The 144,179-nt window shown below is 42.6% G+C and overlaps 7 protein-coding genes across 7 annotated transcripts in view; 2 read left to right on the forward strand and 5 right to left on the reverse strand.

The window, feature by feature from the left end:
- The window catches only part of LOC310860518 (arf-GAP with coiled-coil, ANK repeat and PH domain-containing protein 2-like), a 103,907-nt gene extending 84,710 nt beyond the window's left edge, over positions 1-19,197 (reverse strand). Inside the window, exon 1 of the mRNA XM_083767470.1 lies at positions 18,809-19,197. Coding sequence (XP_083623596.1) covers positions 18,809-18,861 — 53 coding nt within the window. The 5' untranslated portion in view covers positions 18,862-19,197. The remainder of the gene's footprint in view (positions 1-18,808) is intronic.
- Positions 19,198-22,155: 2,958 nt separating this feature from the next.
- On the reverse strand, positions 22,156-57,624 carry ppp1r2 (protein phosphatase 1, regulatory (inhibitor) subunit 2). Its single transcript, XM_083767463.1, has 6 exons — positions 57,205-57,624; positions 41,623-41,730; positions 39,082-39,162; positions 33,133-33,239; positions 29,082-29,288; positions 22,156-27,693 (listed from the first exon to the last, which is right to left on the reverse strand). The coding sequence occupies exons 1-6, from the start codon at positions 57,357-57,359 to the stop codon at positions 27,674-27,676; spliced, it is 678 nt and encodes a 225-aa protein (XP_083623589.1). The 5' UTR covers positions 57,360-57,624; the 3' UTR covers positions 22,156-27,673.
- Positions 57,625-59,673: 2,049 nt separating this feature from the next.
- Positions 59,674-102,650, reverse strand: LOC310860876 (protein ANKUB1-like; the record flags this gene model as incomplete). The annotated part of the gene is made up of 7 exons (XM_083768065.1): positions 59,674-59,764; positions 59,932-60,007; positions 60,317-60,855; positions 61,558-61,672; positions 74,895-75,111; positions 101,566-101,709; positions 102,561-102,650. The coding sequence occupies 7 exons, from the start codon at positions 102,648-102,650 to the stop codon at positions 59,674-59,676; spliced, it is 1,272 nt and encodes a 423-aa protein (XP_083624191.1).
- Positions 63,528-65,987, reverse strand: LOC310860783 (dynamin-2-like; the record flags this gene model as incomplete). Its single annotated transcript, XM_083767941.1, has 1 exon — positions 63,528-65,987. One exon carries the CDS (start codon positions 65,985-65,987, stop codon positions 63,528-63,530), a length of 2,460 nt encoding a protein of 819 aa, XP_083624067.1.
- On the reverse strand, positions 66,983-69,505 carry LOC310860784 (dynamin-2-like; the record flags this gene model as incomplete). Its single annotated transcript, XM_083767942.1, has 1 exon — positions 66,983-69,505. One exon carries the CDS (start codon positions 69,503-69,505, stop codon positions 66,983-66,985), a length of 2,523 nt encoding a protein of 840 aa, XP_083624068.1.
- Positions 102,651-107,539: 4,889 nt separating the features above from the next.
- Positions 107,540-112,067, forward strand: lsm4 (LSM4 homolog, U6 small nuclear RNA and mRNA degradation associated). Its single transcript, XM_083766613.1, has 5 exons — positions 107,540-107,630; positions 108,225-108,266; positions 109,075-109,173; positions 109,963-110,155; positions 110,982-112,067. The coding sequence occupies exons 1-5, from the start codon at positions 107,628-107,630 to the stop codon at positions 111,140-111,142; spliced, it is 498 nt and encodes a 165-aa protein (XP_083622739.1). The 5' UTR covers positions 107,540-107,627; the 3' UTR covers positions 111,143-112,067.
- A 1,125-nt stretch (positions 112,068-113,192) lies between these two features.
- Positions 113,193-124,208, forward strand: LOC310859827 (pyroglutamyl-peptidase 1-like). Its single transcript, XM_083766587.1, has 5 exons — positions 113,193-113,357; positions 115,432-115,484; positions 119,990-120,106; positions 120,349-120,584; positions 120,691-124,208. The coding sequence occupies exons 1-5, from the start codon at positions 113,324-113,326 to the stop codon at positions 120,872-120,874; spliced, it is 624 nt and encodes a 207-aa protein (XP_083622713.1). The 5' UTR covers positions 113,193-113,323; the 3' UTR covers positions 120,875-124,208.
- Positions 124,209-144,179: the final 19,971 nt, after the last annotated feature.

Consider the following 144,179-nt stretch of genomic DNA (forward strand, 5'->3'; position numbering starts at 1 on the left):
AAAACAGCACCCTCTTTTTATTGACGGAGTCAACAGTCTGGAGAGACTGCTGTCTGGGTGCCTGCCTGCGTGGCAACAGCACAGGGCAGTGCATGGAGTACCTCCCTCCAATGAAAGAGACCAAAGTTGGTCTCTTCAGTTGTCTTCAGTTGTCGTGATTGGACAGCTTATAAAAAGCGGTCAGCGGTCAAACTAATTTCTTACTTTGGACAAAGTGCTCCGTTTTGGTCACGAAAGCCACTTTGATCAATGCTAGAAGCAGTGCCTGTATTTGTGTTATGTTTTGTGCTACTTTCTGTCAAGAACTTCCTTGCAGGTGATTATTTTGACAAAATGCAGGAGGCAGCAGGACGTTGCTTTACTGAAAACGAGTACTTCCAAACTCTTCACCTGCAAGGAATTTCTTGACAGAAAGTACAAAGTAGCTTATAACATGTCTACAGTGGATTTTTAGGAAACAAACATTTTAGAAAGATGATAATTCAAGCTTTCCGTACAGATGCAATGTCAGTGAGTTTGACGTTGTTAATACAATGATTCAGATAGGACTTTTCTGTTTGGATGTATGGGCATTGGGCTGTCAGTGTCAATTGCAAATTGTGGCTAGTTGCCACCCTGCGATTAACTTAATGACAAGATGGCTGCCATGTGCATATGGTGGTCTATATAAGACTTCACACCTCTCACACCCACTCACATTATGTCTCAGTCAGAAAAGAAAGTGGAAAAGAGTGGAAAACAAATTGACAAATTGAAGAATGAGAGCAGGACAGAAAGCAACTGTGGTTTGGCAAGAGAAATAATGAATCGGAATGTGTCTGACATGCCTGATGATATCTCTAAAATATTGATATATATATATATATTGCACAGGCCATGTAACACTCTAACCAATAACCATTGAGAAGACGGAGAAGCTACTGTAATGGTGATCTTTGTGAACAAATTAGCAGTCTGTCCAAAAAATTGTCACTGCAAAAACAGTGCTATTCTTGGACGCAGCTTAGGCTGCTTCAGCTGCTTCTCAAGTGACAATGACCTGAATGGCTTGGCCTTTGAAAGGACAAGGATAGCTAGGGGTGTTCAAGAGCACATGCTAAACTAAACCAGTGTTCCTCACCAGTCTAAGCCTTAGCACTGTCTGTTGGTCCTAAATAGGAACTGGTTTGGTTAACTGAACACTGCCTGGTTGAGTGTAATTAGTCAAACAAACTCCATTCACTACCTGGCGGAATAGAAAGCTAGCAAAGTAGCAATAGACTGCGTGACAGGAGCTGGGAACCACTGAACTAAATAGTGGAAGGACTAACACAACAACAAACCGTGCAGGTACAGAGAATCCTCACAGTTGACAGCAGGATTAGTAGTAGATGAACACAGAGTGAATGACACAAACAAGTGACAGTCTGACAGGCAGCCTAGCAGGAGAACATGAGGAACATACAGCCAGACATCACTTCCTTTTTTTTCCAGTTAGAAAAGGAAGCTGCTGGAGAATCCAAATAACAAAAAGGAAATGCAGATATTAAACTATACAACTGGCCTCTGTGAAAAGACAAAAGTCTAGTTTCCCCCCATGGCTGATGGCTGTGAGATAGATAGATGAACCGTGCCCATCAGGGGATGGCTGAGCTCAGAGGAGCGCAGATGGAGCCGTCAGAAAACATGTTTACCAAACAGAACAGAACACTGACAACCCCATCGATCACTCTAGGGTGCCTTGCAAACGTTAATCTAACTATTCGGTTTAATAGATTTAAGATTTTAGATCAATAAACTATTTCATTATCATTTTTTAATTATAATTGCATCCTAATTTAGACAAGTCAGACAAACATTTTCGAATTCAAAAGCTAATCTACAAGCTCGCAACGCACTGTGAGCTTGAGAGTGAAATAAAATAGAACACTGGTAGACAGAACGAGTAAAAAACTGGGCCAATGGTTCCCTACCCTGTTCTCTTTTGGACCTGCAGTGCTGCAGTGCACTGCACACAAAGTCAATTTAATTTATGAAATCACCCAGATGGACAGGATGCACACGATAATCTACAAATTGTCTAGAGGACTTACTTACATCATTTAATTTAATATTTCTATATTATTAGATGTCACCTTTGATTCAGGGTCAGTTATCAATGAGATGACAATCTAAGTTCAAAAGTAGTACCAAGCTTCAATTGCTGGATCACAAATATTGCAAGTAAACCAACAGTAAGCAAGCCAAGCAATGTCAAAGGCTTAATAACAGGCCAGTCTGTCAGAGCAGCGGTAGGTCTTGGATCAGCCTTCCTGAACAGACGTAGCGTAGGCCAAAGCTAACAGACGCACACATAGAGATGCAAGGAGGATTATAATGGAGACAGCAAGAGCTAAGTATACAAACAAATAAGGCAAGCTGGTTAACAATTAAACTAGAGCTATCAAATAAATAATCAAGCTTCCTTCAAAAAGAAATCATCCACTTTGGGGTGGAATGAATTGATTTTAATCAGTAAAGCTAATAGAACTAGATGTTTTGATTTGTATTGATTAGATTTTAAAATACATAATCAATTTAGAAGTCATGGCTACTGGCTTTCCCGGTTTCAACCCATTTTAAAAATCGTGAAAATATGAATTAGGATTTAGAATAATAAAAACAAAAAAATTACGTCAGGCCTAAATGCCAATGGGGTTAAATTAAGGGTATGGGTGCCACAAGTCTGAAACACTTCGGCATGACGGTGACATCACTGACGTACTGTAACATTTGTATCTTTATTTTAGCCTTTTGCCAAACAGCCTGGAGGAGCTAGTATTGATGTTGTACTACCTGTCCGCTAGGCTGCCTGCATGAGTCAATATTTATTCATTCAAGTTTATATTACAGTAGAACTATCAGAATGTGTAACTGAGGTGAAATAATGGGTCCACTCCGTTCTTGACAATCAGTGGCAAGTGCCCTGCTTTTGTGGATAGAATGGTACTGACCAGTTCTCACATTCTGTGTGCCAATTTCTATGCAAAATATTATAACGATAGAAGTTGAAAAACGTTGTATGAAAGTCAGTCAAATGTAATTTCTGAGGTCAGTCTGTTGACAGAGCCCTAAATAAGATTATATTGTAAACGGACTGTAACTGAATAGGGATAGTTCTACACATCCACTGTGGGAACTAGGATTCACTGCTATAGGTTAACTAAAGGCAACCTCCACATAGCAATTAGCCCTGGCGATGCCAGCTTAACACTTAACCCAATTCTCAAAGGATCAGTCCGTTACTCCATTCTGAGGTCTTTCTGTCCATCTAACCATGAGACCATGACTGGTCTCAGCTAATCTAACTGCGGCCTGCTGGCTGCTGGGTTTTTTTTTTTGGACTTGTGAAAGTGCTGACAAGACGATAAGAGAAGAAGTTAGAAGAGGGAGAGGGATGTGGTAGTGTGGAAATCTGGGCCGTTTGCCGTGTAGAGAGATGACCTTGGAGTGTGTCCAGTGAGTCTGAATAATGAGCAGGAAGAGGGAGAGAGGCTGTACTGTACATAATGAAAGAGAGAGAGAAGTGGGGGGAAAAGTGATGTTTACACTTTACAGTTCCCATCTGAAAACAACACCCCTATAATAAATCATGACAACAAACAAGATAGCAAGTTAGCACACACACACACACACACACACACACACACACACACACACACACACACACACACACACACACACACACACACACACACACACACACACACACACACACACACACACACACACACACACACACACACACACACACACACACACACACACACACACACACACACAGAGAGTTAAAGTATCAAACTAATGAGCAAAACAGCTTCAGGGAACCAGTGGCAGTCCTCATCAAAGGAACTCTCTGATACTACGCTGGTTACCCATTTAGGCCTGACATCGAAATAAAAAAAAAGTCTTCTGAAAGAATATATATTCAAAGATTTGTGCCGCATTTTCACGATTTAGAAAAATAGCAGACCTACAAGCTCGTAGCTATGAGCTTGTAGATCTGCAATTTTTCAATAGCTAAAGTATAACATAATGCTTAGTTAAAACAGCAAAAGGGGTTCCCACCCAGAATGAGTTAAAGCTCTCCGACTAGTTTTACTGGAGAAACAGGAAGCCTTGCTCAATGGCATGGCACTATCAATTACACACCCCATGAAGCCTTGAATTCATGGGGATGTTTTTGTTTTTGTCATATTCCTGAGCCAATAAGTTGATGACAGGTCATCATCATAGAAGACTTAGTTGGAGACTAAATATGTTACTCTGAGTCGACTCCGCTGTTCATAATTGATAGAAAATAAGTCATGTTTTGGGTGAACTACTGTATGTAGTTTCCCAATCGAGATATGGATTCCTATTCAGCCAGTGTGAATGCTGCCTTTGCTATCTTAATAACTTTCCACGAGATATCTCAAGGATAGCACAATATGAAAAATTTGCAGCCTATGGCCAGAAGAATAATGAAGTCTGTGTGTTTGAGGGTTTGACTTGATTGCTGAAGTGAATTCCTACAATGCCCATAATGCTTTGGTACACTGCCCCTCCTTGTGGAGAGGGAGGAGGCTGTGTGGAGGTGTGACTTGTAGTCCAGGAAGGAAGTGAGATCACATTTTAGACCACTAAAATATCTAATAACACATATTCTGCACATAAAAACACCGGGAAAGTGTTTCTTGTGGCCTAAACATCATTAAAACTAGAACTGCACTCTGTCGAGTGCATACTTGCTTGTTGCACACTAGTAGGTCATAAATGGCCAACTAGTGCGCAAGCAGAGCGCGCAAGTATTTTCGACCGCTGTAAACTGTGGAATCTCAGTATCTCTGTGAAGGAACGTTTGAAATGTCTAATTATTAGGTGTAACAATTTGCTACCCATCTACTTTATGCATGTAAACACCTAGTATTATTAAGTATCGTTCAAGTTTCTATCTATATAAGAAATACACTTTTATCAATTTAGAAATATTCTAGATCCCTTTTTAGTTTTTCAAAGAAAAATAAATCATTGATATGTGATGAAAAAAAGGTATATAAACTGAATTAAAATATGTTATACAGTATAATTATTTTATTATTTATTGTAAATTGTCAATTGTTTTAAATGTATTTCATCTTGGACTATAGTGATATTAATACTAAATCATGATCAGAGTAATATGTGTCTCTAACTTCAATTTCTGTAATAATACTTGTAAGTTGATTAGTGGTATACTGTGGTTACTTTGCGCCAAAAACCGTGCCAGCCAACCCGCCACTTGATGCGTATGCAAATAAAACAGCGGATTTGTGCCTGGTTTGCTGGGACCAGATTACATAAATGACCATATTTCTTACGTCATCATTGAGAGCTAGTCATACATATACACACCATGTACTCTGGTCCCAGCAAATCAGGCACAATTTGCTATTTTATTTTACTGATTATGTATATAGTATACGTATGACTAGCTCTAAATGATGACGTAAGACATACGTATACATATACATATACTATATAGAGTATGTAGTTGTAAGTTGATTAGCGGTATACTGTGGTTACTTTGCGCCAAAAACCGTGACAGCCAACCCGCCATTTGATGCCTATGCAAATAAAACAGCAGATTTGTGCCTGGTTTGCTGGGACCAGATTACATAAATGACCATATTTCTTACGTCATCATTGAGAGCTAGTCATACATATACACACCACGTACTCTGGTCCCAGCGGATCAGGCACAATTTGCTATTTTATTTTACTGATTATGTATATAGTATACGTATGACTAGCTCTAAATGATGACGTAAGACATACGTATACATAGACATATACTATATAGAGTATGTAGTTGTACGTTGATTAGCGGTATACTGTGGTTACTTTGCGCCAAATAACGTGACAGCCAACCCGCCATTTCATGCGTATGCAAATAAAACAGCAGATTTGTGCCTGGTTTGCTGGGACCAGATTACATAAATGACCATATTTCTTACGTCATCATTGAGAGCTAGTCATACATATACACACCACGTACTTTGGTCCCAGCAGATCAGGCACAATTTTCTATTTTATTTTACTGATTACGTATATAGTTAGTATACGTATGACTAGCTCTAAATGATGACGTAAGACATATGGTCATTTATGTGATCTGGTCCCAGCAAACCAGGCACAGATTTGCTGTTTTTTTTGCATACACATCAAATGGCGGGTTGGCTGTCACGGTGAACGAAGACCGGGCGAAATTATTACTTGCGCTCTCTGCTTGCGCAAGTAATAACATCTGGTTGCAAAAAGGGTGAAGTGGGTTAAGAAGAAACTTTTTAATAATAAATACAGCAGTTGCAATTCTACGCATTAGATCTTCTCAACTTAACAGGTTTCTGTTGCTCAATAAGAAAGCACAATATTTAACACTTTATTTAACACATTGATTGTTGCTGAAAAATATTTTCTCAAAAATCGTGAGTCCACCACCTCCAACAATAACTCAAAAACATTGCATGGATGCATCTGGGACGTATCCTCAGCGATGTATCCTGAGATCAACGGGGTTTCGGGTCTCTCAACATCAATTCATGCCCCTCACTTAGGCGACCCAGCCGGGAGTGATCAAGTCACGACTTACGTCCCAGTAGCTACCCTGGGCCTCAATCAGTCCCACTAGGTAAAAACCAGGGCCACACAATCCGTTGGAACTACTCCAGAACTCTGCCAGGGCTGGGAGGTACACTTCTGGCACATGGAGGGACTAGGATCTGTGGGTTGTCTCCTAATCACCTAAAAGTCAGGCAAAGGCTGCCTTCATTCAAGCACTGGAGTTATCCACACACCTTGGTATGTAACCAACTCATGCAGTATGAAAGCCGATATTCAAGGCAGCTTCGTTTCATCTTTGATTCTCTCTGTCGTTGAGACCCAAACATAAGATACGGCAGTGGTTCCCACAAAGCTGCACAATTAGAGAGGCATGCCATGGAGGAAGTGTGCTTTCATCTTTCTGTGTTACTATTCAAAACAAATATTCAAAGCATAGCTCACTTTTTGTCTGACCTGGATCTAGGGGCAACGGTTTGGAGATTGCTGTGGAAGCTGTTGGACAAGATGGAGAGGGGGGGGGGGGGGGGGGGGGAGAGACCTTTTGGAAAGGGAAGAGAGGGAGAAAGCCGCACTGAACGAAGGTGCTGCAAACTGCAAATCATGTCATGCTCCTTTGCCAGTCAGTCAGTACAGCTTTTCCTAAATACCTCTCAGGACTTTCTTTTAAGTTTTGAGAGGCCAGAAAAATTCATGCACAGAAAATGCCACAGAAAACGACATTCCTTCAGCTTTTGTTGCACACCTCCAAATGCCAAATCTAGAAGATCATAAGAATAGTAAACCACACACATGATAAAGTGTCTACATTCCCAGCATATTTTCTCCAAAAACAAAAGTTACAGTTCTTTAGAGTTAAAAATCACACACCCATGTGAACTGAGTGGTGCACCTCCATGTGGTGGTCTCCCCAGAACTTCCAGGCCCACGGGAACACGGCCCAGGGTGCCGGCTCGGTTCCGGCGAGCCACCCCACGTCCGAAACGGTTGAGACATGACAGAGTTACCGTGTGGGGGTCCCCAGGGGGTCCCTCTACTGTACTGTACTGTCACATGTACTGTCTGTCACACCCAAAATCATCATATATATCCCAGTGTGGTACATGAACATGAATAAAGGAAGATCACCTCTTCAAATACCATAAGGGTGAGACGTGAGTAGTAGAAGACAATTGTGAGTGACATTAAAAAAAGGTGCTGCAAGTGATCTTTTTTTCAACAGAACAGTTTTTTGGCAGGGATAAGAAGTTACAGCTCTAACAGTCTCTGCAGAGCCGGAGAGACGGGGACACCCCTGGGCTGGTACTGAATAATCACTTAGTAGGAATGAATACTATGGGAATAGAGTTATTCCCATAGTATTATATAATTTAACACTTATCTTAAAGATGGAGTGCCACAATTTTTGTATTTTTCCAGTTTTTCATGTGTCTATGGGGTGACAGTACTTCATTAGACACCCTGGAGTCGTTTTTATGTCCAATGGTGTAATAACTTTGTATTTAGGGTTTCTTCCTGGAGGCTGAACCCTTGACGGTCAAACGGGCCAATGAAGTAAACAGGGATAGTGTGACGTAAAAAAATTGCACGCACACACGAACCTCCCCCTCTATACATATTTTTTACATACGACAACCTCTGTGGGCGGAGCGGCCTGCCACATACACACGTGTGAACTGAACGCTCTGTGCCTAACTGTGTGGCAGATTTTCAAACAGTCATTTCACACATTACCATTTCACAGCAGAGCAGACTGTTTTTCGTTAGATTGGAAGCAAGTATGTTCACGTCGGGTCCTCAGGATAATCAAGGAAACCACAACAAACCATAGCCTGCTCTGCTGTATAGTTGCTCTTGTTGTTCTCAAGGAGTAGGTTGTTTCTTTTATAATCACAGTGGTCGGGCTTTGATACAGAGTGTAGTGTCACAGTGCATTCTTGTTGGCTGTTGTAGTCAATATGTAATACTTATACGAGGCTGTAAAGTCAAGAATTAGAATCTGTTGTTGTGTCGCGCTGGAAGTCATATTGCCATGTCTGGCTATTACAAGCGACTTGGGCTTGTTTTCATATAAGTAACTTTCAGGGGAGATGTGGTTGACTTGACCAATGGTTCATGTGAAGGACCCTCAGATTAATATGTTGTTAAAAGGATTGGTGTTGTTGAAACGTTTTCATAAATATTCAAGGCAATTTCTGTGACTTATTTTTGTGGACTTGGCCGCTTGTTTCTTTAAATCTGGCGACTTTTGCTGAAACTCAATGCAGTCAGAAGGAACATTCATGTAATGTTGTAAATTGAGTTTGATCAGAGCAAAAGTGGAGAGTCTTCTGTCCAGAGCATCATGTGCCTAGGCAGTGCAAGTGTTTTGTGTCATTAAAGGACAGTTTTAATGCCAGGGTGCTTCAATAGCCTACAATATATTGGCAAATTAATAAAATTATTCATGCTAAATGATCTATCAAACTAATTGTTTCTGCTGTTAAACTATGATTTAATTGGATGATGAGCTGAGCTGATTGTGACAATATAATTGGAGGAAATAAATAAATGATTATAAAAAATCAATCAGAAAAAACAGATCTGATATGGTATGGATGCGTGGATTATATGCCTATACATGGATGGTGGCAGTATAAGTGCATAATTGTGCTTATACGATATCTCAGAAATATGGTTAGTGTTCACTTCTAACATTCACAAAAACATGAGTTCTTGTTACATTACAGACACCAATTTGTCATTTTGTAAACAAAAGGGCAGAGCCATGGGCTGTCCTTTTATAAGGAGGGGAGGGACTAGGACAAGTGGGTGGTCTTAAAGGAGGAGGCGGAGGGACTGGATTAGGTGGGTGGTGCTACGGTTAAACTCACGCATACCTAATGAACTGGTGGGTGTGTCCACATAAAACCATCATTTTAACAAATACTGTACATTTTTGAAAAGATTATACCTCATATACACCTAAATACACCTGATGATCATGTTTAAGTGTAAAAAAAATCACGGCACTCCATCTTTAACAAAAAGATAACTTAAACCACATTTAACGTCTTCCTGGCAGACACCCAAACACTTCTCACCACTGTGATGCAGTTACAGTGTTATCTCCACGTTTCATTGCAGAGTCATAGACGATTGAGCCCATATGTTGTGATAAACGTGGTGATGTCTGATAAGTAGGTGCCTGCCTGGGGGCGAGGACGAGGAGAGATTAGGTATTCTGTTGTCTCCATGAAGGGATCCTGACCAAACACCCTATCTTTTCTCCTCCATCTGAAAAGAAGGAGCGCTTGTCGCCAGAGTGCCAGACGGGCCAGGGGGAGGTATGTGGAGAGGAGGCCATCATCCGCTGAGCTCCAGCCGTCACAAAACTCATTCCAACAGTCAGCAGGAAGATACATGAAAATACCATGCTGGTATGATAGTGTCAAACACACAGCAAATAGAACACTGTAACCAAACTACCAAAGCACTGTTAGTGCTATGCTCTCTCTCTTGGTCGTCCTTAGACGAGACTAGTGCTGCCAAATTCCATATTCGAATGAATATTCAAATGTAAAAAAAAAAAAAAAAAAAAAAAAAAAATTAAGATTTGAATTAAAAACATAACAATAACAACGTTCTGAACACAATCTTTTCCAACATAACTTGTGACTGACTATTTCTTGAACTCGAATAACCCAACTCATAAGTGTATTATTTTATTTTTTTGTTATTTATATTGTTTTTGTTATCTGTGCTTAAATTATTATTTTTGTATCCTGTTTATATCATATGTCTGTATGTATGTTTGTTTTTGTATGTCTGTACTAAATTATTAATGTTATTTTTTATATTGTTTTGATGATGACGATAACTGGGGGGAGGGATGTTCAAACTGTACTAAATTGTTGAAACCTATTACCAATAAACATGTGTGAGTTCTGGCGAGACTGTGCCACGTAAACTAAAACATTATACAGAAATTAGGCTATTCAGAGATAATTATTAATCATTCATTTGATCTTGCAAGACTCAAGAGAGTGCATTTCTCAGCACCAACCGCGGCCCATACAGGACCGGACCATATAGATAAAGAAAGAGAACGTTTTACAGGATATTATTCTGCAATATTCATATTAAAATCATATACATTCGAAATCATTCGAAAGTTGTTCGAATACATGTATGTATGTATGTGCAGTACTTTCATCCGACGGAGCATTGGTCCGAACGACAACCTACCTCCTCCCTCACCCTAACCCTAACCTCCCCCGGGGCAGACACCTAAACCTAACCGCAACCCTCTCCCGACCCACAGCTCACCTCGGAGCATTGCTCCGCTGTCGGATGATAGTATGCCTCCCGTTTGTGTTACGCGTTTTAAAAGGAATATTCAAATACAATTTTTGGCCAACTCTGAATCCTGATCATCCAGGCAGCACCTGAGTCCTGACTAGATTGTTGTAGAAGTACTTTTCACCCCTTCATCTTTCTGGGAGCTCCTGATGTCCCGGTGGCGATATAGTACCAATCTTTCCAAACCGGCTACACAGGGAAAGCCCATAACCATAACCGTGGCAGTGTTAGTGTTAGTGTTATGCTCTACTGCTATGCCATACCGATATAAACCTACAGTGGTAATATAAGCTATAACCCAAGCAGTGTCAGTAAATGGTAAATGGTGCATTTATATAGCGCCTTTATCCAAGGCACTTTACATAGATTGTGCTTTACATGCATTACATTCACCCATTCACACACACATTCATACACCGATTGCAGCGGAAGCCATGCAAGGTACCAACCAGCACATCGGGAGCAATTTGGGGTTCAGTGTCTTGCCCAAGGACACTTCGACATGTAGACAGGAGGAGCCGGGATTCTAACCGCCGACCCATGGATCATTGGACGACCTGCTCTACCTCTTGAGCCACAGTCGCCCCTGAGCTACTCCCTGAGCTGAACCGGACCTACACACTGACCTCCGCATTACAGGCCAGCCAAGGTCCTGCTGCTGTAATCTATGCATCAAAGCTTTCCTTCTTGAAACAAAGCCTGTGTAGGAGGGCTGAGGAGAAAAGCAGAGAGGAAACGGCTCAGCGAGATTACTAGCTTTGTCCTCAGAATATTTTTTTTCTTCTATTTTTTACGCAAATTGAGGAGCCCAAACATCCCGGGTTCAGATCCGTTTTGGGTGTGAGTGAGAGCGAATGTAGGGGCTATATAAAGATGCATGTGTGGTATGGAATGGAGACTAGAATTGCCCATGGAGAAGAGGAAAAAAAACACTCAGCGAGTGACTGGTGAACCACATCAGTGGGAGCGAGAGGCCAAGTCAGCAGCACCAAGGGAATGTTTGGGTCCTGGTTCTCTTTCCATTGACCAGGATCACGCACAGGCAAGGCTCATTCTAAAGGTTAATGTGCATTCTGTTGCACGGCCCTTTCAAAGTGCAACACATTTCAACTGAAATGAATAGACTGTTGCTTGTGAATAAACTGTTTTTCCACTGCTGCACTATTGAAATGACACTACACTACTAAATTACTAATCGTACGATAAAATGCTATAAAGATAAGGGCAATAGAGGGTATGCGCATGCATAAAGTGAATGGCAAATCGAGTGGCAAAGTGAGTGGCAAAGTGAGTGGCAAAGTGAGTTTAACGTTGTTTAACGTTGTTTAATGCAATCATATTGGACTTTTCTGTTTGGATGTATGGGCTGTCAAGGCTAGAAAGTAGTTTTTTGGAACTCAGTAAGCGTTCCCGCATAACTTCCTGGTTTGATGATGATGTCACACGCATACCCTCTATATCATAAACAAATGATGTGAATGACGTATCCTTATGCCTTGCTTGCAGACCCGACCCGTATGTACAGTATGTACAGCTTACGCAAGCTGTTAAATGAAGCACTAGACTCAGAACCGACACATCAATGCTACTACACGTGGGGAAGACAATTCATTCTTTTGCAGTGATTCACACAGCAACAGCATATCTAAAGACTGTTAGGCAACTACTAATGAGGCACCTGTACAGGTTAGTCATCTTCCACACATTCAACAGAATGGAATCCTCTGTGGTGTCACTTAGTATCAGTACTGTAAAGATTCAAAAGGCCTACACCACCACAGCATGTGATCTGAAAGGTGGACATTTCAGGTCGTCTCTTACAAATGGTATATAATTAGGTTTAGATTTCTTCCATCACAAGACGCAGCTCACGGTATATTTGAAACCATTTTCAAATATACCATCAAAGCAATGCCATTAAAGAAAAGCTGGTCTACTCTATATGCATGATATGGCTGTGCATAGACAATATTGATGAAGATCTCAATCTCTAGACCGAGACGTACGTCAGGGTCTGTGTCTTCCTCCTGCATCTGTTCTACACCAACTGCATTCCCTCTCCATATATCATACACATCACATTAGGTGTTGCTCTTCATGGCATCATTTCAGGATGTTTACAAATATCTGGTGTCTGATGCTTCATCCAGAAAAAGATGCTGAGGGGGGAATATTTAGCAGGTGTGCTGAAGCAGAAGCAGTTTGATCAATTTTGTCGTTTTGTTTATTAGACAGACGCGCACACACGGGCGTGCGCGCGATCGTCCCCATGTCACCACACTAGGGCTCAGAACACAGTGGCAGCCATGGAGCAATGCCTGTCGCACAACCCTTGCTCAAGGGTACTGTACTGTACTGTACATGGATATAGATAGGACAGACACACATCATCTATCAAACAGGTCACACTTCTATTGTTAAAGAGCATAAATGCCTTACTTTGACAACATAGGCTAATATCTTGATTCCTTTTTCAGCAATGATTTCTACAGTAAGTCCAAAAAGCAACATGCTTTTAGATGCAAACGGAAAGGATTACCGTACGTGCTTTTTAATGTATGACTGACACACACACACACACACACACACACACACACACACACACACACACACACACACACACACACACACACACACACACACACACACACACACACACACACACACACACACACACACACACACACACACACACACACACACACACACACACACACACACACACACACACACACACACACCTCTGAGCAGAGCTGACGGTGGTGGATGGACTAAACTGTTGTGTGTACTTTTTTTACTGCATGGAAAATGGAGAGCAGGGCAAGTCTCCAACTAAGCTCTGACGTCTATCCTGTAATTGTTAGAGGAGTGGGGGCAGTGTTGATATGGGGGGGAGGGGGGTTCCTGCAGTGGTAAAAACCCACCATTAGAGATGAACACACTTCTTAGGAACAACATCAGCGAGATGAGATCATCATTTATTTTAGAGATCAACACTTGACGGTAACAAAGGAGCTTGGTAAACCTTGCCTCGGTGTGTCTGTGTAGTTGTGGATGTACAGTTACAGTATGTGTTCGTGTTGGGGGAGCTGTGGTCGTCATTCAGATACGGTAACTAGGAAGAATCATGTTTGGTAATACAAACAAAGTGCTTCTACAATGGACCATGTCCTATATGGCCACACCCAATAACTCTGATCCTCTCCATTGCCACAAAGACAGTAGAGACACGCCCCCTCCATCAGGGCAGGAAACTATATTTCTCTTCTCTCCAACAGCAGCTGGTTAATCTAAAAATTCCCTAGAAAACTCTTCCAAATGTACTGCTGGATTTTTGGTCAGGAAACAGACTTTTTCCACACCTTGCCAGTTGCCACAGTGGTTTGTTTACCCCACATTCCCAAACTGTTTCCACCGTACCAAAGAGGCAGCGAGATTTAAAAATAATAAAATCACACCCGTGTGAAGTGAGGGGCGCTCTTATCATCGTACATCATCTCATTCCGGCCAATCACAATTTGGCATTTAATGTTTGTGCTAGGACAAAAATTGGGTTACACACACCAAACGCTGGAAATAGGAGGGGCTCCTATCGCCCCTCAAACATTATAACAAGTCCTCTGAGTAAAGGAGTAAAGCTTACCACCCACAGCCTTAATTTACAAGCATCTGGCTGAGTCCTGGTGGTATGGTAATGTCCCACCCTGCCCTCAAACCTAAATAACCTAAAAATCAACCTCCAGACACAACTACGCAACAATTTGATGAAATACAACTAGGACAGTGCTGGGCCTGGCAGCAGTAGAGTCAAAGAACCCATTTGGGCCTGAGGCCGATTCTAAAAACGCCTCTAAATCCTGACCTAAGTTTTCTGAAAAACTTCAAATATTGATATAGCAGCATCAATTTCTTTACATTTTTGGATACTGTACATACTGTACAGAACCCCAAAATGGGTTCCCTGCCTGAGGGGGTAAAACACCAAAAGGGGTTCCTGCCCAGAATGGGTCCTCACACACTGGGAGCATTTATTACCTGTGTACTGAAGCACTTAACAAACTGGCTGGGAAAATTGATATCCAAGCATGTTTTTGCTTACATTGGGCCAATGGAGGGCTAAAGTAGACCCCTACATGTACGTGCACATGCACGCACAATGTTACAAAAGTATTGTACACTGATGTAAAATATCCCAACAAAACTCTAAGTGTTGCAAATTGCAATATCCCTTAACCATTTGAATACACGCTGCCAATTAATGCCATTATTAATAACCAAATATAGACCGTTTGCAATTAATTAACCTTTAGCTAGCCAGGCAAGCCTCCCATGGGAAAGTTACGAGTAATCCATGATGACCTACGTATGTCTTTCTGAGTGCCTCTGTGCTCTCTGTTACAGCAGCTCCAGGGGATGTCAGTGACTCAGGGTAACTAGCCGCTTGACGCTGATACCATTTTGTCCCATGACTTCATATCGTGGAACTCTGCCAAGATCAGACACAGCAAAACCAATTAGCACTAACGATGATGTTAACGTTGTTAAAGAGAACACTGAAGACATGGGGGACATCTTACAGACAGAGTACAGTGTGTCTCTTTTTTATCACAATGTAATGAATATATTGTGTTTTAGGCTTGTTATTAAGCCATTTATTGAAGACGTTTTGCCCTCCAACAATTCAAAGCTATGGTCCAAATGAGGAGAAAAGGAGACTAAACCAATTCCACACATCTATCCTTTGCTAGTATAGTAAGTAACCACTAACTCCATATGAGAAAATAACTATACAGGCTAGCAGAAACTTGCCATTCTCTGAGTGATCGCCCATTTTACCTTCTTGGAAAGTTCCGTTATAAGCTTATTCCATCAAGAAAACAAACGCCAGATATTAAGCTATACAGTTCTGGGAAGAGAAGACATTAATCCAAATCATCTGAAGGTAGAGCCATATGAAATCCGTTTATTTTTTTTCCCAATTCCGTTTTATTTTTTCCCAAATTCCGTTTCAATATTTCTGAATTCGGTATTTTGCTTTTTATGCAAAAAGAATTAAAAACCGATATGGTTTTTGGCCGATATTTCCGATTACCGATTAGTGGAGAATCAAACAGCCAGATATGACCGATATTAATTTAAGTAAAACTTTTTTTTTTTTTACAGTAACATAAATTCTAACACAATCGGCCCCGGCGCCACGGGGGTGCAAAGCACCCTGAGTTGAATTTTTTGACGAATGAATTAATTAATTTGATTAATTAATGAATAAGATTAATAAATTAAGATTAATTTGTATTATTGCTCTTGTATTGCTATTGGAGACACTGGGGGGACACTGGGCAGGCACTGGGGAGGCACTGGGGAGGCACTGGGCAGACACTGCAGGGCAGACACTGGGGTAGCACTTGGGGAGGCACTGGGGAGGTACTGGACATTTCATATCACACACACACCATGCCCTTAATTAAGCCCCCTAAATGTTTTTGCCAATTCCGTTTTTATTGGTCATTTCCGTGATTCCGTCCGCGATTCCGTTAACACGGATTTCATATGGCTCTACTGAAGGGAATTTCAAAGTCAAGTGCATACTTGAAGAGGGGCCAGTAAAACTCCATTATACTGTACAAATCCAGCATCTCTGAGATTAAAAACCAGATCACTTTTTGCACAAGCATCTTGCTGCATACAGGATCTATAGTCACATATGACTTCCCATCTAAAACAGGGATGAGAGGGGTTAAGAAATGTTGGGTGTACCAAATTACCACTTGAAATAAACCCTCTCCACATTTGGGGGCTCCATAGTCTCTGGCACACAGTTGAAAGTAAAAACACCAAAATGGAAACAGATGTATTGCGAGCGTTATATGGATGTGGAGTTGGTCCACTCCACACTCATATAGTCCTATTCGTATCTATTTTCTCTTTCTCTGTCGTTCTCTCTCGTCATGTCGGACCATTATGTGAATCCTATACTATTTCCATAAACTGTACTTTGTCAGCGGTCCTGACTCCTGACATAATGGTTCGATGCTGGGTCGCCGACTCGCCGTCACTGCAGTCCATATGAACATCAATAAATAAAGTGTTTCTAAGTGGGATTCTTTCTTCTCTCGTCTCTCTCTCCTTCCTCTGCCAAAGCATATATCCTGACCTGTACACAGAGAGGATACAGGCGATGGTGGTCAAAGTGGAAAACGCTTGTGTTTTCCTAAGAATCTTTGTGGTCAGTCCGACTCCTGACCCGCTGTGAACTTTGAGCGGACACTGAGGTTGGACCACTTTGACTGATGACTTTTGCAAAAAGGTCAACCGTCGCTAGAAACCTGGAAAATAAAATAGCCTGACGCCATATGACGCCTGACTGTGTCACCTCGGTTGCTGAGCCATCTGGGAACCAACTTCCTGACCAACAGACGCACACTCCATCTCAACAAGATGGAGAGCAGACTCAATGTTATAACTGGCAAGAGAGTAGACGGACGACTTTACAAGCGGGAGGGCAGACAATTCCCTGTTTATATGCTATTGCATACAACGCCAACATTTTGGAGACTGAAATCTGAGCTCTCTAAAAGCATGAAAAATGTTGTACATCCGGGGTATATTACTAATACAGTGAATCATCTGAACTCTCCCATACCAAAAATCTACGGTATTTGACTTGTTCGGTCTGACGTGGCCGCTTGAGGATTGCAACCCCATATCCCACCTGACCTGGCCCTTCCTGTTACCTCACTAAAAAGGAAGAGTGCATGCCTTCTTGGGGATGCAAGGGGGTGGAGTGACATCACTCCTGGCTGGAAGCGTCAAAGAAGGATGTTTCCGCCAACGAACGTTTCAGCTGATTGGGGGACGCACGCTGCGCCTTTGTTCATCGCCACCATTCGAAGCCGACTCTGGCGGAAATGGCCTCATCGAGGGAAAGAAAATTTCCATTTTCCTGCAAACAACTTTCTAACATCTGCTCCTCGTTTTGTATGAGGGAGGGTGAGGCTGTAGGCGAGAGGAAGGGGAATGGGCGCACTCTCGCAAAGCTTGGAAAACCATCTCATGCCTTCTACAACAGAGGGGTCAGGGGTGTACAACATCATATACTTATGCACCTTTAAGCCTCATATGTGACACATGAACCGAGGGGTCAGGGGTGTAACATACTCGGGTTCCTCCCCCGGGGCAGCACACCTAAACCTAACCCCAACCCGACCCAGACCACCAAGCACCTCGGACCAATGCTCCTTCGAACCAATGCTCCGTCGGACCATAGTATGCCTCCCAATATACTTATGCACCTTTAAGCCTCATTATGTGACATATGAACCGTGAACGTAAACTGTTTATTACAATGTGTTTGGGTAAACAATTTGGTGCAATGTCATTCTAACCTTTTTTATATCCCAAATACAAAAAAGGTATTACATTAAATACCATACATATAGGGTTCCGAAAGTGTCTAAAGCTTGACAGTGAAATGACAGTTCCTGAAAAAAGTTGACAGCTCCAAACAACAATATTCAGAGAATGGATGAATGCAGGGGAACAGTCTGCTCGCCTGCATTAATTTCCAATCTGTACATCATGTATAGTCTACCAACAGGCACTGCACGAGCTGAATATTACTGTATGTGGTCACTGGTCAAACCAAAGTGTCAACTTCGCAACTTAACCCATTAATATATAGCCTCGACAGTCCCATAGCTCTTCTTTAGACACAAATAGAAAACTGGCAAGTAGGCAACCAGCCGATTAGCTCGCTGAGCAGCTATAGCTGGGACACTGTGGGACACCTTTGCCCCCCAACTAAAATATTAATAAATAAATAAGCAAACAGGAGAGAACAAAGCCCCGTTCTGACATGTCACTCACTCACCTGAATCTCGGAGAATCCTTCAGACATTCCTCGAACTCCACAGTTATCTTCATGTTGTCTTGTTGTCAAACCACAGACTGGAGCACTTTGATGAAGGACTGTGTAATAATCCAGGCTGAGTAGCCGAGTAGTTAGCCTGCCCTGCTAACACACATACACACACGTACACGTTACACACACAGTCGCTCACACATACACTGGGGGCTCCTGGATCCAACCCGCGTCCAGCGCCTGACTGACTGACTTGTCACACACAGCTAGCCAGCTAGCCTGTGGGGCTAGCCTGCTAAAATAACAGACACGACAACACAACCACCACATACACAACTGAAGGGTAAACGCGTGGTGGCTAAAACCCCCTAAATGTGTTCTTGTGAAGCAGCGGGCGCAGTTAGCTATGTCATAGCAGCTACACAGTGGGAGGAGAGAGGAGAGGCTCTGAGCTTTTCTTTTACACAAATGAAACCACTACGCCTCTACGGTCCCATAGCCCGACGGGACGGGACAGTCCGCCGCACTGTGATTGGTTACTTTGGGTTTGGGACGAGAGTTGAACTCTTTCGTGTGTGAAGGTGAAGGACCGGTCCGGGACCCCCACTGCAGGGGCCCTTTATAATTATGCGCGCGTGCGGCGTGCGCGTGTGTGCGTGTGTGTGTGTGTGTGTGTGTGTGTGTGTGTGTGTGTGTGTGTGTGTGTGTGTGTGTGTGTGTGTGTGTGTGTGTGTGTGTGTGTGTTGTATTTTATAATTTATTTTCCAAGTGTTTTTCGAAGACAGAGGCAGATAAGTTATCTGCCTCTGTCTTCGAAAAACACCAGGGGTTATTTGATCTAATCTCAGATTTGATTAAAATAAAATAACCCCTGGTCCAGGATGATTAAAAAAAGAAATAAAAAACATTTCACGTGCACGCACGCTATGGGGGACCCCAAAAACGTAGCGACCCAGGGACCCTCGTGGGGACAAATCCCCCTGAGATAGATACTCCAGAATGCTGGTCTAACTACACTTAAAGCAGGCCTATATATATATACATGTATACACGTTACAAAGTGCATTGTTTTTTATATCAATGCATTGCTATATTTTTTGACAATTTCCATTAGTGAAAATGCCAGATCTACAAGCCCACAATGTGTCGCATAAAGATTTGTATATAATTTGAAAACGTATAATGCAACATTCTGTAGGCCTAAGGGTGCATACACACCTTTCCAGCACATGCTGTACAGCGCTGGATGGAATCTGTAAGTGTCATGGCCGCCCCAATGCAATCCTAATGGAAGTCATATGGTTTGTAGTCCACATTTTGGACTACAAGCAGCTGTATGGCATTTTCCTGTGTTTCGACTGCCCCCCTCCCCCGCACACAACACAATGTTGTGTCAAACCATGTGACTCCCATCAGGAATGCATTGGAGCGGCCATGACACTTACAGATGCTGTACAGCGCTGGATGGAATCTGTTGGAAAGGTGTGTACGCACCCTTAGGCCTATAACAAGTACTTTTACTTTTGGTAATTAAGGTACATTGATGCCAATACTTTTGTACTTTTTACTCAAGTACATTTTCAATTCTTGAAAATGCAACACTTTTACTTGTAACAAAGTATTTCTATATTGCAGTATTGAATGATACCTTTACCATCCTGGAGGCCAATCTTTCCGGTGATAAGATGGCCACCAACGTAATCAAAAAAGTCAATCAAAGAACAAGATTCCTTTACAGGATCTCCTCACTGGTCAGCAAAAACACCTTGAAGACCTTAACAGGAGCCCTCGTACAAGGTTTCTTTGACTATGCATCCACCTCTTGGTACCACAGCACCTCAAAGGCCCTTAAAACAAGGCTCCAGACCTCCCAAAACAAACTGGTCAGGCTCCTACTTGGCCTCACCCCCCGAACCCACCTCACCCCTGCCCACTTTGACAGGCTGGGATGGCTTAGGGTCGTCGACAGAGTACAGCATCTTGCAATGGGTCTGGTCCACAAGATTCGATACACCACCAAGATACCCATGTACCTGTCTAAATACTTCCTTAATGTAAACGAAGTCCACACCCACAACACCAGAGGGAGTGCAACAAACCATGTACAACCCAGATTCGGCACAAACAAGGGACTAAATTCTTTTCGCTCCTATGCCACCAAAATGTGGAACGCCCTACCAACAGTCATTAAGACATGTGAATCCCTTGACTCCTTCAAAACCGCTCTCAAAGGGCACCTACGGATGGCTGCAATTCGAAACTGGCCTCTGTAAAATCTGAATCCCCCCCACCCCCCCCCACCCCATTTTCCCTCACTGTATATTGTATCTTTTCCCTTTTTTGCTTCCCATATGATGAATTTAGCTACATAGAAATGTCTATTTGTATGTCTCTAAATGTTTGTATGTCTTTAAATGTTTTGATGAATTGAACAATGTGGACCCTGTTGTAAACAAGTGTAATGCTTAATTGGGTCGTCCACTCACAGTTGACAGTCTTTGTATTGAGTTTGTGCTTAAAATGTACTGTAAATTCTACAAACTGTTAATAAATATTTCAATCAATCAATCAAAGTAAAACACTTGAGTAGGACTACTTTTTGTACCACTGGAGCACCGTTCATGATCCAGTTGGAAATGCCAGGCCAGGCAGTAGACTGAAAATGTATCATGGATTTTTACTCTCACCTACTCGTGTCACTACACATTAGTCAAACGTTTCTAATTTGTGAGAACACATTATGAAAGGTCCGAGAAAAGGTCATGCAATTAATTTAATAAGTATAATTAACTAATTCCAGGGATGAATGTGAATCCCATGATTCCCATCAGTAGTGAGACTACTGACAAAGTCAGTGTGAGACGAGTAATGTGTTCAATCAGAGCTGATACGAAACGGACAGTCACAGTGGCAGCAGTGTACAATTAGCACTAATTAATTACAGCGACGCTATGGTCAACGTAGACTGCAAAACCAGGTGCAGAACGGGATTGCAGATTTGTTGTAAACTGCTGCCGCCTGGTGGCCAAAAGGAGCCATTGTCTTCTCAAAATGGTCTGCTCACACTTTGTATTCCTCCCATGAGGGGAATTTGGAGAAAATGAGAAGTAATTTGATTACACCATTATCCATGGTGTCACAGACATGTCTTAGTTTAGTTAATTACACAGTAGAAACAGCACACGGGTGTACAACTGTACATCAACAGGCAATGTCTTGGCTCATTCAATGTGCCTGTGGAGTCCAGACAGTATAAATTGGTTAAATCACCAAGACTTTAAGGTCAAACCTAAAATCTTGTAATCAATGTCACAAGACAGTAAAACCCAGAAAACCATCTGTCCACAGACGAAAATAAGTAGTTCATTGTTTTAATGGGAGACAGAAATGTTACACACATCCTTATGAAAGAACATGCAAATTTAAAATACAAAAAGAAAAAAAAAAACACACATCCCATTATTTGGAGACCAAAATAAGTGACAGGGTTGCGGGTCAAATGATCATTACTTCCATCAACCTTGAAAGAATCAATGATGCCTACTGTAGGAATATCACCAAACAAATGCAAGGCGGTGAAACCGTGAGGCTGCACATGGACGAGAGAAGGAAGATATAGCCTACACAACAACACCCTTTAACTCTTGACAGTTTTTACACTTTTAGAGAGACTTAGGACTTTGCCATGTATTCATTTTTTACGTACATGTACAGTACAGCAATACAGAGGCGGCACATTGTCCAGGTCATAAGTCATCACTCTGGAGTCGTTGTCAGTCCATTTGCAATGTCTTTTTTCTTTTTGTCATTAAAAAAAGACAGAAGACAAAGCAACTATAGGACTCAGTGTTTTGCAGTAGTTGTCCCTTACTGTTGTTCACCCACTAGAAAATACACGGCTGGAACTGAAGGGAGAGCAAGAAGTACAGAATTTTAAATTACTGTAAATGCACATCCTGGGGTGGGGGAGATTAAATCCAATCGTAGGTTGTGATTGGGTAGCCAGTTCTGGCCAGTGTGCTGACCAGGGCACATTAAACACATCTGCATTCTGTCTCAGCAAACTTCCCAGAAATCATAAGAGTGTATTTCACAACTTGGATGCATTTAAACCATGTTGGGCGGGAACCCCTTTTGGTGTTTTAAACATTATGTTATAATTTTGCTATTGAAAAATATCAGTTCTACAAGCACATAGCGCGCCACTGAGCTTGTAGGTCTGCTATTTTTGAAAAATCGTGAAAATATTTATTTCAGAAAACTGGAGGATTTAGAAGATTATTTTTTACATTTTGAGGTCAGGCCTAAAAGTAAATGGGTTAAACCATGTAGCCATGTAAACAACAAATGGACATAATTTCAATTCATTGATGGATGTGTGCAAAGAAATCTCCAAAATTATATTATGTGTGACTAGAAATGGAAAATGGTAACCTACACACACACACACCGGACCGGACTCGCTGGTACACGACCAATATCTGAAATGGACATTTCAATCCAAAATGGATGTATGTCATCATGGCAACAGCGGTGGACAGTTCTCAAGCACAGTAGGTCTACTTCAGTCCAAGTACAGTATATACTCCTGGTCAAATATTACTCAACTGCAAGTGAAAGTTGTGCAGTCAAATTTGTACTAGAGTTAAAGCACTGGAGCACTTTAAATATGGAGTGCTGTGATTTCTGTACTTTTTGTTATGCGTCTGTGGAGTTAATTAACATTACTGAATGTTCACAAATAAAAATCGTTAAAACCTCACCCTTTTAATTAAAAAACAAAAACAACCACCACAATAAAACAGAACAAAAGTGCAGATTTCCTGTGATACAGGACTCAAACCCCAGCAGCAAATCACAAGAAGAGACAGTAAATAAATGAAAATATTTCCAGGGTTCCTACTAAGGGTGTGACAATACGCAATATATATCGTGTTTTCCATTTACATGTACTGTATAATTGTTTTTGCTGGTTAACGTGTGGATATGAATTTAAAGCCTACCATAAACACAGCAATCATTGTTTAGTTATCATTGGCTGTCTTCCATTCAAGGGCTTGCGATGAGAAACTAGATGGACTAGTCACAGCTGACGAACGTGCCTGCAAAAGGCAATAATACTTAATAGGTTTACAACAATGTGTAATTTGAGATTGTATCAAAGGATTTACAAGCTCTCTGGTATCATGGATTTTGCGAGTTGTGTTGGAAATAATGAGTATCGGACGATTTTAGTTGTTTTTAGATTAATCGGCATCGGTTTGATTAATCAATCGGTCCGATTAATTGGTCTGTCTTTACAGATAAACAAGCCCAAAGTAACAGCTTGAACAGATCTACAAGCTCACAATATTAAATATAAAAGGTATTTAAGTTAAATCTGACTTGCCTAAGCATGCAGTGCAGACACCCTGTTACATGTATTTTTCAGAATGGACAAAATTATTATAATTTTTCAATCCAGAATGAGATCATATCGACTTCGGTACTATCGGTTATGTTGTATTTACTCTCCGACTTGAAGAGTATCACATTGGAGACTTATTTTTAAATAATATATGTTTTAGGTACTTTATGGGCTATCATTATGTATTATTATTATTGATGTATTATTGGCTGTTCTGTAATTTACATGTATGATGGAGCATTGAAGTCGTCATTTTATTTCTGCCTCTTGGCCAGTTCCCACTTGAAAAAGAGACCGTCTCTGACTCTGACTCTTTCTGTTCTTACTGGTTAAATAATGGTTAAATAAATAAACAATGTGTCGTGATGTAACGCATTATTAAGCTTGTTTTACTTTTGGTAGTTGAAGTATATGCTGATGCCAATACTTGTGTACTTTTACTCAAGTACATTTTGATACCAGACTTTTAATTGGAGTGTTTCTACATTGCACTATTGATCCTTTTACTTCATTAAAAAAGTTTGAGCGATCATTTCTTATTCCAGTGTCTATAATATAGACAGACTAGATTCCTAGTGACCATGGATCAGAACCAATGTGTTCCTCTGGTCGGGCCCTCATTACATTTTATAGCGGTCGTCTTATTTATTTTTGTGTGTTTAGTACTTTGTAACTTTTTTTTTTTTTAAAGTGCGTTACCAATGAAGTTTATTAAATGTATCATTAACTCAGATATCGTCCAATATCGTGTATCTTAACAGTATAGTCACACCCCTAGTTCCTACACAACTCCACACCTTTCCCAGGCCTCCATTTCTTGAAGGATAAGAATTCAGTCCATCAATTTGACATATGGTGCTGGTATACTGGTAGGCTGGAAAATATTTAATTCCAACTAGGGTTATTACTGATATTAGATTATTATTCAAAGCAATATATGTGATCCATAAACAGTGCGTTTGCGTATATGTATGTGTCATGTGTGTATTGAGGACTTAACCCATAGACTGATGATTTTTAATTTCACACGTCCCTTGCAGACAGACTTCCATACTGTAGGAACCCTGTACATAATTAAAATTAATGCTTGCAACAACATTATTGGCCATAGTGGTAAATTCCATCCGTCAACAATATCCCACATTTCATGCAGCCCTGTCAATTATAATCTCCACATAAGCCCACGGCGGTGGAGACTGGATTCAGTAGCATTGACAATCATGGCTCATTCTGACAACAATGGGCTCGCCATTTTGGAAAGAACTCGGGCACCTTCCCTATACTTCCTTCACAGGTGTTACCGATAATACTAACGAAGACTCTGTTCCATTCTGGTCGAACCAAGGGGCCAGTGAGGCGCTCCAACGTTGAAGCACTGGGCCCTAGTGGTAAGAGGAAGGACTGCAGGCGGACCCGTGGATTCATGACGAGGAAACCCTGTGCAGCTGGGCTTTAACATTGAGCGCTCGGTTGCACTTCTGCATTGGACCACCAAAATGTGGTGGTCCAATGCGGAAGTAGACGTTTTGAGGCGGTCCTTCCGGGTGCTTCAAAACGCCACTGAGCAACTTCCACTGACATGAATAGCGGAGGGGGCGGAGCTTCGCGCCAGATCAGTCTCTATCCTTCTTTATACAGAGTCGGGGTGCCGATATTGTGCATGTTGGCTCACTGGAAACACTCTCTGCTACACCAGTGGGGTTCCAAATGGCCCCGTAATTAAAACGTTTGAGAACCACTGTACACTAAATGGAACAGAGCCTTCATCCACTTTGGGCGGGAACCCCTTTTTTGTTATAATTTAGCTATTGAAAAATAGCAGATCTACAAGCTCATAGTGGCGCTACGAGCTTGTAGGTCTGTTATTTTTGACAAATCGTGAAAATATTTATTTCAGAAAACTGGAGGATTTAGAAGAATTTCTTTAAATGTTGAGGTCAGGCCTAAATGTGTTAAGTCTCCTGCACGTGCACACTCTTCACAAACAAAGCTGTGCAACAGAAAACATTGTCATTAAAAAAAACTGCTCTTTTATCTGACCAATAAGTTCACGGTCTATGCAAAGTGCACAGTGAGGATGGGAGCCATCTAGGGACAAGGTCCTAAGTTATCAAGTAGCACACGCGATCGCTTCGGTCGGATACTTTACAGTACTGTTCTGTTGATGTCGGTGAGCATAATGTGGTCGTCAGTGCCAGTAATAGAATCACAGGGTTATAGTAATACGAGTTATTTTAGCCAAGCAAACAACAAGCGCTCCATTGTGCCATCATGTCTCAGTGTGTGCTAGTCTGGATGCACAGAGATCCACTCAGACAGAGCCATTATAATATTACACTTCTGTACTGCTGATTCTCTGGATCAGAGCCAAAAAAGCAACGCTGTTAACAGTTACTTAAAAAGTATTACGGTGCAGTATAACGGCAAATATTAAATATATCAGTAAATATTGTATTGGTTGTCAAGTGCACATCAAATGCATATATTTTTGTAATTATTTTTAAATCAAATTCAAGATTGCTGAGGATAGCATGGGAAGAAATATTATATTGAAAGGGAAAATACATTACTGCAGGTCAAACAATGCATTGTATTCTTGTGGCATATCATTACCAAGTAATCTGTGTGGACACAGTACAGTAATCAGAACAAGAAAAAATAAAAGTCTCTCATCAAGATTTGCAATTTCTGTACTTATGACGCAAAAACGATATGAGAGAGACTGTGTGTGTGAAAGAGAGGACAGGCAGGTCTCAAAACAGAACAAAAACCTCAGAACGTCACCCACTACAAACCACCCATCATCACCACCATTTTCATGGACGTCTATCTTCCACCACAGAGGTTCTGTGTCCTCCAGACAGACGGAGGATCAGGGAGCGAGGTGACGACTAGAGAAGACAACAACGGCGAAGAAGAAGAAAGAAGAGGGGGAAGGCCTGGCTAATCGGTCTGTTATCCAACAGTCTTGTAAAAAGTTCTCGGCCACCCCTTTAAGGGACAGAGGCAGACATTCCTTGAAGTGACGACGTCCAAATAAGGAAGAGGAGCAGCGGGGAAGAGGGGGGGGGGGGGGGGCGTTTCTTGGCAACAGAGGAGGCAAACCAGCAGGGTTTATGTAAATCCTTGCTTGACTTTTTGTGATGTACCGTTTCCGGTGTAAAAATGTGGCTAAAAAGCATAGTTCTTTGTTATTGTGTTCGTTTTTGCTGACGAGCAGACACAGAGAGACAGGTGATGAGGCAAGGGTATTAGCGAGTGTGTGTGTGTGTGTGTGTGTGTGTGTGTGTGTGTGTGTGTGTGTGTGTGTGTGTGTGTGTGTGTGTGTGTGTGTGTGTGTGTGTGTGGTACAGAGATGGAGAAGCTGTGACCGCTGAAAGACTCAACACTGGAGCAGAGAGCACAGCAGCAACACAACAGGAGAGTTGTCCGTTAGGATGGTGCATCACCAACAAGATTACACCCATCTAGGAGTCCAGAGAGTCAGCTAGAAGGACGGAGAGAGACAGACAGACAGACAATTACACTTTATATGATGTTAAAACTCATTTACTGCTAACATTGATTCAGTCTGTAGTCCCTTTACTGCCTCAGAGTCCAGATGCAGCGGGGACTTTTATTTTGAAGACCCCAAAATTCACCCAAAAATGGACCGGAAGCAAAATCACCTAAAGCTAATGTGGCTACCGTCTTTTTATAAGTCATCAGAAGCGTTAATATTGTAACCGCGAGGTAGCGACGATTTAGTAATTCAACCGACCGCGCGTCATATATGGATTAAACATATGCCTACGCTTATAAACGTAGTAAGGTCCCGGGGGGATTTCATGACGGGCCACAGGTGAGCCGAGCGTTACCTAACAACAGTGGGCGCTGCTAGACGGTGGATCAGCGAGACTATTCTGAATCAATAAAAGCCAAAAAAATTGGGCCGGGACTAATTGCGATTAATTTCGATTAATTAACTACAGAAAAACTTATGCATTAAAAAAATTAACGCATTTTAATTGCACTATTTTTTTCACAGTGGAACGTTGTCACTGGACAGTTTTCAGACGGACCTGCGCACCAAGTGTCCATGTCCTCTTCAGACAATAACACCACCAGAAACCGCAGACAGTTCACCAGACTGGGGGAAGCCGCTTAATCTAGATTAATTAATCGCAAAGCCTGATTAATTAGATTAATTTTTTTAATCGAGTCCCAGCTCTACTAAAAATTGGTTAAAGGTCATCGGCAGGGAGCGCCATTGGGAAAAAAAGACGTCATCTGCAGTAAATTAGTTAATACTTTTAATAAATTATGAATCTTAAAAAACATTGAAATGTTTATGGCATTTCTACTTTTTGAGTGGTGCAACCACTCCCTTACGGAGCTATGTGTGTGGGTGGGTGGCTGGCTGGGTGACTGTCTGGGTATGAGCACGAAAACAGCATGGTTGTTTTTCACTACCTGTGCGCAACCTAACGCACACACAAACACACACGCACGTATTAACTGTATATATGATGCTTTCGGGTGTGCCAGTACAGTGACAGTACAGTACAGTAGAGGGTACAGTAGAGGGACTGCCACACGGCAACTCGCCGGGAACCGGGCCGGCACCCTGGGTGCGTTCCTGTGGAGTTGCACCACTCACTTCACACGGGTGTGATGTTTTTTGCCGTATTGAAAACAAACCGAACTGTGAATTTTGTGACCCATTACACCCCAAAAGCTTGATTAAAAACATGCATCATGTTGTCTCGAACTGAAAATAGTCGATCTAGAAGCTGCGACACGTTGCGAGCTTATAGACGCGCCATTGTCTGGGGGGAGACATCGGCATGCAACTACTACAGTATGAATCAGGCGTACAGTAGGAACCCTCCTTACCGTCCTGTGGGGGGTCCACGCTGATGTCCTCCGTCTCCTCTCCCTCCTCCCGCGTCTCCTCCCTGGTGTCCTCGGTGTCGTCCCTCATCTCCTCGTCCTCATCTTCGTCCTCCTCCAGCTCGCTGGCGATGAGCTGCCGCGCCAGCTTGATGTTCATGCCCTCGTTGTAGTGCATCTTCCTCATCGCATGGAACTGCGACCTCTTGGCTGGACATGAAAATGTCACGTGTGAGTTATCCCATTCTGACAGTTTTCCATTCTGACCTGAGATCAGATTCTAAAAATGTCTTCTATGTCAGTCGCTCTTCGATTTTTCAAAAATAGCAGACCTACAAGCTCGTATGAGCTTGCAGATCTGCTATTTTTCAATAGCTAAAGCAACATAGTGCTAACACCAAAATGGGTTCCCGCCCAGAATGGGCTGCGCCGTGAAGGTTTAGAATAAACGTTCAAAACTATAATTGAAAAAAAACACATTTTTGTTAACTGAACTAAATAAAAACTAGAATACAAATAAATAATGATAACTAACTGAAACTGTATTGTGTTTACAAAACCAACTAAAAACTAAATTAAATTAAAGACGAAATGCCCTTAGTTTTAGTTTATTTACTGTATAGCAGTTGTTGGATGCGGTTGGTGGTTGGTGTGTGTGTGTGTGTGTGTGCACAAAACAAAACAGACTGCATGTGTGCATTGTGCAGGCGCCTTCAGAATCAAATTAAAACTGATGAATTTGCTGTAGTACAATAGAAACACACGTCGCATATATATACAAATACAAATCTCAGATTTGATATGACTAACAGTGCCCGTGTGACCACACCCAGACTGAGCAATAAATAAACGGAGGCAGTGGGATGTGGTGATAAAAAGCTAAAGGGCAGAAATCAAGTTGAGGAGGGATTCTCAACGGCTCCGTCATTAAACACTGCTCCTCAATTGGTTAGATCTAATCTCCACCAGGAGATTCATGCCATCGCCCCTGACCCTGTTATGTGTGTGTGTGTGTGTGTGTGTGCGCACACGTGTCTGCCCGTCCGTCCGTCCGTCCAGCCATAGCTGATCTTGCATCTTTATCTCACATGCTGACCGCAGGGCCGAGGATCTCCATTCCAGAATATTGTTTCAAATCATCATCAAAGGTTGGATTGGGGGTAAGTCCCTGCGACATGCTAGCGTGTCATGTCCAGGGGGTGTACTTGCTTGTACATCACGCTGCCTCACGCTACAGAAACAGGAGATATTAGGCCATGGTCAGACCACATGGCTCTGCAAGGCTTACTGACATTTAACTCAGTCCAATCTGTACTGAGTTAAGTCTTTAGCCGCTGCTGTGACACAGGTCAGACTAGAGTGCTGACGTTGGCCGGCGCATGCATGCACCAAAATTAATACCGCTTTTTTTTTTTTTTTTTTTTTGCGGCTTACGCCTTTATTGATTTTTTAAGGGATAGAAAGTAGGCTGACAGGAAACGGGAGAGAGATGGGGGGATGACATGCGGTAAAGGCCGTGTCGGGTCCGGGAGTCGAACCCGCGGCACACCGCGACTGGATCACCAGTCCGGTGCCCAGACCGTTACGCTACGGCCTGGGCCAAATTAATACCGCTTAATGACAAGTCAGCACTGACTTGTCATAGAAGGAGGGTGGAAGACGGCCGGGCGGGCAGGGAGGGACACCGTGCGTGCAACTGGCTGAGCACAGCACACACGCTGCACCGCCGTTGCATGGCCCTATAGGGAGTCATTGCACGGCATCGCTGCATCACTGTTATTATTAGGGCATGCCTCTAGGCAGACATTTGCACTCCCTTTCTACTTTAAACATTGTATTTATCCAGGGAAGGTTTGCTGAGCTATACCCAATAAACACGACCACTATCTTCCGTTCGTAAAAAGAAACCAAGGTGATGCAACAGTGATGCAAGGCAGAGGAGCATCTGCTATATGCTATAGTATACACCAGGGGTCTGCAACCTTTTGGAAACAAAGTGCCGTGTTTTTTTTTTCTAGATGTGCCATGTAAATTGTCAACGGTAATTTTAATGACAATCATTTTGATTGTCCACGAATGTAACTGTGGGGTTTGATTTGGGCTCTGCTGTAGCCGGTGGAGATGGGGGGGGGGGAGTGGCTCATGGGAGCAGTCAGTGTCAGGGTTTTTTTGAATGGCAGGCAATGTTCCCAGCACGGCTTCGCTGACTTTATTTGTCACCAAGTATTTATGTTATGTTTAACCAAGTGTCTGTATGGGGCCAATAAATGAGTGAACCTGCATCAAGTTGTCATTCCATGTGACTGAGAGGAACCCACATTAGCAACAGACAGCGCTACAATAACCTTTTACATGTTTTACATTGTTATAATGATCATTAGACTCAAAACAATAATCTCGATTCTCTCCCAGACTCCCTCCAAAGTCAGAGTTCAGAGTTTTAATGAATGTAGAATTATGTACACGATGTAATTTGCATACAAATGTGAGGGACTTTATTTATTTGACTTTTTCAATAGTTCATCAAAAAATGCTCTCTCACACACACATGCCAGTGTGCCAGTGATAACCATCCTTGGTGCCAATGTTGACACCGGTGCCTAAGGTTGCCTACCCCTGGTATACACATCAGAGGTTCGCAAACACCGGTACATGGACCGGTGGTGGTCCCACCGGTACACGAGAAGGGAATCCCACGTTTTCCAGACCGTCACCAGGATTATCCAAACAGCAGTGAAAGGTTGACGCAGCCCAATGTGAATGAAAATACCAAGGACTCGGAGTCGTCAGCAACCACCGACTGTGGTTCATAAACCGCTTTGAGTCTATGTTACCTGTTGTCCATGTTGCGTTCACAAGTGTTCAGAGCAGCGTAACAAGCTGTAGCCTATTTAGTCACGCTCACGCCAATTAAACTAAACACTACACGGTGCGGGATTATTATTTCATTTCAAAACACTCAAGTATCAGAAGATGATGTAACCCAGATAAAGTAATGTGGCACTCTGCATGTTTAACTAAAGTGTTCCACATGTCCAAAGTCATTTCTGAAAAAGAGATAGGTCCAACCTTGTTTTTTTATCATCATACTATCCTTGTTGATACAACGCTTTTTAGGTCAATGATATAACATTATATTGTGTAATGTGATGTAATAATATAGCAGTGGGTAGGCTACTTAGGCCAGTCAACTGTCTTCTGTGGGTTAGGTTTTGGTTTGGGGAGATGGTGCGCGAGCGCCACGCCCACTCAAATTACCCTACTGAACAGTCCGTGTATGCTACAGTATGTACTATGTATGTGTATGTTTTCTGAAAATGGGAATAAAATGACATGTCATTAAAGTATATATAATCGATGTGTTTCTTAACTTCAATTAAAGACCTGTGTAAGATTTCAACCTGGGAAAACTCTTCTTATTCTAAGTGACGCACGTATCCGCAAACACAGTTCACCTAAGTCTCCCACGCAGCTTATCTGATAAAAAACCCTGATATCTTGTAATGCAAATTATGCTTCAACAAAAGACAAATCTGTACCAAACGTATTTTAACAGACTGCCCAATCTATGAAGTTTGAAACCGGTCCATTATCGACCTTGACAGATCTATTGTTGTTGGGGCTGTTCAATTATCAGCCAGTTGAAAAAGTACAGGTCACAGTAGAGTATGTATTCCAGACTGACGTACTCAGAATTGGATCCGTCTGCACGCGCGTGCCATTCAGGGAAAGGGTGAGCAATGACAGATTTTGCTATGGTTGCCAATGCCATTTGTAATAGAGGGTATGCGCGTGACATCATCAAACCAGGAAGTTATGCAGGAACGCCTACTGAGTGGCAAAAAACTACTTTCTGGCCTCGACAGCCCATACATCCACACAGAAAAGTCATATCTGATTGCATTAAACAACGTTAAACAATGTTAAACTCACTTTGCAAGTTGCTTTGCCACTCGATGTGCCATTCACATTAAGCATGCGCATGCCCTCTATTGTGGAGGTTTAAGCATTTATCTCTCTGTGTGTGTGTGTGTGTGTGTGTGTGTGTGTGTACCTTGCTCTTCAGGGGACAGCTCATCCTCTTCTTCACTGCTCAGCTCCTCCTCCTCCTCCTCCTTGTCCCCCATGAAGCGATGCTCCGCCCCCTCGGCTGCTGCCAGCCTATAGGAAGAGAGGGAGAGAATCAAACACAGGAAACACACCTGCACTGCGTTTTTCTTTTTTTCTTTGATTTTTTTGTTGTTGCTTTTCTGCCTTTATTGATAGTATGTAGACAGACAGGAAATGGGGAGAGAGAGAGATGGGGAAGACACTGCCCAAACAGTTACACCAGCCGTCGGGGGCCTGTACTGATGATTATAAATGAATACATATTTTTTAAAGTGACTAAGGGTAAGTAATTGCCGTAGTGGTCCAGAAAGGAATAAAGGATGAGAGAGGCAACATAATAATTGAGTGAATTGTGGACGCCGAAAAAAAGAGATTAAATTAAAAGTGAAATGAGGACAGTAGCTGAGTGGGTAGAAAGGCCGTATGGGACTTGCCAGTTAAGCCCTGTTCACGTGTCCAAGTGCCCGAGCAAGAGTCGCAAGACACTTACAAAGACATTCAATGGGGAAAAGAGAGTGAGTTTAGGAAAAAGTGAGAGCATTGATTGATTTTATTTAAATAAACAAGCTTTTTATGCAGGTTTCTCAAATTAATATTTGGGTTCTTCTGGGTGTGGGTGGGTGGGTTGAGAGACCCCGACTCTACATCACACACACACACACACACACACACACACACACACACAACTTCCACTTCATCTTATAAACACAGTAATCCACTGCCAGTGTTCTTCTCCAGCAGACAACTTTCTTGTTAATAGGTATGAGAAAGACACTACTGTAGGTTCAAAGGCATTAGGAGAGCTGGCTTTAAGACACTTTCTTGGTTGTTATAACAGCCTCTTTGGTAAGTAAATATGTATTGAAAGATTCGTTTGGCCTGGCTCTGCAGGAGTCTAGCTTTCTGTTTTGCAGTGGCCCACAGCCAGCAGTGTTCTCTGGATTTCTGTTCTAGGCTTACCTGAAGGCCACCACACTGAAGGATTAAGAACTGTATGTCCAAAAAAATCCTTTTGGCCAAGATTGTTTGACGTTTCACACTGTGCCCGAAGGCCGTCTAGAACAGGATTACATCATTTATAGCTGTCTGACTCTCAAAATTACACAGTTCTCTATATTGGATAGATATATAAAGATCAATATTTAGATTTGGACAAATGAGATATAGCATATTAGGATATAAGTATTAAGGTTTGTATCGTGCAGCTTTGTGACTCAACACTGCATTCTGATTAATGCAAATTTGTTCACAAATTGCCCGGGTAAGCTTATATTGTTTATTATAAATGGTGCATTTATATAGCACTTTTATCCAAGGCGCTTTACATAGATTGTGCATTACATTCACCCATTCACACACGCCTTCATACACCGATTGTGGCGGAAGCCATGCAAGGTACCAACCAGCATATCGGGAGCAATTTGAGGTTCAGTGTCTTGCCCAAGGACACTTCGGCATGTAGACAGGAGGAGCCGGGATTCGAACCGCCATTGGACGACCTGCTCTACCTCTTGAGCCACAGTCGCCCTATTATAAGCTTTGCAGTTGTTGCAGGCAGTTGTTTTTCTAAGATAAAGTATTCAATTCTGCATTGTTCTCTAGAACAGAACACCGGGTCCCTCCCTGGGACACAAAATAGCAGTTTCTGCTTGTTAAGGGGGGAGTTTTTCGTTATCACGGTCGCAAAACTGCTTGCTCAGGGTCTCTGCACTATTTGGGATTTGACACTTTAATAAGTGAACAAAATTGAATTCCCTATACATTTCTGAGATTAAGTTCACGTTATGTAATATGTACCGGTAACTTCATATTGTGAAATTGAAACATTAGACTGAAATACAATAGCATGGCAGGCAGCCTAGTAGTGGCAAATCAAACAAGAAATTGCTGTAAATCAATTTAAGAATGTGTGTATAACAATGAGCTGTCTGGCATTCCATCCAGATTCTCTCTATTGGACCAGCGCACGCCTGGGCCCGGCTGGTATCCCGGAAATAACTCTCAGTGGCACCGTCAACATCGTCCAGCGAGACCGTGATGCCCAGAATTATTACTTTTTGATGTATATCTATCTGCACAATAACTCATAAGGATTTGCATCATGGGCGGCTGTGTCTCAGGAGGTAGAGCAGGTCGTCCAATGAGCCCTGGGTCGGCGGTTCGAATCCCGGCTCCTCCTCCTGTCCACATGTCGAAGTGTCCTTGGGCAAGACACTGAACCCTACATTGCCTCCAATGAGTCGGTCGGTGTGAGCTCGCCACCATTGGTGTGTGAATGTGGGAAGTGAGGACGCTGGCGTCGACTGTTCGCCGCTTCACCTCCCAATGTATGAATGAATGAACCATTGTAAAGCGCTTTGAGCACTTGGAAAGGCGCTATAAAAATGCAATTAATTATCAGTGGGGGGAAAGGTGTATTGAACCAAAATATAAATTACATTTTCACATAAATAATGTGTAATAAATAATTAAAGTGTGAATCTGATCTTTAACAGAATATTATACCAATCTAAAACAAACAAAGTCCCTGTGAAATTGTATTGAATTTCGGAGCATACATACACACCATACATACAGTACGGCCGGCCCCAGAGCGCTTTGGCAGACAGTAACGTATTGTGGTCCCTGCGGAAGTGCATGGCTGATGGGTTGCATCACACAGCTCTGTTTATCGATCTGTCAGCTGGGCAGGCCGGAGTGTAATTTGTGCCAATATATTCTGTACGCTCTGCTGCATAACCTTTACAAGGAGATTAGGGCAAGAATGTCGGTGAGGATGAATCGCGTTGTGTGCGTGCATGCGAGATAAATCTCGTTAGTTGATTCCGTCTGTATTTGTGCATGCATGCACAGCCTATGCAATGTATAGAGTGGTGTGCACTACACAGCGCGGGACAATTACATTGGAACAGACCATTAGCAGGCCTAGCAGTGGGGGTGTAACGCCACTTACATCTTTACTCTATTCAGTGAGTGAAAACTGAAGAAGACAAACTTCAGCCTAAAGATGCTTTTTGGGACACCTCGCTTGGAGCACCTCTTCAAACAACAGCACAGCAGATTGTGTTGCTGCTGTAACACCCGGGATTCGAACTCGGGCCTCCCGCGTGAAAGTCCAACATCTTAACCACTAGACCAAAGGGATATCCCTATGGACCGGGGGAGATATTAGACTATTGAGGCCATCAGGCAGAGGCTCTGAGCCACTCTGCTACACTGCTCCGTCCATGGGCCTTACAGTGCAACGTACAGTATACCGTCTCCAGGCTGCTCTGGAAGATGGAAGCGGAGTTGAGCTGCTTCATGCTACAGTACGCCACCATTTACCGTCTGACGCTATTCCAGTTGCTGGTTGAATACTAGCTAGCTACTAGTAGCTGTGGATAAGTGAAAATATCCAAATGGGAACTTGAGTTCCATCTTAAAACAAGTATATGTTACGGATGCCGGGTGGTACAGTACAGGAGTATGGTTCCTGCCCGGTGCCCATCACCATGGAGACTGGGGTTCGAAAATCTAACTCTCCGCGGTGCATACCCTTCAAGAAAGATACTGTATATCTATATATATACTGTGAGCAAAAACAGTACAGACTAGCTGCTGTAAAGGACAATCAGACTGCTGTAGAACCAAACAACTACATTATTTTATGGTTTTACTAGGGCCGTGACAATAATTATGTGAACTTTTGACATGACTATTTGACTCATGCTCCAGTGGACACTATTATACTATTATTTACTTTACTTTACGCCTATTCAAGACGGTGTATGCGAGTCATGTATTGTTCTTCGAGTTACGTACTGCCACCTTCACATTATTAAGTATAATGTGTGGAGCAATCAATAATCTAGATTATTATTAAAAGTTACGTTTGTCTACCACACATCGATGTCCATGATGTTAAAAATCACACAATGTCTGTCTGGTGTGAACTTGATCCATGTTTGATGAGCAACAGAACATAGACGAATCAGGTTTCACAGAGTTAGTTAGTGTTACGTAAGACAATGACAGTGCTTGCAAGCACTGTACAATATGTATAACAACATGTAGAGTCAATACTTCCAATATGACGATGACCCATTTATGAACACATCGCCCCCGTGACAGGAAAGGTCTTTTGTACGAGTGAGCAGACACATGCGATAAGGATTATATGATATGGGCATGTTTCCTAACATTGATGACTCAATCAGGCAACGTGGTACAGTACACTACTTCTTGAGATTTTAACTCCCTTTTCCGTTTAATTTTCTTGACATCCGACCTCCCAGTAACTGACACATTGACGCGTCATCATGGGTTACCAGGTCATTTCGTTCAGGGGTTCTCAACCTTTTTGGCTGGGAAGGGAACCCCCAGAAATGCTTTGGCCATGTCTCGTGACCCCCGCCCCGCCCCCCTCCCCACCACCAATACAAAAATAACCTTAATATTAGAGAAAATATATCATAAATGAATACTGAAATCAGATATAATCATTAAGGAAATGTATGCATTTACTGTGTACTATATCAACTCTTCATTTCCATATTCCAGCCATTCAGTTACAAAATAAAAACATAATTTGGCGACCCGCTGTGGGGTCGCGAGTCGCGACCCACGGGTTGAGAACCCCTGATTCAGTGCACTGTTCCGTGTAAGAAAATGAAAACTAAATAAACAATCTTCATTTTCCCACGTTACAAAACGCATGGTCAGGGAACACATAAAGGAAAAGGATACTATGTAAACACATTTGTGTTTGGGGTGTGGCTCATGTGAACACTGAACACCGAGGTAAATTCAGTAGGCCGCTGGTCATCAAATCATTGGCTAGGAATGCAACAAAAACTAAAACATTTCCATGACTTCAAGGCCTCATGGGGTGTGTAATTGATAGAAAATAAGTACTTTTTTTTGGATACCTTGGCTTTAAGTGGCTAAAATCAGATTCAACTCAGTATTAGTTTCCTGTTTTTGCGAGGTTCATGTTCCATGATCTCTGGACATGAATATCATCAATATGCCACATCGCATACACAGCCGGTGGCACAAGGGAGAATTTATCAGTTTCAGACAAAAGGTTTAAAAAAAACTTACTTACTGTCTTTAGCTCTGCCTAGGAACTTAAGTGATTTGTCTGTCTGTTACAGTAGCAGCTATAACAGCCCAAGGTTTGGAGTGGACCTTTGCCAAAACAGAATGATTGGCCAGAAGAATGCATAAAAGTGGGCATGGTCTGTCATGATGAAAGGTTGCAGCAGAAGTACCTACAGTATGAGCATATTTTCTAGTTATCTTTCCAGCACTTCCTGTAGACTAATATTAGATAAGATGCTTCTGTAGTTCTGTTGTTTGACCGCATCACTTCTGACAGGTGCCAAGATTAGATTTCTACTGTAGTTGTAATTCTTTTTTAGATTTGTTTGGCTTTTGTGCCTTTATTGATAGTTACAGTGAAGACGTACAGGAAAGAGGGAGAGAGAGAGAGAAGGGGAGAGACATGCAGCAAAGGTCGTCATGAACGGGACTCGAACACGTGACACGCTGTCAGGCCAGAGCCTATATATGTAGCATGCGCCTGGACCGCTAGGCCAGCGGGCACCCCTAGTTGTAATTCTAATGACTTCATAGTGGCTACTTGTTTTAGCACTCCGATTACTCAAACGCTAGTTGTTGGCTGACTAAGGTTCCTTCCTGGTGCTAAGCTTAGTCTGAATTTGCGCTTTGCAAGAGGCAGAAGGACCTTCCTTCCTTCCTTGAGCAGCAGCAGAAGGCGATCAATATGATCAATATGATGAGTTGTAGCCTGGCCAGGTACGAAATCAAACTGGAGGCAAATCTAAACCACGTTAATTTTCTCAAGTTCCTTCTCTCTCTCTCTCTCTCTCTCTCTCTCAGTTCTTACTTTAATGCCAGGTCATCTGCAGGGAGAGTAATGCGGCCATCTGACTCACTGAGTTCATCCTCGTCTTCATCGCCCACCATCCTGAGAGAGAGAGAGAGAGAGAGAGAGAGAGAGAGAGAGAGAGAGAGAGAGAGAGAGAGAGAGAGAGAAGAGGAGATAAGATGAGGGGGGGACAGAGGAAGGGAGGAGAAGAAGGATGCAGACAAGTTACAATTACAATGTTAGGCATTTAGCAGACGCTCTTAATCCAGAGCGACTTACATTAAGCAATAACAAAAACATGGCATACATCACATACATAAAAAGTAGTTATCATGAATCATGTATAAACTAAGAAGGTATCTATGTAAATTATACATACTATACTATATTATATATTATGTACATGTATTATGTACATGTGTACTATAAAGTGCTATGACTACATAAAATGCAATTCTAATGCTGTCTACGTAACAAGCTATAAGTCGTTTAAAATACTATCTAAGTCTATATAAAGTGCTATCTAAGAGGCTAGGGCAAGTGCTACGGGCCATGGTGGAGTCTGAAGAGGTGGGTTTTCAGACTACGACGGAAGATTGGGAGTGAGGCTGCAGTTCTGACTGTGATGGGAAGTGCATTATATAGTTTTGGAACCAGAAGGGAGAAGAGTTTGGGACGCGTGGAGCGTTGTCCCTGCGTTTTTAGTGAAGGTACCTCCAGCTTCCCTGCGTTGGCTGATCCGAGTGCGCAGGAGGGTTTGTAGGGTACAATCATACTTGTGAGATATGGGGGAGCCATGCCTTTGGTTGCTTTGAATGCCAGCATCAGAGTTTTGTATTCTGTGCGGGCAGCGACCGGGAGCCAATGGAGGGAGCGGAGAAGGGGGAGACGTGTGACAATTTTGGCTGGTTGAAGATCAAGCGAGCTGCGGCATTTTGGATCAAGTGAGAGATAGATATAGAGAGAAGGACAAGGAAGTGTACAAGGGAATAAGAAAGAAAGACACAAGGCAGAGGAGAGGAGAGAGACAGACAGACCAGGAGGTAGTTTCTGTTAACAGGGTGACCTTCTCTGCAGCAGCACCCTGCCACCCTGGTAGATTGGATTACATGCCAGCTAAATGCCCCCCCCCCCCCTCTCTCTCTCTCTCACTCACATGATCATTTGCTGACATCCTCAAAACTACACCTCCATTTTTAAAGGAACTGTATTATGTGTGTTCAATTAAAACAGTCAAAGTAATTTTAAAACAGTACCTATAAACTAGAAAATAATTAAATGTATGGAGGTTAAGAATTCCAAATGTGGTCAAGACTAACACCGGGGCTCCACCGGGAGCGTCAGCGTCGCGTCTCCGTCAGGGAATGTTCCCTTTTTAACCATTATTTATTTATTTAGCAAATGCAAAGTCCTTAAGCCAAGCGGTTGCCTCCTGGTCTGCTGTATGGAGGGTGATTAATCCTCCTTCCAGTCTTTGGAGAGGACAAACTTCTATGATGTGCTCCATAGTTTGCTCCTCACCACACGCACACAGTGGGCTTGGGCTTCTGCCCCATTTGTGAAGGCTGGCCAAGCAGGGGCCATGTCCAGTCCTGAATCTATTGAGCGTTTTAATCAATGAAGGGTGGCTCCACTGCCCGCGTTGCATTGCGTGACTGCATTAAAATTGCCCCGGTTCGTTTTTTGACGCACGCGACGGAGACGCAACGCGCCCGGTGGGGCCCCGCCGTGACCCTTGTACAAGGTTTTGTGAGTTTGATTGTGTTGATGTGTCTTGTGGCTTGGAGGTTCTGCTTGCGTTTGTGGTCCGAGAATGCTGGAGTGAAACGGACGGTGAATAAAAATCACTTACAATTAAGTCATTTTCTGATCCGTTTTAATAAGTGTACTGGACTCATTCTCACCTGTTGTAAGGTGTACTGGGCTCATTCTCACCTGTTGTAAGGTGTACTGGACTCATTCTCACCTGTTGTAAGGTGTACTGGACTCATTCTCACCTGTTGTAAGGTGTACTGGGCTCCATTCTCACCTGTTGTAAGGTGTACTGGACTCATTCTCACCTGTTGTAAGGTGTACTGGACTCCATTCTCACCTGTTGTAAGGTGTACTGGGCTCATTCTCACCTGTTTTAGGTGTACTGGGCTCATTCTCACCTGTTGTAAGGTGTACTGGGCTCATTCTCACCTGTTGTAAGGTGTACTGGGCTCCATTCTCACCTGTTGTAAGGTGTACTGGGCTCCATTCTCACCTGTTGTAAGGTGTACTGGGCTCATTCTCACCTGTTGTAAGGTGTACTGGACTCATTCTCACTTGTTGTAAGGTGTACTGGGCTCCATTCTCACCTGTTGTAAGGTGTACTGGGCTCATTCTCACCTGTTGTAAGGTGTACTGGGCTCATTCTCACCTGTTGTAAGGTGTACTGGGCTCATTCTCACCTGTTGTAAGGTGTACTGGGCTCATTCTCACCTGTTGTAAGGTGTACTGGGCTCATTCTCACCTGTTGTAAGGTGTACTGGGCTCATTCTCACCTGTTGTAAGGTGTACTGGGCTCATTCTCACCTGTTGTAAGGTGTACTGGGCTCATCGATCTTCATCAGACCATAGTCTTTGTCTGCCGGATGGTACGTGGCCAGAATGTTCATCTCGTCCCATTTCTGTGACTTCTTCCTGAGTAAATGATGAGGAGGAAAACAGAATAAGAAGGGAGAGATTAGTACTGTGGATCTGGAGCAGTGGTTTTAAATCGTTTGTGCCCAAGGCACACCAAAATATCAAAGCAGGCACCCCTGTTTTCATGGCTAAAATAGTCTACAAACTCACAGTCCCAACGTGGGTAGATCTGCCAGGGGGAGGGATTTTTTTTTTTAGGGTATAGAATTTGCCTCTGCATTAACACATTGATTGCTAGAGTTTTCTATTTGCTCAGGCTTGGTGGTGCTGAGCGATTAACATTGGGACTTCTGAACTTTTTCGGGGCCCACAGCGAGGGGCCTCTTATAGCGAGAATCACACCGCATAAATCAAAAGGAAGCCAAACTAGTCCACTTCAATTTAAAAAAAAAAATATGATTCTACCATCTTCCATTCTGGAGATATTGACCTTTTTCTAACACCTGCTTTTCGCAGCACGCTGCTCTTTTGAAAAAACAGCAGAGATATGGAAGGTTGAAGTTGACAGACATTGACAGACAGATATAAAAATGAACACAAATAATATCATATACATACTACACACTGAATGAAAGCCCTGAATGTCTACTTTTAGGAGGAAAACAAATACACATGGTCCCATGTATAGTTTGTCAGTAATTGGCTATTGAATGCAGCTTGCGCCCACCAGAGAGGATTTCAGAAAATGCATGGACCAGAAGAACTATTATTCACAAAATAAGGCCTATAGCGACATGTACATACTATATACCGTATGAAACAGAAGACTCTCTGCTTTCATAAGAAAAATACTTCTACTGTAATAATAATGAAAATCACACCCCTGTGAAGTGAGCAGTGCAATGTTGCGCAACATTGCACTGCTCACTTCACAGGGGTGTGATTTTCATTATTATTACAGTAGAAGTATTTTTCTTATGAAAGCAGAGAGTCTTCTGTTTCATACGGTATATAGTATGTACATGTCGCTATAGGCCTTATTTTGTGAATAATAGTTCTTCTGGTCCATGCATTTTCTGAAATCCTCTCTGGTGGGCGCAAGCTGCATTCAATAGCCAATTACTGACAAACTATATTTGAATATATTTGTATATTTGTTTTCCTCCTAAAAGTAGACATTCAGGGCTTTCATTCAGTGTGTAGTATGTATATGATAATAATTTATTTATGTTTATATCTGCCTGTCAATCTCTGTGACTTTAAACCTTTATAACTCGCTATGATAACTTCATGAGGAAATGCTCACTTCACAGGGGTGTGATTTTTATTATTATTACAGTATTAGTTTTTTTCTTATGAAAGCAGAGGGTCTTCTGTTTCATACAGTATATAATATGTACATGTCGCTATAGGCCTTATTTTGTGAATAATAGTTGGACCTGAACAACTGCATTCAATAGCCTACTGACAAACTGTACATGGGATCAATATTATGTATTTGTTTTCCTCCTAAAAGTAGACAATTAGGGCTTTCATTCAGTGTGTAGTATGTATATGACAATAATTTATTTATGTTTATTTTTATATCTGCCTTCAGAACGATAGTATAACGGTGAGATGCGTTACTGGATCGGTGAGTTTAGTGGTTGAGGTTGACATGTCTGGACATGTTTGAGGAAAGAAGCACAGGAGAGAGAGATGATCAAATAACTGGCCGCGTTGTTGGACAACGCCATCGCGTCTTCACTTTGTTTGTTTGTGCAAAGAAGCACGATCAGCGATGGAAAAGAGCTTTATATCCACGGCAGATAAGTAATGACGTATTATCGAGGGACCGCCATGATCAACTAACTGCCTGGGACCGAGGCTACGTTGTCACCAGCCAATGCAGCCATCGCTATCCGTTGTGTGATTGTAGCCTTTTTATTCATTATAATTGCAGTGATAAGACCTATATCACAGCCGGGCGTCTCTCTCGATACCGTGGATATAGCCTACATCCACAATCACACAACGGATAGCGATGATGGCTGCATTGGCTGACGAAGACGTAGGCAGTAAGTTGATCATGGCGGTCCTTCGATAATACGTCATTACTTATCTGCCGTGGATATAAAGCTCTTTTCCATCGCTGATCGTGCTTCTTTGCACAAACAAACAAAGTGAAGACGCGACGGCGATGCACACAACGGATAGCGATGGCTGGTGAAGACTGAAGACGTAGCCAGGCAGTTAGTTGATCATGGCGTGTGCCGTGTGCGTGTTGAAAACGTTATGAAATGGCGATCGTTGAAGATTATTCTTGGTTTATATACTGGCAGAGGGCAAATCGACACGACTGCGTTATATCTTTTTCCGAGAATGAGAGAGCGGTGCAAGGCGATTGCAAGGCGCAGTGTGGCCTGGGGCCAGTGGGGGGGGGGAACTCAAACTGCAAATTTGCAATGCGATCCGGGCAGAAGAGACTCCCCCCACAAAGATTCCTCGGGAGAAACCATGTAGAAACAGGAGGGGAGGGGGAATCGAGTGTATTCACAGACACTAGACTACTACTAGAGTATGGGTAACTCCATTTTAGATGCCCTGACATCTGCGTTGGTCTATGCCGTTGCCGTGCAGACCCATACGTGTAATGGAGGCATTGGAGGAGGGAGCGTCTTCGCCACAGACAGACCTCTTTTCAGGAGGGAGGGGCTTTTTACTCCCGGATCACATATTGGAGCTTCCTGGAAAGGATCGCTGTTATTTTCTTCGGTGTCCTGGAGCATAGGACGTTGATGTACAGTAAGCAATAAAAAAACGTATAAAACGTATAGTTACGCTTCGCGCGTACGGCGTTCGATATTAATAAAGCGTATGGATACGTTTCCAGCATTTTTTGTGTTAATTGGTGAGTTGAGTGTCCACAAACTGATATACTGTAGCAGTAGCAGTGGTTTTCAACCCTTTTCATATCAAGGCCCATTATGTATTCAGCACTTGAGCCACGGACCACCATTTGATGAGATTTAGCCTCTCTCAGACCCCAAACTAAAACTAATATTTTGTTATCGTTGGATAAAATGCTGTATTGATGTTGGTTGACGTTGATCAAAATAACAATTATGTTACATTCTCTAATTTTGTAGACTTCTTGTAAATTAAGTATTGCAGATGTTTAATAATAATTTAACTATTGAGCTCGTAAAATGAAACCATTTGGTTTCATCGCTCTCAAGAGTTAAAGATCTAGAAGGGTCCATTTGGTTCCCAAATTTCCATCATTTAGCTGGGGACCACCTAGAATCCCCTCAAGGACCACTGGTGGTCCCCGCACCACTGGTTGGAAGAAACCACTGCTGTAGTATTGAACTCTAGCCAGCCAGCCTGTACTTTTAGAATACATTAGGTCCTGCAAATAATGTCCGGGTTGGTCGTTTTACGAATTTACCAGCGTCTGGCTGGTGTTGATTTCACTCCTCTAACGGTCTACTCAGGTGAAGTTCACATCCTCCATTAAATAGCCTAGAGCTGTGGACACAGAGTAGAATCAACTGTGGTGGTCATACCAACATTGCAGGCCATAACCGACAAGGAGATAGGTGCACAAAAACTCCAGATTTACATTTACTCTTTTCTACCTGCCTTTAGTTTTAAGTTTGTCATTTCGTTTTTAAACTTTTCTAGTATCTAGTACTTTTCGAGTATCTCTACTAGTAGCAGGATGTGTTTTATCAGGGCTGTCTGGCATGCAGGCAGGACCAGGGGAGAGCTTTCCAAGCACAGCCGTGAAATAGCCTCAGTCTCTCCCTCCTGCTCGACATTAAATTCTCTGAGTCTCTCTCCTCCTCGTCATAAAGCAGTCCCGGGACGTGTTTATGGAGCAGGAGGCTGGGTACCAAGGGAGAGAATCAGACAACTAGGAACCATAAATATGTGCCCCGAGTGCTGCAGTGAGCATCATGTACTGTACGTACACGCACCGTGCACGCGTGTGCATACGGAAAGCCCATCATGTGCACACACTACTCTAGGGCTCAGAAGTAATCAAGGGTTGTGATTTTATTGTGTTTAGCAGTATATATTTAAATATGTAGCATGTGAGCGGAGCGGAGCGGGGAGCGGAGCGAGGAGCGGAGGGAGGGGATTTTGACGTGAGCGTGGAGCGGGTTTTTAAATGGGTCAGATTGACTTCCGGAGCGAGAACTCAGAACTGTCCTCCGCTCCGAGCCGCTCCGAGCCGCTCAGTGCACACGGCACGGCAATGTGCAAGCTTGGCTAGCAGTTTACATCAATCATTGCCTCTCAAGCAGGCCCGGCACCACGGGGGGGTAAAGGGGATGTTTGCACCCTTAAATCAACCTCTTTGCCTTTGTGCACCCTCAAAAATCTCAATTGCCCTCTCAGTCATTTCATCCTGGCGCCGGGCCCGCTCTCAGACTGAAGCCCAGCCCCATTACGCGTAATCTGCTTCACGGACTGTCCATGAGAATACGTAGACATACAAATCACCAATGCACCGCTCATGGCGTGTCGACAGTTTACATATCTGTTCTTTTGGATTTAGAGTAGACACATGACGATGGGCTACAACAGAGCATGTGAGTGCGAGCGCGAGCGCGAGCGGAGCGTGTGGATTTTTAAGTGAGCGCGGAGCGAGCGTAGAGCGGCGTGGGGGGAGATGAACGTGAGCGCGGAGCGAGCGTAACAAAAGCCGTCGAGAGCGAAGAGTGGAATTATCGGCCGCTCCGCTCACATGCTTACTTCAAACATATTTTATGGTATAAGATGTTGTACCTTGCTTTCCTTTCATCATCATTAAACAAGGGCTGATAAACAGAACAATATAAAATTCATATTTCCACTCTCCACCCAGAATCCCAGAGGCACAATAAAATCAGAAGCCAAATACATACTGTAATAAGATATGGCACCGTCCCAACAAACAGTGAGCCAAAAAGCATTAAGGAAATGATTTAACAAAAACACATACTGGATTTGTATTTCTCACCACCACAGGTCTGAGAAAAGGGGGACCTGCACACGACACTTGCCGGTTTTAGAACTTTTATTTATTTTATTTCTCGACACAAAATATAATTTTAGCCATACTGTAGTCTCACCACAAAATATAATTTTGGCCATACTGTAGTCTCACCACAAAATATAATTTTAGCCATACTGTAGTAGTGTAGTCTCACCACAAAATATAATTTTAGCCATACTGTAGTCTCACCACAAAATATAATTTTAGCCATAATCAATCATGCAACCCTACCACACACTACATAATAAAAACTATAGTGGTCATCCACTAATGAGTCTAGTCAGCCAGCCTGTACTTTAAGAATACATTAGGTCCTGCTAATAATGGTCGGGTTGCCTGGCAAAGTGGTTAGGAGACCAATTTACCAGCGTCTGGCTGGTGTCCATTTCACTCACACGGTCTACTCAGGTGAAGTTCACATCCTCCATTAAATAGCCTAGAGCTGTGGATGGAGTAGAATCAACTGGTCAACATTGCAGGCCTTTCACTGCCAAGCCAAGCAGACAAAACTCCAGTTACGCCGTTACTGCCCTATGTTGTAAATAACTTCCTTATCACTTGGTTACGTTTATATGTACTAACTGTGCCATGTCGCTGTGAATATGGAATGTGAATATGGATAATGTGTCATCTTCTGATAGTGGAATACCAAGACAAACTGCTGTTGCTGTATATACTACAGTAATGTACTGTAGTGATTGTGATTTCCCTTAAGAAAATGTCACTTGGATGGAAGCCTCATCTCATTTGCTAATCTATTTGCTTCAATGGAAAACATGGGATGTCCAGAGTCCTCCTTCCAGACCAGAGTGGAGTGGCTGGCTTTCTGCCATGAACCTGAAGTCATCATAAATGACATCAGGGGTTGACACAAAGGTCTCAGAGGCACTTACAAGTACAGGTCATGTTCTACTTGCCCAAAAGGTCATGCGCACTTGCATGAAAAGTTAATTGTACATTATAAAATGATACGTAAATTTATCATTCAATTTAACACTTTTTGATTATGGGTTCACTTATATTTTTTAAGTGTTGCAACAGTGAAAACAGCAGATTATAGGCAAACAATGCTCTAATTTTACTGGCCACGTTCATGTGTTTAGACAGACGATATCGGGTGTTGTGATTATAGACGGTTGCTTCCCCTCTAAAAATGAGCACTGCCTGGGGCAGGTAAATATTAACCCTTACTACTGTAAGTGTCAATGCCTGAATTAAACATATTGATTAGGAAACTCATTAGAAAGCTCATAGCGCGCCACCGAGTGGCACGCTACGAGCTTGTAGGAGAAACATAGCTTTTTCAGAAAACTGTCAGGATGTAGAAGACATTTTTTTAATCTGATCTCAGGTCAGAATGGGTTAAGTCGCATGACGGTGCATGTCACACATCAAACACAGCCGACCTGGAAGCTCACAACACATTGCATCCGAGTTGCGTTGTGAGCTTGTAGGTCTGCTATTTTATGTGCACGGCACACAATACATGCAACGGAGCATGAACCAGGCTAGAGACATGCTGTACACATGCAGTACAGCAGATCTAGTAGAATGTGACAGCAAGGAAATTTGTAGGCATGAATTTGAATATTTCGTTAAGCTAGGAAGCTGAAATTAAAACGTACATATCACTGGATCTGTTAAGAATTATGCACTGCAGCACTAGTACTGTAGCCAATTTGAATACATCGAGGGAATTAAAATGGACATTTCTATGGAAACCAGGAAAAGTGCCTAAGATGAGCCCAACACATTCAGATGTTGGTGAGGCTGTGGTCAGTGGTGCACATATTGGAAATCAAATGACACTCACATAGTATGGACATGGCCTAAGTTGAGAACTTTTTAGGGCCCGAAAGAGCGACCGGTCCATCCGCCCGCACACATACACATACTGTGCGGACATACAACAGTTTGTTGTATGAACAAAGCTGCTGTACTTATTTACCTCATACTAAGCATTTAAAGTATGAGGTATACCGTATACCGTATACCGTATAAATAAAGTACAGCAGCCTTGTGTTCATACAACAGAAAGATTGCGTATTGGGCAAGACTGACGTTATGCATCTTTCATGAGTCAGGACCTTTCACTGCTTTGACATTCCGTTTTTTCTCCAAAAGTTGAATGTTGCCACTACTGTTGGAGCAGCCATAAACTACACAGGTTCATCCCGATGTTATGGGCATCTTTGTAAAGTTAGTGTTAGTAAAAAGCAGGTAAAAGAGTAACGTTTGAGCAGACTAACATCAGTCACTCTACCATTCAATGTAGTAGAAGACCGGCAAGTTCACACCGCAGATATGTCGTCTCCGCCTACAGGAAATACGTTTGCTGCGACCAGCAATTAGTCTATACATACAGCACTCATCCCGTTTACCCATTACACACACTCATAATTATTTACCTCTATTGTACAGTTACACAATGTGCCAGAGGACACAGTCAGCCCATTCTTCTGCCAATTCACTCAAGTCTACCCACTCGGTCAGTCAGAGAGTCAAATAGACACAAAACAATGAATTGATGACATAACATCCCACACACACAAAATATGGCACTCACAGCAGAGAGCTGCAGACTACTATGAGACGCTAAATATAGACTTATCTTTTGCACTTGATAACACAATAACAACCTTTTTCTCCTGAGGGTCCAACAGCTGGAAACATTGCACTTTTAGGGCAAACTCATTAAATAGAGTGAGTCGTTATCATGAGAGGTTACTATACTATACTAAGCTATCGGGTTGTAGCAGAGATAACGAGCAGCATGGACAGGTTCGGGTGCTTTCTACAATCTACAGACAAGTTTCCATTTGAAAGGTTTGTCAATTCTAAGTGCATTCCAAAGAAGTTGAATGCATGGTTTGTTTTGTTTGGTCACACCAAACCAAAACACCAAATTTGATTTGGTCAAAAATGGTAGTACCAGCATTCAAATCCGAGGGGGGGTAAAAATAAATGTGGTCGTGGAACAACCTACAGTCCAGACTAAAATTGGCATTGAAAGTTCCTTTGAGAGGTTTCAAAAGGATCATCTTTGAGGTACAGTCCAACACCTGCACGTTTGGATATGTAGTGTACTAGCCTATGTTCATGCCTATATATTTATTATCTCCGTTTATATTTTGTACATTGTGTATTTGCCCTGCCACTAAAAGATTAGCACTTTGGTGATTTGTTGCATTTATTTCATAGGTATTTTGAGGTGTATCAGGGATGTTTTATTTGCCGTTTAATAATGTAACGTACTGTAGCATTGAAGTGTAATTTTATTTCTGCCGACTTGGCCAGTTCTCACTTGTAAAAGAGACAGTCTCAATGTGTTTTTAACTGGTTAAATAAAGGTTAAATAAAATAAATAAAAATAGCAGATGGGAAACATGATGATCATTTACCTATAATCTGCTGGCATATAGGGGAGAAAAGGTCCTATTTTCTTTCTCTGCCGTTTTAAAAGTCTCCAAGCAAGGTTCACTGAGTTTGGACTGCTGTGCTGTTTTGGGAGACAGTGAAGGGGAGATAGGGTTTCATGGGAACATGTATTGCAGCCCTGCTTCAGGTCATTGGCTGTGATGAATAATGTACCATAGGGCAGGAGACTTTAACAATAAAGTTGACCGATAATGGAGTGTGAGTGAAGGGATGACTACAGTAGATGAAGAAAAGCCTCAGAATAGGAGGGAGCTCAGATGGCTACAGCTATACAGTAGGTACACGTTGATGTGGCAACAGTGGCAGGAGGAGGCAATAGGGACAATAGAGTAAATCTTGGATATTGTGCACTCAAGATGACATTTAACAAAGAATCACCAGCATTACAGAAAGGCATTCTCTAATTAAGATATCCTCTTGATGATAAAAAAAAACAATTTAAAATAAGAATAAACTTTGAAATAACCTTGCAATGCATTCGCTAAACAGTATCAAGACTGACTGGCTGTGTTAACAGAGAGAGTGTTCGCTTTAGCTGACCTGTGAGTTCATGGCGAGTTCTATTGACAGTCAGCAGCTGTACAATGTGGAACACACTCAATGGCACAGAATCATATTCTCTCTAGACCTCTACAGAAGGAAGCTGGATTGTTTCGTGTCAGTGCAGGTGTCACGGACGCCGGTGAATGAATGTTGGATGCTGGATGTCTGTACAGGGCTGGCTGACCGTGAGGATATCCTGAACTGTTGGGAAGGAGGCATGGTGGGGTAACGGTGCTCTCTCACCGTCGATTCAGATAGGAACAAAATGGGTATTTGGAGTTTGTACTTGTCTTGGTACACAATGCTAGTGTTGTTACTTTAAACAATGGTCCAGAAAGTAATTATGGGAACCTGTAGCATATTACCTACCTATCGGGAACATTGGACACATTCCAAAGTATTCCCAATGACTAATCAAAGTCACATATAAGGGACTTATTGTTTCTGCTACAAATCTTTGGCCGACTTGACAGCTGCTGTCCTCAAGATGATATAAGTTAGTTAGGTGAGTCGAAACTAAACTCTGATGAGGGACTAATGATAAGACCAAAGTAAAAACCACATAGTCAGGAGACTCAGCCCTACAAATTAAAAAATGGATTTCCTGGCAAATCTGTCAAGGTCAACCACGGACACTCAAGAACTACAACAGAACAGGCTAGTGTTAGTGCTCCACTCCACAACAAAAAGCTGCCTGGACTGATGATGCTGCCTGCATGCCAAACATTTACATTCCACTAATCAACCAAATATATAATATTGGACATGAGGCATGAGCAAACCCATTAAAAGGTTGTGTACAAAACACAAAAGTAAAACAGTCAGTAATTAGTGCTTACGTTCAGTTTGTCATGCATCACATTCTGTGGAACAAACTCCCCAAGTATTATAGCAGGTCTGTTATAACTCTGTTCTTTTAAATTGAAGGAAGATAAATAAATATCTATATATAAACTGCTGCCTTTTGAGGGTTTTGAATCATTTCTTGAGTGTGCAAGAATGACTGCAGACTCACCACCCATTTTCCACTCACCTCTTCAGAGTTCAGACTATCTCTCACCCCCTAGCACTCCTCGTCCTCATTCCTTAGTTGCTAATTACATTATAAAGACGTAACATGTTGGTTAGTTGTTCACTGATATATAAATAGACATACACCGTTTTCAAATCCACAGATGCTAAGAAAGTAATTTGCAGTACAAGTACATATACTGTAGCAGTTATGTGTTGAGACAAATATTAGGTTTGATGTTTACTGCCTGGTATCCTAGATAAACCTTATCCAAGATGAACCTGGGTTGAAGAAAAAAACAAAGTTGTCCTTAACGTACCTTTTTATTTTACTTGACCATTTACCCTGTTTGTTGACTGTGGTTCATGTAATTTGGTCTGATCCACATTGCATGTGGTTCTGGATAAGAGCGTCTGTGCTAAATTGTAAATTGCATGCTGTCAAGTGTGTGTGTTTGCTTGAAGCATGGCCTCTTCCCTATTGATCTGTTGTTTGGATGCCCACTGTGAGTCCTTCTGAAAAGCACCTCGATTCCCTTCTTCTACTGCAGGGATGCTCAGCCTTTTTTTTTTAACGTTTTGTTTTATCTGATACCCAAAGCTACACTGTAATGGTTCATAAACTATGAATCATTTACCCGGGGGCCCCCTGGAACCTCCTAGCGGACCCCTGGAACCTCCTAGCGGACCCCTGGAACCTCCTAGAGCCTGAGGACCCCTGGAACCTCCTAGAGGACCCCTGGAACCTCCTAGAGGACCCCTGGAACCTCCTAGAGGACAAGACCCCACATTGAGAAATGGTGCTCTACACCCAAAGACCCAAGGATCCCCAAATTGACACAAATTAGCATGCGGACTCCCATTTGAAAAGATATGTCAGGGACCCCCCATAAGAGACGTTTTTACAGCTCTAGCAGTGATTCTCAACCCGTTTAATATCAAGGACCTCCAGTTTGACATTCATTAGGCTACGGACCCCCATTTAATGGCATTTTCTATCTCTGGGACCCCAATTTATATAGTCAAATGGAACCGTTATACAGGGAAGCTTGGCTCACTGCTAGCTAGGATTGGAATTTGCTAATAACTGACATCCTCCAGTGGCCCATTTTCTCATTGGGCAGTTCAGCTATGATGATCCGTCATAGCGAAGCCCTAAAGCTTTTTAAGCAGGGACAAAATATCTTGCTAATAGATCACGGTGCAGTGAGCTGACCTCGCTATTTTTATAATTTATGCAGCATTGCAGCTTTCAAGAAAGACGTTTTCACCTCTGAAGTGCAATATCTAAAAAATAATTTATCACAATGGTGTTTTGTCTCATATATCAGTCAGTGATCACACCACCTACAGTAGCTGCATAATTTGGATTCCTTTTAACACACAACCAGAGTGGTTTTTGAGTCACTCTGGGTTAATTCAGTTGCTCCAGGGCAAGGCTACAAGGAGAAAGTGGAGCAATAGCTCTGGTCCAGCACCAAAGTGACTGTCAATGAGATAAATGTCTCAAAGCAGAGGTGCCTAAAGGCGCAAGATACACACAGCAAGCTAAGTCCTGACAAGTCTAACATGCCTAGTATGGACAGATAGTGCTTCTATGAAGTCTGTCTGTCTGTGTGTGTGTGTGTGTGTGTGTGTGTGTGTGTGTGTGTGTGTGTGTGTGTGTGTGTGTGTGTGTGTGTGTGTGTGTGAGAGAGAGAGAGAGAGATGAGTTCTATTGGAAACCAATGTTGTGTCAGTATTATTTTTTAAATTGTGATGTAAGTTTGCATCAGTCAAGACATCTTTGCTCTAGCCTACCTACTGCGTTGTTTTTGCAAACAAGAGATGTATCCCTGCATCCATCAGCCACAGGATCATAATTCCACCAATCAAGCATGCCAGTGATAATAAAAGCCCACTTGACAGTTGTCAAAACAGCCACCAAAGTTCACCAAAGCAGCACAGTAGCAGCTAACTGCTAACTGCCATTAGCCTGACAGGGAGGGAGCATAGTAGGCCGTGTTGGGACCCATGAAAAAGTGCTTAGAAAATGAGTTTCGTTCCCATGTCAAGCGAACTACGCATTCAATGCATTTTTTCATAGATAATACCCTTCTAGACTTTGGGTAAAAAGTTCTACTCATAAAAACCTGCTGTTTTTTTTTTATAGCCATAAATGTATAAACAGTTTATAACCAAAAAACGAAAATAGTGTGCTGCTGTTTTTGCTTGTAAAATGTGTTTTTGGCAACACATTTTTTTTCTCAAATGTCAAATGCATATACATAACATCTGACATAAGTATTGGTGCCTTTAGTTTACTCATATGTGAATTTATATCATGAAATGTAGCATATTTGTTAAAGAATATGCTTCAACTGAAGTGTTTGCCACACAGTACAATGAAACCTACACAGTAAATTGTGCCAAGAGCTTATGTTTCATACATAGAAAATGTCTCAACCTAATGTGTAATGAAAGGTAGAAAAGAAAATCAGGGCACCTTGGACCAACATGGCAGAAAATCTATCAAAATGTTACCACGCCCCCTAAATTGGAATAATGCAAAGAAATGGACAAGACTAAAAATTAAAGTACTAGAGGTCAGAATTATTACAACATATGGTATGAAACATTTATTTATTTACAAGTTCCGCAAAGTGTCACAGCATCTGTCATTTGTACATCCAACCCCCCCCCCCCCCCCCCCCCCCCCAGGAAATATATGAAAATACAAAATAGCATACAAATGTCATCATCCCATGTACCTCTTTCTTCTGTTTCCTTTGACACATTTTCACAGTCCTGGCAGTGACATAAATCAGTGCAAGACAGTTTTGCAGACATACATGAACATCTTTCAGTCTCACATTTGCTTTTTTACAATTACAGTGGACTACCTGCAACACACTATCAGGGGCAGGATTTCTAGTCAGCCATGTTACTTTTAACTCCCCATCCTGGGGGAATGGACAGTTCTGGCAAAGCTGATGATGCCGTACAGAATGATTTGTACCTTGCATCCTGAAACAAGTTCTGTGGCCCTTGTCTTTTAGACTGTGGATTGTGTTGAATGTAGGAGGTGCTTTCAATGTGTAAACTGACTTCGGCAGTGGCTGTCTGTCTGGTCTAGACATTGTTTCAACAACAGAACTTTGTAGCATAATGCCATTTGTATGGTGAGTAGTTCCACAACCTGACAGTGTCTCCTCCCCAAAATCAATGTTATCCCACACCAGTATGGTAGGTGCCTTCTTTGAGAACCCCTTAGGAATTTTGTCTCTGCCCTCTAGAAGTTGTAGTTGAGCTAGGCTAGTGTCTAGACTGACAACTGTGTTCCATGAAGCACAGTGTCCTAATCTATTCAGTAGTGACAGAACATTGGATGAACCTGTTAAAAACAGTTAGACCAAGACACAGTGACTTAGGCGTCTGCTTCCGACCTTTAGATGCACAATGTATTGACAAACAGATAAAACTTTTAGGTTTACATCTTCAGGAATATCAACATAACAGTCTAGTGTTGGTTCCTCTGTTGCACCTATAATCCAGGAAATTACATTGAATAGTTCAACTGGCACAACAGATTTTGCTTCAGAAACATTCAAATCCTCTGCTGTGGGAGGCCAAGGGCATTTCATACCGGGAGTTTCATTTACAAGTTCAATATCAGTCCTGCACTATACAGTGTCCTTGTGTGCTCTGTAGTTTGTCCAGATGTGTGTTCATTGTCACTTTCAGCTTGGCTTACCTCGTTGACTCAGTTGTGGTCGTGTCTGATGGATAGCCTGTCTAACAGTGTATCTGCTGATAATGTTTCAACAAAAACTAGTTCAGAGATGTTGCGTGTTGCAGCTGGGGGAAATCACGGGCCAACCGCCTTTTCAGTTTATCCTGCCTGCAAAATGAAAATATAGAAAAAGACGGGCACAAATGTATAAATAAAGGGATTTTTTCACAATGAGAAACAAATTAATTTAAACATAGTGTCATAGCCTTTCTTGTGAGCGAATAAATCAATAAAATTGAAACTTTTCAGTATGAAAGAGGTTCTTTTTTGTTTACTGAACTGTCAAGGACACAGTTACCTGTAGTCTGAAGCATCAATATCCTCATTCTTCTTAACAATGTCTATGAACTTCTTCCTTAGTTGGTTCATTTTCAGGATGACTCGTTCGCAGAATATGTTGTAGCTGGCAGCAAAGGGTTGTTAATTTCTGAAAACACACACACACACACACACACACACACACAGACAAAAAAATACTTAACATGTGCAAAGGTGTCTGCTGTCAACATTGTATCTAAAGACAGCCAAAATACAGAGTATATATATAGTATCACACATTTACAATTCAAAATGTAGGTGAAATTTGTTTTTGTATCTTCTATCCATTATATGGTTATGTAATATAAAAATAACAGTGACCTGCCCCCTTGACCTCCATGCATTCCTAATAATGTAGTAATTCAATCAGCAGTGTTTCAGTCTCTGTTCTGTAGATAAACACTTTTATCAATGATAAGTATAATATAATATAATAATATATAAATGCACTACATCACAAGACCACCGCCTTTCTATCTGCAAACTTCCTTACCCAAAAAGACATGATATTCAACATATTCAACAGAGTGATCCCACAAAGCCTTGGCCTCAAACACAGCACAGTTATCGTCATAATCAATATTTCACAGTCCAAAACTGGCAATGCATTTTCCAGTCCAATGTTAACGTGTGTGTGTGTGTGTGTGTGTGTGTGTGTGTGTGTGTGTGAGAGAGAGAGAGAGAGAGAGAGAGAGAGAGGGAGGGTGGTCGCTTACCTGACAGACACTGTTTCTGCTTGTGAAAGCTTCTTCCGTTTTCCAAAACAGTAATATATTTGTCCACAAATGATGCAGATGGCTGGAAGGACATGGCCAGCAGAAGGGACGGGCAAACCTGTCCGAGAACGACGTTTCTTTCGGGGGGTTTCAGACGTGACTGTCCGAGGCAGCGTTCTCTCTTCCCCCTGCACCGTCTGTGTGCAGCGTTTCTCGGCCAAACACAATCGTCTTTTACAAATAAAGCGACAGTAACACGTGGCGTGAAACACAGCGTCCTCGTTAGAGTCCTTTGATTCCCTTTTACGCACTTTTCCCCGCTGTTTTGGTTTATTTTTCCCCTCTTGGCTGGTTGAACTGGTGGCCGCCATTGCTCTAATATTATTATGGGAAGGGAATAAAGCTGCTACGCGATTGGTCCACGTGACCAAAACAACACCACTCCCCTTGCACATATTATTACGCCTTGTAAGAAATAGTCCCGTTTTAATTCGCGGATTATAAAATAACTGCAGGGCGGGACGAGTAGAACTTTTTTTTTAGTACTTTCTACCTATAAATCTCTTTTATGGAGAAAAAACTGTGTAGTCCCCCTTCCGTGGGAACGGACCTGAACGAAAAGGGACCTCACCACACGGCCTATAGGGAGGGAGTGGACTGAGGCTAACAAGTGTGTAGCTAGCTAGCCGGGGCTAACAGCAACTTACTGTTCTGGATCTTGCTCTTCCAACAGTCCCACGGAAGGTTCTTCTCCTTCTGGGTTCTCCTCTTGCACCGCTACGTCCTCGTGGAGAGATTTGACATCTGTGCCGCTGGTCTTCTTATTTTTCAGGATGCCTTTAATGGGTCGCGGAGCTGCCATTCCACACGCTGCTGTGTGTGTGTGTGTGTGTATGTGACCCACACCGGTGTTGTTGATATGATCGAAGTGGGCGGTTTTTTGTATTATTTTATTTCGTCCGTTTTCTAAATGAAAGCGTCCCCTGTCAACTTGTCAACAGTCAATTAGCGAAAGTAGATTATAATCGCAACGGTTCATAATCATAACTCCTCAATAAACTCGACCGGAATCTGTCATTCTGCATGACATGACAGCTCGGCATTTCATACTGCCTGCCCTGCTGTGCTGGCTGGCTGTCTGGCGCTGCTGGGAGACAGCAGCAGCAGGCACTTTACAACCGTTCAGGATACTATCGCGAGATGTCATACTGTATGCGTGCGTTGTTTTGAAGCCCGCACGACAGTGTCGCGCGCTTGGGTCGCGCGTACAAAATAGCGGACCCTGATGAGTCACATACGACTGGTGTCTGCAACCTTTTATAAATGAAGTGCCATGTTTGTATTTTCTAGATCGTCAGTGTGCCATATCAACATTAATTAATTGTAATGACACCACGTGAAAAATGCCAACATATTTTGCTTGTCCACAAATATAAAGTTTTTCCTTATTTTTAAATATTTTTCTTTCACGTCGTTATAATGATCATTATAGCCTACTCAGGGGCCGGGCAATAACAGAGTTCAGTTTTAATGAATGTAGAATGCAGGATGTAATTTACACACAAATGTGAGGGATTTGAATCATTTGACTCATTTTAAAAAATAGTTTATTTAAAACCAAAAATACTCTCTCACACACTTGCCAGTGTGCCTGTGGTGCACCCTCCTTTGTTTGTGCCAATGTTGGCACTGGTGCCTAAGGTTGCCTACCCCTGACATACGATATGACCGACTAATCTGAGTTCCCAGAAGTTTTATTTTTCGCCAAATCACTGACTAATATATATATATAATATAATATATATATATATCATGAGTCCCTCCCTCCCTGTACATGTACATTATGTACAAGCCTATATCTGCCAGGTTTGAGATTGAGAAAACCTATGCTGCATGCAGGAAGTGCAGATTATTTAAGATATGTAAACAATTTTACTCCCAATATATACATTAGTATTGAGAATTGGGGTGGTTGTATTTTGTCTCCCTATTTGATATCACGAAAGGTCATGTCTCACCGAGACACAGGACAGGATCTCGACTCAACTACCGGTACATAATTTAGCTTCGGATTTTGGTTCTATTTATCTATCATCATCAATATTGAATATCAATGGTCTTTTGTCAGGTGCGTGCTGTGAACAAAAAGTGTACCTCAGCCTTTTTTCAGCCTTATGTCACTGACATTACCAGTGTAACCAAGCAAGCAAGATACAAGTAACAAGGAACAGTGACAAATTAAACTCTGGGAAATGCCCATGTTAAACAACTTTAATGTAAAAATGTCCCATATAGCGTTCATAATGCAATCCAGGTATGAAGCCGTGGGCCGTATGCCGTGAGCCGTATGCGGGCTGCACTTTGGACATAGCCTATAGCTTCAGCCTTGATACCTTTTTTGGTCATAATGTAATGTGTAGGCCTACTCACTACTCACTGTACTGTTACATGATGACCAAAATAAAACATTGAAAGTGAAGTGAAGTGAATTACTCGTAGTGGAAGACATACTGAGATTGTTTTCTTAACCCATTTTGGGCGGGAACCCCTTTTGGTGTTAGCATCATCCATCATGTTATGCTTTAGCTATTGAAAAATAGCAGGTCATCTACAAGCTCATAGCACGCCACCGAGTGGCGCGCTATGAGCGCGGTCATACTTGTGGACTTTTGTCAAGCACACAGTATAACGTCAGTCAAAAGAAAACAAAAATCTAAGTTGAAAAATCAACTGTTGTCTTTAAACGGCCACATTAATAATGTCAATGAATGATTGACATTGGTCGATGACAGACAGACAGACAGACAGACAGACAGACAGACAGACAGACAGACAGACAGACAGACAGACAGACAGACAGACAGACAGACAGACAGACAGACAGACAGACAGACAGACAGACAGACAGACAGACAGACAGACAGACAGACAGACAGAGTAGTACTGAACCTGAGATAAAACACTCAGTTGTCCATCTGAAGGATTCTTCTTTGTCAACAGTTTACCGGGCAGTGAATGGTCCCACTGCTGTCAAACTGATACATGATAAATGGTAAACACTGATATGATGAATGGTAAATGGTATAGAAGCCCATATGACAATTGGTAACCCATTATAATAAATGGCAGTGTGGGGTGGGGGGGGAGTTGCAATTCCAGGCCCCAGCCCGGGCCTCTCAAGATCCATTGGTCATGTTCTGGAAACTCTTCTTGGCCAGCGTCCGAGCCACGTCCAGCTGCTGTAGCCATGGTCTCTCTGTGAATACACTTCATCATAGAAAGACACAGAAATGATTCAGTTAATTTATATCAGACATTATTTTGTAAAATGTCAAAGTGCAAGTGTAGAAGCAAAGTAATGAAATAAGTGCATTCAAATTAATGTAAATTACGGTATTACAATGAATAAAATAACTGCCGGAACAAAATCTGACCTAGCCATAGCCAAGCAATACACGGCATTCTCTCTTGGGGTTCGACCAACGTGTTGAGAGAAGGATTCTAAAGACTCTGTTGGGCAGGAGCTTGGCGATGAAAACATATACAGATGCCTGGGATTGGTGCTTTGGGAGATGGGAGGGAGCGGGACTCTGCTCCTCCATTGGCTGCTGTTCTCATCATTGGTTACGGTCGACAGGCCTTTCTCTCTAGTTCCAACGTGCCTCAGTGTCTTCAGTATCTTTATGTCACCTGCAACACACGGATGGGGAAGTTGCTGTGGTCCCCCATATGAGGCCTGTTTGCAAGGTAGATGGTTCGGCCTAGGGGCATGGCTAATGGTTGGCAAAGGTCGCAGGGGTTTTGCTCTGACCCCTCTGCCTGCTTTAGCCTTGCCCCTCCTGGGTTTCGAGGACATCTTTGGCTGGGTGTAGCCATCGACGAGCACCGTATCTCCCACCCTGGCTTTGAGCGGAGCTCCGGTTCCCTGGCATCGCTTCGTGGCTGCCTTCTTCCGCCCCAGTTTCATCCAGCGTTTCACCTGGACGTAGATGTGCGCGGGCATGGACATACGTGGCAAAGACACTACCGAGCACAGTTTGGCACCCAAGTAGCGCACACACTCCCTGTGGCTGTGTCTGATGGCAATCCGCAATGGGTCCCGACCTTCGGGGTTCCGACAGGCCAAGGTTGAAAGGTCATTGCTGACGAAGAGTTTGAGGATAAGGAGGTGACCTTGCTCTGCGGCAACGTGGATGGGACACTTGGCGCTGTCTGGGTGGGCTGTTTCATGGCACCACCGGCGGTACGGGTGAACCCCCACAGGCTGATGTGCATGCACCCCTAGCTGCAGTAGCCAGCTGGCCAGATCTAGGTGTCCTAGAAAGGCAGCGATGTATAGTGCCACCTGCTGCTGAAACCTGGAACAGAAGAAAAACATGATGTCAAAACCGTATTGAGTTGGAAAGGTTATATACATTGATTCCCTCTTAGAGGGAATTAATAGGACCTGAAGACCTATTCTGTATAAAATAATGCTTTGTGTCAGCAGCACTGAATTGACCAGTGGTGGAGTAAAAAAGTAGCCTACTCACATTTCTTTAATACTCAAGTAAAAGTATCAATAGTTCTACTGCAATGTAGAAATAGCCTGGTAAACACCTCCCCCCTGAATGAATGAAATGTTTTCAAGGGGGAGGAAAGGAAAGGAAAGGTACTATGTTTACCCAGGGTAACTGGACTAAGCTCAAGAACTAGGGGTTTACCAGGCTAATGTAGAAATACTCAAATATCGAAATGTAAATTAATCATTATGCAAAATGTCCCATTTCGCCAAGTTTTCAAAAAAGCAGATCTACAAGATTGACAATTTTCAAATGGCCGAAATGTGGGTAATGTATGTTTTGCAATAATAAGCCAAATCTACAAAGTAGCTATAGTAACTGAAGTTTTCAAATATTTTTTGTGGAGTAAAAGTATAATATTTGCCTCTGAGATGTAGGCCTAGTACTGACAATGGGAAGTATACTTGAGTAAATGTATAGTTACTTTACACCACTGGTATGTGTGTGCGTGTGCGTGTGTGTGTGTGTGTGTGTGTGGGGGGGGGGGGGGGGTCTGACCTCATCACTGGCCTCTCGTCAGAGAGGTGACTCTGGACTCTCTGTCTCTGTCCCAGAAGACATCCTTGGAGAAACTCCACCCACCCATCCCATGTGTCCAGACGAACCGTGGTCCCTATAGGTTCAAAGTAGATGATAACGAAGGTTACGTAGGTAACCATGGTTTGGTTCGGTTTATGTGAGGGATTGGATCACTCCAATATATAGTTCCTAACTATCAGACAAGTATCAAGGCACTTTATTGGTCTCTCTCTATCTGATTAGAATAAATCACTCTCGTGTGAAGAAAGGGGCGCCTTTGCAAAGTGGTGTAGACTAGGAGAGTGGTGTCATTGAGAGGGCAGAAAATAGCGCTCAAGCGCTGCTCATGCAGCTCTGGAGTGTGACAAGGCTGAGCACTCATCATGAGCAGCCTTCAGCTGGGTGAAGCTGAAACCCTGCAGGATTAACAAAGGTCTCTCCTCCTCCCATGTGGATCGCTAACATCATAATGATGATGTTAGTCTTGCCCGATAAGGTGAAACAACAGGACATTATGCATTCTGTTCTGCGCTTTGCATGACTGAATTTGTAGTGAGAAGGAAAGACTAGCTCAGAGACATGAGGTTTATACATTATTTCTGGTGTATTATATTATGTTATGTATGTAATATTAACATTAATCAACACCTGTGTGAAGTACATATGATGTACGATGATGACATAACAATAACATGTCGATTTACTCAGACGCATATAATTATGACCTAAATTCTCCATTCATTGTCAATGGGGATTTAATGTTTGTGTAGGATGAAAATAGCCGATTTGGTATAGATGTACACAGTGTGAGTAGAATGTGAACTGATGCCACCTTTTGGAGAATAGAAATCACACCCGTGTGAACTGAGTGGTGCAACTCCCCTCTCCCCTCTCTCTCTCTCATTAGCAGGCAACAGTGCATGAGCACTATGGCCCAATCCCAATTGCCTCCCTCAAGCCCTGAGCCCTGAACCCTCATTGACTTTAGTGACGTCAGCTGTAAGTGCTTGAGGGTGAGAGGCTGCAAGGGCTCCAAATTGTTGTGAAAGGAATGGGACAGCACTTTGAAGACGAGTCCGCCATTCATGACACTTTGCATCACTTTATAAAAACTGTCCTTATTCACAGCCAGTCAGGGATGAATTATGGCTTGTGCCAAATGTGCACATGCACAGGGGCCCTGGGCTAATGGGGGCCCTTGGATTCAGAATGTCCTCAAAGTCACGCTTCTAACAAGCTTTGAACTGAACAGATTGGACTTTCCGTTCCAGAAGTAATGGCCAAAACATCTTCAATTTTTTAGTTTTGAGTTTTGGCCATTATCGCCCGTTTTTCTTTAATTACACAGACTAGGAAGGTCGGACAGTGACAAACTAGATACCTGAGTAAAGTTCTATTTGAGCTTCGTCCAACACATCCACATCTATTCAGTCAGCCTTACCGTTAGGCTGCTATAGGGACAGTTAAAAACCCGTGCCGAACACATTAGGAAAAAAAAATCATATATAAATTGCATTTCCATATTATTTTACTTTGCTCATTAGTCATTTCTCATCATGTTCCCTTATTATTATTATTATTATTGTTATTAAATATATAGCCTATATAAACATAAATAATCTGTACATTGAAACTACATATTAGCAGCCTATTAACATCACTTGAGAGGTTTGGATGATGCCGACCGTGGCTAAAACACAACTGGCCGCCAAACCCTATTGTGAATGCACATGGAATGATCCGTGTGATGTGCATGGACAATCTTCCTCTCTCACATACGCACACCTATAGTACATATACAGTATACACAAGCGAGCGCAAGTAAGCACTAAGCACACATGCACACGCGCACACACACACACACACACACACACACACACACACACACACACACTCACACTCACGCATGCTAAAGTAGTCCTGGCTATAGGTCTAGTAGGGAATGTCCGCTAGTAGGGAATGTCCGCTATGGTCCTTGTAGACAAGGACCATAGCGGAGGTGTTCGGCGGGCTGACCGGGAGGGAATCGGTGGTGGGGCATTGAAGGGGTCCTGGCCATTGTCGAGGGCTTTTGTTGGTGAACCTTCAGCTACTTCTCTCACCACAAACCTGTGCTCAGGGGTTGGGCTGTAATTCTTGAGCCAGGTGTCCCCGACAGTCGGTGGCACGAAGGTGGGGAGGGTGGTGGTGTTTATGTCACTGACGATGTGGAGGGCCTCTTTGAGGGCGCGGTACATGCGCAACATCTCCACCTTGCGCTGAGCCTGCTCACTCGGCACCTCCATCAGTCTGTCCAGGTCTCCGGATGAGCAGAGGTAGGATGGTAGCTCTGTGTGGATGAAGTCCTTTGTGCAGGTGATCATGAGGTGCATGATGATCTTGGGCATGAGGTCTTTGATGGACTTCTTGACGATGCCCATATACGATTCCACCAGGTTGTGGATGGTCTCCACCTGCCTCTCCAGCTGAGGGTTCTGAGAGGAATTTCCGCCGTTATACACTGTGTCTACAGCTGCACCCTCATCACTTTCATTCTGGTCCGTCTGAAGATAAACTCCAGCCCTGAGGAAAGAGGCCTTCCAACTCTCTACATCCTCCTCCGAATCACGGGCCAGCTCAATCTGACGCAGATCTTTATACACATTTCTCTGCTCAGTGTTAAAAATAGCAAAGATGTGCTTTGTAGACATGAAGCCTTTCTCCACGTCTCGTAGCTTCAAGTTATCCAGGGGCATCATGTACATCATCTCTTTCTCCTGCTCATCTTTGTACCAGGAGAGGGACTCGGCAGTCAGGACAAACCAGTACATCTTGGGGCCTCCCTTCATGATTCTGATGTTCATGGTGAGCCAGCCTTTACGGATCACCTGGTTGGCCCTCTTCTTGTTCTCAGCTGTGTTCCCCTGCTGGGCATTAGAGAAGCCAATGAAGTCCTCGTGGTTTGTGTTGATGTAGGACTGCTCAATGTCAATCAGGAGAAGAATCTGGTCCTTGGTTTTGCCTTCCCTCTCTCTGACATACTTTTTGACAATAATCTCTGCTTCCTCCTGCAGTCTGGGGTAGAAGCTGAGCTTTTTGGTGCACTGCTTGACTGTGTTGATGAGTTCCTCTATGACCATATCAATACATTTGAGACAGGGCGTCTTCAGCTCAGCAAGCTGCTTTTTCACAATGGTCTCGAACGCCAGGTCAGGAACGAACAGGCCACCTCTGACACCACGGACGTTCCTAATGGCATTCTTGATCTCCCTCTTTAGCTCCTTCTCATTAGAAATTACATTAAGCAGCTCATAGTTTAAGCACTCGTGGAATATGCCGTTGATCTTGGCACCGCCTGATAACTCATTAGTGTCCACCACCTGGTATCCAGAGCCTTCGATGCACGTCTTAAAGTCTGCGCTAAACTGCTGCACCATCTGCAATAATGCCTTGGTCTTGTGTGTGGGGTCATCAGGGAGGAGATTCTTGTACTCCTCTACCTCTTTCTCCAGAGAGAGGAGTTGGCTCTGAAGATTATTGCGCAGGCCAGGCAAAGTATCACGGATATGATTAATAAGTTGCTGGTTGAGGGTCTTCTGTAGGTATGGTGTGCCCATGCAGTCGGCCATGTGTCTATAGACTGTGTGGGACAGGAGGAACGTCCTCTCTGCAGCCAGTGCAGCGTGAATGTCCTTCCTCTCATCTATGTCCTTCTGACTTCGGTTTACCACACCAATATATCCTCTACGCAGTGGAAGAACCTTATTCTGTAGGATGTCCTCTGCGTCCGTCCCTTCGTCCATCAGGTCTAGTTTTGTGATAACACCAATGGTGCGCAGACCATGTGGGTCCACCTGCTTGGCGATCTTGAGAGCGTCTGAGTTGGCCAGGTCGGTGTTGGCGGGGGTGACGGCCAGGATCAGGCAACTCTCCTTGGAGATGAACTGCAGCAGCATCTCCCAAATCTGGTGCTCAATGTCCACAGGCTGGTCCCCAACCGGCACCTTGATCATCCCTGGAAGGTCAACCAAGGTCAGATTCAACACGTTTGGGGAGTACACCCTCAGGGTAATGGGGATGGGAGAGATACCCTTGTTGGAGCCTGTGATCCGGTCGGTCTCTGCCTCGATCTCCGATCGGACCTCATTGAAGTCCACAAACGTCTTCCCTTTGCAGTGCAAGAACTCTGCATATTCTGTTTTACTGTTGACCAGCTGCAGAATGAGAGGTCGGCGGGTAACAATGCCCGATCCACGTGGAAGGAAGTCTCTGCCAACAAAACTTTCCAAGACTGAACTTTTTCCAGAACTCTGTCCACCGACGACAGCAATTTGTGGAAGGTCAAAATTACAACTCTGGCCAATGGTGGTGAAAGCATCTTGAAGCTTGTTGATCAGAGGGATCAAGCCCTCCATCCCCGGGTTCCCCATTTGGCTTCGTTTGTTGGGAAAGTTCTGATGCTAAACTACAACCAAGGATTGAGATTCCCAGTGATTAAAAACTCCAAAGGCATTACCTTAAATAGATGCACACTCAGCTGCACACTGATTGGACAAAGAATTGTCATGATGACAGTCAGGTTTGCGCGATATGGTAGCCACCGTTACCATGTGTAAGCCCAAATATAGAGTTCCACCCAGCCATTTTGATGGTTATGCTTTTCGTTATGTAGGCTATGTATGTGTGTGCGTGTGTGCTTTTCGTGTTTGTGTAAACACAAACATTGAAGACAAAAGTGAGGACAGAAAAGTGAAGACGCAAATTGAGATTTTTTTATGGGTTTTTTTTGCGGCTTTCGCCTTTATTTTATATTTTTTATAGAGGGACAGACAGTAGGATGACAGGAAATGGGGGAGAGAGATGGGGGAGAGACATGCAGTAGGGAGTCGAACCCGCAGTCGAACCCGCAGCACACTGCCAGACTCGGGCTACCGGCCAAGGTGCCTGGACCGCTGAGCCACGGCCCAGGCCTGAAATATGTCTTTGACAATATACTTTCTAGAGATTGGAAAGATGAAAAATCACACCGTGTGAAGTGAGGGGTGCTCTTATCATCGTACATTATCATACATCATCTCATTCCAGCCAATCACAATTTGCATCCTCACCTTTGTCATCAATGTTTGTTTAAAAATTTGACGTAATTTGACTATGATGTAAAATTGTCCATTCATTGTCAATGGGAATTAATGTTTGTGTAGGACAAAGTTTGTGGACACACACCAAAAGCCATAAGACACATAGGAGAGGCTAGTGCCCCTCAAAAATATAATCACTCACCCGGCGTCCCTGCCCCGAATATGGGCCAATTGTGTCTGTGTATAGAACACAATTGGCCCAAATTCGGGCCCATGGCCCATGTAGACGCCCGACAATGCCAGTTGCGCCGTGGTGGATTAAAAATGCTCCTTTCTAAATATAAAACTTAGAAGAACTTCTTCAACCACAACTGTATGGGGGCTGGCCGGGAAGGAATCTGTGGCAGAGCACTGATGGGATTGATGGCAGCCTTAAATGCTGGGCTGTGGTTGAGGGGCGGTTGCAGGTCTTGCACTGCAGGTGGGCAGCTCGGAGCGGGCGCAGGTGCTTCTGCAACCACTGGCCCGCAGTGAGGCGTTGGGCTGGCCTTGTTGATCCAGCGGTCGCTAACAGGTGGTGGCACGGGTGTGGAGGTGGTGCTGGTGCTGATGTCATTGATGATGTGGAGTGCCTCTTTGAAGGTGTGGTACATGTGCAGTATCTCCTCTCTGCGCTTCACCCGGTCGGCTGACTCCTCCATCAAACTGTTCTTGTCCCCAGATGAATAGAGGTAGGATGGTAATTCTATGTCGATGAAGTCCTTTGTGCTGTTGATCATGAGGTGCATGATTATTTTGGGCACGAGGTCTTTGATGTACTTGTTGATAATGCCAATATATGAGTCTGCCAGGTTGCGGAGGATCTGCACTTGCCTCTCCAGCTGAGTGTCCTGAGAGGAATTGCAGTCATTAGACACTGTGTTTGCAGCTGCACTCCCACAGTGTTCATCCTGGTCCTGAGGATAAACTCTTGCCCTGAAGAAGGAGTTCTTCCAACTGTTCACATCCTCCTCAGAAACACCGGCCAGCTCAACCTCCTGCATATCTTTATACACATTCCTCTGCTCAGTGTTGAAAATTGCGAACGAGTGTCTTTTGGACATGGAGTCCACTAAACACCTCTTTGGGATTTTCAGCCATGTCTCGATGCCTTTCTCCTCCACATCTCGCAGCTTCAAGTCATCCAGGAGCAACATGTACATCATCTCTTTCTCCTGCTCATCTTTGTACCAGGAGAGGGACTCGGCCGTCAGGACAAACCAGTACATCCTGGGGCCTCCCTTCATGATGCTCATGTTCATGGTGAGCCATCCTTTACGGATCGCCTGATTGGGAAGGGCCCTCTTCTTGGCAGATGGGTTACATTGCTGATCATTAACAAAGCCGATGAAGTCCTCGTGATTTGTGTTGATGTAAGACCGCTCAATGTCAATCAGGAGCAGAACCTGGTCCTTGGTCTTGCCTTCCCTCTCTCTTACATAAGTTGTGACAATTCTCTCTGTTTCCTCGCTCAGTCTGGGATAGGAGCTAAGCTTGTTGGTGCACTTCCTGATTGTGTTGATGAGCTCCTCTATGACCATATCGATACATTTGAGACAGGGCGTTTTCAGCTCAGCAAGCTGCTTTTTCACAATGCTCTCAAATGCCAGGTCTGGAGTGAACAAGCCACTTCTGACACCATGGACGTTCTGGATGGCATTCCTTATCTCCTTCCTCAGGTCCTTCTCATTAAAAGCTATCTTAACCAATTCGTCGCTTAAGCGCTTGTGGAATATGCGGTTGATCTTGGCACCACACGATGGCTCGTTAGTGTCCACCACCTGGTACATGGAGCCATCAATGCAAGTCTTAAACTCTACGCCAAACTGCTGCACCATCTGCAATAAGGCCTTGGTCTTGTGTGTGGGGTCATCAGGGCGGAGATTCTTGTACTCCTCCACCTCTTTCTCCAGAGAGAGGAGTTGGCTCTGAAGATTATTGCGCAGGCCAGGCAAAGTATCACGGATATGATTAATAAGTTGCTGGTTGAGGGTCTTCTGTAGGTATGGTGTGCCCATGCAGTCGGCCATGTGTCTATAGACTGTGTGGGACAGGAGGAACGTCCTCTCTGCAGCCAGTGCAGCGTGAATGTCCTTCCTCTCATCTATGTCCTTCTGACTTCGGTTTACCACACCAATATATCCTCTACGCAGTGGAAGAACCTTATTCTGTAGGATGTCCTCTGCGTCCGTCCCTTCGTCCATCAGGTCTAGTTTTGTGATAACACCAATGGTGCGCAGACCATGTGGGTCCACCTGCTTGGCGATCTTGAGAGCGTCTGAGTTGGCCAGGTCGGTGTTGGCGGGGGTGACGGCCAGGATCAGGCAACTCTCCTTGGAGATGAACTGCAGCAGCATGTCCCAAATTTGATGCTCGATGTCCACGGGCTGGTCCCCGACCGGCACCTTGATCATCCCTGGAAGGTCAACCAAGGTCAGGTTCAGCACATTTGGAGAGTACACCCTCAGGGAAATGGGGATGGGAGAGATACCCTTGTTGGAGCCTGTGATCCGGTCGGTCTCTGCCTCGATCTCCGATCGGACCTCATTGAAGTCCACAAACGTCTTCCCTTTGCAGTGCAAGAACTCTGCATATTCTGTTTTACTGTTGACCAGCTGCAGGATGAGAGGTCGGCGGGTAACAATGCCCGATCCACGTGGAAGGAAGTCTCTGCCAACAAAACTTTCCAAGACTGAACTTTTTCCAGAACTCTGTCCACCGACGACAGCAATTTGTGGAAGGTCAAAATTACAACTCTGGCCAATGGTGGTGAAAGCATCTTGAAGCTTGTTGATCAGAGGGATCAGGTCTTCCATTTCCGGGTTCCCCATTTGGCTTCGTTTGTTGGTTTGGATCTTCTGCTAAACGCAGCTAGAAAGTATTCCCACTTTCAGTGATTAAAAACTTGGTTCCTGCAATTGCGTTTGTGGTGAAACCTGGTATTAGTATATCAACCTCTCCACCGCTAGAGAGGATATCAATCTATGTATCTATCTATCCAGATCAAACTCAGATGGAGGTAACTCCAAAGCTTTCACATACAGTATAGGCCTACCCTCAAAAGCTTGTGTGTCACAGCTGCACAATGATTTGTACAGGGTTTTTTGATGATGTCAGGGTTGCTATGGTAGAAGATATTGAACCGTACTGCAGTTATGACTACGGTTTGTGTGTATTCCCAAATATGGAGTTTCACCTGGCTACTTCGATAGTTATGGTTTTCCTAAGAATTGTGGGAAGTGTAAGAATTTTCTTACTCTACCCTATATTTCATGGTGCATTGATATTCATGTTTTGCCATGAATGTGTTTTTTGCCTTTGTACAATATGACATGTTCGGTCTATTGATGTTTAACTAACTCTGAATTATTTCTATACCTATATTGTCCTGTAGTTTATACATGAGTGTATTGTGTATATGACAGTCAGTGTACACTAAACCTACGGCCCTAGTATGCCAGTAACAATTATTGTAAACCATCGGCTTCACGTCCAGCTACAGGTATTTCCAATTCATGGTTTGCAGAAATATTGTCATGTGGCAGCCAAGTCTATGGACTTTTAATGTTTGTTTAGAGCACTTTGAACAGCATTGTTTGCCAGACAAGTCTATAGACTTTAATGTTTGTTTAGTGCTGTGACGTCATATGGCCGATATACAGTAATTTTTATAAAGTCATTTTGTTTCATATATGCGGAGGACAATGAATGAGGATTTAGCATGAGAAGTACATTTACTTTTCATGCCCCCCTACCTTGTGACATCATGTGGCAGCCACATGCATGGGTTATGGTGCCCCTCACTTCACGCAAGTGTGATTTGTGAGGGGCACCATAATGTTACCTGTGTATTTTAACAATCTAATCTATTGTGTTAAACTAGAGATTTGTGCCGCAACGCCTCCCTCCCTCTCTCTCTTTACCTCTCTACCCCTCTCTCCTCCCCCCCTTCGCTCTCACCCCCTTCTGGGGGTTCAAAGACCAAAATGGACTTGGTCTTTGCATTGAACTTTGGACTATGCATCGCTGAACAATTTTGACTTTGCACTAGCACTATTGCACTTTGAGTTATTGTACACAGTATGGTTATTTATTTGTATGCCAGTGGTAAAGCTTTAAACTAAATTTTGTTGTTTCATGCAATCTATCTATCTATCTATCTATCTATCTATCTATCTATCTATCTATCTATCTATCTATCTATCTATCTATCTATCTTCTCTCCTCCTTCTCCCTCCTTCCCTCTCTCTCTCTCTCTCTCTCTCACTACCTCTCTCTCCCCTCTCCCTCTCTTGACAATGGCTATACTGTAACCACTAATATTGGCTCACATGGCACACTTTGTGTGGCTTTGTGTGTATTGTATGTCTGCCCAGTGACGTGATGTGCATTCAAGTCGATAAACCAGTGAGACGCCCTGAAGGCGAGAAGCACATGCATCCGCGAGGGTGACATCAGACAGCATGACTGCTGGGTGCTTTGGCATGGGGGGTCAGATCAACATATGGAATTAATTCTGTACCGGCCATATATGGAGCATGTCTTGAGTGTACAAGGTTTGATGAGGTCAGATCATCAAGATAGCTGGCCGGCTCCATATATGCAGATCTACGATGATCCAGTCTTCTCGATATGGTTATCCAGGGTTAGATGAGGTCAGTGTTGTGATCTTCATATCTGGAGATGGCCATATATGGTGGCGTGATGTGTCACGAGGCGTGATCATATATGGAGATGCTAAGGGTCTCCATGATTTCACGTGATGTCACAAGGTCAGATCCATATATGGAGATCTAAGGGTCACCATGACGTCACGTGATGTCACAAGGCATGATGGATTGGAAACCATATATGGTGTTGTGACAGACGTGAGACACAGGATTTCATAGTAAATGCAACCTTCGGTTGCAGTAAACGTGTAATATGTCATCCCCTCCCCCCCCCCCCCCCCCTCCCCCTCCTGGAAGGGACCAGGGAAGAGAAATACAACCGTTTCGACCAGGTTCAAACTGGGAACCTGCAGAGACAATGCTCCCTACCAGCCTTAAACAACTAATCGAGAAGGACATGAATACGGTAAAACGCATACCAGGACACATTAAGGAAAAAGATAATCTCACAATAGAACAAACCAGGGCACTTGGGGAACTAATCAACAACAAACAAATCATTTATCTAGAGATGTCTACAGCAAGATTGCATGGTGAAAAAGAGGAAAACATTGAGATTTGGTCTGGTATTGCAGATTTGGTTAAGGGCATGGTTTAATAATTATTATTATCATTTTTTTTATTTTTTTTAAGATATTTTTTTGCGGCTTACGCCTTTTATTGATTTTTTAAGGGACAGATAGTAGGCTGACAGAAAACGGGAGAGAGATGGGGGGATGACATGCGGTAAAGTCCGTGTCGGGTTCGGGAGTCGAACCCGCGGCACACCGCGACTGGATCACCAGTCCGGTGCCCAGACCGTTACGCTACGGCCTGGGCCATTATTATCATTATTTATTTATTTTTTGTTTCCATTGCACAGTAGTAGGAGTAATGACATTTTGTGGCATCTTTGGTCTCGGGGGGGGAGGGGTGGGTGGGATTGTTTGTTTTTGTGTTCCTTGCTTTTGCTGTTATGTGTTGTTGTGTATGTGTTTTGTTTTCTTTAAGTCATTCATGTTGTTAACGTGTCTTATTGTGATTTTTGTCTTAAAATAAAAAAACATTTGATAACGAAAAAAAACAACAAACTAATCGTAATCAAGCCAGCAGACAAAGGCTCCTGCATAGTAATTATGGACAGACACCAATACCTGTTAGAAGGCGAGAGACAGCTCAACAATCAGGATCATTATAGGCAATTAGACCAACCAATTTACATAGAGACAGCCGTAAAAGCCAAAGCCATCGTAAACAAACTGAGGGAAAAAAAGCACATAAATGCCAAACAACATCAATATTTAATAGGATAGGACAGCCCACAAGCTAGGATATTTTATCTTTTACCAAAAATACACAAAAGCCCGGATTCATGGACAATACCATATGAAATTCCACCCGGGAGACCAATTGTGTCGGACTGTGGCAGTGAGACTTATCAGACAGCAGAGTTTATTGAATACTTCCTAAACCCACTGTCGATAAAACACCCCAGTTTTATAAAAGACACTTACGATTTTGTGGACAAAATTAAAGATATTATAGTAGGAAGGGAGGCCTTTCTGTTTTCGATAGATATAGACAGCCTCTACACAAACATTGAGACAGAAGCAGGCCTACTAGCAGTTAAAGAAGTCTTTAGTAAATACCCAGACACAAATCGACCAGAGGAGGAATTACTTCAATTACTAGACTTAAATCTAACCCAGAATGATTTTTCCTTTAACAACAAGTTTTATTTACAAATCAAAGGGACGGCCATGGGAAAGCGATTTGCACCATCTTATGCAAACATTTACATGAGCATATGGAAGCAGACAGCACTAGAAAAATGCAGACTTAAACCAACACATTATTATAGGTTTCTGGATGATATATTTGGAATATGGGAACATAGCAAGGAAGAATTCCAGGAATTTATTGATGTTCTAAATAGCCATCATAGATCCATAACGATAAAATGTGTGACACACACTGAAAGGATTGACTTTCTTGATGTAACAATCTTCAAGGGCCCAAACTTTAACACAAATGGGAAACTAGACTTAAAAGTATTCTTTAAAGAAACAGACACCCACGCCCTATTACACAAAACGTCATTCCACCCGACACACTCCTACACAGGGATAGTCAAATCACAACTACTAAGATTCCATAGGATTTGCACGCAAAGAAGTGATTTCTAAATTGCTTGTAAAACACTATTTATGGCCCTCAGACTAAGAGGATACACTAGGAGCTAAAAGCTCAAAGTACCTTCTTAGAAATAAGAGTGCAGGATCCAGGTCCCAAATTGGCCCTGATAACCAGTTATTCAACACAGAGCACACTAGCCAACAACAGAATAAAAATGAATTTTGAGAACCGAACGGATGATCTTCTAAAAGATTATAAAATTATATCGGCCTACAGAAAAAACAAAAACCTTAAAGATTATCTAGTACACAGCAAGCTAAAAGAACTCAACACACCAGCACGCCAGGGACCAGAATACTGCAAACCCAAACAATTAGTCAAAAATAGAACTACAAAACGTGTGTTAGAGATTAAACAACAAATAACAACCAGAACCAGCAACTGCATTTACTTAATCACATGTGAAAAATGTGGTTTACAATATGTCGGAGAAACGGGTAAAACAATAGGTACAAGGCTGGGACAACACAGATACAATATTAACAATGGAAAAAAGACAACCACAAGGTTTGTGCAACATTTCATGGCTCACGGCATTGAAGCTCTAAAATGCGCTGGACTTCAACACAATCCCAACTGGACAGTAGGACAAAGACGTTTTAATGAAAAACAGTGGATTAAGAACCTCAACACGGATTTTCCTGGAGGCTTAAACATGCCTAAAATCAGATCTTGAACACAACAAAAACTTAAACTCAGTCGCAACATGTGTAGGCACAGTGCACTGAAGTTTTTTAATCCCCCCCCCCCCCCCCATGTGGCATACATCATCATCATGATAAAGGGCACTGCTCACTTCACACATTTTTTTTAGATGAAAAGCAATTTGGAAAGACGGAAAATAATCACTCACTCTGTAGTATAGATGATGGAAGATGATTTAAAGATTGATGCAAATCGGGAAGGATGCAAATTGGCAACGCATGCCATCGGTTATACAATACCCCTATAGGCGCTACTCTCCCTCTGCCAACCTGGGGAGAGCCCCGAACTGAGCTCATGATTCCTTCAATGCGTGAGGAGTGAGCAGGCCACTTGACAACTCCAAACAGCCCCAAACACATGAGGGGTGTTTATTCTGCAATAAGAACGTACAGTATGTGCTAGGACGTTTTACGAGATCCGATTCCCTAGTAACATTGCTGTTCACTACATCCCATAACCCGGAGGGAAGATTGCTCTGAGATTGGCTTGTCCATTGTTATAGGGCAGGCCAACCAGCCGACCAATCAGTCACTTAGTTCAATTTCATCACTCGGTTACATTTGCAGGCTTGGTCCTTTCAGGTCCAGCCACGGAAATAGTAAAATGTGTCTGGACGCAAAATTAATCATAGAGAACACAGAGAAATAGAGAAATAGACAATGGCTCATACCCACTTCAATTGCGTAGTCATGCAAATGGTTGCAGTCGTAGAGTTGCACTCCACTGGCCATGCTCAGTCTGAAGGCACTGACAGGGAGGCCGCACTGAAGGGAGACCATGGTTTTGAGTCTGGCTACAGATGTGCTCAGGACAAACTCGGCTCCCATGATAGGTAAGGTCTCTCTTGTCACAGCATTGAACACATGCATCACAGGCTTGTGTTCATTCTAGAAATTAGACAACAAGAATAAAATCCTCATTTATAAATTCACTTTTCCAAACTATACTATACATAAAATAGAATGCATAAAACAGATTTCATAGCAATTATACTTTGGAAGTGGGCCATTAAGAGAGATTGGATACTGTAATTCTAGAAATGTGCTTTATTCCAGAATGTGTTACATATCAATTTGTCCATATGATTTGGAATAATGTAATAATTTCCTTTCTGCCTTATATGAGCAGAGCTCCTTGCTGGAATGTGTTGCATACCTGACCTACAGGTTGTATATCCTGCTATATTTCCATAACCTTCTGAATCTCTAAGACAGGGGTGGGCAACTGGCGGCCCGGGGGCCACATGCAGCCCCCATCTTCACTTAATGTGGCCCTCAGGTTAATATCAGAATACTGATATATTATTGATTTCAGCTGTTTACAATTCCAAATATGCAAACATGACCCGCTTTAATTACTTCAGTCTGTTGTCTTTTTTTGTGTCCAATATATTTGGTTTTATTTTGCAAAGTTAACATAACTATATAACTAAATGTATTTGAAATTAAATAAAAGGGTTATTTTCATGATTGCAATGCAAAAATGGCAAGAAATAATTCAGCATTTCAATTCAAATAATAGCAAATATAGCTGATCTACAAGCTCAAAACGTGTCGCAGCGCGACGCGTTTTGAGCTTGTAGATCGGCTATTTTTGCTATGACAGTATGCAATGTGGCCCCTCTGGAGTGAGTGTGGAAATATAGTGGCCCTCTCCATCGTCAAAGTTGCCCAGCCCTGCTCTAAGAGCTTCTCTTGAGTTATGCTTTTTGGGCACTAATAAAAGCAAGAAGCTTCCAATGTCTTGGATTTTTATTTATGTCTGCTGCTGGGTTATTCCTACTATTCGGTGCCATTTCAGCCTAGTAACCTTTTTCAAAACAAAATACATTTTTACAGGATTTTAATTTGTTCTGAAAGAGGGCATGTTCAGCTGTCAGAAGATTATTATTATTATTATTATTATTATTATTATTATTATTTCCATATCCATATCCATATCCATATCCATATCCATATCCATATCCATTATTTACACTGTAACAGTGGAGACATTTTATGCTAAAGATGGTAATGGCCATTACCTCCTCATGTAATGAAGAATATGGTAGGACATTGACATTGTGAACACAGATTAAGAATTGTAATATATTTATCAACCATATCTTCAGAATTATGAAAATGTATCAATTTCCGCTATAGTTAAGTGTAACAGTGGACATGTTATGCTTTATCACATCAGAAACGCAACCTAAAACATTGATATAAAGGCAAATTAAACAGTTATACTTCTACGTCTTCTGGTACTACTTTCTGAAGTCACGTGGCTAGAGGAATGGGACATTTACAGGTGGATTTGCATCAGCGTAACAGGGGGGACAGAAAAGTCAAGATTTTAATTAAAAAATAAATGTATCACAACTAGAAACAAAATTTCAAGACTTTTTTCTGGGTGCCTGAAGCTCGCCAAGTCTGTCCAGCATTTGAGCCACGGACCACCATTTTTTTAACCACCTGCCCCCCCCCCGTCCGTCCGTCCGTCCGTCCGTCCGTCTTCTTTCCTTTCCTTTTGTGGAAAGGATAAAAAATATAGCTGCAAGCAGTTATAAGATGGGGTCAAGCCCAAAAAGGAAAAAAAGCTATACGCAAAATAGAAACAGAGATATCATATTGATGACGTCATTATTGCCCAAATATGGAGGGGCGGCGGCCTGCATGTGCACATCGGTGTAGTCAGGCATATGCACGGCAACCGGTTGTGTTGTGAGTGAGGTCAGATCAGGACTCTGCTCAGTATTATAATTATTCAAACAAAATAAATCGATTCCACTTCATTCCACAGAGACCAGGACCTACCCCTTTTAGCCGGCTTTACTCAGTTCTGTGAGAGAAGCAGATAGAAAACATATTAAAGGGAGTCAAAGAGAGGATAAATAAAGTGACCATAAGGAGTCAGAAGAGAGGATAATAGGGAGACAGAGAGAGAAGATTGTCCATTCCCCAACAGAACCTACAACGCAATCACGGTCCATGTATAGATGATGAACCACCACTCCAGGAAGGAGTCTCAATCTTCCCAGGCTAAAGTCCACCGTTCTGGTTGTACATACAGATCGAGCCACGACGACCTCTACTGCCAAATGCCCAGAAAGGGACCGATCCCCTCAGAATCCTGTCAGAAAATCACCAGCATTGTAATAACAAGCCAGGAACAAGGAGACGGAGACGAACCTAGATTGTACAGTCATCAACTGTTTACAGAGACTTTGACTCCACCAGGAGAAGTGAAGACACGTCAGATGACTTATACAGGAATGAAAACTCACGTCTGTAAACAGTGTGAGAAGAGTTTCAGTCAGATGGGTCACCTGAAGGCACACCAGCGTATCCACACTGGAGAAAAACCCTTCTGTTGTAAACAGTGTGACAAGAGTTTTAGTGAGATAGGTAACCTGAAGAGACACCAGCGTATCCACACTGGAGAAAAACCCTTCTGTTGTAAACAGTGTGACAAGAGTTTCTGTCAGTCAATTGATCTGAAGACTCACCAGCGTATCCACACTGGAGAAAAACCCTTCTGTTGTAAACAGTGTGGAAAGAGTTTCTCTGTGTTAGATAGCCTCAAGACACACCAGCGTATTCACACAGGGGAGAGGCCTTTCGTCTGTAAGCACTGTGACAAGAGCTTCAATACGTTAGGCCATCTCAAGAGCCACCAGCGTATCCACACTGGAGAAAAACCCTTCTGTTGTAAACAGTGTGACAAGAGTTTTAGTGAGATAGGTAACCTGAAGGCACACCAGCGTATCCACACTGGAGAAAAACCCTTCTGTTGTAAACAGTGTGACAAGAGTTTTAGTTTGATAGGTAACCTGAAGGCACACCACCGTATCCACACTGGAGAAAAACCCTTCTGTTGTAAACAGTGTGACAAGAGTTTCTGTCAGTCAAGTGATCTGAAGACACACCAGCGTGTCCACACTGGAGAAAAACCCTTCTGTTGTAAACAGTGTGACAAGAGTTTTAGTAAGTTAGGTAACCTGAAGGTACACGAGCGTATCCACACTGGAGAAAAGCCATTCTGTTGTAAACAGTGTGACAAGAGTTTTAGTGAGATAGGTAACCTGAAGAGACACCAGCGTATCCACACTGGAGAAAAACCCTTCTGTTGTAAACAGTGTGACAAGAGTTTCTGTCAGTCAATTGATCTGAAGACACACCAGCGTGTCCACACTGGAGAAAAACCCTTCTTTTGTAAACAGTGTGACAAGAGTTTCAGTCAGATAGGTCTTCTGAAGACTCACCAGCGTATCCACACTGGAGAAAAACCCTTCTGTTGTAAACAGTGTGGAAAGAGTTTCTCTGTGTTAGATAGCCTCAAGACACACCAGCGTATTCACACAGGGGAGAGGCCTTTCGTCTGTAAGCACTGTGACAAGAGCTTCAATACGTTAGGCCATCTCAAGAGCCACCAGCGTATCCACACGGGAGAAAAACCCTTCTGTTGTAAACAGTGTGACAAGAGTTTTAGTTTGATAGGTAACCTGAAGGCACACCAGCGTATCCACACTGGAGAAAAACCCTTCTGTTGTAAACAGTGTGACAAGAGTTTTAGTTTGATAGGTAACCTGAAGGTACACCAGCGTATCCACACTGGAGAAAAACCCTTCTGTTGTAAACAGTGTGACAAGAGTTTCTGTCAGTCAAGTGATCTGAAGACACACCAGCGTGTCCACACTGGAGAAAAACCCTTCTGTTGTAAACAGTGTGACAAGAGTTTTAGAAAGATGGGTCACCTGAAGAGACACCAGCGTATCCACACTGGAGAAAAACCCTTCTGTTGTAAATAGTGTGAGAAGAGCTTTAGTAAGTTAGGTAACCTGAAGGTACACGAGCGTATCCACACTGGAGAAAAACCCTTCTGTTGTAAACAGTGTGACAAGAGTTTTAGTTTGATAGGTAACCTGAAGAGACACCAGCGTATCCACACTGGAGAAAATCCCTTCTGTTGTAAACAGTGTGACAAGAGTTTCTGTCAGATCTGAAGACTCACCAGCGTGTCCACACTGGAGAAAAACCCTTTTGTTGTAAACAGTGTGGAAAGAGTTTCTCTGTGTTACATAGCCTTAAGACACACCAGTGTATCCACACAGGGGAGAGGCCTTTCGTCTGTAAGCACTGTGACAAGAGCTTCAATCAGTTAGGCCATCTCAAAAGCCACCAGCGTATCCACACTGGAGAAAAAACCTTTCTGTTGTAAACAGTGTGACAAGATTGATCAGAACGTCGATGTTAGCGGCTCATTACTGAATCGTCGCTACCTCGCGGTTACAATATCCTCGCGGTTCTGATGACTTTTAAAGTTACGATGCTCACATTAGCTATACGGTGATTTTGCTTCCTGAGTTTTTGGGGGAATTGAAAGTGAAGGTTTTCCTAAAATACCCATGCGTCCGGGCAGCGACAGACTGACTAGTGCCGGAGTCTTTGGTGGTTTCTGAAAGGCTGAATCTCATCCCATGGTGGTCCGTGGCTCAAACACAGACACACGTAAAATGAAGCCTATAATTCCTTGAATTGTAAGTCGCCATCTTTCTAGATCCGTTTGGGCTCAGCTGGCCCATTGGCTGGCCCAGACAACGAGACGGGACTTCCCCCCTTCTTCTTAGTTGGTTTTTTATTTTGACTCGAGTGGGTGGGGAATCCCGATCATAGACTGTAACGGTAGCCACGCCCCTCAGAACATGTGCGACTTTATGTTCATTTCTTTTAATAAATGGGACCATAATTTTCCAAAAAGAATATTATGACATTAGAAATGAGACTTTAGGCTGAGCGCATGCGCAGGATGTCGGAGTAAGACGCACATTTCACCGCTCCCATCAAACACAGTTTATTATCCTATTTTATCCCTATATATCGCTCATCAAAAGTTATTTTTTCGTGAGTAAATCGAAGCCTCTAACATAGCCGACATGTCGGGAACGGGGAAGAAGAGAAACAAACACCCCAACGTGAGTGAGAAGCCGGCGAGTGACGACGACAACACAGCCGCCATTTCGGGCCCTGTGACTATGGCCCAAATAGCTGCATTGCTAGAGGCTAGCCAAGACCAACAAAGAGAAGCACTCGCGGGGGACATTAAAGCAGCGTTTACCACCCTGGAGAAGAAAATAGACAGTATGAAAGCCACTGTGGTCGACCAAGGCAAGAGCATAAGGAGTCTCGAAACAAATGCCGAGACGATTGCACAACGTTTTGAGCAGCTTGAAGCGGCTAATGCTAAGCTACTACAGGACAACCAATGGATGAAGACAAAGCTGTCCAGTCTAGAGGGACATAGCAGGAGGTCCAATGTCCGCGTTGTGGGACTACCAGAATCGTTGGGGGAGGGGACACGTCCAACAACCTTTTTCTCTCAAATGTTTATGGATGTTCTGGGAGCGGATGTGTTGCCAAAACCCCCTGAGCTGTGCAGAGCCCATCGCACCGGTGCTGCTACACCCGGCTCCAAGGATAGGCCTCGCACCGTCCTCGTTTGCTTTCATCATTTCCAACTCAAGGAGCTGGTTATGCGGGAGGCACGTAAGCGTGGCTCCTTGGTATACAACGGCCACAAAATAAGATTCTACGAGGATTTTACAGCGGACGTGCTGCAGCAACGCGGAGAATACAAAACCCAGATGGCTGATCTCTACAAAATGGGTCTCCGTCCGTCTCTATTATTCCCTGCAAGACTACGCATAAGCCTTCCGGGCGGTGAAAAGAAGTGGCTTCAGTCTCCCCTGGTGGCCACAAGCTTCATCCAGAACTACAGAAAGGACTCCGGTCGTGGTGGCTCTACATCTGATGATTAGCCACATAATAACACTGCCGTTTGTTTGAGACTATCGGGACGCGCCGGAACATTGGGTCATGACGTGAGTAGATCGAGAGTATCCTGGTAGACTGGTCGCGCATATACATGCACCCCACTTCTGATGGACATTATATTTGTTAGCCTACTTATTTCATTGTATTTGTTTTCTCTTTTTCTTTCATAGACTCTTATTATTGTTGTCATAGTATGTATGTGTCCTTGTGTATGCTTGCGCTTCTGTGTGTGTGTGTGTGTGTGTGTGTGTGTGTGTGTGTGTGTGTGTGTGTGTGTGGGTGCTTGTGCGTGTGTGTATGTATATGTGTATAGTTTGTACTGATAGATATTTTTATTTTTTATTTTACATCATCTTCTCAAGCGTTGTGTATTATTATTGTTATTATTTTCCCACTTATGAACCTTCTACCATATTGTTTATTTATTTTATTTTCTATCAGTGATCATGCTGTTAGCTAGGGTCAAACCTCCCTTTTGTTCTCTTTCTTTGTGATCGTGTTGTTTCTATTGGTTTTGTGGCGTGCATGCATGACCGATCTGGCACAACGAACAACATCATTAATTTGTTTAAACGTGTAGTCATTATACCCCCCACTGCACATTGGTCATTCAATGCCAATTGGTTTCCACTAGGCGGCGGCATAGATCAATGTAAAAACGTTATGCAGTCTCAGGCGAAGCCATTACACACCTTTGGGTTCCCACGTTACATTAGCTCTTCAATGCCAAATGGTCTCCACTGGGCGGCGGCATAGATCAATGTTAAAACCTTCACTGAAAATGTTTGACTGAATCTAATTAGGCCTGTCGTGTGTGCTCTAGGTTGGGCATGCATGCTGCAATAGTGTAAATATTTTGCTATTTCGTTTTATCTTTTTTTATATATATATATCTACGGGGTATACTCTATCGAAGGTATGTGTGTGTGTGTGTTCATCTTTCTTATTTTTTCTTTTATTTATTTTTATAATTTTATCGTTTATATCAGGTTAATGATACTATCACTGGCAATTTTGGCAGACAATTGATGCCATTTGTACTTGGGGTTGCTGGTGCGTGGGCTTGGTCGGTCAGACGGCTTTCAACCTAATAACGAAACGCCCTTCTTCTTCTTTTTCTTTTGCTTGTTCTCTGATAGATTAAGTTATCAGTACACTTAATCACTACTTATCTTTATATATTATTATTTATTACCTTATGAACGAATAGAGCGTTTATTGGAGCTATTGATCGGGCTGATATTATTATTATTGCTGTCGTGCGTTGGCCCTGTTGTCTGGTTGTCCTGATGGTTCTCAATCATTATTTGATGCCTGTGTCTGTCCTTCGGGCGGGTTCAACTTGCCTCAACTCTTTAACGAGTCTGACGAGTTTTGTTGTCAGTATTTTTTTTGTTTCTTTCTTTATTTTGTTACAAGTGACAAACTTATCTCCCTTGCAGGAGGCTTTGGTTTGATGTAATTCGTCTCAATTCGTTGATTGACAGACTGACAGGTTTTGCTGTTGGGTGGTTTTGGTTTCTCTTTATTTTATTATTTATTCCTTGCTATTAAGCTTTTGGCTTCCTTATAGGAAGCCTATAGGATTTCGGTTAAACTCATTGATTTATTTAATCTGGATACACTTAATATAGGGATAATACAATGTTTAATGTTTATGGGTTATGGTGAAAGTAGTTAGATAGTGGTCTATCCTGAATGGCCTCCACAGGACCGGAAGGGGTCCTTTTGAGTTTGTTTTTTCAGGGGTTTTTGAGTTTGGAAAGGGGGGGGTGGGGGGTGGGAGTGGGTGGCTTTGAGGAAAACGTGGCTGGGCCCAACAACAATGTTTTTGATTTAGTCTTTTATTTAATGTTTTCTCTTTTTCATGGTATTAGCTTGGCTCCTGTATCGACCTTTACATTGACATGTAATTTTTCGCACCGTTACTCATTGTGGTATGGCACTGTTGAGAGATCTGCACACCCTTATAACACTACACTATGACTGACACAAATTTAAGAGGAAATGCAGTCAGGTTCTTTTCCTGGAATGTTGGAGGTATAAATGGAACTGTTAAACGAGCTAAGGTTTTCGACCACATCAAGAAATTTAAAGCTGACATTACATTTCTACAAGAAACCCATTTACGTACTGCGGATCAGATAAGGCTTTCTAGACCTTTGACACCAAAACACGTGGGACAGCTATATTGATTGCGAACGCAGTGAGCCACTTACTATGACAGCAGGGGCTGAGTGTCTGTGTGTGTGTGTGTGTCACGCTGTGTGGTGTCACGCTGTTACACCACCGGCCCGCCACCAGAGGGCGCAGCTGTGGCACGCACGCACGCACACACACACACACACACACACACACACAGGGCGCAGCTGTAGCACACACACACACACAACCACACACACACGAGCTGCGTTCGCTTCACGCGTTTGCGCGTCTTACTTGTTAATAAGAATGTACAGTTTACTTATCAAACGCAGCACGCGGAGCGGCGGAGTCAGTTCAGTCAGTCAACCTCAAGGGAAGTTCTTGCTTGCTCAAAGGCCCATACTATGCTCAAGGGGTTAACATGCTGCATTACTATGTGGGAGTATACGTGTGTGCAAGTCTCTCACGTCATTCGCTGATGCGGCAGTCAGCTGACTAAGTGGGCAGGCTACTTAAGCTCACTAGACTCCATGCTCTTCCTGCCTTCCTCTGCTCATGGTTCCCCGGTTGTTGTGATGTTTTCTGTTCCTCGTGGTTATTGCTGCTGCCTTCGCTGTCCGCGTGTGCAGCTACTGCTGCTTAAATTATGCTTCTCAGCTTCTGTCCATGCTGTGATAAGGGCCTGAAGGTTGTATGCAAAATATTAAGTTTGATATGATTCTGCTAATGCTGCTGAGCTCGATTATGTGGCTTCAACAAGCTTCATAATAGCCTGTTCTGGTAATTAAGCCAGATGCACAGACAGTGCTGCAGCTTCTTTTGTAATGTGGTACGTGTCTAGTGTCGACAGTCAAAGCCACGCTTTCATTTTGCTGATGTTTTGCCAAGTCAGCTCAGGTGCAGTGTTTGTCCCCTCCAGCTATGGGTCCTCAACTCATGTGCAGTGGTTGCCACATGCGCTTTTATAAGCAACTTTGGGCTTGTTTTCTGTAGTAAATCGTTGTTGTGGGGTTCTGTCATAGATCCAAACGACCTTGTCCATGAAATGTATTGTTCAAGTCATTGTAGTCATTGGGGTATATATATTGTAAACTAAGTTCTCACGTGGTGAGTCCTAGGTATGGGATGGTTCTACACCTAGTTGCTTTCTTTCTCAAGATCTGGCAACTCTGCTGCCTGTTTGTCTCCAGTTTCATTCTTTTTTGAAGCAAGACTTCAGTCACACTCTGCTTATACTCTAGTATTACTTAACACTTTTTATATGTGCTTTGAAAGTATTGCCGCGAGTTAACTACCTTAATGGCAATCTCTATAGATTTGGTGCTTTACTGCTTTGTAGCCATGTGGTTGTTGAGGTTTCCTCATTGCCATGAGGGTTTGTTCATGCTAAACTAATGCTAAAGCTAGCACCTTTTCTCCCTGTGATTTATTATGTTTCAGTTTTGAATTTATATGTGGCATAGTTATTATTCTTAAAGTTTTCCATGTTTCCATTCAGGACAGTATCATAACCTAAGTTATTGTTAATTAATCTCAATCGATTCAGTTATGTGCAGTGTCATATTAAAGTAGGTTAAGATTGCAAATTGCATTTGCAGTAATCTCATGTCAAGTGTCATAGCCTTCTGTCTAGTGTATTTACTTCTGTAAGATTTGTTTCTAGCTGTTTATTTTGGATGTATTTCTTAATGGGCATTTAATTAGTGCTTCCTTCGTCGTGGTATCATGTCTCCGCTTCTCTATACGGGTTGAGCTGTCTTGGAGAAGAGCTCAAAGCCTTAACAAACTGCTGCCCCGTCCGCCCCTCAAGCCTATCTAGCGTCGGTCTAGTCTCTCTAGTGTATACCCTCCTCACTCTCTTTGAGGTCAGAATTTCAGATCAATATATACGTTACATATATAGCGTCTCGTCACCGTGCATCCCATTGCCCATTTGTCACTTTTAATGTCTCAGATTCATATTGTATGTTCTGTTGATCAGTCCTTGAGTAGGATTAGGTAATGGCAGTGCTTCGTGGGACTGAAGATGTTTCAGAAGGTGGTAGGTTAGCAGCTCGCTGCGTTGCTTCATTTCTGCACAGCTAACATCCACTGCCAGGAGCTCTAAATTGAAACTCCTAAGCAATAATTCACCACTTATCCGTGAGAGGATCCGGGTTGAAGGAAGGCAGCCATAGACTATGTCTATGTTCGCAGCAAGCTTGGCTTCCGTGTCGCAGTGCTTGTGCGATCGGTTGTGGTTTCCCCGGTGCAGTCTGGGGAATGTACTCTGCCAGTTGTATTCAGATCAGTAATTGATTTGATGTCGCTCAGTGCCACTATAGTATTGAGTAACAGCATTAGGAAAATGTAACCAAAATGTATCCAAGTGTAACCCTAACCTTAACCCAACAGGATAATTATGTCATAGGTATACATGGAGGCCTCATATCTGGTCTAGAAACGAGCCTCCAGATTCCCAAGGCTGCCCCTGGCTAGTTGTGTGACCTCATGCAGCGTGTCATCAGGACGACGGATACAAATGTTTGGCTCATGGTGCTCATTAAACGTCTATGTTAAGTAGTCTATAGTCGTGCAAGATGGCCAGTATATCTTGTTAACCTATTCAACGTCGCAGTTAGTAGGGATGGGGCAGATTTTCTTGTGGCTGCTTGGTAGCTACTTTATCAGGTGGAATCCTACTGTAAGCCTACTTTTCTGGGCCTCGTGGTTAGACGTGTCCGCCCCCGGACTGGGAGGTTGCTGCTCGATCACCGGCTCAAAAAATGGGACCCAGTGCCTCCTTCGATCCTCTGCACTCGGCACCAATGGTAGGAATGGAGTAAGTCCCTGCGTCATACTAGCGTCACGTCCAGGGGCTGTACGTGTACATCAATCTGCTCACTCTACTGAAACAAGAGTTAGGCTCCTGCCCTCGGGCCTCATGACTCGGCAAGGCTGTTTTCTGCTCATCTCAGTTATTGCAACTAATGGCATTGGATGACAGTAATCAATTCATAGTTAATTGCATAGATGTTGTCAATCAACCGTAGCCTTTGTCATTGCTTCTTCATAGAAGCCGTTTAGTGTCGTGTTAAATTAATTAATAATATTAATTATTAATAATAACTAATATTTAATACAAAAAGTGGCTATTCAGGACAGGCACATATATAGGCATGCTTTCTCTCAAAGGATATCATGTTTTATCTGTTATCTGTGGCTCATTCGTTCATCAGGTCATGACCCCCAGATGATCTTTTGGTCCTAAGCTTTCTTTCAGCTCAATCACAGATGTCCCGGGTCGCTCAGTCAGGAGATTCACCAATGCTTCTTCAGCCGGTGTGGTCCGGTTGGGGTTTATCGAAAGTGATGGTTCTAGTATCTAGCAAAGAAGTAAGTCCATCACCATCACCCATGTGCAGGCTGTAGCGCCGTCGACCCTGCACCATTATAGATTGCTTGCATGGGTCATCTCATCTTAGTTCTGGACGAGAGTGGTATCGAACAGTTCTCGGGTCTGCATGACATGAAGCTTAACTTCTTTAGAGCTCAGAATCAATTGCTCAAAGGCCGCTTGAGAGCATATGCCGCTCATGTAAGTTAATTCATAAAGGGTCTCTATCAGGTCCTCCAATGCTGGCCTACTTGAAGTGCCTAAAAGGATGTGCACAAAAAGAGGCAGTTTTTGCTTCTACGGCCCAACAGCTTGGAATAAACTTCCATTCGAGCTCAGACACGCACCCTCTGTAGACATTCTTAATCTCAACTCAAGACTCACCTCTTCACTCTTGCTTAGTTGAGTTTTACTATGCACGTTCCTGCCCTGACTGATTTGCTGCATGTGGTTTTATTTGTTATTTATTTTATGTTCTTATATTCAATTTTGTTCTTTGCCATTGTTCTATCATTTTAACTACTTGTGTTTTATTGTATTATATTTTTGTGTCCCGCCCTGTGAAGCACTTTGAGCTGCATTTATGCATGAAAGGTGCTATACAAATAAAGTTTATTATTATTATCACTTGGGTGTTTAAATAGCTTAGGATTAAGATCTAAGGCTTCACTTTAAGTATTGGTATCTCGGCTCGTGGGGTGGGAAGTCTCGCCGTGCTTAGGATCCCCTATTCACTCTCTAATTCATTCAGTCAGGATGAAGTATAAGTAACTCTGTCTCTGCTCGTATCTTTTAGTTCTGCATTGGGCAACCTGCTCTGGCTGCGTTCCGGATTCCGTAAGGTGGCGTAAGCCCTGCTTCATCGGCTATCGGTCTCCTCAGCACATTCCCTGGCTACTCCCGATTCTACTGCCACGCTGATGCACCAGTCGCCACCTGAAACTCGGCCAATGGTCCCCAGCTGCCCATGAATCATCATCATGTGCTTCTAATCGGAAGAGCTTTCAGTTGTTTATTCAGGATGTTATGAGTGCAAGTGCTGTATTCAATCAGGAATGGTAATCTTATTACCTTCATATACGGTGGTCGCTGGGGGTAGTTCAATTGGTGGCATGTCACAAGCTAATGTTAATAATGGTTCCTCTACAGTGGCATTTAAGGAACATCAGTGTAATTGTGGTTCCTCACTCTGGCGTTAGAGGAACGTCGGGGTATCATAAATGGTTGAACTACATGTAAGATCTGTGAAATAGTTCAGGTAAGCCTCACGGCTATGGCATGCGCCATAGTTACACGCAGCTCACGTGTATCCGTGCAAGATCCCACTCTCGAGCCACTATCGAGTGGGACATCTGCCCGGATGTGTATCGGTTGAGAATTCCCGTAGGCTGATGGCGTTTCCTCATAAGGAACGTCGGCGTAATTGGGCCAATGGTGTGTCCTCATACTGGCAGTAGAGGAACGTTGGCGTTGCACTACACGTAAGCCCTGCGAAAGCAGCGTAGAATATTCCTCTATGGTGGCATAGAGGAATGGCCTATCGGCAAGCGTAGCCATGCAGGCCTTTTTCAGCTTAAGCTTAAGGTTAGTATAGGCTTGTACTCCAAACCAACGGGTTTTGAGTCCGGCTTTCACCCCACACATTACTTTCTCAGAGATAAGCCTCACGGCTCGCAGTCATGGCTACACATAGCTCACATAAGTTAAAATATCCGCGCAAGATCCAGAAAATGCATAGCCGTTGCATTTCGTCACTATCGTGTGGGATATCTGCCCGGATGCGTGGGACATCTGCCCGGGTGTGCCCGTAGGGCGTTCTCGGTTCTGCTTTGTTGGGGGGGTTAGCAATCCGTGCAGGCTCCAGAAATGCATATTCGCATTTCGTCACTGTGCATTCATAGTGGGTCACCTGCCCGGATCAACGGTGAGAGTTCACCGAAAGGTATGTGTGTTGGGGGGTTATTGTATATCTATCTCCCTGCTCTTATGTTTTAGGATGTTGCTTAATCATGCCGAGCAGGGAGAAATCCAGCAGAGCCGAACGCCAAGTCAAATATCATATGCACACTCATTACTCATTCTTCAATAAATATTGTTTAATCTATTCGTGAGTTGTCTGACTGAAATCAAACGCAGCACGCGGAGCGGCGGAGTCAGTTCAGTCAGTCAACCTCAAGGGAAGTTCTTGCTTGCTCAAAGGCCCATACTATGCTCAAGGGGTTAACATGCTGCATTACTATGTGGGAGTATACGTGTGTGCAAGTCTCTCACGTCATTCGCTGATGCGGCAGTCAGCTGACTAAGTGGGCAGGCTACTTAAGCTCACTAGACTCCATGCTCTTCCTGCCTTCCTCTGCTCATGGTTCCCCGGTTGTTGTGATGTTTTCTCCCACCACCACCCCAGCACCACCGGTGGGCTCTGCTATCTATGCTCCCCATGGGGGGGGTTATTGTATATCTATCTCCCTGCTCTTATGTTTTAGGATGTTGCTTAATCATGCCGAGCAGGGAGAAATCCAGCAGAGCCGAACGCCAAGTCAAATATCATATGCACACTCATTACTCATTCTTCAATAAATATTGTTTAATCTATTCGTGAGTTGTCTGACTGAACTACTGACGTTGTCTCAGACTCGTCTGGTCGCTTTGTCATTGTAACCGGCTCATTATATCAGACCCCTGTTGTTCTTGTTAACGTATATGCACCTAATTGGGATGATGTTGTCTTTATGAAAAGATTTCTGTCTAGCCTACCTAATTTGAACACCCACCACCTGATACTGGCCGGCGATCTGAATTGTTTTATAGACAATCTTCTTGACAGGTCTAGTACCAGAGTAGCCGTGCCCTCAAAGATGTCTAAAACCTTTTCTACCTTTATGAACCAGTGTGGCTGCATCGATCCATGGAGATTTCTACACCCAACGGTAAAAAAGTTTTCCTTTTTTAGTCATGTCCACCATTCGTACACACGCATAGACTATTTCTTCCTTGATAGGGTTTTGCTGCCGTCCCTGGTCTCAGCAGACTACTCTGCTATAACCGTCTCTGACCATGCCCCTGTAATCCTCGATCTAACCTTTAGGTCTAGGCCCAAGGAGGCTCGGGTTTGGAGGTTGGATGTTTCTCTACTCTCGTCTGATGAGTTTTGCAGTACTATCTCACAAGCTATAGACGTCTTCCTTATGACTAACAAGAACAGTGAAACTTCACCCTCATTACTATGGGAGACATTAAAGGCAAATATCAGGGGAGTAATAATTTCGTATACGGCACATGCCAACAAGCTTCGTCTCGTTAGACAAAGAGAACTGTTAGCTCTTATCACTGATATTGACTATCATTATGCCATTGGTCCGACCCCTGAGCTTTACAAGGACAGAGTTGCGTACCAGACAGAATACAACCTTTTAACAACTAGGGATGCAGAGCGGCTTCTCCTCAGATCTCGTGGTACTTTGTATGAGCATGGGGACAAAGCGGGGCGTCTTCTCGCTCACCAGTTAAAGAGTAGATCGGCCTCACAATCAATTTCCCAGATTCGTGACAGTTCAGAATCACTGACTACAGATCCTAAATTAATAAATGACACTTTTAAGACATTTTACTCCCAACTCTATACGTCCCAGGCGCCGGAGGACAACTCGACTATGCTAGAGTTTTTCTCAAAACAAATTGTTCCCAAGATTTCCTCAGAGGATTGTCGTGGTCTAGATCGACCTCTGGCGCTTGGAGAGATTATATCAGCTATCCGGCTGATGCAAAGTGGGAAGTCTCCGGGCCCTGACGGCTTTTCGGTAGAATTTTTTAAGAAATTCACAGACCAGCTGGCTCCTCTGCTCCTAGAAATGTTTGAGGACTCGTTACAAGAGGGTGTGCTACCACCGACACTTACACAGGCATCCATTTCTTTACTTCTTAAAAAGGATAAAGATCCCACTTGCTGCTCTTCGTATCGCCCAATTTCACTTCTCAATGTGGACAGAACCCATTACAGTAAAGCAAGGTTATCTAAAATATATCCGGGCATGACGGATAGTTGCGATAGATGCTCACAATCACCAGGGAATCTGTCCCACATGTTCTGGTCTTGCCCCAAATTGATCCCATTCTGGAAATCTTTCTTTGACATAATTTCTGAAGTGCTGGAGACAACCATTTTGCCTTGCCCCCAAATTGCAATTTTTGGAATCCCGGAGGAGGATGTAGTTTTACCCAGAAAGCAACTTAATGTTATTGCCTTCGCCTCATTAATCGCCCGCAGGAGGATACTTCTACAGTGGAAGGCTAAGTCCCCTCCCTCGGCTAAATCATGGTTGATTGATGTTATGTCCTTTCTACAACTTGAAAAGATCAAATTCACAATTCGAGGGTCCTCTGACAAATTTTACAACCATTGGCAACCTTTAATATCGTATGTAAGCAGTTTAAAATCACTTTCACCTGACTGAAGACACATGGTGTTGGTGTGCGGATCTCTATCTGGTGCAATATATATAGCATAATATGTCGAAATTCATTACACATGAGAGTCGAGAAATGAGTCAATTAGGCGCTTTATCTCTTTATGTATACTTATAGGTTTTTATTTTATTTTAATTTTATTTTAATTTATTTTGTATGTATATATATATGTATATATATATGTGTGTATATATATATATATATATATATATAATTAATTTTATTTAATATTACTTTGTTTTATTTTTCTTATCTATCACCCATTGGTTTTATACCTGTATACATTGTATGTTGTGTGTATTACTTTGTACTCAAATTATTGTTTTATTTTATTTTATTATACCTGTGTTTGTATGTTGTTTTGTATGTCTGGCCTCGTGGGGTAAGATGGTGGGTGGGTGGGGAGGACTGGGAAGGGAGTTGTGGGAGAAAATGTAAAAAAAACTAAGAGTCATATTCCCTTTATGTGTAAACTGTACATGATCAAACTCTTTGAATAAAATTTACTTAAAAAAAAAAAAAGAAATGAGACTTTAAACTAGTGACTGGAAGCAGAAAGTATTCATGACCATGTTTATTAAGGTAATACAGTCTAGGTGAAGTTGGGCCCAAATACATGGACTTCTATGGGGCTATGGGTTTTTCTGGGTCCAATGACAGCGCCACAACAGGCCATTATATGAACTTTCAGGAAATCCCGATTTCCTTAGTGGCTTCACAAAATATCTGTCTGACTGCCCCCCTGCTTGATATGAAAAGGGTTGAAAACTTCCATTCTTTATTTCTGTTTTGAGCGGTGCCTAACTGCTCCAACGTGTGTATACGTCCTTCTGTTTAGAGTATGAACAGCTGCAATACCGCTGGCAGCCAGCCAGAGGTGCTTTTTAGCAGCCTGCACCGCTCAGTTCACACAATTGTGATTTTTTTTATCCACCTGCAAACGATCAAAAATATAGCTGCAAGCAGTTATAAGATGGGGTCAAGCCCAAAAAGGAAAAAAAGCTATACGCAAAATAGAAACAGAGATATCATATTGATGACGTCATTATTGCCCAAATATGGAGGGGCGGCGGCCTGCATGTGCACATCGGTGTAGTCAGGCATATGCACGGCAACCGGTTGTGTTGTGAGTGAGGTCAGATCAGAACTCTGCTCAGTATTATAATTATTCAAACAAAATAAATCAATTCCACTTCATTCCACAGAGACCAGGACCTACCCCTTTTAGCCGGCTTTACTCAGTTCTGTGAGAGAAGCAGATAGAAAACATATTAAAGGGAGTCAAAGAGAGGATAAATAAAGTGACCATAAGGAGTCAGAAGAGAGGATAATAGGGAGACAGAGAGAGAAGATTGTCCATTCCCCAACAGAACATACAACGCCATCACGGTCCATGTATAGATGATGAACCACCACTCCAGGAAGGAGTCTCAATCTTCCCAGGCTAAGGTCCACCGTTCTGGTTGTACACACAAATCGAGCCACGACGACCTCTACTGCCAAATGCCCAGAAAGGGACCTATCCCCTCAGAATCCTGTCAGCAAATCACCAGCACTGTAATAACCAGCCAGGAACAAGGAGACGTAGATGAACCTAGATTGTACAGTCATCAACTGTTTACCGAGACTTTGACTCCACCAGGAGAAGTGAAGACACGTCATATGACCTATACAGGAATGAAAACTCACGTCTGTAAACAGTGTGAGAAGAGTTTCAGTCAGATGGGTCACCTGAAGGCACACCAGCGTATCCACACTGGAGAAAAGCCCTTCTGTTGTAAACAGTGTGACAAGAGTTTTAGTGAGATAGGTAACCTGAAGAGACACCAGCGTATCCACACTGAAGAAAAACCCTTCTGTTGTAAACAGTGTGATAAGAGTTTCTGTCAGTCAATTGATCTGAAGACACACCAGCGTGTCCACACTGGAGAAAAACCCTTCTTTTGTAAACAGTGTGACAAGAGTTTTAGTGAGATAGGTAACCTGAAGGCACACCAGCGTATCCACACTGGAGAAAAACCCTTCTGTTGTAAACAGTGTGACAAGAGTTTTAGTTTGATAGGTAACCTGAAGGCACACCAGCGTATCCACACTGGAGAAAAACCCTTCTGTTGTAAACAGTGTGACAAGAGTTTCTGTCAGTCAAGTGATCTGAAGACACACCAGCGTGTCCACACTGGAGAAAAACCCTTCTGTTGTAAACAGTGTGGAAAGAGTTTCTCTGTGTTAGATAGCCTCAAGACACACCAGCGTATCCACACAGGGGAGAGGCCTTTCGTCTGTAAGCACTGTGACAAGAGCTTCAATACGTTAGGCAATCTCAAGAGCCACCAGCGTATCCACACTGGAGAAAAACCCTTCTGTTGTAAACAGTGTGACAAGAGTTTTAGTGAGATAGGTAACCTGAAGGCACACCAGCGTATCCACACTGGAGAAAAACCCTTCTGTTGTAAACAGTGTGACAAGAGTTTTAGTTTGATAGGTAACCTGAAGGCACACCAGCGTATCCACACTGGAGAAAAACCCTTCTGTTGTAAACAGTGTGACAAGAGTTTCTGTCAGTCAAGTGATCTGAAGACACACCAGCGTATCCACACTGGAGAAAAACCCTTCTGTTGTAAACAGTGTGACAAGAGTTTCTGTCAGTCAAGTGATCTGAAGACACACCAGCGTGTCCACACTGGAGAAAAACCCTTCTGTTGTAAACAGTGTGACAAGAGTTTTAGTGTGATGGGTAACCTGAAGGCACACCAGCGTATCCACACTGGAGAAAAACCCTTCTGTTGTAAACAGTGTGAGAAGAGTTTTAGTAAGTTAGGTAACCTGAAGGTACACGAGCGTATCCACACTGGAGAAAAACCCTTCTGTTGTAAACAGTGTGACAAGAGTTTTAGTTTGATATGTAACCTGAAGAGACACCAGCGTATCCACACTGGAGAAAATCCCTTCTGTTGTAAACAGTGTGACAAGAGTTTCTGTCAGATCTGAAGACTCACCAGCGTGTCCACACTGGAGAAAAACCCTTTTGTTGTAAACAGTGTGGAAAGAGTTTCTCTGTGTTACATAGCCTTAAGACACACCAGTGTATCCACACAGGGGAGAGGCCTTTCGTCTGTAAGCACTGTGACAAGAGCTTCAATCAGTTAGGCCATCTCAAAAGCCACCAGCGTATCCACACTGGAGAAAAAACCTTTCTGTTGTAAACAGTGTGACAAGATTGATCAGAACGTCGATGTTAGCGGCTCATTACTGAATCGTCGCTACCTCGCGGTTACAATATCCTCGCGGTTCTGATGACTTTTAAAGTTACGATGCTCACATTAGCTATACGGTGATTTTGCTTCCTGATTTTTTGGGGGAATTGAAAGTGAAGGTTTTCCTAAAATACCCATGCGTCCGGGCGGCGACAGACTGACTAGTGCCGGAGTCTTTGGTGGTTTCTGAAAGGCTGAATCTCATCCCATGGTGGTCCGTGGCTCAAACACAGACACACGTAAAATGAAGCCTGTAATTCCTTGAATTGTAAGTCGCCATCTTTCTAGATCCGTTTGGGCCCAGCTGGCCCATTGGCTGGCCCAGACAACGAGGCGGGACTTCCCCCCTTCTTCTTAGTTGGTTTTTATTTTGACTCGAGTGGGTGGGGAATCCCGATCATAGACTGTAACGGTAGCCACGCCCCTCAGAACATGCGCGACTTTATGGTCATTTTTTAAATAAATGGGACCATAATTTTCCAAAAAGAATATTATGACATTAGAAATGAGACTTTAAACTAGTGACTGGAAGCAGAAAGTATTCATGACCATGTTTATTAAGGTAATACAGTCTAGGTGAAGTTGGGCCCAAATACATGGACTTCTATGGGGCTATGGGTTTTTTTGGGCCCAATGACAGCGCCACAACAGGCCATTATATGAACTTTCAGGAAATCCCGATTTCCTTAGTGGCTTCACAAAATATCTGTCTGACTGCCCCCCTGCTTGATATGAAAAGGGTTGAAAACTTTCATTCTTTATTTCTGTTTTGAGCGGTGCCTAACTGCTCCAACGGCTGGCTTGCGTGTGTATACGTCCTTAGCAGCCTGCACCGCTCAGTTCACACAATTGTGATTTTTTTTATCCACCTGCAAACGATCAAAAATATAGCTGCAAGCAGTTATAAGATGGGGTCAAGCCCAAAAAGGAAAAAAAGCTATACGCAAAATAGAAACAGAGATATCATATTGATGACGTCATTATTGCCCAAATATGGAGGGGCGGCGGCCTGCATGTGCACATCGGTGTAGTCAGGCATATGCACGGCAACCGGTTGTGTTGTGAGTGAGGTCAGATCAGGACTCTGCTCAGTATTATAATTATTCAAACAAAATAAATCAATTCCACTTCATTCCACAGAGACCAGGACCTACCCCTTTTAGCCGGCTTTACTCAGTTCTGTGAGAGAAGCAGATAGGAAACATATTAAAGGGAGTCAAAGAGAGGATAAATAAAGTGACCATAAGGAGTCAGAAGAGAGGATAATAGGGAGACAGAGAGAGAAGATTGTCCATTCCCCAACAGAACCTACAACGCCATCACGGTCCATGTATAGATGATGAACCACCACTCCAGGAAGGAGTCTCAATCTTCCCAGGCTAAGGTCCACCGTTCTGGTTGTACATACAGATCGAGCCACGACGACCTCTACTGCCAAATGCCCAGAAAGGGACCGATCCCCTCAGAATCCTGTCAGAAAATCACCAGCATTGTAATAACAAGCCAGGAACAAGGAGACGGAGACGAACCTAGATTGTACAGTCATCAACTGTTTACAGAGACTTTGACTCCACCAGGAGAAGTGAAGACACGTCAGATGACTTATACAGGAATGAAAACTCACGTCTGTAAACAGTGTGAGAAGAGTTTCAGTCAGATATGTCACCTGAAGGCACACCAGCGTATCCACACTGGAGAAAAACCCTTCTGTTGTAAACAGTGTGACAAGAGTTTTAGTGTGATGGGTAACCTGAAGGCACACCAGCGTATCCACACTGGAGAAAAACCCTTCTGTTGTAAACAGTGTGACAAGAGTTTTAGTAAGTTAGGTAACCTGAAGGTACACCAGCGTATCCACACTGGAGAAAAACCCTTCTGTTGTAAACAGTGTGACAAGAGTTTCTGGCAGTCAAGTGATCTGAAGAAACACCAGCGTGTCCACACTGGAGAAAAACCCTTCTGTTGTAAACAGTGTGGAAAGAGTTTCTGTCAGTCAAGTGATCTAAAGACACACCAGCGTGTCCACACTGGAGAAAAACCCTTCTGTTGTAAACAGTGTGACAAGAGTTTCAATCAGATGGGTCACCTGAAGAGACACCAGCGTATCCACACTGGAGAAAAACCCTTCTGTTGTAAACAGTGTGACAAGAGTTTTAGTGAGATAGGTAACCTGAAGGTACACCAGCGTATCCACACTGGAGAAAAACCCTTCTGTTGTAAACAGTGTGGAAAGAGTTTCTCTGTGTTAGATAGCCTCAAGACACACCAGCGTGTCCACACTGGAGAAAAACCCTTCTGTTGTAAACAGTGTGGAAAGAGTTTCACTGTGTTACATAGCCTTAAGAAACACCAGTGTATCCACACAGGGGAGATGCCTTTCGTCTGTAAGCACTGTGACAAGAGCTTCAATCAGTTAGGCCATCTCAAGAGCCACCAGCGTATCCACACTGGAGAAAACCCCTTCTGTTGTAAACAGTGTGACAAGATTGATCAGAACGTCGATGTTAGCGGCTCATTACTGAATCGTCGCTACCTCACTGTGACAAGAGCTTCAATCAGTTAGGCCATCTCAAGAGCCACCAGCGTATCCACACTGGAGAAAACCCCTTCTGTTGTAAACAGTGTGACAAGATTGATCAGAACGTCGATGTTAGCGGCTCATTACTGAATCGTCGCTACCTCACGGTTACAATATCCTCGCGGTTCTGATGACTTATAAAGTTACGATGCTCACATTAGCTATACGGTGATTTTGCTTCCTGATTTTTTGGGGGAATTGAAAGTGAAGGTTTTCCTAAAATACCCATGCGTCCGGGCGGCGACAAACTGACTAGTGCCGGAGTCTTTGGTGGTTTCTGAAAGGCTGAATCTCATCCCATGGTGGTCCGTGGCTCAAACACAGAATAATAATGATATGCCTTGAGCTGTTTTGAGCGGTGCCTAACTGCTCCAACGGCGGGCTTGCGTGTGTATGTATGTCCTTCTGTTGTGTATGTTGTGCATGTTTGCTTGTTTTGATCATACACTTGTGTATGTTGTGCATGTTATGTATGCTATCATGCTAACATGCTAATGCTAACATGATAACATGCTAATGCTAACATGCTAATGCTAAGATTCTAACATGCTAACATGCTAATGCTAAGATGTCTGAGCTGTAAGGGTCCATTTGGTTTCGTTCAGGGGGGCGGCCCGGTTCCGGCAAGCCGCCCCGTTCAAAGCTCACATCACAGCTGTCACTCGATCCTGTAGGTTCACACTCTATAATATACGACGAATTAGACCGTTCCTCACCCAGGAATCAGCCCAGCTCCTAATCCAGACAACAGTCTTGTCAAAACTCGACTATTGTAACTCCCTCCTTACTGGCCTACCAGCATGTGCACTTAAGCCTCTCCAGCTGATCCAAAATGCCGCAGCTCGCTTGGTCTTCAACCAGCCAAAATTTTCACATGTCTCCCCCCTGCTCCGCTCCCTCCACTGGCTCCCGGTCGCTGCCCGCACAGAATACAAAACTCTGATGCTGGCATTCAAGGCAACCAAAGGTATGGCTCCCCCATATCTTGCAAGTATGATTGAACCCTACAAACCCTCCCGCGCACTCAGATCAGCCAACGCAGGGAAGCTGGAAGTACCCTCACTAAAAACGCCGGGACAACGCTCCACACGTCCCAAACTCTTCTCCCTTCTGGCTCCAAAACTGTGGAATGCACTTCCCATTGCAGTCAGAACTGCAGCATCACTCCCAATCTTCCGCCGTAGTCTGAAAACCCACCTTTTTAGACTCCATCATGGCCCATAGCACTTACCCTACCCCCTTAGATAGCACTTCTGTAGACTTAGATAGCATCTGATATAGACTTATAGCATGTTATGTAGACGGCACTATAATTGCATTGTATATAGTCATAGCACGCCATAGTACATATGTATAGCATAGTATATATATATATAGTTTATATGTATAGCATATATGTCAAACTCAAGGCCCGGGGGCCAAATCAGGCCCGTGAATGAATTATCTTTGGCCCGCGGGATGATATTGAATTAGTATTAGAACTGGCCCTCTGGTATATTGCACGGACCACTATAATACTACAAGTCCTGCTTTGTGAGGATCATGGAACAGGAAACTGAGCTTAATAATAATGCATTTTCAGTTTTAAATGCATTTACTTTTTTGCTATTTGCCTGGGACGTCCTCCTGACCGCGGTGCCCGTGTGTTGAAACACAGTCCGGCCCTTGACTTCTACCAATTTCTTTATTTTGGCCCACCGTGTATTTGAGTTTGACATCCCTGATGTATAGTCTCATAATATAGATATTCCACTGTTACTTTCTTAGCTTACGCATGTTTTATGATACATGCTTTTGTTCTTGATTATTGTAAGTCGCTCTGGATTAAGAGCGTCTGCTAAATGCCTAAATTGTAAATTGTAAATTGCTTCTGAAACGGTTGAGAAATTGAGTTGAGTTACGTGTTTCCCCGATTTTTTTCATTGACTTTCAATGTGTGTGTGTGCGTGCACATTTGTGCATGTGCGTGCGTGTGCGTTCGTGTGTGCGCGTGTGTGAGAGGTGGTCAACTTGACCTTGAATCATTAACAAAGTATCATTTTCAGCTGAGCTGAGTCTATGCGAATGCAACCACTATTGAAAGTTTAAAGCACACTGACTCAGTGAGAGAACGTATGTCCGAACAAATTGCTCTATCGCAAAAAGTAAAAGTCAAATTCGATTTTTGTTTTCGCCGTGAGTGACCCGAGACATTAAGGTACGCCGTGTGCGATCGTGGTATTGGTACGATAGAAAATGTGGTTATAAGAGCGAGTTAAGAAATTGTGTTTGTGATGAAAAAATTGCTGACTCATTCAGGCAGTTAAAATGTAGTTTCATGACACATTATGATAGTACACCTGTCGCTTTCAGGGCTGTAGTTCACGTATCGTATGTATCTGGGCTGTGGTTGTGACATTGGGTGAAAGAGGACGAGTGTGGCTACAAAATTACCGAAACCCATGTGTGTAAAGTTAATATTTTGGCCGTGAGGACGATTTGTTCTGAGAATTTCGCTACAGTCTTCACATTGGCTTCTCCCTCTGACCCGCTCTCTCTCTGGCCATGCGACACTGTGAGTCGAGATTTTTGCTCAGACCAAACACACTTTGAACTGCGATAGCGGGCAACGTATTCGAATTCCATCTGAACCACAACAAAGTCGATGGCCTCGTGTGCTGTTTGAGGTTTAAATCGTGTTTCTACGTAACAGTATGCCAGAGCAATGTGGCTCCAAAGTAACGTGTCGTTTTCTGTTTTTACCCGCGTTTCCCCATTGACTTTGCATGGGGCATTTTTCGCGTCTTTTATTGCGAATTACGTCGACACGGTAACCCGAAACGGAAAGAAAAGCACAAGCACACCATTCCCGGCCGAGCCGCACGTTTCGATGTATATATTGTGGGGCTTTGGTAAACCGTGCGGCCGGACATAGACGTCAAAGTTCTGTGTCTTGAGGACGATTATTATTAAGTATGTGTTGCGGATTTCAACCTGTGTTTCTGCCATTGCATGGCAGGCACCCAGAATTAATAACATTTGGTGAGAAACATTAGAACTAATACTATATAATAATAATTCTAAAGTTTGATTTTGTTTGAATTTGATTACTTATATTTGTAACTGAAGCTGAATAAACATGATGGGGGACATATACTGTAGCCTACCTCTACTCAATTAAGGGATTATTTGTATTTCACCCTGCGGTATTGTGTTCAATGGCTTTAATAGTATAAGATAAGCTTTTTGAAATTAGTGTTTTTGCTTATTTTACACAAGATATGGTGTATTATGTTATGGGGACACAAATGGCACCGAATACTAGGAATGACCCTGCTGCCACCTTGTGGATAAAGTAATGTATTGCACACACTCAATCTAGACTTGAAGTTAGTGGAATATCTCCCCACCCTCCAAACAAATTCTATCTCTCTCTCTCTCTCTCTCTCTCTCTCTCTCTCTCTCTCTCTCGCACGCACACGCACACACACACACACACACACACACACACACACACACACACACACACACACACACACACACACACACACACACACACACACATACACACATACACACACACACACACACACACACACACAGAGTCATCATTAAAGCAAAGTTGCCTAGAGATGGGCCTAACTGCCTAGTATGTGCAATAGTAAAACCAAACTCTTGTGTTTGATTGTCAGTTACAACATGTTTTGTCAAAGTAGAAAACTAAAGAAGAGTCATAAAGCCATTCTCCATTAAACTGGCTTTCCCTTGGGTAAGTTGGGGACACAGTGTTGCTATCGCAATACACAAAACCACAGTCTCTAATGACGTCTTTGGGATAACATTTCCCAAGTTATTACTGTGTATTGTATAACATTTTGTTCTGTGATAACTATCTGAGAACTATTCTGGCCTCATTAGAATCAAAATGAGAGTAGGAGTTTATTTCATTTCATGAAATTGGTATTCTGACCAGAGCATTTATTTATTTTCAGAGCTGGAAAGATGGAGAGGCTGGCTTTCGTATATCTTCTTGTGCAACACTCTATACTTCACAATTGGCAGATGTATTGCTGAGGAGTAAGGACCCAGTGAGTGAGTATGGGAGCTAAATACTGTAGATGAAAACATTTGATCTTGGCAGAAGAAGAAAAACTATGAGAAGTATGAGATTTGTATGAGACAGTGTGTCCTTTGGCAGGCATAAAGTGGTCATCACAGAACATGTTAATAATACATTTCATGGTTCTATTGTTTTCCCCCTGTCTCCCCTAATAAGCCATTTTTACAGCAAAGGGGATCTTAACTTTCTTGTTGAAACTGTGCCATTGATTCCATCATCACATTAAAGTTTTTTTTAGATCTCAGATTGATCTGAGTTTGTCAATTGTACAAGTCATATAGAATTCATAGCCCAGTCAAAAATCACTCCTAAAGCCCGATTTACATGCCGAAAAGAGCCGATCTACAAGCTCACAGGGGTCTTACTCTTGACCTTGCCATGCATGCCTTTAGAGTAGATTGGCTATTTTCATCATGTGACCCCACATAGCAGCTATGAATAACACAGAGCAATAAATGTCTTATCTCAAATTGTATTATTTCAAGTTAATTAAATAAATCCCTATCTCTAAAGATCTGAGCGTCTCTGTCGTTTCTATCTGTCACTCCAGTGCCAATGAATTAAAAACTAGAAAAGATAAAATATTCATGAATTGCGTCTGTGTGAACGGTACCTTAATCAGGCATCTGATGGCACTGCCAGCAGTGATGCCCACGTCAGACAGAGTCCAGCTGTCCTGCATGGCTCCACCAGCATAGCTCAGCTCCAGGAAAACTCGGACCTGGTTGTCATCTGACAGTTGCACATGAAAGAAATCCTAAAAAGATTGGGGACGTTTAAAAAAAGCTACATTAAAATGCAGCTCAAAGTGCCTATAGACATAAGGCAGTTCAATTGTTCAATTAGCGAAATTGCATTTGTGAAAATAATTTGCAATATACCGTACGCTATTTGTGATCTACCCACACAGACACACACCCAAATAACACAATTTCAATTTACAATTTAGGCATTTAGCAGACGCTCTTAATCCAGAGCGACTTAAATTAAACAATAACAAAAGCATGGCATACATCACATATATAAAAAGTAGTCTACGTAACAAGCTATAAGTCTGTTTTAAATACTATCTAAGTCTACATAAAGTACTATCTAAGGGGCTAGGCTAGGGCAAGTGCTACGGACCATGGTGGAGTCTGAAGAGGTGGGTTTTCAGACTACGGCGGAAGATTGGGAGTGAGGCTGCAGTTCTGACTGTGATGGGAAGTGCATTCCATAGTTTTGGAGCCAGAAGGGAGAAGAGTTTGGGACATGTGGAGCGTTGTCCCTGCGTTTTTAGTGAAGGTACCTCATGCGTTGGCTGATCTGAGTGCGCGAGAGGGTTTGTAGGGTACGATCATACTTGTGAGATATGGGGGAGCCATGCCTTTGGTTGCTTTGAATGCCAGCATCAGAGTTTTGTATTCTGCTTTGTACTCTGATGCATTTGCCTGCTGCCAAAACAAACATTTGCTGATACATCCTGTTTGTCTCTATAGCAACGATGTCAAATTACCATAGAGAAAGAATATCGCTCAAATTAAGGACGCATTTTGTTTTTGTCAACAACTCAATCCAAAACAATGATGAGAATGGTCTCTGAAGGCCCTCATTACAGTTTTTTCTTACCTTGACAATCTGCTTAATGGCGCCCACAGTCTGATCAGGAGACATGTCAAAGGGCTCCCAGATGCCCTCAAAGAAGATGAAGACCCTCATGATGGAGACGTGTCCGTCCGTCCGTCCGTCCGTCCGGCCCCTCTGCCCCACGGCAGCACTCTGAGCAGACTGGACAGTGGGCAGTGAATGAGAGCTGTGTGCTGGAGGCAGGGCCATAGAAAGCATGGGAGGGTCTCTGGAGTGGAGTGATGACAGTCCCATGCAAGCAGACGTTAAATGGTAAATGTTAATTGTCTGCATTTCTATTCCTCCTTTATCTAAAGCGCTTTACAATTTCTGTTTTGTTCACCCATTCACACTGCCGGCGGGGGCAACCATGCAAGGAACTTTTAACAGCTCATAAGGATTATTTAAGGGTTCAGTGTCTTGCTCAAAGCGCTATAATAGGCAGTGACAGTACAGTACAGTAGAGGGACCCCCTGGGGACCCCCACACGGTAACTCTGTCATTTCTCAACCATTTCGGATGCGGGGCGGTTCGCCGGAACCGAGCCGGCACCCTGGCCACATTCCTGCGGGTCTAGAACTTCTGGGGACCCCCACACAAAGTTGCACCACTCACTTCACACGGGTGTGATTTTTTTTTAAATCAGCCGGGGCGCCTGATGGGGGGAAAGGAACTGGTTGGAATAACGTGTTCCTTCCACGCGCTATGTCCAACCAGGGAAACTCCCCCCTGTCAGGTGTAAAGGAGCAACTTGGACACTCAGGCATGAAGGAAGCATGAGTTCAAGTCCGTTGCTCTCCCCTTGTCCCCCATATATGGGACTAGGTTGGTGGAGGGTGTGTAGAGCCCAGGATCACATTAGATGATTGACACAGGGGTGAAAAATGGGTTACAAAATCGTGGGATAAAAAAAAAAAGAAAAAAAAAATATTGGTGTTTCTGATGTGACTCCTGTGTTCAGAGATTCTGTTTTTTAAGGGTTTCAATCTCAAAGTATGCAAGGCAAGCCTACTCCTTATGGTTAGTCCACCCGACCATCACGTTGGTGTAATCTGTAATGTACCACATTCACAGTGATACTGTCACAGTAGTGAGAATAAGATAGCAAAACATGTGCCATCAGTCATGAAGTAACAGTGCTATTATAGTTGTAAAGTTAGTGTAAAACATCACAATAATGTGAAAGTTATTAACCTTGTGCTGGCGCAGTTAAAATGTCTTATACATGATGGGAGGTGGCAGGGGCTCAGGGTTGAAACCCGTGAGGATCCCAGTTTTGAATTTATAATATCAAGATAACAGTTGCAGTTGCACCTGTAGTGCATCAGGTCAGTTATATATTAAAGTAATGCAGGGTCATTCTAAAGGTTCACAGGCAGGTAGGCTAAATACTGGGACTCTGGGAGAGCAAACGAGGCAGCAGTGCTTAGTTGAAGAATATACCATTTTGTGGATGCAGTGATTCAAAGTGTAGACCTACCGGTACTCTTGGTCAACAGATTTGCAGATTTTTATGCCGCAAAGAAAATCATCCATAATCTATCAGAAACTAAACCAGGGCAAATATTATGGAGGGGAACATCAGTGGTGGAAAAACAGTACTCAATTTTCTTACTTAAATAAAAGTACCAATACCATAATTTAGAAATACTCGATTACAAAGGCCTGTATTCAAAATGTACTTGTAGTGAAGTAAAAGTACAATATTTGCCACTGAGATGTAGTGGAGTAGAAGTATAAAGTATTGAAAATTGAAAATACTCAAGTAAAGTAAAAGTACATCAAAATGGTACAGTACTTGAGTAAATGTACTTACTTAGTTACTTTCCACCACTGGGGAACGTAGGCTACTGTACGTATATGGAGAGGTGAATACAGTTTAACATGCACATTTGATAGACTTTTACAGTTCTGCTATAAAGTTTTACAATGAGCTGCTAATTTGCATTTGACCTTTTAAAGTTTATATCTGTTCTAGGTTTCTGTGTGAGTCTTGGCTGGGAAGTCTTGTGAAGCTGGCTTCACAAGATCTTCTTGGCTGCAGATTTCCTCAACCTGCCGTCACATTATTATCTCCTCCAGACGGAAGGCCTGGGACTGAGATCATTTCGCAACTGTCTGTGTACTGTATGTGTGTGACTATCTATATTAACAAGTCTAAAGTTGTCACGTGTGAAAAAGATGTGCGCATAGCCAATGAAAAGATGTGCCACTAGCCAATGAAAAGATGTGCCCATAAAGCTCTCAGCCCCTCCCTCTTTGGAGTGCGGAGATCCTAAATCTCTGCATTTAAAATATAGGTCGCTCAGCGAATGTCTTAGTTACATTAACATTGTTCTTAGAAACTACTTGGTTGGCCCAGGCCGTAGCGTAACGGTCTGGGCACCGGACTGGTTATCCAGTCGCAGTGTGCCGCGGGTTCGACTCCCGGACCCGACACGGCCTTTACTGCATGTCATCCCCCCATCTCTCTCCCGTTTCCTGTCAGCCTACTGTCTGTCCCTTCAAAAATCAATAAAAGGCGTAAGCCGCAAAAAAATATCTTAAAAAAAAAAAAAAAAAAAACTACTTGGTTTGTACCTAACTACTACGATTAGACAGATCGCGTTTGTTATTTCGCTACTGCCAGTACTTCTGATTGCACACACACACACACACACACACACACTACCCCGTGTCCCACACACACACAACACATTCTAGTAGTAATACACTTGTGTGTGACGTGTGCGTGCGTTAAGAGAGGGGAGGCCGAAGACACAGACAGAGGTGTTGACAGGAGACACCCAGGCCAGTGGTGGACAGGCAAAAAGGCAGACTAACTAACGGAGAGAGAAAGAGATCTGGAGATAGACAAAAGTAGCAGACAGACAGGCAGACACAGACAGGCACATGTTCAGAGCTGCTTGCCTGTGCTGCAATAGTGGCTGACTCCATGTATTGGAGGTGGTCAACACTCATGAATAAGAGAGGATACAGTTCTAGATAGGACTACTTCATCAGCAGGGCCGTGCAGAGAGCACTGGGGGGGGCATGGGGCTCAAACTCCAGAAAAGGGCACATGTGTGGGCCCGTGTGGTCTAAGATGCCACCTCTGCCTCGATCAACACCACGACATGGACTTCCCCAGTACTGCTGAACTGTTTTGCATGAAGTGGACAATTTGGTTTTATAGAAACACTGACTTCAAATACTGATACTGGGCTCCTTGTAAGTTGCTATTGTCTATTGTTCATTTGAAACCTTTACCAGAACCATTTAATGTATGTCCTACACTGGTAATAAAGTGCCTCTGCATGAGTTCTGATTAAGGGTGAATCAAACCAGAGAAAAACAGATTGTGTACCATTAAATATATGCTTCCCCAGCAACTTTGTTCTTATTCGATGAGCAAGCATATGGAACTAAAACATGGAGATACTGACAAGTATCTGAACACCATGTGAACATGTGAACCATGTGAACACAATAACACACTAAATGAAATATTGGGTAGGCCTACAGCTCAGAAGAACAATTATTTATTTTTAAACAAGCATGGTATAGTCATGAAAGTGTACTGGTATGTTTGGTTTTATCCTCAAATAGTTTTACTTGCACTTATCTTTATAGGATAGCCTTGAGATGATATGCAGACAGCATATAAACTAAATCAAATTATTGTACCTCATCTAATTTCAGAGATTATCAGGATGTAAGTGTAAATGCTTTGTCATTAATTGTATACTTTTGCAACAGTCAAATATTTTTGCATTATATATGCTATTTGGTTGTTGGAAAATGTATATTATTGCTAAAATCAATCACCTAACAGCTGAGCAATTCCTGCTATAGAAACTGGCAGGATCATTGGGAAAACTACATGGCACAGCTTTTCAATGTTCAAGTCCTATTTGATTCATTGTCCGTCCGTGTGTCCGTCCGTCCGTCCGTGTGTCCGTGAGCAGCTAATCTCCGGCACCGTTAACCCGGTCGATGCCAAATTTTGCACACACACTCCCTGGATGCCAACGATGAACCTCTGCCCCAAAATTTCCAGAACGGCCTGTTATAGCGCCACCAGGAGGCCTTTGTCCAAACATCACGCAAATTGGTACACAGTCTCTCTAGAGCCATTCAACGAAACCGGTCTTTCAGATTTCTCAGACTCCATCCTGATTGGTTAAGATTGGCTTCCAAATCCAGAGTGCTCAGTTTCAAACAAAATGCTGCAAATCATGAACACATTTTTTACTTTTGTTGCCCTTTTATCCAACCACCAGATGAAGGCAAGCTGCAATGTCCTACATTCCTATCCTGGTGGAGACCTGTGCCCAGAAGGGCACTTTTTCTAGTTCATCTTCCAGACCGAACATGCCAGCTGTAACCTTATATTAGTATATGCAGCCTAGATTTACCAACGCCCTAAGAACGGAATGACGATTCTACTGTAATTCAGTCAAACAATAGTATAATCAACAAGAACGACTTAACACACTCCTGATTCCTGAACTTAATTGGCATCAGTTCAAAACATTCTGTTACAGAAAATTCACACTGTGATTATAGGTGTTATCTAATGCATTAACATTTACATAATACATTTTCACAAGTGTTTTTTTTATAATAATAACTCTGTAATATGTTGCAACTTAACTAAGTATTTTTGTTCTATCCACCTCCCAATGTAGAGGCAAGGAGAGCTCAACTTACAACTACCATTAGCACAATTCATATTAAAGATATAGAAAAGGTGAGTAACGTTGGTTTATTAGAGACATACAGAAAAATCTGTATTAAATTCATATAAAGAAAACAGCACTAACTGTGTGTGGCTGTTACCTGTTACGATCCAGTAGAGGGCGCCCTTATGCAACGCAAATGGACGCCAACCAACCTCCATAGCTCTATGAACAGAAGAGGTCCGGCACCGCGATTCGTGATTGGTCAGCATGTGAACGTCATCAGCGCTGTGGAAGCTGATTGGCCCAGACACGCACGCACAGCGCAAGGAAGTTTAGGTTGTCACAGCGTGGACATTCTGATCTCACACAAGTATCTCGGATAGGAAACAAATCAACAAATATCATAATGGTATGTTTTTTTAATGATTTAGAGACACGTTTATAATTACAGGAAAAATGGTTTATCATTAAGTCACCTAGCTGTGTTTCTCTGTATTATAGGCAGCTCTCAAACAGGCTGCGCTACTTGCATGCTAATGCTAATACTAACGAAAATAGCCGATCTACAAGCTCACAACGCTCCGCAGCGCGACGCGTTGTGAGCTTGTAGATCGACTATTTTCGTCCTACGAAGTATGTACGTAGGTCTCAAGTGGATAACTCTCCGTAGCTGTACATGTTTGTAGACTGCAGCTCCAAACATAATAATAATGCGTTAAAACAAATGCTATTTACAAAACATATGACATTGTTTACTGGTAGTTCGCTCATCAATCATTAGCTTTAGCTTCTGTTAGCTGTGTTGTTGGTCAGTCAGAGAACAGAAGCGTGCGTGGAATCAATTTGGATTGATCATTATTGATGATCATGATCAAGACATGATGATGATGGGATACTTAATTAACAGTTTGCAGATTGTACAGAGGTATGTTTACATTGGATAACCCAAAAAGGCATGTTTCCATTGTGGTCCTGGCTGTAATGTGTTTCATTGTTCCACCAGCTTCCCCTGTCTTTGCTGAAGACTGCTCAGAACCACCCCATGGTGAGTAGAACACAGAACTCTCAAATCAATCTTTCATCTTCAAAGTAGCCGCAATTTGCATTTTTTTATATAATGGTCCTGGAATTAATCTAGAGTTTCAATACCCTCCATTCAGCCTAGCCTAAGAATTAGACTCGTAGAGGTACGACTACGAGAGTCTAAATCTTAGGCTACATTCAGCCCATTGATCGTAATAGAATTTCCGATCTGCTTGTATTAAACAACATAAAACTCACCAACATTTCAGCTGTAGGGCAATAACAATAAGCTTCTTGAATTATCATTTTTCAATCTGCAAAGCATTTCTTTCATAAAAGTCCACCGTAGACATGTTATGTAATTCTATGAATATGAACCAACCACGTAGAGTCTGTGGGGGCCACGGGGCTGCAGCCCCCATGAAGACTCCCAGGGCCCCTTTAGGCCCCCATGAAGATTTTCATGGACATTTTATTTTTACATTACGGATTTTCTGGGAATTATTGACCCACTGTCACAGAGCATACTATTTACACATTCGGATTCCGAAAATGTGAACCTCTCCGCCGGCTGTCCAGAGGTGTTAAAAGTGTTGGGTGCGGCCACCAAGTACTCAAATTGAGGATTGATCAAACTCTTCGGCTCTGATATGAACTATTTTTAACCATTTTAGCCCATAGCTAGGGCAAGAGCCTTCTTTAGCATTTGATTGATTGAAGTATTTATTAACAGTTCAGTCTTTGGTATGACCCGGCGGGGGTGATTAAAAGTTAATTAATGTATTTACTTGTGTGTGTGTGTGTGTGTGTGTGTCTGTGTGTGCGTCCAGCTGGTGGAGTTGAAGAATGGAGAGACGTACAACGGTCACCTGGTCAGCTGTGATAACTGGATGAACATCAACCTCAGAGAAGTCATCTGCACCTCCAGAGTAAACATCTCCTTTCACCTCTCAATATGAACTAGATAGAGAAGTCGCCTACACCTCCTTTCACCTCACAATATGGACTCGATACTAGATAGAGACGTAATCTGCATCTCTAGAGTAAACCTCTCCTTTCTCCTCACAATATACAAAAGTGAAAAAGGTGATGTGAAAATAAAGTGACACAGAGTGAGACAGTAATGGCAGATTAGTGTGAGCAACGTGCTTGTGATCAGAAATTCCTTGCCACTTTTGTTTTGCAATGGGACAGGTTGAATCACTTGCGGTGCAGACCTGCAACGGGGCAATTCATGCGGTATTGTTGCGAATCAATGGTCTGACTCTGAATAAATTCTCCATTCATTGTCAATGGCATTTAATGTTTGTTAGGACAAGAATCTACACTATAGCTGATTATAGGAGGGGCTAGCGCCCCTCAAAAATACCTTTTTATAATACAATCTTTCTACCTTTTTTCAACATACCAGATCATGTGTTGTGATGTATAGAATAGGGCAGGCCAAAGTAAATCGTAGTTTGGGTTGACCACCACAGGTGCTCTGACTGCACTCTAGGTGCTGCCACACTATCTAAAGAGCCGTGCACGTTCTCGGCTGTGCGCAGCTTCTTTTTCCGGGTTTTTAGACAGCTGGTGGATGGAAAAGAAATAAGCTCCACTTCCGCGGACGACTCTCCTCCGCGTCAGTCGTCCGCGGAGGTGGAGCTTAATTTCTATCCACCAGCTGTGGGCCGTTTTGCGCTTAGGTGTGGAAACAGTCTCTGTGTGTTGTTTAGGACGGTGATAAGTTCTGGAGGATGCCAGAGTGCTACATCCGAGGCAGCACCATCAAGTACCTGCGAATCCCCGACGAGATCATCGACATGGTCAAAGAGGAGGTGGTCTCCAAGGGGCGTGGCAGAGGAGGGTCCATGCAGCAGAATAAGGGAGGACCGCAGGGCAAGGGGCGAGGGGGCGGAGCCGGCAGAGGTAAGACCAATCGGATGCATTCTGGGGGGCTTGGACTAGGGTTGGGATCCAAAAAAAAATCCTTAGAGATTCCCTCTTAATAGTTTCCCTTTAACGATTCCTATATTTTAGATTTAGTAATGGTTCTCAAAAGTGAGGCCCAGGCACCCTCTGGGTTCCTTGAGGCCGTTACAAATGGACCCGTTCAGGTTCCATTTGTACACTGCTCAAAATAAGGTATGCCAGGTTGAAAGTGGTTCTTAAAAATAATTTACTGGTCAGAAAAGTTATTCAAATTTGAGTCAGGGTATGTTCACACTTGTTCAAAATACTATGTTCAAAACATTGTATCACATTAAAATCTATGAGAAATCTTATACTTTGTATAATAATAGATTATTATATTCATGCTCACAGTGTTGGACCGTGACATGTGATTTTCGAGATCTGCTATTTTGTTTTTGTGAAATGGATTTTTGAAAATGTGTGCCTTTAATGTCATGGCCAAAGTTGGGATGACAGTTGAATGTGCCTAAAACAGGCAGACAGCGTGAACATGTCCTCAAAGGAGTAGTTCACCCAACAAGTGACATCATTTACACACCTCAGGAAGCCTTAGTGACCGGCGGCTTAGGAAATAGGAATGCAACAAAACAACAAAAAATCTCCATAAAATCAAGGCTTCATGGGGTTTGTAATTTGGTTGAATTACTTCTTTAAAACTGTATTGTATGTGTTTTCCTGTGCTGATGTAGGTGTGTTCGTCTCTTGTTGGTGTAGGTGTGTTTGGCAGTTGTGATGGAGGCATGTTGAGCTGTATTTAATGTGCTTCTCTGTTTTGGTGTAGGTCTGTTCGGGGGTCGTGGGAGAGGCATGTCTACCGGGCCTGGGGGAAGAGGAGGAGGAGGAGGAGGAGGAGGATCAGGACAACAACAACAACAACAGCAGCAACAGCAGCAGCAGGACAAGAAATCTGGGAAACCCCCGGGGATGAAGAACCAGCACTGAGACAGCCAGAGAGAGTTTGGGTTTGGGTCGGAGCCTTGGTACTGGCTCATCTTTGCTCTGGGGTTCCCCAGGGCATGATGAACCAGCACTAGAGAGAGAGAGAGGGAGATAGATGGATCAGGGGAGAGAGAAAATGAGTAAGTGGATGAGTGACTGAGTGCATGCAGAGTGAAGGGAGGATCATATGTCGTCACTGTCGGGTGGAAACCTTGCAATGTTCAAAATGTTTACTTTTCAGGTAAAAGAAAAAGTGTGTCAGATGGAGCCAACGTAGGTGTTTAGTTTCGAGCTCTCGTTACTAATTTCACTTTCAAAAGTTTTCAAAAGTAGCTCAAATGGCAGATCTACAGACAAGGTCACAGAAAGGCTATTTTTGACCCTTTGTTCGACGAAGTAGGGCATTCATTTCCGAAAATATTGTAGATACAAGGTTTCTGCCCGAAGACGGCATCGAAGTGTGATTCCATAAACCCTGTGACCCTTGTAATCATGCTATTTTTTTTTTAATTCAGTTTGAAAGCTGTAATTTAAGTTGTCTGTGTAAAGATGTTTCTTTTTGTTTTTTTTAACATTTTCTGTCCATAAGGCTGGTTGCTTTCTGATTAGTTTTACGTTTTCATTGGGCTACTCTGCCCCAACTCATGCATGAATATTTCTGTATAGTAATTTGGTTTGATTCATATGAATATGATGGCAGGTTAATTAAACCCCCATCACGTTGGATTCGTTTTAAGTACTGTAAATGTGAGTACTTTAGTTAAAGGGTTTATACAAAGACACAACCTTTTGAATTCCAACAAATGTCCTTGTTCTCTTGTCTGAAATGGATGAACCATGTGGTTGGTTGGTTTTGTTTTAATTTTGTAACAAGACATGTTTTACGTTATTTACAAGAGAACATAAGAATAAAATGGCTTTTGTTAAAGTGGTTGTTTTGATTGATTGTATACGTTATTAACAGTTTGAAGAAAGAAAGCACAGGAAAGTACAGTTCAATATAATGTCTAGAGGATTTACCAGTAAAATCCAAGAAAACCTATGGCTTCCATTGGGGTCCTTCATATACAATTCATCAGAACACTTAATGACCTATTACAAATATACCGTACTGTGCAAAAATGGCAACATCGGTTAAAAATGTACAGTAAAGGGGACTGACTTTCCTGAGGCCAGTTTTGAGACCACCCGTAGTGCTCTTTGAAAGGTTTTGAAGGAGAGTAAGGAGTCACATTCCTCTGCAACTGTGGTAGGGCAATAAGGGCATTCCACATTTCTGTGGCATAAGAGCAAAACAAATGTACCCCCTTGTTTGAGCCAAATCTGTGTTGGAACGTGATTAGTGGAGCTCCCTCTGGTGTTGTGATTGTGGATGGCGTTGACATTTGGGAAGTTTGACAGGTACATGGGTGTACTGTCTTTGTGGTGTAGCATATAGTGTAGACTGCAGGTCCATTGTAAGGCCAAGCAGCAGCCTGACAAGTTTGTTTTGGGATGTCTGGAGCCTTGTTTGTAGGGCCTTTGCGGTGTCACGTTACTGGTTCATGAGGTTCATGCATAGACTAGTCGAAGAAACCTTGAACATTATGCTCTTTTCTTGTCTTGTGATAACATTGTCACCCACCTTAACTGTTGTCTTGCTGACATGAAACACTGATAATGTTTGTTTTTAGTTTCCTAACTATTTTGAAGGTCAAAGGACTGGTTTCTATTAATTGCTGTTTACAGTTTAATATTATAAAATTACGCAAGTCCAGCCAGACAGACAGTGCACCTACATTTTAGGTATCACTTTTGCAGTTGTAACCAACAGATTATGTCTTAGCCTAAAGATGGTCTAGCAGGTCTACAATAAATGCAGTATTGATACTTTCAAAGTAAAACAAAAAAATGTGAGTATTTATTTTCTTCCAAGGATTGCCTGACAACGTAAAGTAGCCAATCGCAGTGCCGCGGACCCTCCAGACTATGGGACATGATGACGCATGAGCCGGTGTCGCAATCAGCTGCAGCTCTGTGTGTGTGTGTGTGTTGTTGGCCCAGACTAGAGCAGCAGAGCAGAGCGGACGGGCTGCTGCTTGTTGTTTAGGTTCTATGGTTCTGGTAGAATAGAATGCTCCACTTCCCAGGTTCCCCACCCTGCAAAAAGAAAAAAGGTTCTTTGTTCCCCACAACACGAATAACATGGATAACAGCAAAACAACGGTGCTTGTGACAGGTTAGTAACACTCGCTGGGGGTTTTCCTCTTTCAATAATGTCGGCCTGTTAGACGCGTGTCGAAAAAGTTATGTAAAATGTAACCAAAGTTATGTAAAATAGATTGAGGTTATGTAAAATCTATACCAGGAATTATGAAGGATGTTAGTCCTATCTATGTCAAATCATGTAACAGAGTCAACCAGTCAATGACAGCTATAGTGAACGGGTTGTTACTTAGTTTGCTTCTACTTTGCTTATAGTATACTGTTTTAATGTTAGTATTTGTAATGACTGAGTGACACACGGTTAAAATATGTCAATGCATTGAAGTGTTCACCACAATTACCAGTTAAACGTGCCATAATGGTTTAGGCGTACTGTTAACATGCAGACATTTTAGTGTTTTCCCCCCAAAGAGTGCACTTTGTTCTTGACTTTATCAGACCAAAAAGGGGACATTTCAATTTATCGAAAAAACTCACAACATTTCTTATGTCATCAAAATAATATATATATATTTATTATTATTATTATTATTATTTTACCGTTAACGTTAAATAAAATAGCAGTCTTGTTGTTTGTCTCCCAGCCTAGTCAGACACAAAGGCTTGAAGTGCACAGTTAAAGGGCTGATTAAAGATGTGTAGATGGCATGGGAACAGCAGCTTCACAATGGAACGACTAGCTGCCAGCTGTCGCCCCCATGCACCCCCCATCAGACAGACTGATCCCCGACCCCCATGGGACCCCCCCTCCACACACACACACACACACACACACACACACACACACACACACACACACACACACACCAGGAGAAGGCTGTGTGATGGGGGATATTATATTGTCCAAGAAGGTATACTTTTAACTCTTCAAACCCATTAAAGACCTTCTAAATCAGGAGTTTCCACACTTTTAAGATTTCTAAAAGGTAGCAAATGTACAAAGTCACAGCGCTGTGAGCTTTGCATGTCTGCTGTTTTTTAATAGCCAACGCTAAAATATAAAACGACACAGATGATGCTTTCCCGGTTTTAATGGGTTAATTAATCAATGGTCGATCGATAAAGTGAATCAACTATCGATGAATAATTTCGTCGATTAATTTGCATCACTATCTACATTTGTGTTTGATTGCACTCTGAATTAGTAACTAGTACTACTGTTAGTTGCCAATGGTTGGCCCTGTACATTTTCCGCTCTACACCAAATCTCTTAATAGCCGATCTACAAGCTCACAATGCAGTTTGTGTTGCGTGCTTGTAGATGGGCTATTTCCGCCAAAAATGTTCTGCAGAACATAACAGGGACACTAGGCTCAAGTGGTTAATAAGCTTCAGAACATAGCATGTGACACTTCCACGCTGTCATCTTGCTTTGTGAGTACGGCACATGCTCACAGAGGTGCATTTTAACTGACGTCACCTATAACTAAATGCTTTTTTGGGATATCAACAGACTAGCATTGCTACATGACAATGGCAGGGCAGTGTTTCTCAAATTTTGTGCCAGGGACCTTCATAAGAGAAGATGTTTTTGTTATTGTAGATTTGATTTCGTACAGAATTCTAAAACCGTCCATCCATACGGCACAGTAGGTGCAGAGGTGATAACGGGGAAGACGGACAAACCTATGATCTGATCTGATCTAGTCATTTTGTTGGGGACACGGCAAGGACCCCTGGGGGTCCCTGGACCTGGACACAATGTACAATTCCGTGCTCAAATGGACAGACAGACAGACATACACACAAAGCTGCATTGGAGCGGCTGCACCACTCAAAAAAAGAAAAACGGAAGTCGATGATTGGTTAATATTATGGGTTTTGATATATTTTCGGTTAATTGTCCAGCCCTTGTAGATGGACTATTTCTACCGTGTGACTCCAATGTATGACAACAGCTTAAGTGGTTAATTGGCTGAACCACCTTTCGGTACAATGAGTTTCATTCTGGGTATGTTTGAGTTTTGCATTGATTCATGCAACAAACTGGATCATTTAGTTTTGTATCTGTAACAGCACATTTCCTCTGGGGGGGATGCTATGTAATCCTCGCTCTAACTCTGTTATCTTTTTCTTTTTAAACCCAGGTTTTGGGCCTTTTGGAGAGCACAGCATCAATGCTAGCTGGGTGGCAGTGCAGGTATGTACTGTACTTAATGATATTATGTGCAATCACTAGGTGAGTAGTTTTGTCATCAGGTTAGTTTCTTATGGTTGCTATGAAAATAGAACTTGCATTGAAAAATCCTCCTAATCGGAGGGTTAAGGCCTATTCATAGTCTGGTTTTTCGGTGGCGAGGTGACCACCGCTCCTGTGGTGAGCTGACCACCGGAGCTGAAATAACGTTGAGCGGTGGTGAGTAAAAACAGAGAGAAGGGCTGGGGCGGTGGCGGTGGTTTGCTCTTCACCGCAGCTCAGTGACGTCTTGTTGTAGTTCGGTGGTCACCTAACCACCGAAAACCCGGACTATGTATGAGCCTTTAGGGTAATCATTCTGTTGGTATTCGCTCTCATTTTGATCGACCTGCCAGGTATGTGACTGGCACCTGAACATGGGTCCTGCAACTTTGACAGAGATTTGTGACTTTGAGTTTGACTACCGTTTTGCAAAATCTTGCAGCGAAGCAAGGGTGAGGAACAGGGGCGAGGAACGGGGACGGCCACAGGGACGGCCACGTAGCGCTTAGTGGTCTGTCTTTTACTTCACCAGTCTCTCACGGAACTTGGTGCTAAAGTTTGGAAATGGTACCAGGGCTGACACCAAATAATGCTGAGACTTGCGATGGAACATCAGCTTCTCCACGTGACCCTATTGCACAGGTCTTATCTTGAAGGGCAGGGGTCATCAATATGTCCGTACATGGACAAGAAATGTTTTTGTGGCAAAGACCTTGTCTGTAGGCAAATGTTTGATTTCCTTCACATTTTACACAATTTTAGTGTTCTAATTTCCATCATAAGACACAACTACTGAATGTAAAGTCTCCATATATGTATGCCACTGGCTTACTATGACACTATGGCACATTAGTACTAGTGGTCCCCAAATTATGTGTTTGCAAGGACCCCCATAACTCTGAAAGTGTACAAATGGAACCTATGTTACAGATCTGTTATGCTGGTCATTCAGGGCTAGCTCTTTTTGTGTTTCTGGTAATGTTATTGTCCGGGTCATTATGTATGTTTTGTATTGTCGTGGCGACGATTTAATGTTTTACAAAAATGTCCACTACAAGCCAGCATGGTGAGAATCTAGCCTGGCGTTGCGATACTAATAGGGCAATATGCAGTGCACTAGTGCAGGCAGATGAAGTCTGGCTGTGCCAGGCTAGCGAGAACCCCTGCTGAAGGGACAGCATCTTTCTATGGGGACAGTGTTGCTGCTTGGAGCGCACACAAACTCAACAATGTTGCAGGACCCATCCTCGGGTGCTAGTCACACACCTTCCAGACTAGAGCTGTGAATCTTTGGGTGTCCCACGATTCGATTCCGATTCTTGGTGTCACGATTCGATTCAAAATCTGATTTTTCGATTCAAACTCGATTCTCAATCCAAAAACGATTAAAACAAAATACTAAACCTTTTTTTTTCCAGATTCAAAACAATTCTCTATTCAAAATGATTATCGATTCAATACATAGGATTTCATCACAATCTACTCCAGCCAACTGAAGTGACTGTACTTGAAAATTATTGAAGACATGATGTTTACTGTGATTAGGGTAAGGTTACATTTCATATCACAAACACCATGTAGTGAAAACTCCTGTAAATGTAACAAAAAAAAAAAGAAAATCGATTTTTGGAAATTATGAATCGATTTTGAATCGTTCATAACAGGAATCGCGATTCTAATTCGAATCGATTTTTTTGACACCCCTATTCAAGACAGTGTTTGCTGGCAGGTTTCACAAAACAAGAGCGATCACCAATAGAAGCTTATTGGTATTTATTTTGGAACATTTTGGTGGCAAATCATTTATCCGTGTTGCTGAATTCCACAATTGCATGATCCTTACATGTTACACGTCCTTGTAAAGGCAAATGAATCAACAATAACGACAAAGTACATGTTAGAACATGTTATTGAAGGGGATAAATAATCGACTGAACTGAAGTTTCTGAACTTATTTTGAGGATTTTAGATTTGTCTTTCTATAAACCAGCAGCGTAGGTTAGATTTATGAATAATCATGTTTTTCAATCGGGCTATGCGTAACTCTGTCATATTTGAATGATTCTGTGGGCTCAGATATATGGTACTGTAAGGGCTGGTACATCAACCCACTGGGTTCCTTTTCCATCCATTTGTAAACTATTGTTCATGATGCCGATGATGAGCTTCTCTCCCCTGAATGGATGAAATTGGTATGCCACCTGACAATGTACTTTACACTCTACAGTATATACAGAATACAGATAAACAATAAACCTTTTGTTTTAACCAAAAGATTTCACCTACAGTACAGCACCTTTTTAATGGTCCATTTGGCTTCATTTGTACCCTCCCAGGGTTATGTTAGCACTGAGGATTTGTGTGTGTGTGTGGAGCAGGTCCAGAGCGTTGCTGAAGCCCCACACAGGACAGCAGATGAGGAGAATGGTTGTTAATGCCGTCTAGACGGCCCGGAGAAGGATATTAAAAGCAAACAAAAGGCCCCTTTGTGACCGGGGTCACTGACGTGGTCAAAAACACCCCTCTCTTCAATATATGCAGGGCTGTAGCCAGTTGGGGGGGGGGGGGGGGGGTGTGTGTGTGTGTGTGTGTGTGTGTGTGTGTGTGTGTGTGTGTGTGTGTGTGTGTGTGTGTGTGTGTGTGCGTGTGTGTGTGTGACAGACACACCATGATGGTCGCGTCTTGTCTTTGTTGTGCTCACACACTTAATATGGAAACCAAATCCATGTGGTTACATTTGTACACTCACATTTACAAATGGATAAGTTATAGTGGGTGTAAGTGATCCGTTTTGCTTAAGAGTTAAAACTATTCTGAAATGAAGCGGCACATATGAGTAACGGATTATGTACACAAGGTTCTAGCCTGGCATGACCAGACTAATATCACTAGATGCATTCTTTTGCCCCCCACACTGGCAGATTTGTCTGGTTTTCAGGCTAACAAGGTGCATTCATAGAATTGCAACAGATATATATAGAACATTGTGCGTATAGTACCAGTGTGACATAATTTAGCAACATACATCAGACAGTCACGGTTCCAGACAGTGCAGCAGCAACAGAGCACCCCTGCACCCCTGCCACCGCTGGTGGCCGAACGGTTTGCGGAGTGGTCTTGATATCGGAAGGTCGCTAGTTCGTATCCCCGGACCGGCACGTTAAAATTACCACCGCTGAAGTGCCCTTGGACAAGGCATTGAACCCCCTACCATGAAATGTTCTATGAGCAGGGCCTGGCTGTAAACAAGTTATTGAGCTTAGTCCAGTTACCCTGGGTAAACATGGTACCTTTCCTGTCTTATACACACACAGTGTTGTCAGGACAGCCTGGTGAAGGACGGTGCTCAGCATTTGTTCAACAGTCTGATCTGGTAGCCAGGTGGAAACGGCTTTAGATATCACGGTAGAGCTTGCCTGGTGATGCCCACAGTAATGGTAGCCGTGTGAAGGCCTATATCTCGTCTGTGTCCGAGCATAGGCATGGTAACGCCCCGCCTGCCTCTGATTGGCCTACCGACACTGCCCATCTTGACTGTCCTCTGAGGTGGATATAGCTATGCTGGATAGTCTTTTCCCACTACTCCGTGGTGGGAAATAAATTAATAATAGTAGCCTACGGTATGATACAAGAGAACTGTAACTTTAATTTTTTGTAGAAGAGGTAAACTAATATTGTTTATGCCGTTTGCTTTGATGGAATAATTGATTGAACATGTGTGATCTAATGCTAAATAAAGTATTTGTGTTAATTATTGTGTAATTTATTTGTATACAGTGAAAACTTGAAACATTGTTGTACTGTAAAAAGGTCTCCTTTTCCTTCATCTGTAATTTCTGTATCCTTTTTAGTATAATAGTATTAGTTTACTATAATTAGAAAATTAGATAATACACGATAATCAACACTAACACTTTATTTAGAACACACCCAAAACGAATCATATAGCACACCGTACGTGTTCAATCAATTATTCAATCAAAGCAAACAATATTAGTTTGCCTCTTCTACAAAAAAGTTAGTTACAAGGCTGCATTCTGTCGTGCGTGCCAAGCTGTCATTCTCTTGTATTATTTCTCACCACGGACTCAGTAACCTCACATCTCGGAGGACAGTCCAGACCTGGTCAAGACGGGCAGTGTCGGTAGGCCAATCAGAAGCAGGCGGGTCGTTACCATGCCTATGCTCGGACACAAACGAGATATACGCCGTGTGAAGGGATAGTGTCTGGGCTGGTGAGTGTCTCGTTTACCTTTACTACACACGCCACTTTCTTGTGTGTATAATTTCCTCAGACAATGTGCCGGGCAATTACTCTGTAGGGTTTTCCTGGTGGTGATGCAGCCCGACAGGATGTTCTCTATGTCAAGGGCTGCAGAAAAGCATTCATCAACGCGTCATGTTAACATGTGGGCTTGCATCCATAAGCAGCATAATTAATATCCATGTATCTTCTTGTCTTGTAGGAACTGAAGAAGCTGGGTCTGGGTCATGAGGTGGACCTACACGTGTATGAAGTGCCTGTTGAGTATCAGGCCGTACAGAGTTTGCTTCCATCGCTATGGAAACGATATCACCCGCAGGTACGTACGTACTGTAGAGTGGTGGTGAGGGTTCATTGAGAAGGCTCCAGGGGTCCCCAGCTAAATAATTGCATAATTGTGACTGTTACAGGCATGCAGGGACAGCATTTTATAAGGGGTCCATGACCTAATGCATAACAAACTGGGGGTCCAGTTTCAACTGGGGTTGAAATTAAAACGTTTGAAAAGCAATCAGTGATTCTCAAAGTCGTGTGTGTGTGTTTGTGTGTGTGTACAACCAGTTGGTAGTTCACGTGGGCGTGTCGGGCATGGCGACCACCGTCACGCTGGAGAAGTGCGGCCGTAACCACGGCTACAAGGGCCTGGACAACAGCCGCTTCTGTCCGGACTCGCAGTGTTGCATTGTGGGAGGCCCAGACTGCATAGACTCCGTCATTGACATGGAGTTGGTGTGCGAGAGAGTCTCCGCCTCCAGCGGCCTGGGCGTGGCCGTGTCCGTCTCCAAAGACGCTGGAAGGTGAGGTGTTTGTAAAGCAGCTCGTGGACCATTGCATGCCTACACGCTCTGGTTTTGGCATCTCTTTGAATGCCGTTTCTTATGCGTTGTGTCCGATCTCCTCCAGATACCTGTGTGACTTCACCTACTACACCTCTCTGTACCTGAGCCACGGTCGCTCCGCCTTTGTCCACGTGCCTCCCGTTGGGAAGCCGTACAGCGCGGAGGACCTGGGCAGAGCCCTGCAGGCCATCGTCCAGGAGATGTTGGATCTTCCGGACCGGGCCGAGGAGAAGATGCACTGCCGCTAAGCTAAAGTGACCTCTTTTTGCTGAATTTATACTTGGTGCGACGGTGTCGTATGACTACGTATAAATCGGGCCTTATACACCGATGCAGCCTATTGAACCCCTGACACGAGAAAGAAATTGCACTTAACCACAAGTAGCCAAACATTTTATTATGATTATTATTATATTCTGCTGGGGTACAGCAGTGATTCTCTTTCAAGCCTTTTGGTTTAGTTTTTTTCCCCCCAAAACCAGGGACCCCCGTTTAGAATCTTCTTGTTTCACTTTGGGTCCAAATAGTTAATTCTACCATAGTGCTGTACTCGGGTCAGTTCTGGTTTTTATCTCCCTACTCCCTGTAGTGAAAACATGCAATGACACGGCAGTGACAGCACTGACAGCAGTTGTGGTGCGTCAGGTTTTATGTGACGATTTTGTTCCACCTCCAAAGGAACCTGAAAATGTGTGAACTACAAACTAGAAATACGGGAAAAGCTAGATGGCAAGAGTGCTACTGTCATAGTTCACACATGTCTAGCACATAGATCAGAAATGTGGTGGTACTGTAACTACTGTACTGTATGCAATCTGCTCCCCCCAAATGTGACTCCTATTAATGCACCTTATAGGGTTAGGGATAGTGAATTTGTTATAGAAGTTACCTTTGGGGCAACTGTTGAATGTGCTTCACATTATTTGAGTCAGTGCTGTTCATGTTTACTTCCCGTTTCATTGTGTGACCGGAGGTACAGTTGACACGTCGGGATGTCTGTGTTCAAACGTGTTGTGCTGTAAGACTGTTTTACCTTATTGTGTATCCATGTAGAAATGTTAGTGGCTCATTGTGATTGGCTTAGCTCCTCATTCATTTGATTTCCCTCAACTTCAGTTTTCCATCCAGTGAGTTTTCCAAATTTGAAGCTGAACTGTTTTTTCTTTTTTTTTAATCATTTTTCTTTATAAGAAGTTGTCATTTTGCCTGCTTATACGAAGGTTATTTAATCGGGGAACGGGTTGGTTCCTGTTCATACCCCACCCCCAGCTTGCTGGCCCATTTCTGACAGACAAACCTTTTGACTAAATCTACACCGCTGAGATCTGGCCTTGGGCTGTGCAATTTTATTATACAGATCTCTTGTTGATTTAGGACGTCGACGACATTAAAACTGCAATACTTTGGCAACAATACGATGTGATTTTTGTCAATTGTTTAGACCTAAATTTCGCTCCCCTTTAAAGCTTTATCCGGTTCTCTTTATTCAATCAGACCTAGCTGCTTATTTTATCTGAAAGTTTGATTTGATAAAGTTGGACTCCCAGATTGTCAGTCTAGTCCGATTTGGGCCATTTTATTTTTAACTTCTGTAGCACTTTGTTCCGTTTAATTTCCTGTATTACGGAAAAGGCTTTTTGTCGAGTTTGTGTAAAATGCTTTTCATTTTCAGTCACTTTAACTTCTGTAGCCTGGCAGACACGCTTACATAGGTCCTTTGCTCCTTTTTATTGATGGCTTTGTCCTCACTGTTATGTTTTTACAGGTGATGGTGTTGTCCTCACTGTTATGTTTTTACAGGTGAATTGTGCTTTGTTTGTCTGAGGTTGGACTTCTCCTGAACACGACAGACCTCTCAGGTTTAAAAGTCATATTGTTGTGGCGTCTTTCATTGGATCAATTCTTTAATTTTCACAATGTACATAATGACTCGTTAGTCTTAGCAACCTAAACACTGTGTGCTTTAGTGTCAACGGTAGTCGAAGACTTCAGTGAGTTTTACCGTAGAATTGCTTATTTTGTTAACTGCTGTATAGGCGAAGGTTACACTATACTTTGAAGAACATTCAATTCAAGTCAATGTGTCATGTCAAGCTTGATTTACAGTTTCTGTCCTCCAGTAATGAGCCTAACTTATACTCTGTAGCACTACGGTGTTGTGCTCGTCGAAAAATAAGATCAAGTGCTTTGCGATAGTTTTTGAAGCACTGCGCTGTGGATCCTCCTTGGTCCTAGAGGTCATTTATTCTGTTAGTGGGTTATGTTCTAAGGTTCATGTTCTAAAACTGTCTTAAGGAATTATAGATATAATTGGGTAGGTTTAACCAGTTAGGCCCTAATATACCTCATTGTACGACACATACGACCAAAATAGGGATGCCAGGGTTAAGGTGGTTTGGAAACCTATTATTCTCATTGTGCATGGCATTGTGAAAACAGATTATTATTATAGCAAAGTATGTGAAAGGGTTGTGATGTGGACTGACCCTTAAAAATGTCTCGAATGAATCACCTGAAAGTGAAAGATGTATGAAGTTTAATACATCGGAGATGACTTTCTCTTCCGTTGGTGCCTTTCTGTTGCTCATGAAGTGGTAAGAAGGCCTTAAATAGAATAATACAATAGTTTGTACATATCAGCGCTGTCGGGGAGAAACCTACACATTGTTTGATTTTTCATAAATGTCCTATTTCATGCTTGATAGTGTCGCATGAAGTGTTTTTTGGCAACTTTTTAAAAATGTTGAATATATTCACTTAACCCATTTTGGCTTGACCTCAATTTTAAAAACAACCTTGTTTTCTGAAATAAATATTTTCACGATTTTTCAAAAATAGCAGACCTAAAAGCTCGGTTCCGCACTATGAGCTTGTAGATCTGCTATTTTTCAATAGCTAAATTATAACATGTTTAAAACACCAAAAGGGGTTCCCGCCCAAAATGGGTTAAACAAGGATGTTCATCCAAAAAAATATTTTCTGTCAATTAGGAACTCCATGAATGAACGCCTTGATTGAATTCACGGAGATATTTTTGGTTTTGTTGCATTCCTGAACCAATCATTTGATGACCGGCAGAGTGTCTACCGGAAACTCTGCCGGACATCAAATGATTGGCTCAGGAATGTGACACAAACTTCTCTGAACTTCTATGAATTCAAGGCTTAATGGGGGATGTAAAACTACTCATTTGAAGTGTTTATCCAGTGAAAACTATGAACAAGTAAAGAGCTTGTTATAATATATTGGTTCCATTGGACACAGGTTCTTTTTTTTCTCTTTCATTTCCTTAAAGGTTTTACTGTAGTGTAGATTTACACGTTTTCCTCCCGACAGCGAGAATATATTAATTTACTTATGGCCCCCCATGTCCACTCAAGTGTAGCTACCTCTTAAATACTGATTATCCATGTGTATTCAATTGTATGACACTGTATTGCTTTTGGATTTTTTTTTATTCAGTCGGGGGATATTCTCTTAAAGATATTGTCCTGCTTCTGAAAATTAACAGCATGGTTATGAAAGGCGAGAGTGAATTGGCTTTGTGTGTAACATTCTAAATAAAACTAAGTAATTCTTTTATTGCATTTAATTATTTTTACCCTGGCAGCTATCTAATCCTGCCACATTTTCATTTGTGTGAAAAACATAGCTTAAAAGTAGCTAGTTCACACAAATGACTTATTTTACTTTTTACACCCCCCATGAAATTAAATTCATTTATTTTTTCGCATGGAACGAAACGGACCCCCACGGGTCCATTTGGTTCCATTTGTACACTCAGTTAAATTAACATTGATTTTACAATAAAAAATGTGGGTTCCAGACTCCCAGAGATAGAAATGCCATTAAATGGGGGTCCTTGAAATTAAATGGGTTGAGAATCTGCTAGAGCCGTAAAAATCTTATGGGGGTCCCTGGCATCTCTTCAAATGGGGGTCCGCGGGCTAATTAGTGTCAACTTGGGGGTCCTTGATATGAAAGTTTGGGAGCCACTGATGTAGAACAAAAGTCATCTTTGAGTCTCTTCCCGGACCCCACTTTGAGAACCTATTGGTTCTCAAAGTGGGGTCCGGGAAGAGACTCAAAGATGACTTGTTCTACATCAGTGGTACAATGAATAATAGTGCGTGATAACATTTATTAAATACAGAATTGATTGAAATTTGTATTCACAGTATGCACTACCATTTTTTTACATCAGGGTCCACAGTTTTATTAATGAGAATTCTCATTGAGATGAATGAGAATTGGAAGAGACAGAGAGACAGAGCTGAATAGAGTAAAAAAAAATCAGACCAGTCTTAAGTGAGTGGTGCTGTACAAGCCCTCCTCCCTGGCCTGTGTGTGTCTGTGCGTTATAGGCTGTGCAACAGTGACACTTGGTGGTGAACAAACGCTATTTGTGCTCAGACCCAGGGACACAGCCACACAGCTATTTATAAGAGTGGTTCAAAAGTAGTGGGAGAAACTAAATTGTCTCAGTGTCCGAACCAATCAGCTTCCACAGGCTAGCGATAATGAGGTTGACATTTGGACTGATCACAAGTCACAAGTCGATCTACTGTGACAAGACTTCTCTTGACTTCTTTGTAGGTTGGCATTCATATGTGTTACATTGACTCCATCTACTGGATGGCACACAGCTTCACATCCAAAGTGATTCCATTCACCAAACCATTGAACTTACATTTTTTATGATCAGTACTTTATTTAGATATTTTACAAATACAGAAAACGGAAAAAACAAACACAAGCAACAACAACAGAATATGTATGCATGGACATTATGTATGAACACAGACATAATATAAAACAAGGATAGACAAGATAAACAAATAAAAATAAATCAAATAGTAAAACTACTTTTATACTTGGCGTTTAACAATTAAACCCCAACATTCCTATTCTGGGGGGGAACATTCACCACAAATAGCAGATCTACAAGCTCACAACGTGTCAGGTTTTGGTGAAGAGACTTTGTACTGTAGGCTGAAAAAGAACACAGTACAGTTTAACTCAGGTCCATTTTACCAAGTCTAGACTAGACGGTCTAAGTGATTGGCACCCTAGGGTGCCACATCACCCACATAGAGAAGCTTTGAATGTATAAGACCACAGACCTACCATTTGATACAATGTTTATCCCAGGGACCCCAATCTATACTGTAAAATCCTCAGTATTGTATTTGAACTCTGAGAATATACAAATGGACCCATAGCTGTCACACACACACACACACACACACACAGAACAGTGGAAACAAATATAGGTCATTGTACCAAGTGGAAAGTCACTGTACATGCTGAGCACTAAATAAAGTCAAGGTCTACCTGAGAGTTCTGCCTTTGATAAGAATTAACTGGCAACACTGAACAGAGTAGCTGTGAATATATTTAGTGATCCGTCAACCGCTTGCCTGATTCCATGTGAATGCAACATATGGCATCGCTGTCAGGATGGAAACCTTGCATGTCCAAAACCGCCGTCAACTTTTCTCAGGGAATGTAAAAGTAGATTTTATTAAAACAGACAGTTACAGAATGTTTCTAAAATTAAACAACGTTTTGTGAGTTTGTAGATCTGGGATTATGTGTGCAACACACTTGTGATGAAGCAGTACATTAATCTACACAAAGAAAACCCTAAAACAAAAACAAAACAAAAACATGTTGAATATGAACTTGGTCTTACAATGTTTCTGCCTGACAGCAGAGATATGCTGTTATAGGAAGTATTCAAACAGAACTGTCATTACCGGTTCAGCAGATGCAATATGGAATGTCATCTTTGGCTATTATGAGGTTATAAATCCAATGCAAACTCATTATATCAACAAGGTCACAGACATGCGTGTCAGCAAAATGTTAGTCTAGTCTACTCTACACAGTTTTAAGAGTCTTAAGATGTTTAATTTCCTCCTTGTAATGGCTTAAAAATAGAGTGCTGTGATTTTTGTACTTTTTGTATACGTCTATATGGAGTTACTCCAATAGACCCAGGTGTGGTTATAATTTTTAAATGTCTTCGTGTATTTTTTGGTTTCTTCCTAAAATCTTTGAGTCAAAAAGGCCCAAGCCTGAGGAAGGTCGCAAGACCGAAACGTTGCTGGCCGAGTATATTGTCGGTGGCATAATGCTCAAATTGCAAATGCTCCATACTCAAACATTGAGTAGGGCCCACGGGTTGGATAGTTTGTAGCCCTCTAGTAGTCACGCTCCAGACTTCATGAAGAGACACAGCAAGACCAAGCAGGTAGAACCCTCCTCACCTCAGCTGAGTGAGGAAGAGGAGGAGGAGATAAGCGCATCCACACGAGAGAGTGTTAAAATGTTGTTGAGTATGGAAGAGTCCCAGGGGCGGTCTCAACATAGCTGTAATGTAATATTAGGGAAACATGCAAATAATTGCATGAGAGAAACGTTGCTGGCTCTGGGTCCGGTTTGAGTCAAAAAGGCCCAATCGAAATGCACGTTACGTTAATGACATTACAAAATCATCCCCTTATTCCCTAACCTCTCCCCATTTATCATACAACAACAGCTGTGGGTGCAAGTTCAGTTCACCACTCACCTGAAAAGCAGGCATACTTAATGAACTGGTTGATGTGGCCACATAAAAACATAATTATAACACTTCTGTACACTATTATTATATATATTTATATTATTATTAATACAATGTTTTTTTAGGGGGGGGGGGGGTGCACTCAATCTTTAAATAAAACAATTTTTCATGCCCGTCTTCAGGTGAGGGAGTCAGGAGAGCAGTGTGAGATCGAGGGCTGGCCATCCCAGCCAGCCACTTGAGGTGCCTCCCAACCAGAACCAGAAGACCTCTATAAGTAATATCACTTACTTTTACAGTCAGGCACTATTATCAGAAAAATATACGGTATCCAATCTGGGAATAAATTCCATGAATCCTTACCAAGAAATGTCTTCACCAATATGTGAAGACACCCCACCCCCCCTGAACCTGCAGGATCCCACAATGTGGCTGCAGACCTGACCGATGGTGCTCGGCACAACTTCCAGATGGAGTGCCTGAAGGCAGAGCAGTTCTGCCGAAGCCCCAAGTATCTGCAGTCTCTGGAGAGGAAGTCATGGCTGGCCAACCTCCTCAGCGTGGATGCAGAGGAGTCCAGAAACAAGGAGCGGGTTGTCATTGAACCGTACATGATTCACACAAGAGCCCGTTCCAGTGCTTACTGGTTGCCCATCCAATAGTAGAGACCAACGCAGGCACGGGTTCTTAATAGTTTCTCCCCAGAAGAAAGCCATCCCGAAGCCCAACGGGCTTCAAGGGATGAAATGAGCTTGCCAAACAAGCTCGTTTTGAGTAAGCTGAGAACCAAGAGAACCCATCTCTGCCAGATGATGATGTGGAGAAATGCCTTCGGAGAACGGCGACGTTGCTGGTGACCAGGAACTCCTGAACAAATCAGATTACACACCGTGACAAAATGAACACACGCTCTACCAAGAAAAGTCAGCCAGATCCGCTGCAGCCAGATCCGGAAAGTCAGCCAGATCCGCTGCAGCCAAAAAAAAGGAAGCCCGTACAACAAGCCAGATCCTTGGACGGGAAGTTTTGAAAAGTGAGTCCTGACACTGCAGTGATCGAGGAGAAGGACGGCATCATCAGAAAACTACAGAGTCAGCTCAGTCACAGGTCTGGTTGTTGCTGCGGTGCTTGGAGGCGGAGAACCATCCACCTTCTACCTGCCCACCTCGTCACCGTGAGCCTATCGACGATCAGAGGGCCAGCCTGTGGAAGACTACTTAACCGTGTGCTCAGTGGCATTGTGACTCAGTCTGTGAATGTGATACCGAGCGCACATTGTCCACCAGACTCCAGAGGAGCTGTGAAACTCAAACTGTGTACAAGCATACCAGGGTCTTTACGTGTGTGAAGCGCCCTGCATATTTATATGGTCTATCTAGGAGGGTACAAATAATTATAGTATATAATATATAATTTATACGGAGTATGGGAGCGTACTTTTTGTAACTTTGGTTAGGCAGTAGTTAGATTAGGGAGTTTAGATAGATTCAATCCTTTGTAACTCTTTTCCTTTTGATAGTTAGATTTAGATAAGAGGGTTCATTTGGCATTTAGAGTAGGGATAGTTATTTTCGCTTGTTTCTTTGTGTTGCCCCATATAGCCGGTTTTGTGTTGTATTGTATTGATTGTGTCGTTTATTGTATATACCTCATCATAATACTGTGAAATAAATAACAGTTCATTGGCCAGCCGTGTTGCATCCTTTTATATACCCCCTAGACTTGTAAGGGAATGTAACAGTTGGGAGGACAGGCAGGAGGGCTATACCGGATTTGCCTACAGCTGGTGAGACTCGGGAGAGGCCGTCATCGCTCCACCTGTGAGGCCCAGGAGAGGTGAGAGGAAGAGGAAGTGGGAAGTCCTCCCGAGTCCAGTGCCTCCTGAATCTGCCGAGGTCTGCAGGACAAACCTCATCGGCCGCTAAGAAACGCAAACCGTTCAGATTCCAGAGGCCGTTCAGAATCAAGACACGCGAGGAGGCTGCCGTCGCCCCAGTTGCATGGAAGCGTGGAAGGAGGAAGGCAAGGGGAGAAGTCGAGGGTCCCGTGTCTCGGGTCCAGGACAAGCCGCTCGTCGCCACAGAGAAGCCCAAACCCAATATAGTCCATGTATCGTATCTGTTAAAATGTATCATTACACCCCTAATATCTATGATATGTATACGTATTATAGTGGAATATAGCTTTATTACTTATTTAGTATATAACTAAAATATGTTGAAGAAAATCTATACTGCTCAACAGAACTAGGGAATATGCTCAGATGGCAGAGCAAAGAAACTTAAACACCGCAACCTAAAAGGACACAAATGGAGTTCCACGACAACAACGACAATGATGCACAGAAACAAATTTCCCCCATTCCTTCTTCTGTAAGCCTGTGATGTGACAATATTCACTAGACTATAGGGAATATGCTCAGATGGCAGATGGCTCAACATCTTTGTCAGCAAACCAAACTGTCTAATGTTAGTTTGACAAGTGACCATGACCGTAACTAGGGCTGTCAAAAAAAATAGATTCGAGTTAGAATCACGATTCTAATGCCGTCGGATTCAGAATCGATTCTCATTTTCCAAAAATCGATTTTTATTTATTTTTTATTTTTTGCACAAATGTACCCCTGACAGGTACATTTGTGCAAAAAAATAAAAAAATCGATTTTTGGAAGAAAAAAAAAATCGATTTTTGGAAAAAGAAAACAGGTACTACCTGGGTTTCTGCATAGTGCATTTACTACCAGCTAAGCTAAGCCTGCCAATTGTATTTATTTTACACCTGTTTTAATACTAATGTATTGTTCTGGTATTGAGTGAGAAGAGATTTTGTAACTTTTGTACTGGTTCAAATTTGTGCAAGCTAAATAAATGAGACATGCTCTTACTCTTGGATTTAACCTTTGTGTGTTTAAATCATTCAGTTGATAAAACCTTTACAATTATACAAGCTTTTTACTAAATGTACTCTGCTTTCATGCCAGAAGACTGGAGTAGATCATGCTAAAATTCTATTTAATTGTTTTTAATAAAAATAAAAAACTGCTTTAGAATCGGAAAAAAATCTTTTTTGAATCGAGAATTGGAAAAATCTAAAAGATCGTTTTTGAATCGAATCGTCACCCCAAGAATCGGAATCGAATCGTGGGACACCTAAAGATTCGCAGCCCTAACCGTAACCCAGTGGAATGTGTGCAGTTAAATGGTTCAGGTCCACAGTCGGGATCCCTGCACGTTTGGGACTTGGAGGCTGCTAAGATCTTTCTACTAGATACTATGTTACAGGGATAGACTGAGCATGTCACATGCTATAAAAAAAACCTCATACTTTCAGTACAGATAACATATGTTGTGTTTATTGTTTTAATTTGTTAAAAATCTATAAATATACTAAAACACGTCTTTTAAAAACACGTAATTTCAAAACATCACCTAATTTGAATATGTTCCTATGACCGACTAGTCACTACTACTGAGCAGTTTGGACTGGAGTGAAACGGAGACGCCACAGGAGGTTTATGTTGAACACAAGTAAGCCAATTGGGTAGCACTTTACAATAATGACCCGTTATAAAGCATTTATAAACGTTTATAAGCAGTTTGTAGACTATTAACAAATCATTAACAACCTGGACCTACGCCGAGTTCTTCAGCAGTTACAGAGTCTGACGACTTGCGCGACGGCCAGCTTCCCGGAAGCACAAGTGGAGCTTTTTTTCCATCCACCAGCTGTCTAAAAACCCGGTTTTGAAGCTGTGCGCAGCCGAAAACGTGCGCAGGTTTTTTGATAGTGTGATGACACCCAACTCTACCTCAGGACTATTCCACTGCCCTGTGCCCCCCTGTCGTCACCATCATCTCCATCCACATTAACCACCTGCCTTGAGGAGATAAAGGCGTGGATGACCGATAACTTTCTCCAACACAACAGCTCCAAGACAGAGGCCATTCTCATCGGCACCCCACACCAGGTCAAATCCTCCCCAATAACCAGCATCACATTCTCCAGCCAAGACCTCCCCCTCTCACCTGTAGTCACCAACTTGGGTGACCAAAATGGACCCCCACCTGACCTTTGACCCCCATATTAAACACCTCTGCAAAACCTCCTTCCACCTCCGAAACATAGCCACATAAACACTGTTTTGCAACCCTGTTTTGAGTTTAAACAAGTTTAGCTTTTGCATCCTTGAGTTTTCTGCTTGCTGCTTTTTGTATTTTTGTGTAAGCTTTACCCTTGTTTTGGAATTAATAAATAAGTTAATCTGAACTCTCTGCTTGTGGCTCTGCGCTTGGGTTCTATCTCCTGCCTATCGTGACAGAGACAAGTCTACTGGGTTCCTATCCTAGTCCAAGGAGGTTTGTGATTGTTTTATTTATGTTTGCAATATACTGGCATACTGCTAATATTTGCAATACTGCCTAATGTGTTAAAAGTGAATGTGTTTTGTACTAGTTTGGATTGGAAATGAATTCACATGGCAGAATTGCTTCATTTGTGTTTGACAGTCTAAAAGTATACTTTACAAAAGATACAATAGAAAGTTAAAATGATTTACACTTAAGAATTTAAGACTTCTAAATATGCACAGTTATTGATTTACTAGGTTAAAGGTTTAAAACTAGTTGAAAAAGAGCTGATCTACATGCTTGAACATCAGCTATTTTTCTCTCTTCATTCCAAAATTGCTACAGTCAGAACTCCAAGCAATAACCCTCAAAGAAGTAAAAAATCTCGCAAACCAGCAGAAAGTAAGTACTGAGTTTATTTTTTATTCTAACTACCACAATATAGAATACATTCACATAATGAAATTTAATTCTGAAGGTGGATTCTAACAGTTTTTATAGAGTAGGGCTATAAAGTGTTGTTTTTCTTTCTGTTTGTTTGAAGAATAAGCACCGCAATTAAGCTAAGAGGACTTAATAGCCAATAGGCATAGCTTAACTTGGCCAAGACTGCAGTGCAAACAATGAATATGCCCATTCACTTTTTCTTATGGCTTCTTAGGCCTCATTCACCAATCAAGCAAATATTTGGTCGTTATTTTTAGCTTTTCCAATGGGACACATAGTTTGACCAAACATTTGTGTTTGATTGCTGGTCTGATCGTCTGTACCTTTGTTAAATTGACGCAGAATGATCAACATTTGCCCTACTCTATGCTGAATTGAAGTTCCCCTCCCTGGAAATAAAGGGGGTTTCCAAGGCTATACAACACTGACAATCATCTATCAAAAGTATAACTAAATAATATACTAATGTCTTTTCTTTTCTCATCAGATTGGACAGATCACCTGCACAGTAATCAAAATACACCCCTGCACACCCGGATTCACGCGCACAAATGGACCCATGAACTTACAACTTATTGACATTGCAGACACCGCACACAAATCACAACTGACACTCTGGGACACACAAACAGACACATTGCACATAGAAACATCCTACACCATCACCAATGTCACTCACCGCACATTCCCCACTTCATCACTAACCACCACCAAATCCTCCACAATCACACGCCTTCACACACCACTAGTCATTCCCCCCTCAATTCACGCACTTAACAGACACCCCACCATCGAGCACTATCACGGGAGAAATTGTTGGAGCACAAATCACCGATAACATTGCATGTGCACTTTGTAATCACATTTGACCACAACAAGACCACAAACACCTGCACTAATTGTCACATGACTCAAAGAACTCACAGATTTATCACACACAATTCAGGCACAGTAGTTATACAACCTCCACAACACACAGAATTCACCAGACTTGCACTCACAATGGGCCCTATACGCACTTATTTAAACACATACAAACTCACTCACCTCACAATAGCAGCCACTATCACAGAGCACTTTTTGGACCAAGAGCACATCACTATTGAATACACCCCATCACTGACTATTACATCCATCACACACTCCCAAGCACCCCCAGAGCACAAGAGAACCAGCAACAGCCCCAGCACATCCTTTCCCTTTAGTTTTACTCGGACTGACTCGGATTGATTTTTTTTTGCAACTTATTATTAAGGGACCAAGAAGACACGCAGTGACTTTGGTCACTTATTGTTTTTGTGTTTATTTTTCTTCTCCGCTTTCTTCTTCTTCTCCTTCCGCCAAAAATAGCTGTTCTGACTGAACCGTGCAGTCGCTTTTCGTGAAACTCGGTAATCTGGTAGAGGGCATTGCCAAACGGTGACTATGTGAAGCCCATGACTATTGGCCAAATGGTGGCGCTATAGCACTGAAAATTGAAAATTAAGTTGAAAATGCAAACTTTGAATGTGCATATCTCATGAACCGTTTGACCGTTGGCAATGACACTTTGATACACATATTTGTCTCCTCATGCCGAACAACTTTCGTTTTCTGACCTTTAGATCACCCACCATTTTGAATTATTTGAAAACCATTTAAAATGCATTTTCTCCCAGAATCTTTGATCAAAATGCACAAAAACGTCTACACTTGAACTTATACGAACAAATAAACGTAACAGATTTATTTTAAGTGAAAAAATGAAGTTTTTATGAGCCAATGACAATTTATGTTTTGTGAAACCTCTCATGCACCTAATACGTCTACCAAATATGGTTGGTAGAGCTCTGACTCAGGCTCAGACTCAGGCCAGGTGTGACTGCTTAAATCAGTCATCCTCCATCTCACAGTTCCACTATAAATAACACACCAACTAAGGAACCAACACAGCAAGGACAATGGCGACATCGGCAAAACAAGCCAAGTACGAAAAAGAAGACAGTCAGGCAACTGGGTTCATCTTCAATACTTCACCAATAAGAATCAGCCAGAAGAATTCAAAATATTTCAACTTCATACTACAAACCGGACCGGATGACTACATTGATTGCTGCTCTTTCTCCATATCACAACATCAAAGAATATCACAACTGGAAAAGGACAAAACGGCAACAAAATTAACCAACATTCAAAAATCCATCAACAAATGTAAGTTGAATTGCCTACATTCACTCATTTAATATTTGCTATTTTATATGCCTATTGACTTACAGTAAAATAACTACCAAATATTACCATAATAAATACAATGTGTGCATTTTGTCTTACAGTCAACAACAAAGTCAACTTCATACTCGGCAGCAGCAGCAATATACTCTCCACCTCGGCCCCCCTCTTCCAAAGAAAGTCCCCATCATCAATACAGGCAATAACCCTCCAAGAAACCAAACAGCTCCCAAACCAGCAGAAAGTAAGTAGGCCTACTGAGTTTATTTTTTATTCTAACTACCACAATATAGAATACATTCACATAATGAAATGTAATTCTGAAGGTGGATTCTAACAATAGTTTTTATAGAGTAGGCCTATAAAGTGTTTTCTGTTTGTTTGAAGAATAAGTACCGCAATTAAGCTAAGATGACTTAATAGCCAATAGGCATAGCTTAACTTGGCCAAGACTGCAGTGCAAATAACAATGAATATGCCTATTCACGTTTTCTTATGGCTTCTTAGGCCTCATTCAAACACCAATCAAGCAAATATTTGGTCATTATTTTTAGGACACCACAATGCAGATTGGACAGATCACCTTCACCGTAATCAAAATACACCCCTGCACACCCGGACTCACACGCACAAATGGACCCATGAACTTACAACTGGTTGACATTGCAGACACCACACACAAATCACACTCTGGGACACACAAATAGACACATTGCACATCCTACACCATCACCAATGTCACTCAACGCACATTCCCCACTTCATCACTAACCACCACCAAATCCTCCACAATCACACCCCTTCACACACCACTAGTCATTCCCCCCTCAATTCACGCACTTAAACAACTCCTTCAGTGCCACCTAGTGGTCACCAGTTTAGGCTCTGAGTGCCAGATCAGCCATTATAAAAAAAGGGCGTTTAAAAAAAAAAAAGAAGAAATTATACGTCTTTACGGGCATGGCACTCAGTACATAGTTGATTTCGATACGGGATGACGTCCCTGGCACTTAAACAGTTAACCCCACCATCGAGCACTATCACAGGAGAAATTGTAGGAGCGCTAAACACTGATAATATTGCATGCGTACTTTGTAATCACATCCACAACTCATTTGACCACAATAAGACCACAAACACCTGCACTAACTGACACATGACCCGAAGAACTCACAGATTTATCACACACAATTCCGGCACAGTAGTTATAAAACCTCCACAACACACAGAACTCACCAGACTTACACTCACAATGGGCCCCATACGCACTTATTTAAACACATACAAAGATTAAAGTTCTCAAACTGCCCAACCCCATCACTTAGTATTACATCCATCACACACTCCCAAACACCCCCAGAGCACGAGAGCACCAGCAACAGCCCCACCCACTCCACCACATCATCAACATTTTGAACTCATTGAACAATCTTTTTTTGCAACTTTTTATTTATATTATGGAAATTGTTTTTTCTATTTTTTATGGTTGAAAAACTTTGTTTAAAAAAATATAATAAATTCAATCTTTTTGTTAATATGTTGTCTTTTTATGTTTTGAAGAAAGTTATGTTCACTTTAGCACTTTTTGCATTTTGCAGTCAACCTAATGAACAAATAATGTTCACCTACTAATAATTACATAGTAATACACACTTATTGCAAAAAACAACTTATCCTTAAACCGGTGTTTCTCAACTTGTTCAGGTCTTAATTCCCCAAAAGAATCATTCTTAAACACTGACAAGCACTTGTAAAACCTCAAAAATTTAAAGATCCAAACCACCAGTAGGGACACATTTGAGACAACCATTTTCCTGGTAAGATCAATGCAATTCATTGTGGTTTATCTTAAACAGATCGCATCCCAACCCTTTGGTGTGGTTTGGGCTTATAAATTGATACAAAGTTTAATTTGACTAATCTCCTTACTTCAAATATAACATAGCATTTAAACAACATCCACAATTAATCATGAATCTCAGTACTTGTCTTTTTCTATACCGTTTTATTTACTGTACTGTTAGTAGTTATGATTGAATTTGGATAAATTCTTTCCATCTAGATGACCAAGTGGGGTCTGGGGACCCCAACTAAATGATAGCTGTTCTGGCTGAACCGTGCAGTCTTGGCCAAGACTGCAGAGCAAATAATGAATATGCCTGGCTTCTTAGGCCTCATTCAAACGCCAATCAAGCAAATGTTTGGTCGTTTTATTAGGCCACCACAATGCTTTTCCAATGGGAGTCACATGGTTTGACCAAACATTTGTGTTTGATTGCTGGTGGTGTTCGGAAAACAGAGTGCCAGAAGATGAGCAGGGTGTGAACTCTGAACCGAAGAGCTCCAGAGCCAAAGAAAGTTCAGAAAGCGACATTCCAGAGGACATCCAGAGGTTTGATACACGACAGATAATGTCATGGGTTCACACCCTGACCCATGACCCGCCGGCAGTGCCCGGGAAACCAAAGTTATTGGGTTCCAGAGGTTCAAAAAACGATACAATGGACAATGATGCACAGAAACAAATTCCTGTGATGTTCAGGGAGAGAAAGTGTAAAAAACAAAAAAGGTATTCTTTATAATAGTGAGTATAATAGGTCTATGGAAGGCACATCCAGCTCAGTGGCCTTGTGTTTAGTGTGTCTGCCCTGAGACAGGTCAGGGTTTGATACCCGGCCCGGGTCATACCAAACCAGACACACTGGCCTTGTGATTAGAGTGTCCGCTGTGAAACTGTTCCATCACTGGCTGGGTCATACCAAAAATTGTAAAAATGCAAGATTGCAAGTGGATGAGGAGAAATATTGTGACGTCTATCTCACACACACTGCCTCCCTGCCTGGGGGGGGGGGGGTCGAGATTCCCGAGCACGGCACGGCTCACCGCTCCTTGGCTGCGTATATACACACACACACACACAAAGTGAAAAAGACATGGTGGCCGAAAGTGCTATTGCATTATTGGCCATACGTGAACGCGTGCAATGATCGGCATCGTGGGTTGGATTGGGTAAGTCCCTGCGACATACTAGCATCAAGCTGCCACGCGCTACAGAAACAGGAGACAAGCTCCTGCCCTATGGCCTCATGGATCTGCAAGGCCAACTTAACTTTTTTATTTACAACTTCGGAGGAGGTCCCTCCTTCCACCTTCACAGTCTGTCCTAGTCCAGAGTGGTGCTGCCTCGACGGGGCAGCTAGCCCTCCCCCAGCCATGCCTGCTCTGCTGAGAGCCCAGCTCCTACAGCCGTTATCCTAGGTAGGCCTCATGTCACCATTATTACATAATCGCCTAAATCGCAATTATTTTTGTCATAATCGTCAAACGTTTGAAAAATGTTGAAAAATTGTAGTACATTACAAATTGCTGATCAGGAGCTGCACCAAGGAGCTGATCACACTCATCCACAGAGTACAACAACCTACAGGATTGATGAGATTGCATGGGATCACACAGCTAAATAAGTACCGGTCGCTAGCTATGTGGAGACCGCAGGCTCAGACCATTCTTTGGAGTCCAAACTGCAAATGTGGAATGATCTAAATTGGCCTACATGTAACATGATTATTAAATGTTGTTAAAGTTTGTGTTCCTCAAAAAAAAGGAAAAAAAAGGGGTATATCCAATCATTATCTACCAACACGTCTCTCCCCAGTCCAGGAGAAAGAGGAGTTGCAGCAACTCAACGACCGCTTCGCTAACTATATCCAAGACGTCAATGATCTGACATCAGCCATGTTTCTCCGTCACGAGAAAGGAGTTAAAGACCCGAGAGATGAGCAACGTCCGGCAGCTCTACAAGACAGAGACATACATTATACCGTCTGAGCCTGGATCTGGAGGAAGCATTCAACTTCAGCTGACCTGGGCCTGGACTTGGCCAGGAGGAACCCATCTTCATCCCTCAATGACCGCTCAGAAGCGCCCATGGGTTTGTCAGTGAAGATGACTTTCCATAGGGTGGCCAATCCCAACCTCTCCTCCTCCAATGCAAGGTTATTATACTTGACTAAAACCAACAAACAAAACAAAAAACTAGAAGAATGAAAACGATAACTGAAACTGTATAGTGTGCTTATGTAAGCCGGTGGAAATGTAGATTTGTTTGGTTTATTATCATTTGAGTTTGGGGGTTGCAGCATGAAAAGGTTGAGAACAACTGGTTTAGACCAGAGTGGCTAAACACCATCTGATACCCAATGTTCAGCTGGGTTATACCATGTGTAGGCTATATCATTTATATCTTATATTTTTGCCCATCAGACATGTTTCTATGGACACCCCTAAGAACACAGCTACAAGCATTGCATCGTGACAAGTCGCCAACCGTCGTACTACAGACCATGAATAAGGCTCTAGCCTATCCAGACATCCCACATGCCATTTCCAATGTACTACAGTCATCATCCCAATACAAAATGTGACAACTACACACAATTCACAAACCGTGACAGATTTGACTGCAGAAAATGTGAACTCAAATATATTAAACTTATATGCCTGGTATGTATTTAAAGCATAATGGTTACATGAAAATGTTGTATTCATCCTAGCTGGCGACGATGAGGCCAAGATGTACATCTATGTATCAAAATATATATATATATAAATTGAACCAGCTCAGGGCATACAACAAAACTGCTCGCTTAGGAACGACATGTTTTTCCGTCGCTTACATGCATATGCGACATTATGATCCAGCGATTTATACTCAAAGGAAAGATCTACGTTATTGTTCTTAATTAATGGCTGTCATTTTAATAATAGACTTACTTCAACTTCACTGTAGTTTGTGCACAGAGCCCACTAGCAGTCAATATCCTGTGAATTACTTTTTATTTAGGTGGTTAGGATTGAAATGTGCCACAAACCATGTGGAGTGTTACAACCCCAAAACCATATAGTGGTCCATGACCATGTGTACTCCCATGAAAACAACACTTCTGGGCTAACGCGGCTGTCGTCAATGAAAGATCTATGGGACAGTTAGCTCTGAGAAACGCCGTCCCGGCTACCGCTAAACGCTCACCAGTGAGATAGATCCATTTACAAAACTGCCGAATTCATTCAAACCTCAGATTGACGTCTCCTTCATTGGTTACGGACAGGGAATTCCGGTCTCGCCTTTAACGAACGTCACTAACTGCTACCATGGCAGGCAACGATAACACCATCTCGATGCCGCCTCCTCCCGTAGCGGCTGCTTACACAAGGCCACAAGGTGACTCTACACGATGGAGAATTCCCAACAAGTTCACACTGGACTTCGGACGTATGCAGTCTGATTATGCTTTTACTAATGTCATTGTAAATGTGGCAACTCAGGAAACACTTTGTCCTCTACCATTCGACAGATCGAACAGCACAGTCATTCTCAACTTCCCTTGGTTGAAGCAGATTTTATTCGGATGTGGAAGACTCTAGTTCTTAAGAGGTCTCAGGACATATTTGAAGCTGCCAAGAAAGTCAGAGGACGTGACTACATCAGGCTCAGCTCCAATATCTCCACCCCCGCGCCACTCGCGGATTACCCTTCATCCCTCGGGACATATTTACTGTAAAGAAATGGGTGTAGACTACCATCTCCTCCCACCTGACAGACCAAATGTGAACCCTCCCGACTGGTGGACCGTCGACGCTCAGATCACTGAGCATTGGGTCCAAATGATGAACCGCATTCAGAGCTATGGGACAGTGTGACCCCACTGTTCATGTTTTGCTCATTACATGCCTGTCAGTAGCGCGCACTGGTTAGGTATGGACAAACAAAACGATAAACAAATCCCCATCATCTCTCGGTATATCTGTTCAGCTATCAAACATGTTCAATGGGTTCTGTGGAATAGGTGGAAGCCCAGCTGAGCACTATAACTGAGCCAAACCAACTCCTGTCTGTGGATAGGGATGAGGGACACTGGACTCTAAAAAGAGGACTTTGGAAAACAAAATACTTTTTTTCATTTGGTCCTGTGTTGTGGGAGGAGCTCACTCAGTCTGCTGTCTGCTGGTGGTGTTGGACAACAAGGTGTCAGTCTCTGAGGAGATATTTCGGTCTCCTCTGTATTTGGTTGTCACTTATTCTGCACTTGGGAAAATAAACCTTGTTAAACTCTGCCCAACTGTGTTGCCTCGCCATCCTTGATGTTCATATTACCCTCACCTGAGACATGGGGTGTGATAATCTACATACTAGGAGGGGTTAATTTGGACTCTAAAGGGTAAGGGGCTGCACCGGGTATAAGGTGGCCGTTTGTCCACACCAGACAGTACTGCCACAGCAGGAGCAGGCTGAGGATGGATGGATGCACACGCTGCCAACCAACATATCCACAGCGGATACCGTAGCTATGGACTGAGGGGAAGATGACAGAAACCCCTTGGGCATTTCTACATTGCAGTATTGATACTTTTACTTAAGCAAAACATTCGAGTACTCTTTCAGTACACTACACACTCAAGTACAGGATGATAGTCCGTTCCTCCAACAGAAACATCACCTAACGTGGATTTCAGTACAGTACGTGTAGGACCCATCTGTGGAAGCCTGATGGTCTCTGAACACCGAATAATTCCCCCTGATACTTTGCTCATGTGACAGTGAAATCACTGAAATGATGTTTTAACAGTTATTGATTGCTTCGTTTTATTTTGGTTAATGGTTTTGTTTTAGGGTTTAGTTTCGTCATTTTAGGATTTTATTAGGGCTTCAGAGTTTGGGTACAAATGTATTTTATGATGGCTTATAGATGCCCCATTGTATTTCAGTTTAATAAAGTATTTTGTGAACCCGTTCTATTTGTTCAAAACTGCCTCCGTTTTAAGTTTGCCTTTTTAATATTTTAAGTTGTCCCACGAATGCCTTGAGGTTTTAAGAGTGTTTAGACTAGAGGACCAGACCTCCCATGGTAACACACTTGTTACTGTGAGGTTGCATTGGACTGTTAATTGCTATGGCCAAAAAAAAGAGAAGAAAAATAAATTCCATATTGCACCGGCCAAACTGCTAATGACAGCCATCTGCTTGACTTTGTGACATCATATTGTTGCCGTCAGGCAGAAACCCTGTTTTTGAGCGGTGCAGCCACTGCTATGCACAGCGTTGTGTGTATGTCTGTCTGAGCACGGAATGTGCTTATATGATTGCACATCATGTCATTGTGATGAAAGGCACCGCTCACTTCACACCAGTGATTTTCAATTTAGCGGCCTACTCCATCATACAAGAGTGTGTTGCACAAAAGTAGTGAAAATAGCAGATCTACAAGCTCACGATGTGACACGCTGTGAGACTGTACATCGGCTATTTCCACCATTTATTTTAAAAATACCAAATAATTTACAAAATAAAAAAGGACGTTTTTGGACATACAAACGCAACAGCGATGCCATGTACCTGCAAGCACGGTAATCTCTTCTATAATGGTGTCTTCTTCTGTGGTAACGCAGAGTTCCTGGAGGCACTGCAGTCTTCTAGAACGATGTCTTCTTCTGTGGTAACGCAGATTTCCTGTAGGACCACACCTGCTGCCTCCAGAATGCCACGACGTAGTAGTTTATACACCAGAGTAGTTTATACACCTGAAACCACAGAAATGTACTTAGAACCAGTGGTGTAAAGTAACCAAGTACATGATTTACTCAAGTTAAGTACAACCGAGGTATTTTTTTCTGTAATTTTACTACTACATCTCAAGGCAAACATTGCACTTTTACTCCACTACAATTATTAGAAAATTAAAACATAACTTTTTTTTAAACGTAAAGTTTGAATATTATTACAAAACATACAGGCCCCTTTTCCACCGGTTCAGTTCTTTGTGGTTCTTAGTCCATGAGCTAGAACTCCAAAATTGGAATGTTATTTATGAATTGGGTGTGCAAAACCATAACTATATTAAATTGTTATCACCATGAAACTTCCCCTGTTGTTTAATTACACAAAGACAATGATTTATAGGAAAATATGCAAGAAATTGAAAAAGCTACTACTGTGGAAGGGTTATCATATAGATCCTATAAACAATTTAATATAGGTATAGTTTTGCACACTCAATTCATAAATAATGTTCCAATTTTGGAGCTCTGGCTCATGGACTAAGAACCAAAAAGAACTGAACCGGTTCCCATTGGGAACCAACCGGTGGAACAGGGGTAACCACTTCAGCCCTATGCATTTTGTCAAGCTCACAATGCGTTGCGATGACTCATTGTGAGCTTGCCAGTTTTAAATGTGCATAATGGAGTTCCCTCTACTTTTGGTACATTTTTAAACCAATAGCAGTACTTTTGCATTTTACTCGAGAAAATCTTTAATTCCGGACTAACATAATATAGCACTGTAGTTCATTCCCTGCACTCCTAGACCAGGAAACGTCCCCATGCTTCTTTTTTTTTTGGAGCCGGGTGCAAACGAAAATGAAAGCCTGGGTACCAAGGCTAAATAATAATTAAAAAATAAATAACTATAATAGTGGCAGTAAGAATTAACATTTTGACATCTTTCAACATACCTGGTTTGTTGATCGGCCGCTTGTGAACGCACACAAATATTCTCATCTTCAACCTGTACAAGATCATAAATGTAGAATGTCTAAATGAAAACTGTAAGGTCCATCACATAGACACACAGTCTGACAGAGCTGTTTATGCTGTAATGCTCATTCATCCTGAATCCTGAGACACCAGGATGCAGAAATAGTACGTCCCATGTGGATGCACTAGTTGCTGCGAGAGTGAGGTCTAGCCAACACCAACTCAGGATTCCAGGATCGCTGCCCTCCACAAATTCCTATCCAACATCAGGTTCTTGAGCTATTCAGTGTTGTCAGCCAAGCTGTCGCGCCGCAGCACGTCTATATAGGTGGTACGCTTCTTTCCCCTCCTGGCTTGGCTCCCATAGGGTCAATTTACTTGCCTCAAGTTCTGGGTGCCTGACGCAGTGCCCTGCCAGCCTCATCCTTCTCTCTCCGACTTTGTCCGTGGATGCACTAAAGAAAGATGCAGGAGTGGATAGTAGTGGTGAGCTGGACAGATGTTCTGAAGAGGACTGTAGATGGCTAGATCCAGGACCACCTAGAGACAAAAAACATTTTTTTTTTTAATTCACTGGCAATATTCACCTGCCATTATTGGTCCAATACAAACACGCAGATGGCTACATTCTTTAACCAACTACCAAAATGTGTTCACAATTTGTCAATCTTTCAAAAATAGCAGATTCACAAGCTCAGAGTCACAACTGACGGGGTTTGAACTTGAATTTAAAAATAGACCAAGTATAAAATAGAGCTTAAAGGACAATTTTCAACCAAAGTTCATGTTTTAGGTTATTAGAGAAAGTAAAAGATGAGGTTCGTTTTCTTCATTTGCAGCTCTCTTTTGTTTTAGCAATTTTAACTAGGCAGGGACATTCGAACATGGGGCTAAATATGATTTAAAAAATTAACACATTTTATAGTTTTATATTTTAAGTCCTACTACTACTACTAGACCACATAAAATTACATCTGGCCACAAAAGATCACGGAATCTATTGAATGTGGTGACAAACTGACATATTGAGCCTACTAAGAGGACTACTACGACTATAGTAAATACAAAATATATTGCTATCAAATTTAGTAAAATACATATTTAGCCCAAATGTTCGAATGTCCGCCACCCTGTCAAAAATAGCTAAAACGAAAGAAAGCAGCAAATGAAAAGATTAACACTCATCTTTTACTTTCTCCAATAACCGTCCTAAAACATGATCCTTGGTTGAAAAAACCCAAGGTTGTCCTTTAATGGGTTTTCAAATTATAGTTTTGGGGTAAAAAGAGAATAATTGAGAATAGAATAGAAGTAAAGTAAAACTGCACAGTATTGAGTAAATCCACATGTTCCACTGTTGGCCAGGCAGTAAGAGTTCAATTTGTACAAGTATGCCACTTGGTGGACTTTGATAGTAGTACAATTAAGATAAAGTTTGGTTGGAATGTGTTG

The sequence above is a fragment of the Protomyctophum parallelum genome, assembly GCF_964188405.1.
Source record: "Protomyctophum parallelum genome assembly, chromosome: 6".
In the NCBI taxonomy this organism is placed as follows: domain Eukaryota; kingdom Metazoa; phylum Chordata; class Actinopteri; order Myctophiformes; family Myctophidae; genus Protomyctophum; species Protomyctophum parallelum.

What these genes read in the sequence shown, in the direction of transcription:
- ppp1r2 (XM_083767463.1), bottom strand. Translation starts at nt 57,359, where the DNA reads ATGGCAGCTCCGCGACCCATTAAAGGCATCCTGAAAAATAAGAAGACC. An exon ending in GAAGAGCAAGATCCAGAACA is followed by an intron (nt 41,731 to 57,204) that starts GTAAGTTGCTGT and finishes TCATTTACTCAG; the next exon opens with GAAGAAGTCACAGAAATGGG. An exon ending in GCAGATGACCTGGCATTAAA is followed by an intron (nt 33,240 to 39,081) that starts GTAAGAACTGAG and finishes CTCTTCCTATAG; the next exon opens with GCTGGCAGCAGCCGAGGGGG.
- lsm4 (XM_083766613.1), top strand. An exon ending in CTGCTCAGAACCACCCCATG is followed by an intron (nt 108,267 to 109,074) that starts GTGAGTAGAACA and finishes GTGTGCGTCCAG; the next exon opens with CTGGTGGAGTTGAAGAATGG. An exon ending in AGGGGGCGGAGCCGGCAGAG is followed by an intron (nt 110,156 to 110,981) that starts GTAAGACCAATC and finishes GTTTTGGTGTAG; the next exon opens with GTCTGTTCGGGGGTCGTGGG.
- LOC310859827 (XM_083766587.1), top strand. Translation starts at nt 113,324, where the DNA reads ATGGATAACAGCAAAACAACGGTGCTTGTGACAG. An exon ending in AACAACGGTGCTTGTGACAG is followed by an intron (nt 113,358 to 115,431) that starts GTTAGTAACACT and finishes TTTTAAACCCAG; the next exon opens with GTTTTGGGCCTTTTGGAGAG. An exon ending in GGAAACGATATCACCCGCAG is followed by an intron (nt 120,107 to 120,348) that starts GTACGTACGTAC and finishes GTGTACAACCAG; the next exon opens with TTGGTAGTTCACGTGGGCGT.